This window comes from Chionomys nivalis, chromosome 7, assembly GCF_950005125.1.
Source record: "Chionomys nivalis chromosome 7, mChiNiv1.1, whole genome shotgun sequence".
Taxonomy (NCBI): domain Eukaryota; kingdom Metazoa; phylum Chordata; class Mammalia; order Rodentia; family Cricetidae; genus Chionomys; species Chionomys nivalis.
The window spans coordinates 78,402,853-78,544,518 of record NC_080092.1 but is presented as its reverse complement, the minus strand read 5'-3'; the positions used below and the strand labels follow the sequence as shown (position 1 = coordinate 78,544,518).

The 141,666-nt window shown below is 47.8% G+C and overlaps 4 protein-coding genes and 1 non-coding gene across 5 annotated transcripts; 3 read left to right on the top strand and 2 right to left on the bottom strand.

Moving 5' to 3' along the window:
- The first annotated feature begins 71,895 nt into the window (after nt 1-71,895).
- Ikzf3 (IKAROS family zinc finger 3) lies at nt 71,896-86,181 on the top strand. The gene is made up of 3 exons (XM_057774178.1): nt 71,896-72,111; nt 72,202-72,318; nt 83,472-86,181. Exons 2-3 carry the CDS (start codon nt 72,234-72,236, stop codon nt 84,173-84,175), a joined length of 789 nt encoding a protein of 262 aa, XP_057630161.1. The 5' UTR covers nt 71,896-72,111; nt 72,202-72,233; the 3' UTR covers nt 84,176-86,181.
- Nucleotides 75,417-75,607, top strand: LOC130878916 (U2 spliceosomal RNA). Its single transcript, XR_009057527.1, has one exon. It is a non-coding gene; the product is annotated as a U2 spliceosomal RNA (small nuclear RNA).
- An 11,657-nt stretch (nt 86,182-97,838) lies between the features above and the next one.
- On the bottom strand, nt 97,839-105,758 carry Grb7 (growth factor receptor bound protein 7). The gene is made up of 15 exons (XM_057775211.1): nt 105,578-105,758; nt 101,696-101,852; nt 101,445-101,595; nt 101,113-101,269; nt 100,880-101,001; nt 100,704-100,781; nt 100,423-100,572; nt 99,741-99,851; nt 99,473-99,571; nt 99,191-99,271; nt 98,979-99,095; nt 98,769-98,829; nt 98,569-98,656; nt 98,374-98,467; nt 97,839-98,198 (listed from the first exon to the last, which is right to left on the bottom strand). The coding sequence occupies exons 2-15, from the start codon at nt 101,845-101,847 to the stop codon at nt 98,052-98,054; spliced, it is 1,608 nt and encodes a 535-aa protein (XP_057631194.1). The 5' UTR covers nt 101,848-101,852; nt 105,578-105,758; the 3' UTR covers nt 97,839-98,051.
- A 7,711-nt stretch (nt 105,759-113,469) lies between these two features.
- On the top strand, nt 113,470-114,718 carry Mien1 (migration and invasion enhancer 1). Its single transcript, XM_057776064.1, has 4 exons — nt 113,470-113,594; nt 113,706-113,803; nt 114,140-114,216; nt 114,300-114,718. Exons 1-4 carry the CDS (start codon nt 113,506-113,508, stop codon nt 114,381-114,383), a joined length of 348 nt encoding a protein of 115 aa, XP_057632047.1. The 5' UTR covers nt 113,470-113,505; the 3' UTR covers nt 114,384-114,718.
- Nucleotides 114,719-115,185: 467 nt separating this feature from the next.
- Erbb2 (erb-b2 receptor tyrosine kinase 2) lies at nt 115,186-139,500 on the bottom strand. Its single transcript, XM_057774577.1, has 27 exons — nt 139,241-139,500; nt 132,455-132,606; nt 131,523-131,736; nt 130,370-130,504; nt 130,019-130,087; nt 129,751-129,866; nt 129,484-129,625; nt 127,826-127,945; nt 127,447-127,573; nt 125,717-125,790; nt 125,535-125,625; nt 125,158-125,357; nt 124,548-124,680; nt 124,375-124,465; nt 123,689-123,849; nt 120,799-120,846; nt 119,207-119,345; nt 119,005-119,127; nt 118,729-118,827; nt 118,328-118,513; nt 118,034-118,189; nt 117,854-117,929; nt 117,474-117,620; nt 116,987-117,084; nt 116,610-116,798; nt 116,126-116,378; nt 115,186-116,034 (listed from the first exon to the last, which is right to left on the bottom strand). The coding sequence occupies exons 1-27, from the start codon at nt 139,311-139,313 to the stop codon at nt 115,679-115,681; spliced, it is 3,768 nt and encodes a 1,255-aa protein (XP_057630560.1). The 5' UTR covers nt 139,314-139,500; the 3' UTR covers nt 115,186-115,678.
- Between the last annotated feature and the right edge of the window lie 2,166 nt (nt 139,501-141,666).

Genomic DNA, 141,666 nt, shown 5'->3' with positions numbered 1-141,666 from the left:
AGACTAATCTGGCAATTTTGCTTGTTTGCTGAGACGGTGCAGGGTTAGCCTGGCACTCACTAGCTCGTGCAATCCTCCTGCTTTGCCTCCTGAGTGATGAGATTGCGGGACGTGCAGCACCTCATTTGCTCATGGTTTTGGTATTTAAAATAAAACACTTTGTGCTGTTTTGATATTTGGTGTTACAGAGATTTGACCCGCATCACCCCCTCTCTTACTAGTGTAAGAAGTAAAAAGCCCCATGAAATACCTTTGTTTCTGCCTAATTTGGTGGTCAAAGTAACACACTACAGTTATTGTGAAACACAAGGCTCCCCTGTCGTTCCTTCAGTAGATAAAGTCATTTTTTTCATTCATTTATCTTTGCATTCACCGACGCATATTTTTGGGAAATTTTCTCTGTGTGAAGACCTCAGATGAAATAGGCCTTTAAAATAGAAATCTTGAACTGTGACTACCTCTTCACAAAAAAAAGAAATCTGCCGTGTAGATTCCTATGAAGAGGTAGGCTAACAAATCAAAAGTTATAGCATTTATTTCCTCAGTGACGGCTGCTTCCCACCCAAGGCTGGTGTCACTAATGTTGCATGGCTATTAGTGACTAACGCTACAATAGCATCTCTTCCGTCTGGTGTGGTTACGAGAATAGGGCACTCACGAGGGGGACTTTTAGAAGTCATGATGGGTTTCTCACTTAATCTAAAGTCTTCACTTTAACCATATGGAAAGATCTTTTAAGCGTGTGTTTTTTAGATTTATTTATTTTATGTGTACATATGTTTTGTCTCCCTGTATGTATATGCACCACATGCATGCCTGGTGTTCATGTGCTCATGGAGGGTATTGGGTGCCCTGGAATTGGAGTTACAGGTGGTTGTGCACCACCAAAGGGGTGCTTGGAACAGAACCAGGGTCCTCTGAGAGAGCAGCTTGTGCCCTTAGCTGCTGAGACATCTCTCCAGTCCCAAGTGTGTATGTTCTTTATGCAGCTTCCTGTTTTATAAACAAGATGCGAACAGAGAACTATCCCAGTGCCTCCGGCTTTCCATAGACTAGGCATTTGGTCTATATTTCGCTCTTATGGGGGATTTTAAAATGCCTCTGCACTAAATTGTCCCTCATTAATGCAATCTTCTTGCTTCTGGCTTCCGTGGATTTTTGTGGGTAGCCATTCTTAGAGTCCTCTTCCATGTTTCGGATGGTGAGAGCTAACAGAGACTTAGCTTCTAGGTGGTGTTTCCTTGCTCTGTATTAGGCGTGTATAGAGGCTAAAATAGCAAAGTTTTAAGCAATCACAGCCATCGAAATCTCTTGGGCTTCTGGTAGAGCGTAATTTAAAAAATTCTTTCTATAATCTAATATTGCATCTCACACTTCCGCGTCTCTCCTAACGCCTCACCCTCCCCTCCCCAGGGGACTCAGATCTAAGCACCACCACCATGAAAACTCTGCTGATAAGCCCCCTCCGATGACTCCCTACCGCCATCTGGTTCTCACCCCTACCCATTACCTCACTTCCACTTGTGCCAAAGCCCTCTCATTTCTGTAGATACTTCTACTCCAGTGGATATAAATTATGGATTGTATTGCTTTATCCTTCCTGTGGGCTTTAAGGTGTTTTTGTTGTTGTTGTTGAAGGAGGGTGTCACTGTGTAACATAAACTTGTCTCAAATACATGATCCTTCTGCTTCAGTCTCTTGAGTTCTGGGATTGCAGATGGCTACCATACTTGTGAGAGGCTATTTTTACTTATTTCTTTATTTTTGTGCATGTGTGTCTGTTGTATGCATGTGTGTGAATCTGCATGTGTACATATGTTGAGGACAGAGGTTGGTGGCCAATGTCTTCCTCTGTGACTTTCCACCTTTTTTGGTTTTGTTTTTGTTTTGTCTTTAGAGACAAGGTTTCTCTGTGAGGCTCTGGCTGTTTTGGAACTCACTCTGTAGACCAGGCTGACCTTGAACTCATAGAGATCCACCTACCTCTGCTTCCTGAGTGCTGGGAATAAAGGCGTGCGCCACCACTGCCCAGATCTCCACCTTATTTTTGAAACAGGGTTTCTCACTGTACCTGAAGCTCACTAATTCAGCTCAAGGAACTGGCTGGAAAGTCTTGGGAGTCCTCGTCTCTGCTTCCACCCTGCTGGGATTACTGGCATGCACTGCCCAGCCTGGCTTTTTATATGTGTGCTGGGGCTCCAAACTCAGGTCCGCTTGCTGTCTTCCCATCCTTTATTTTTTACTTTTGTATGCCCACTGCTTGGTTTGTAGAAGGCCACCAGAGTTTGTTGCATTCAGTGAAGAAAACAGTACTGAAAATACTTTTTATGATGTCTATTTAAACTTTTATTACATTTATTTGTGTGTGGGGAGAGGGCACATCCTTGCCCATCACACATGTGGAGGTCAGAGGACAGCTTGTGGGAGTTGGTGTTCTTCTACCATGTGATAGTGAGCTCTGTAGCAATTACGGCTGTCTGATATTAAGCCCCTGGTCCCCAGAGCTACATAACTTCCTTTGTTACACACAACTTCCTAACTCCATCTTGGTACTGTGGGTGTTATGCTCTAGCAATCAGACTTTGAGCTGTGCATGGACCGATAGTTTGCAAGAAGCGTTTTGTCTAAACCAGTTATGTGCAGTAGAGTTAAGGGAACCAGGAGGGAGAAACTGTTCATAGTCAGAGTAAAATGGCATTTCTCAAGCTTGCCTCACTCAAAACCCCCTTTCACCTGAGAAACTTTTCTGTGTACATATATAATTCTATAAAATAAGTGTGCAAGGCCAGGCATGGTGGCATACACCTTTAGTCCCAGTACTTGGAAGGCAGAGACAGGCAGATATCTGAGTTCGAAGCCAGCCTGGTCTACAAAGTGAGTTCCAGGACAGCCAGAGCTACACAGGGAAACCCTGTCTCAAAAACAAACAAACAAAACAAAAAAGTGTACATATCAGACACAGGATAATCATAAACTAGAAATCAATTTATTTTGAAAGAATTGTTTAGTATTTATATAATTTTATCATTTATGAAGACAATGTTAATATTTTCATATTAGTGAAATGGATATGATTATTTTTATAAAAGAATTAAATCTTAGTTGAGTATGAATATAGCAAGACAATAACATTTTTCAGGCTTGATTGATATTTTTATTTTATAGTCATCAATACTGAGAACTCTACTTCATAAACACGTAGAATAAAATTGCCAATGTGTGTTCATGGCCATTTCAGAAATTATAGTTTAATTACAAGTCAAAATTCACTTAATGGTTTAATTCTGCAACTCATACAGCAATTTTACAAATGATTTTTATTGTGTGTGTGTGTGTGTGCGCGCGCGCGCGTGCCTATGCCTATGTGAGTGCAATATGTATGGTGGCCAGCAGAGGGCATGAGAGCCACTGGAGCTGGAGCTGCAGGAGGTTATAAATCCTCTGATGTGGTTCTGGGAATCAATGAACTATGATCTCTGTGAGAACAGCAAGTGCTCTTAATTGCTGAGCCATCTAACCCTCAAATAGCAATTAAAGAAACATAATTGTAATCCAATCCAATCCAAAGACATACTAATTTATCTTACATGCTGAGGGATGATGGTAGGCACATATCAAAAGTCTTATTTTCCATAATTAAGCCATTATATCCCTATAAAATGAGAAAATTATCTAAGTTTTAAAAAAAGTCAGGTGTTGTTGGCATACACCCTTAATCCCAGCACTCAGAGGGCATGTGGAGCTCTGTGAGTTCAAGGACAACCTGGTCTACAGAGCTAGTTCCAGGACAATCAGACCTATACAAAGAAACCCCATCTCAAAAAACCCAACTGACTTAATTTGTGGTTATTACACATTTAAAGCTGTTTTGCTGTTGCCGAGGTTTTAGGAACACCCATACTGAGTTATGTGACCCACAGTTTAAAAGGCCATAGTGTGGCATAGCTCTTGTTTTGTGAATCTTAGCATCAGGATAGAGGTGTTTTGGACTGTCCTAACAAACAAACATCTGCATGCTACCATTTGTTTTATGTGTATGGATGTTTTGCCTGCATGTATGTCTGCACCACATGTGTGAAGAGGCCAGAAGAGAGCATTGGGTACCCTGGAACTGAAGTTATAGGTGGGTGTGAGCCACCAAGTTAGTGATAGGTATTGAACAGAGGGGCTCCGGAAGAACAGCTGGAGCTCTTGACCTCTTAGTTATCTCTACAGTCCTTTTCTTTCTGTCTTTCTGTCTTTCTGTCTTTCTGTCTTCCTTCCTTCCTTCCTTCCTTCCTTCCTTCCTTCCTTTCTTTCTTTCTTTCTTTCTTTCTTTCTTTCTTTCTTTCTTTCTTTCTTTCTTTCTTTCTTCCTCCCTTCCTCCCTTCCTCCCTTCCTCCCTTCCTCCCTTCCTCCCTTCCTCCCTTCCTTTGAGATAGGGTCTCACATATATTACACTGACCTTGAACTGTCTGTGTGTCTAAAGATGGTCTTGAACATCTGATCCTACTACCTCTACCTCCCCAGGATTACAAGTCTGCATTTCCATGCCAGGTTTTTTGGGTTCTGGAATGGAATCCAGGGCTTCCTGCATACCAGGCAAGCACTCTGCCAACTAGCTCCATCTTCAGGCTGTTTGCTGTCATTAAAATAAAATTTCTCTGAATAACTGAGAATGTATCTGTGAGTAGATGAGAAGATTAGGATAACATTTTAGCATTTTCATACATTCTGGAAATGAAGTTAGGAAACTGAGAATGAAATACAAAGATCAACCCTTGATGCTGGGGAGGTGGCTCACTGGTTAAGAATGCTTTTTGTTTTTGAGGCGACTGGAGTTAGATTCCCAGCACCCATGTTGAGTGACTCACAACCACCTGTAGCTCCAGGGGGTCCCACATCCACTTTAGCCTCCACTGGCACCTCAAGTGCATTTACACACAGAAATAAAAAGAAAATAAATCTTTCTTTAAAAAAAAATCCACCCTTGTATTTTAAAATGTAACTAGTTGCTTTGACTCTGTAAATTATGATGCATATAAAACATAAAAGACATGATAATTTGCAAGTGTTATGATTTATAGATGTAAAGATTTAAGTGGAATAAATCTTACTTCTCAAATTTGAATTAGTAGGGCGAGGAGACCAGAATACAATCAAGTACACAGCTTCTGATCATGCCAAACCAACAGTACAGCATGCACAGCTCACCGAGAGGAATTTGTATTTCTCAAAGGACTTCATACATAGCTGTTGCAACACCAGTGACCTAGTATGGTCCTGGCGACTGCTAAATTAAACAGCTGAAAATTTAACATGGGGTGGGCATGTAAGGACTATTGCAGGACAAACAATAGCTGATATCAAGTGATAGAAAGAATTCTATGGGTTTCTCTCTCTCTCTCTCTCTCTCTCTCTCTCTCTCTCTCTCTCTGTGTGTGTGTGTGTGTGTGTGTGTATAGTTCTGCTTTGAGACAAGGTCTCAGAACATCCAGGCTGGCTTCAAACTTGCTATGTGGCTTAGCTGCCCTTAAACCCCTGATCCTCTGCTTCTGCCCCTAAACCCTTGGGATTACAAGGTGTGCTGCCATACCTGGCCTTCGATTTTATTTTTACTTCTTAGACTTCTTTTTATTATTTTAAATTGTGTGTGTGTGTGTGTGTGTGTGCATGCGCGCGATAATATGAGTGTGGGTGCCCTCAGAGGCCAGACGCCTCAGATCCCCTGAAGGTTGAGTTATAGATGTGGGTGGTGGGAACCAAAGTCAGGACCCCTGGAAGAGCAGCTAATGCTCTTAACTGCAAGCCATCTCTCCAGCCTGTAGATTTCATTTTTTGACAAGGGTCTCATTGTGTAGTCCAGGTTGGCTTGAACTTGGTCCTTCTGCCCCGGCTCCCAAGTGCTGGGATTGCAGGCGTATGCTTGAGGACCTATGGATTGTGTGCCGCTTTTCTAGCCCCTCTCAGTGCCACAGTGCAACAAGAATTATCATTAGATAAAAAAATGAGACATAACTTGTATTTAGCAACGGAATGAATTTTTGTTTGTTTGTTCAGTTTGGTTTTTCGAGACGGGGTTTTCTCTGTGACTCTCTTGCAACTCACTCTTGTAGACCAGGCCGGCTTTGAACTCACAGAGATCCACCAACCTCTGCCTCCTGAGTGCTGGGATTAAAGGTGCGTGCCACCACCGCCTGATAATGAAACACTTTTTAGTACAGAAGCTGATGAGGCCCAAATATGAGTGTGTGTTCCAGACAAGAGGGAAGGAACAGGCGCGCACTGTTAGGCCTACTTTCTCTCTGCCAACGGTCAATACCCGGGGTGGTCCCTCCATTTGGAAAAGAACTCATTCAGAATGTCACACCCTTCCCATCCCTACCTTGTAGCTAGATTTCCACTGTTAACCTATTTGAGGCTTGCTGCCACATGATCTACCCACCACGACAGAAGGCTATTTACTCTCCTACCCAGAACACTTCACAGTGTAGCTTCAGTGTGTTTTCCCAGCCATGTTTTCTGCCATTCTGGACCACCCGCCAGTGTTCCCAGAACACACATTTTCTTCCCCAACTGCCTATTTTTCTTTTTTCTTTTCTTTTTTTTTTTAATATTTATTTATTATGTGTACAATATTCTGTCTGTGTGTATGCCTGAAGTCCAGAAGAGGGCACCAGACCTCATTACAGATGGTTGTGAGCCACCATGTGGTTGCTGGGAATTGAACTCAGGACCTTTGGAAGAGCAGGTAGTGCTCTTAACCGCTGAGCCATCTCTCCAGCCCCCCTACCTATTTTTCTAACGCATTTCTTTCAACTCAGCAAGTCCAAAATTGAAGTCATCCCCGGACTCTCTCATACCCATACCAGCTTTCCCTGGCTTTCCAACACTGGTAACAGCACCCCAGTCATGCCAGTGGGGCTCCTTGTCCATCCATTCCAGTTCCTGCTGGATGCTCTCTGTGAAGAAGCCGCTGCTCGTTCCAGAATTCTCTTCCTTAGTTCAAAGTCTAATTGCTTGTAGATGCTCACTCCTTCTTATGTTTAAATGTAAAGTGTTTCTGCCTGCACAGTGTGAGTCCACTCTGGTTGTTCCAGGATTGTAACCACCATGCTCGTTGGGAGAGGATGCTTTATTTATTCAGCCCATCCCAGATCCTTTTATCACTGCCAGTGCAGCGGCATCCTTCTGGACGCAAGCGCTCCCTTTCCACAGCAACTCTACAGACACGTCAGCCGCCGCATCACTCTGGTTTCTAGAATCAATGCTGGTGCCTTTACATTTTGAAATACAGATTATGCATTTTGCTATTAGTTTATTTTACATTATAGTTGGGACTTATTTTTAAAAGAAAACTATCTGTCAGACGGCAATATTTAACCACAACAATAAAAAAGAAATTTCTTCCGAAGGAGGACACTAGATCTCGGTAGGAATGATTGATCCCCCCCCCCCAAAAAAAAATCTTTCAGATGAACAGAAATTTATTACATCGTGAGAGACCATCCAGCCACAGTGTAAATAAGATAATGTGTATGAAATTAACTTACTTAATAATAGACACAGAAGCCAAGCTGTGGTCACACATGCCTTCAATCCCAGCACGTGGGAGGCAGAAGTAGGCGGATCTCTGAGTTTGAGACCAGTTTGGCCTACAGAATGAGTTCCAGGATAGCTAGGGCTATACAGAGAAACCCTGTCTCAAAAAGACAAACAAAAATCTCCAAAAGACACAGACTCAGAGTCAAGCTAAGCAGTTTGTGTTAGTTCACGCATCCCTTACAAGGATTTCAGGACCTTTTCTGATAATCTTGGTTGTAGGCTGCCTTTAGTTACCATTCTGTTCTGACTAAGGCAGCTTATAAAATAAAACATTTTATAGTTTCAGAGGGTTAGAGTCCACGATGGCTGAGCAAAGGGACAGCTGTGACATCTTGGTCCACAACCACAAGACAAAAAGAAAAGGTGCTGAAAATGGTGGGAGTCTTCTGAAATCTCCAAGCCCACTTCAGCGACACGCCTTTTCAACAAGGCCACACCCCCTCATCCTTCCCAAACAGTTCTGCCAACTGAGGCCAAGTTTTCAAGCATATGAACCTATAGAGGCCTTTCTTGTTCAAACCACCACATAGACCAAGAGCATCCTCATCAGTTGTATCATTGGGAATTGTTCCAAGTGCAGAAACTTGGGCTAGATACTGAATCGGTACCTTCACCCAGAACCCTGGGAAATCCTTGTGCATTAAAGTGTGACAGCATTGCTCTCAAACCTAGGAAGCAGAGATGGAAGAAGGTAAACCTATGACTGCTTCCCTAGTACCTGTGGCAGCAATGGGTTTGGCACACGCATAGACTTAGGATATCATTTGCTTAAATGCCAATTTTATCTTATTTTTGGTTTTTTTGAGACAGGATTTCTCTGTGTTGACCTGGCTGTCCTGGAACTCACTGTAGACCAGGGATCTGCCTGTGTTTGCCTCCCAAGTGCAAGGATTAAAGATGTAAGCCACCATTGCTAACTGTTCGGCTAGATTTTAAAAATTCTGTATTGAATGCCTCTTATGGGCCATATATTCTGAGGACTGGCTATACAGTGAAGGGGAAGACAGAACTTTGGTTACAGACAGACAAGGCAAAAAATTTTAAGAAGAGGGACGAACAGCTACACAGTGGTGGTGCACATCTTTAACCCAGGCATTCAAGAGGCAGAGACAGGAGGATCTCTGTGAGTTTGAGGCTAGCCTGGTCTACAGAGCAAGTTCCAGGATAGCCAGTGCTACACAGTGAAATCTGTCTCTGAACCATATGGAAAACAATGGCAGAGGGCAGGGCAGGTGAGGAAGAAGCCTGGCTGAGCCAGGAGTTTAGCCATCTTCAGCACATCAGTAGCATTTGAAGCCAGGAGAATGAACAGAATCGCCTGAGGTCTGAGAGAGTGGGGTTCAAGATAGAGCCCCAAGAAAGAGCTCATGTGGTCAGCCGTGGATGTGAGACAGCAGACTGAAGAAAGGAAACAAGCGGGGCTTTGCTGATGGAACCGTGGGAAATGTGGCTGTCGGCTATAATGGATGTGTGAGGCCGAGAGCGTATGTAAGGGGAGCCTTATTCAATTCATAGTTTTGTCTGTTTGGCGTTCAAGATCAGGCAGTACCATTGACTTAGCCACTGCTGAAGGAGGTAGGTGGGTTACATTGTGGTGGGCTGTGTGTAGGAACAAGAGGGCATTTCTCAAACCTAGGAAGCAGAGATGGAAGAAGGTAAGTCTTGCTTCTCTTATAACCCTCTCTTAATTCGTTGTAGACAAGGCTGTGCGGGAAAACCAAGCTCACTTAAGAACTGCCAAGGGAACTGGGTGGTGGTGGCAGCACTCGGGAGGCAGAAGTAGACGGATCTGTGTGAGTTCAAGGCCAACCTGGTCAACAGAGTGTGTTCCAGACAGCCAGGGTTGTTAAACAGAAATTCTGTCTCAAAAAACCAACCAACCAAACAAACAAACAACCAAACAACCAACCAACCACCTACCCACCCACCCACCCACACCCACACACAAAACAAAAGACTGCCAAGTGGCGTGGCTTTAGAACACTTGCTGCTCTTGCAGAAGACCCAAGTTCAGTTGCCAGCATGACAGCTAACAACCATCTTTAAACTCCAGTTCCAGGGGCTCCAACACCCTCTTCTGACCTCTGATGGCACTGCACACGCATGACGTGCAAACATACATGCAGGCATGCAGGCAAAACACCCATACACCTTAAAAAAAGAAAAGAAAAGAGCTACATGAGACCTCCCTTCATTCCTTTTCGGGGCACAGTGCTCTCAGTGACTCAAGGAACTTTCACCAAACTGCAACTTTAAATACCAGTGCCCTGAGGACCAGCCTTTTACACACAGACCCTGGAGAGGCTCTCAGGCTCTATCCAGACCATTACAATAGGTGAACCAATTTCTCATTATGAGGAATTTAAAGCCATTTAGAGCATTTGGTAAATAATTGGCATGTATATTATAAAGATTCTATAATAGAACCCTAAGCAACTTTGAATTTGGGTAGTTTTTGTTGTTTTGGTTTGGTTAGGTTAGCCCTGACTGTCCTAGAACTTCTGTATTTTTTTTTAATATTTGTTTTTATTTTATGTATGTAAGTATTTTGCCCACATCTGGAAGTGCACTGCATTAGATTTCAGTGCCTGGAGTAAGGGAGAAAAGGCAGGAAAGAGGCCAGAGTCTGACCTCTACAGATGAGATTGTTCCTTAGCACACAGCAAGGGGCAGCCGCTCTCCTACAGGAATGGAAGGGTCTGTGAAGGGAGAAAGCTGCTTGGGACCATTCATAGAGGGAGCAGAGGGTGTGGGAATGAGGAAGTTGATGCAGTTGTAGGGGGCTACCTGTGGATCTGTAATCCCTTCTTTCTGAAACTGTTCAAGCAACACAGACCGTCTCAGAAGACAGGTTGTCTCAGCAAATGTTTCTCTTTGTGACCGACAGATGATGGTTGCGCAAGGCTGGCTGCAACCGCATAGGAATTTTACAACTGGATCACTCTATCTCCTGCATGTGTGCCTGGTGCCCACAGAGGCCAGGAGAGGGTGCTGACTCCACCGACACCAGAGTTATGAATGGGGTTATAGGCAGCCACCTGGGTGCTGGGAACAGAATCTGGGTCCTCTGCAAGTGCAAGGAACAGAGTTTAATATCTGAGCCATCTCTCCAGCCCTGAAATTCTACATTCTCTTCAAAGTGGGAAGTTTCGCCTGTACTTACATTCCTGGGGTTCAAGATTTTAGAGAGTTGGGTCTGTTTTGTTTCGATAGATTTAACATTTAAAAAATTCCTTCTTAGCCGGGCGATGGTGGCGCACGCCTTTAATCCCAGCACTCGGGAGGCAGAGGTAGGCGGATCTCTGTGAGTTCGAGACCAGCCTGGTCTACTGAGCTAGTTCCAGGACAGGCTCCAAAGCCACAGAGAAACCCTATCTCAAAAAACCAACCCCCCCCCCAAAAAAAAAATTCCGTCTTATTTTATGTGTGTGTGCACAAGTGTGGAGGTTTGAGGAAAACTTGAGGGAGTTGATTCTTTCCTTCCACCAAGGGAGTCTGTCTTAGTTAGGGCTTCATTGCTGTGAAGATACACCATGACCACAGACAGCGTAGAAAAGAAAGAGAACATTTAACTGGGGTGACTTGCCTACAGTTCCAGAGGTTCAGTCCATTATCATCATGGCAGAGACCCTGATGGCATGCAGGCAGATGTGCTGGAGCCGACGGTCCTTACATCTTGTTCCAGAGGCAACAGGAAGTTGGCTGACTGTCACACTGAGGGAAGTTTGAACAAAAGAGACCTCAAAGCCCACCCCCAGAGTGACACACTTCCTCTGACAAGACCACACCTTATAACAGTGCCACTCCCTTTGGGGGCCATTTTCTTTCAAACCACCACAGAGTCCCAGGGATCAAACTCAGGGCATCAGGCTTGGCAGGAAAACACCTTTAGTCGTCTTGCAGGCCGCTCAGTGATCTTTTTAAATGAACACATAGTAAACTACACACACACAACCTTCTACGTCAAAGTAAGGGCTTTGTCTCACCAAAAACTGTTTCTTTGTGCCCATTGATAGTTAATCTCTCCCTCTATGCTCAGTTGGACATTATTCAGGTCTCTGCCATATAGACTATGGTTGCTTGCTTTTTTTTTTTTGGTTTTTCAAGACGGGGTTTCTCTGTGGCTTTGGAGCCTGTCCTGGAACTAGCTCTTGTAGACCAGGCTGGTCTCAAACTCACAGAGATTCACCTGCCTCTGCCTCCCGAGTGCTGGGATTAAAGGTGTGCGCCACCACCGCCCTGCTGGTTGCTTGCTTTTGAATCTCATTTGAAAAGACGCATACAGGACAAGGTAACTTTGTTCCTCTCCTTTTTCTCGATACATCTGAGATCCATATGTGTTATATTTACAGTACTTCAACATCTTTTGCTTTTGAATAATATAAAATATAAACATGCAATGTTTTAGTTAGAATTTTACATATTTCCTTGAAGAGACACCATGACCAAGGAATTTTTGTTTTTGTTTTTGAGACAGGGTTTCTCTGTGTAACAGCTCTAGCTGTCCTGGAACTAGCTCTTGTAGACCGGGCTGGCCTCAAACTCACAGAAATCCGACTGTCTCTGCGAGCCAAGTGCTGGGATTAAAGGTGTGTGCCACCACCACCCAGTTTCAGGACAACTCTTATAAAGGAAAACTTTTACTGGGGCTGGCTTACAGCTCAGAGGTTTATCCGTTATCAGCGTGGTGGAAAGCTTGGCAACAGACAGGCAAACATGGTGCTGGAGAGGAGTTGAGAGTTCTCCATCTTGATCCACAGGCAACAGGAAGAGACTGTGACCCTGGGCCTGGCTTGAGCATCTTGAAATCCTCCTCTTTCCCCCCATGACACACTTTCTCCAGCAAGGCCATAACCTACTCCAGAAGGGCCACACTTACTCCATGATCACATCTCCAATAATTCCACTCCCTGTGAGCCTATGTGGGCTGTTTTCATTCAAACCACTATAGACAACAATTTATTAATTCATCTTCTATTGATAGATATTTGATTGTTTCTAGTGTTTGATAATGGACATTCCTTTATTCATTCATATGTGTATATGTATACATGTATCTTCTTTTAGATATATAAACTCATGCCTCTTAAATATATACCTAGACCTCGCATTTCTGGGTAATAAGGAGGTGTTTCGCTTTGGCACTTACCTCTAAATGTTTCCAAAGATGCTGGAACCCGTCACCCTCACACTATCAATACCTCAGAGTGCCACTTGTCCCACATCTTGCTGACACTTGGTATAGTTAGTCAGCCTTTTAAAGTTTAGACTTTCTGGTGTGTGCGTTAGTAATTCCTTGTGGTTTTCATTTGCATTTGCCTTATGAGTAAGGGTTTGGGGTATTTTTTCTTGTATTATTTACTGATCACTCAGATGTCATTTTTCACAAAATGGATTGGTTTCTGGATTTTAAATTACATTTATTTGTTTATTTATGTATTATTCATGTATTTATTATGTATGGGGAGGGGGAATGCACGCCACAGCATTTGTGTGGAGGTCAGAGGGTCACTTCAGGAGTCGGCTCTCTCCTTCCACAGTGTGTTTCCTGGGATCCGATTCCAGTCCTTAGACTTGGTGGCGAGTGACTTTACCCTCTGGAATTGTAATTCAACAAGATTGTGAGGGTTTTATATATATATATATATATCTTAGGCTGACTTCAAATTGCTTATGTAGCTGAGAACAGCCTTGAACTTTTGATCCTTCTTCCTCCACCCCCAAATGCTTGGATTACAGCCTGTGCCACTACACCCAATGCTGGAGACTGAACCCATGGTCTTGTGAGGGACTGGCAAGCTCTCCACCACCAGAGCTATATCTCTAGCCCTAGTCTGTAAGCCTTTTTTAATATTTGAAAATGTGTAACTTGTTAGAGGTAGACAGCAAATGTTTTCTTCTCTTCTGGAACTAACTTAGCCACTTGTCTGCTAAGCAGAATTCCTATTTCATTTAGTTTTTAGATTTATATGTTTAATGAGAGTATATAGCAAAATTAAGTTGTTTTAAAAGCCACAATGCTTTTTATTATAATTTATAACATAATTCATATCTCAGACTTTTTTTTTTATTAATCTTACTATGTAGCCCTGGATGACCTGGAGCTCTCTATGTAGGTTAGGCTGTTTTCAGACTTAGAGAGACCCGCCTGTCTTTGCCTCCCGAGTGCTGGGATTACAGGCATCCACCACCACATCCAGCCTACATTTCATGTGTTTGTACAGAAAGAGTCTGAGCATGCGAGAACCTTAGAAAGAATTCTGGTGGAGTCCAGTAGCATAAGCTATGTTCATCATTTCCTGTACAAATATTCAATGTAAAGTTGTAGTGTTAAAAGGAGTTTTGTTTCAATGTAGCTTTTTGTTAAGTTTCATTTGAGACTAGCTCTTACTATATCTCCCAGACTGACCTTAAACTGGCAATGTAGTTCTTGGGACTCTGCCTCCCAAATGCTTGGATTACAGGCACGTGCCACCGTGCCCACCCACTACACATATTACACGTTAAATTATGCTGTTACAACAAAACCAGGCGTTTTATAGTTATAAAACAAAAGTCTCAGTTTGAATACAATGGGCTCAGTCATTTAAGCATGAACATTTTCCTTTAAGAAGCATTGGCGTGAAACGCCAGTTCTTCCATTTTTTTCATATACACTCCTTGGTGTCATGTGACACCTAAGAAAATCAGTAAGAGAGATAGTAAAATAGAAATATGTACATGCGTATATATGTATTACAACTTTAGGGTAACTAACTTCATGAAGAAAGCTAGGCTAGACATTAGGCTTGTTGTTTTAGTAATAATTGTCAGCACTTCTTCTGTGGTCCTTAGTGTATAGCTTCTTCATTAGACACTTAATCTAGGGGAAAATTGAATACTTTATGTAAAAGGGCAGGGCAGGAAGAACAGCTACAGTGGCTGTCTTTGATCTGTTTTTCTTAAACAAGAAGACTTGATATATTTTATCCTTTTACCATAGTCCTGGGACTCAAGAAAGAAGAATTTGACGGTCAGGATTGCTCTAGCTTTAAGGCATTCCTTTTCCCTCTGTCTTGGTCTGCAGGTATTTGAAATTAACAGGACATGAAAATCTCTGCTCACTGTGGCCTGCAAAGATTGTAATCCCCAGAGGGAACATTTAAAAGCATGAATTTAGGTGCCCAAAACAACAGCAGAATTCACCTTATAGACTAGGCAGCCTCAAACACAGAGATGCACCTGCCCTTGGGATGCAGGGATTGGAGGAGGGCACCATCATGCCTGGTTACTGTGTTTGAATCTTGTCTATAAAATGGGACCAGTTATAAATGCCTTTGCACCCATGCCTCAGCAATGCTATACAATAAAAAAAGAAACCTCACTGCCCGACTGGGCTCAATGTTTCAATGTTTGATGCCACTTTTTTTTTTTTTTAGAACCAGGTGCTAACAAAAATAGTTTCATATTGCCAGGTGGTGGTGGTGCATGCCTTTAATCCCAGCACTTGGGAGGCAGAGGCAGGCAAATTTCTGAGCTTGAGGCCAACCTGAACTACGTAATGAGTTCCAGGACAGACAGATTTTCACAGGGAAACCCTGCCTTGAAAAACTGAAAGAAAAAAAAAAAACAAAGAAAAAAAGAAAAAAGGTTTCATAAGAAAACAATGTGGTCAGGGAAGTGAGGGGTGCCATCTGAGTAATGACTTACCCTGCATATCCCCCCAAACTGAACCAGGACCTTAAGTGTGCATTTCAGGAAATCTGTTATATGTGCTTAAAGAAGAACAGTAGAAACCAACACTATAGAAACCTCAGCGTTATCGGAAAGAGACTGGACCGGAAGAGAATGTTCAGGGGCGGGCAAGCATCAGGTGATGGTGGGGGCACTGGAGACAGACTCCAGTTCTGACCTCACTTTTCATCATACATTTCAGGAATGCCGGTGGCAATAAGGTGAGCTGGTAGAGGGCTTCACAGAAATGGTAGCTGCCACTCTTCCGCCACGATTACGGTCCTGAGTATTAATTTAATCTCCAAGGATTTATCTAAAAAAGTGGGCATCTTAGATGAGAGAAAATAGTATTTTGAAAAGAGGCTTTGGCCGTCAAGGGTGTCAGTTTGTGGTTGCAAGAATAAAAGAAACCTGGCATTGAGTTGATCTTCGGGTACCTTTGGGGTTGAGCGCAGCTAGCGGCTCCACCGGCGTTTTGCCTGCATGTATGTCTGTGTGAGGATGCCGATCCTTTGGAACTGGAATTACAGACAGATGTGAACTGCCATGTGGGTGCTGGGAATTGAACTCAAGTCCTCTGGAAGAGCAGTCAGTGCTCCTAACCACTGAGCCATCTCTCCAGCCCCCACAAGTGTTCTTAATCGAGTGATAATTATTTAATACTATCAGACATAAAGGTGAGTTTATAGCTATCTGGGTTAACTATGCTCACAAATTTTGTTGTAAATGTGGGCTTTTGGTTTTGGTTGTAGTAACTTAGGGTAAAGCGTTGACTGCTCAGATACAAGTTTGATATCTCAGCCATGCTATAAAAACAAAGGTGACAGATTACAAATAAAGTTTAAACCTAGACATGGCATCTTAGAAATTCTTCAAACATGAAAAATTTTGTGTTGTCGTCTTTGGCAGTAAAAAGGCGATCAAAAAGGATGGAAAAATTGAAACCATCCTCTTTTAGACTGGGGAACACAGCTCGGTGGAGGGGTACCAGCCAGCATGTGTGAGACATTAGGTTCAATCCCCAGTATTGCAAAAATGAGAAAAATAATATGAAATTATCGCCTTTCGGAATGCAATGATGGGCTGCCTTCAGTACTTGTAGAAGAAAACCTTGCATTGCTCAGGTAGCCATGAATCACTAGCAAGAGTTAACTGCTGTGAAGAGTGGCACAGGAAGCGTCCTTTGAGGCTGCTCCCTGGTGTACTTGTCAACTGCCTCAGTAACGGACCAGTATGGACCTTCGCAAGATTTGCTATTTAAGGGGCAAAATGTTAAGAGAAAATAACAATCAGGACTGAAGATGGCTCAGTGGCTAAGAGTTTATACGGCTCTGCCAGAGGACCAGAGTTTGGTTCCCAGCACCCACGTAGACTGGTTCAGGCCTCCTATAGCCCCAACTCCAGGGGATCCGATGCCTTGTTCTGGACACTTTGGGTCCTATGCTTGCTTACACCTGTGATCGTGTTTGCGTGCTTGCACGCGTGCACACACACATACATACACACACACACACCACCCAAACCTTACTTTCTCTCCACAACACAATCTACTTTCCTGAATATAGAGACCCTTTGTGGTTCGATTTCCAGAACATTCTGTCCAAACATATTTTACAGCAATATTGACTCCCTGCACATTTAAGACACTACAGTAGATGCCATCCAATGGACACTTTCGTGGGGATTCATTTTCACTAAAATGTAGAGAAATTACAAAGTGATTAGTTAAAAAACTATAAAGCTTTTGCCGTATTTACAAAGACCTAAAAAGTTTCTGACCTTCAGCTGGAAATTCCTTTGTCACGTACTCTATTTTAAGGTACTGTGTGGTCCTTTTGAAACCTTTACACGTATGGAGGGGGTGTACTTCACTGTATTGTGTCTTTATGTTTCAAGCATTGTTTCTGTATTTATTTATTTATTCGCTTTGTGTGCGCGTGTGCGCCTAAGTCAGAAGACAACTTGCAGGGGTTAACGTGCTCTCCTACTCTATAGCTCCAGGGATCGAACTTAAGGCTTCAGCCTTAAGCAAGTACCTTTACCTTCTGAGCCATCTTAATATGTGGGAAAACATCTGTGTGGCCTGGTTTAGGCTGTTTAAATGTCTCTTTGAAGTTCCTAAGGCTAAGGTAGTTGAAAATCTCGCTTTTCTCTTGGGCACTGTGCTCAGTTACCTGGGGTGCTGTTTACAGTGCACTTAGGGCATCCGAAAAAGCATTGAAACCAATTTAAATGTCATTGTCAGGGAGTTTACAAGGCCCTGGACCCAGGACTCTCTGCCTTTAGACCACCAAACCCAAAAACGACTTTCTTGTATGTAACTAAAAGATGTTGCCGCAAGACGGTTGCTCGCTGAGCCTTTGAACTGGTTTTTCCTTCTTTGTTCCCTTTAAGAGTCCTCCCAGAGTGCAGTTGAAAGTTTCACAGCTAGCTTTTTTTTTTTAACAATTAAAGAAAAAACACCATCGAACTCACAGAAAAGTTGCAGTATAGTGCAAAAAAAAAAAAGACTTTTTTTTTTTTTTTCCGGAAAATTTGAGCATAAGTTGCTGACTTGATCCCTATCACTTTGAAGACTTTAAAGTTTATGCCCTATCTCCGGCATAACCACAATACAGCCATCGAAACCAGGAAATGTGAACATTGACAAATTACTACCAATTTATCCTGTGCCCCATCAGTGTTCTGATTGTGTCTGTAACACTCTTTCCCACAAGGCCATTTACTCCAGAGCACACGGTGTTCCATGTCACGTCTCTTCGCTCCAGAAGAGTTCCTCGGGATTTGGTCACAAGCCAGTTATTGTAAATTCTCCCTAGAGTTAGGCTGATCTCTTACGGCACCAACCCTGTTCTGGAATTTGGCAGAGGTATCGAGAAGGTCCGGCTGTGTTCCGTTCATCACTAGGGTGCACACACAGACGGTGATCGCGCATGACTGCAGCTACATTCCGGTTAACAGGGCTTTGCCACTGTGTTTCCAGCCTCTCGCCCTTATCATGCATAAGTATGGAAAAGAAGGACTTAGGGGGCTTGGAGAAATGGCTCCGCTGTTAGGAGCATTTGCTGCTCCTCCAGAGGTCCTGAACTCAGTTCTCAGAACACGTCTCTAGAAGCCACCTGTCACTCCAGCTCTGAGGGATCCGACACCCTCTTCTGCCCCCTCTGGCACCCCCATATGCAGGAGCTCACTAACACAGACACATACGCACGAATAAAACTAAATCATAATTACTTTGAAACTATTTGAGAAGCCCATTTCTCATCAGGTTTACTTTTTTAACTTTTTAAAAGATGTGTTTATGTTATTTTAGGTGTGTGTTTTGCCCGCATGTATATATATGCACAGCATGCGTGTCTGGTCCTCGAGGAGGTCAGAAGACGCTGGACCTAACTGAACTGGAGTTACAGACGGGTTGTGAGTCACCATGAGGGTGCTTGGAACTGAAACCTGGTTGTCTGCAAGGGCAAAGAGCGTTCTCAACCACGGAACCATCTCTTCAACCCCCTTGTCAGACTTTCAACAGGTTATACTCCAATCCTATTTATTTCGATGCTTACTATCCAGATTACACTGGCGGACACTCTTTAATGATGGCTTCCGTGTCTGAAAATATTCTCTTCATTGCCTTCTGGCACTGAAAAGCGTTCCTGACTCACCCCGTTCTTTCCATAGTAGCCACCATTTCTCAGATGAGCCTGGTTCCTTCAAGAGGAGAATGATATTTAGAAGTTTCTGTCCGGATGCTGGGAACTGTTTGTTCTTGTGTTGCTAGATGATGTTGGTCAAGAGGGCTCTAGTTTTGATGGTTACTCATGTACACACAGTTATATGTGTGTTTTGCATCTCTCTGGATACAGTAGGAGCCAAGGGTTCGTGCCTATGCCTTTAGTTCCAACATAACTGGTTTACATATTCAGTATTAATGCATTCTTTTTGAGGATAAACCCTAGGGTCTAGTATAGGTGAGGCAAGCAATCTACCACTGAATTTATCCCAGTCATGAATGATTTCTGTTAAATAATATTGAGACCTATTTAATGGTTTTAAAGGTACAAGGGAAAAAGTTTGTTTTATTTTAGCATTTTGGTCACCAAATCAAAGGCTATCTTGCTGTGTTTAACTAATAAATGTTCATTCTCTATGACGGTTGCTCACGAAAGCTTTGAACTAGCTCTATGTGTTTTCTTCCTGCTGAGAATCTTCAATGTGCAGGTGAAAGTTTCACAGCTGTCTGAGAATGACCTTGAACTCTTGACCCCCCCCACCTCCCAAGTGCTTGGATTTTGATACTTCATGCCAAATTGCCAATTTTTAAAAAATCTTTCAAATTCATGTGTGTCTTTTTTTAGAATTTATTTATTTTATGTGCATTGGTGTTTTGCCTGTGTATATGTCTGTAAAGGTGTCGGGGCACCTGGAACTGGAGTTACAGACAGTTGTGAGTTGCCATGTGGTTGCTGGGAATTGAACCCCGATTCCTCTGGAAGGGCAGTCAGTGCTCTTAACCACTGAGCCATCTCTCCAGTCCCTCATGTGTTTCTTATGCCTTAAATTTTGTTGCTAGCATCTAACGGCTGATATATTAAATTTTCTCAATTAGGATAGGAGGGAAATAGAGTGATTGTATTTTACAAACCAAAAGCTGGAACATAGCCTGATTACTGTCTATATATGAAATATGAAATCAGTATTGCCCTGAATAGTTTTGTATAAATTATTACCATGAAGGTAAAATCAGATTTCAAATTTTCCAGCTATAGAGAAGTTACCAAGCCACTATTCCCAGAGAAAACAAATTACAGATCCTGGACAAAATATAATTTTAAAAACCTACCACCTCTCCAGGCGGTGGTGGTGCACAACTTTAATCCCAGCACTTGGGAGGCAGAGGCAGGTGAATCTCTGTGAGTTTGAAGCCAGCCTGGTCTACACAGTGAGTTCCAGGACAGCCAGGGCTACACAGAGAAACCCTGTCTCAAAACACCAAAACCAAACAAAGCCAAACCTCTCGCCTGAAAGGTATCAGGGACGGCCTGTTTTATGGTTTTATTTTTTTTAACCTTAAAAGCAGACTCAATTTTAAACCTCAGAATTACTAAAGTTTGAATACAAAATCTAAACTGTCTTACTTAGTTAAAACAACAACAGCAAAACAAAAACAGAAGCAGCCAGAATATTGGTGGGACCCCTGGTGTGGAGACGGCAGCAAGGGGAGCGTGAATTCTCTGCTTGATTCTTTTTTTTTTTTTTTTTTTTTTTTTTTTGCTTTTTCGAGACAGGGTTTCTCTGTGGTTTTGGAGCCTGTCTTGGAACTAGCTCTTGTAGACCAGGCTGGTCTCGAACTCACAGAGATCTGCCTGCCTCTGCCTCCCAAGTGCTGGGATTAAAGGCGTGCGCCACCACCGCCCGGCCTCTGGTTGATTCTTGAAGTAAATGTGTGTGTGTGTGTTTGTGCATGTGCGTGCACATGTGTGTTTACATTCTATCTGTTCTGAAGTTTAATTGGGAAATTTATGTTTCTTCAGGGTGACCAACTCACTCAGGTATCCTTGGAAAATGTCCATGGCACTTTTGGTCACTCTGATTGACGTTTATCACAAGTCAGGCAGAATGTGAACTTTAACCCAAAGAAGTTAACTACGTGTTGTCTGTGTGTCTGCTTTTTTTTTTTTTTTTTTTTTTTTTTTTGTTTGTTTTGTTTTGTTTTGTTTTTTGAGATAGAGTTTCTCTGTACTTTTGGAGCCTGTTCTGGAACTTGCTCAGTAGACCAGGCTGGCCTTGAATTCACAGAGATCTGCCTACCACTGCCTCCTGAGTGCTGGGATTAAAGGTGTGCGTCACCACCACCTGGCAACTATGTGTTTTATAAAGTGAAAAAGAGCCACAATTCTACCCCCCGATTCCTGTATAATGTCTGGAATATAATCCAAAAGGCTTGGGGGTCATACAAAGAAGCAAGAAAATATGATGCTTCCTTCAGAGTAAGTAAAGCCAGTGAAGATTGGTCCCAGACGACACAGATATTGTAACTAGGGCAAGAATCTGGTACAGCTGTCTTTATGCTCAAAGATGTGAGGAGAAACACACACACACACACACACACACACACAGTGAATTACTAAGTGGGAAATGTCAGCAAAAAAAAAAAAAAACTACAACAAAAATGAAGATTCTAGAATTCAAAATTTCAGTATCTAAAACTCAAGGAAGTCTTTGGTGGGTTCAACAGCAAATCAAGATGACAGGAGTGTGGGTAGATGGGATAAGGTGGTGTATGTTTGAGATCCCAGTCCTAGGAAGGTGGAGGCAGGAGGATGGGAAATTCAAGGCTAGCCTTAACTACGTGGCAAGTTTCGGGCCAGCCTGGACCACACAGGCACGGACTGCTATCCCTGTGAGCCTTAGAGGTAAAAACACCCGGATGAGAAAGAACAGTCTCAGGGGAGGCGTGGGAAATGGGAAGACGTCTGACCCTGTGTAACTGAAATCACTGAAGGAAAACAGAATGAGCAGAAAAGGCCTGTGGAGAACATGCCCGCTGAAAAGGTTTCCAGTTTGTGAAGTATGCAGATAAAATCTAGTCCTGTCGTGATCGACTGCTGAAAGCCAAAGAAAGAGGAAATGCCTTCTCACTGAGAGCCGTGGGACCTCGAATCCAGTGCAGTGCGCACGGGCAGAAGACATAAAAACTGTCAACCTAAGGTTCTTTTGTTTTGTTTTGTTTTGTTTTTTGATCTAGACTGCCCTGGAACTCATTATATAGCCCAAGATTCAAACTCATGGCAGTCCTCATGATTTGTCCTCCAAAGCACTGAGATAACAGGTGTGAACCGCTGTGCCTGACCCACTCCAGGAATATCTGTTTGAGACAGGGTCTCACAATGTTGGCTTGGTTGGCCTGGAACTCATTATATAGGCCATTCTGGCCTTGAATTCAGAGATTTTTATATTGCTGCCCGCCAAGTGCTGGAATTAAAGGTAGCTTGCCTGAAATCAGAATTCTGTGTCTAATAAGATTTTTTTTAAATGTTTTAATTGTTTTTATTTTATGTGTATGGATGTTTTACTTACATGTATGTCAATGCACCATGTGTGTGCGTTGCCTGCAGAGGCCAGGAGAGGGGGTTGAATGTCCTAGAACTGGAATTACAGATGGTTGTGAGCTGCCATGTGCGTGCTGGGAATTGAACCCAGGTCCTCTGGAAGAGCAGCCAGTGCTCTTAACCACTGAGTCATCTCTCCAACCTCCTAATAAAATACCTTATAAGTCTGAAAGCAAAAGAAAGACATACCCAAATAAATGAGCGTTCAGAGAATTTGTCTCCATGTAGTTGCACTATTGTGTTGGCTGAAGTTCTTTAGGTTGTAGGCAGTTGACATTAGACAAGAACCAGACACCCATGGGGAAAAAAAAGGGAAAAGCACCAGAAATGCTATAACTATCTGGGTAAAGCCAGAGTAAAATTTCCTCTTAATGTCGTTTAACAAACGTGACCATCCAAAGTAAAATGAAGAACATTGCCGTAGAACTTTGTGATATATTTAGAGGTGACCCGTGACAGCTAGAGCGTAAAGGTTGCAGAGTGGAAAAAGGGTTTAAATGACCGCAAGCTGCTGCGAGCTGGCATAATCGTCGCGGAGCAGGCCGTGGAAAACTGAAGGCACAGAGTATAGCCTCAAGGACAGGCAGAACAGACGATTAATAATAGTACTGGGGGTTAAGAGGTGGAAGCAACTGGATAGCCAGATAGAAGTAAATCCACGGAAGATGCAATGACAGCCGGTTACTTTGATCTCGTTGACATTTATCAGACAGTTCACCCAGCCACTGCGGACCGGACGTCTTCCGACCACATACGGCTCATTCTCCCCCAGAAACCAAGCACATCTTAATGACTTTAAAAGCACTGAAATTGGAGATGGTTAATTCCAGCACTTGGGAGGCAGAGGCAGGCAGATTTTTGTGAGTTCAAGGCCAGCCTGGTCTACCTGGCCAGCTCCAGGCCAGTCAGTGTTCCATACTTAAATAAAAAACCAAAACCCATCCTTAAATAAATAATAAATAAGAGATACAGCTCTTACCCAGAAATCAATAAAGAACTCACTAATTCTGCTAAATATGTACAAATTAAATGAGTATAACTAAAATAACCGGTAGACTGAAGAGGTCCCAAGAAGATTGCAGCTAAACTTCAGTGAGAATAAAACACCAATTCCTGAGATGTAGCGAGTGTGGTCCTCAGGGAAGAAGGCACAGAGCAAGTGCTCACAGCTAGAAAGTGGGCATTAGAACAGTTTGCTACAGCTGCACCTCAACAGGCTACAGAAAGGAAGACATTAAACCCAGAGTAAGCAGAAGGGAAAAGGGTTCACAGGAGAAAACTGGCAGAGAAAATCAGCCAAGTCAAAAGCTGGCGATTGGGCATTAGTCTCCCCAACAAGGGAAAGAGACTGCAGATTATCAAAATGGAAAGGCAGACCAAAGGAATCCTATCCCAATAAGTCTGACGATTAGAAAGATTAGGCAAAATCTTTGAAAAGTGAAACTCGCCAAAGCAAACGGGATAAAAATCTGAATTGGCCCAGTTCTGTCTAAAAGATGAAGCTGGGATATAAAGTTCATAGCTCTAGTGTTACTTTAGACATTACTATAAACAATAAAGAGGAAATGCAGGGTCATATGACTTTAAAAAATAAGAGACAATGCAAAAAAATGACTCTAAAACCCAGTGAAGAAATTAAAGAAAAAAAGCTGTATTCCTAGCCCACCCACAAACATAAACTCACGGATCCTTAATGAACTCTTTAGGGGTTGGGAGCTTGAGCCACACCGCAGCAATTATGTCGTAACCAGGCAGGGCTTTGTTGCAGGAGTGCAAGGAATGCAATCTCAGGAATTTATCTCCCCGTGACATCAATGTAATTTATCCACATTGCTGGAGCAGAGGCAGGAAACTCATAGAATGTCAGCAGGTGCCTCAAGAATATGACAAATATCTACTTGCAATCCCAGAACTCAGGAGTGAGCTAGACACAGGAGAATAACAAGTTCAAGGCTATCCTGGGCTATTTAGTGAGAGCCAGGCCAGCGTTGGCCCCAGAGTGGGACTCAATCTCAAAACAAAGAAAAAAGAATGTCTCTCAACAAGCCAGGAATAGAAGGGAGCTTCTTGGGCTCACAGGAAAACCAATGGTTAAGATAATTTATGGAGAAATACGAATCCCTCCATCAACGACAGGAACAGGACATGGACACCCTTGTCTCCACTTCTGTAAATGTGTGCTAGCAATTCTAGCCCATGCATACAGCAGAGAAGACACTGAAGAAAGGTTAGAAAGGGGCTGGAGGGATGGCTCAGTGGTTAAGAGCACTGGCTGCTCTTCCAGAGGACCTAGGTTCAGCTCCCAGCACCCACATGGTGGCTCACAACTGTCTGTAACTCCAGTTCCAGGGGATCCAACACCCTCACACAGACACACATGCAGATGAGACAGCAGTGCACATAGAAATATATCTTAAAAATAAATAATTTAAAAGAATAAAAAGGTTGGAAAGTCAGATAAAATGCTTTCATTTTGCTGATGGCGATTAGTTATGAAAATCCTTGTGAATATGCTGGACCACTAAAGCTATTATGAAAATCCTTGTGAATATGCTGAACCAAAGCTAAGTTACTGCAATACGATCTCAGGAAACAGGGTCATTACAAAATCTGGAAGCATAGTTTAAGATTCTTTTATGTTTTCCAGTTTACGTGTGTGTGTGTGTGTGTGTGTGTGTGTCACAGCCTACGTATGGAGGTCAGAAGAAAAAATTCAGAAGTAGATTTTCTCCATCCACCATGTGGACTTCATGAATCAGCCTCAGGATTGACAGCATTGAGCCGCCTTGTCAACCCCTCACTACATCACTAAAAATAAATATGTAAGAAATACAGACAGAGAGAGCACAAATGACTTGACAAGATATTTTACACAGGAAAAATATGTTTCAAATAAATAAATGAAAAGAGGAATGATTATGGACTTTTTAGGGAAATATAATTTCAAATCAAAATAAAATGCTAATACACCTCTCTCAAGACGGCTCTCTTTTAAAGTTCTGATGTTGGGGTTGGAAAGATGGCTCAGCAGTTAGAGCGGCTGCTGCTCTCGTGGAGGAAGAAGCCAGTTTCAATTCTCAGTAGTCACATCCATTCCAGGGGATCTGATGCCCTTTTCTGATGGATCCTGGCACCAAGCGTGTTCGTAGAGCACGTATGCACGTAAAATAAATAAATCTAACAAAAAAAATCCTGATGATATGCGCGATGTGGTGCTACAAGTTTACAATCCAATACCGGGGAGACTGAGGCAGGAGACTCGAGTCTGAAACCAGCTTGGACTACATGGTGAGACCCTCTCTCAAAGAGCCAAGCCAACCAGAATTCCAACAATGTCAAATGTGGGCGAGGATGCAGGGTAACAGGAAGAACGTGTGTTTTGCTGGTGGCACAACCACTTTTGAACAAGTTCTGGCAGTTTCTATTAAATCCTAACATATACCCACTCTGTGACCTGGTAATTCAACACCGGGATATTTACTCAAGAGCAATGAAAGCAGATGGCCACTGAGAGGCTTTTTACAAGGATCGTCATACCGCGGTCTACTCTTGAGAAAAACAAACACATCACAGCCGAGGGACAGTCTCTAAAATACCTGCCCGTCTCTCAAAACCATCAAGGTCACCTGAACAGGGGAAGTCTAAGACACTAACCAACAGAGAAGAGCCTAAGGGGACATGGTGACTAAATTAATCCAGGCACTGGATGGAAACAAGGGAAATCTGAATACTTAATACAATGAATAGCTATCTGTACGTGAGCTATAACAGATGTCCCACACTAGCGATGTTTATTAATAGAGGATGCTCAGTATGGAGTGTGTGGGGGCCTTCTGTACTCACCTTCATAATTTTCCTATAAATTGAAAACTATCCTAAAATTTAAGTTTATTATTTAAAATGTTTAAAAATCTATTTCATATGATCTGTGTATGCGTGTTTTGTCTGCATGTATGCATTTACACCACACATGTGCCTGTTGCCCTCAGAGTTCCGAAGAGGGAAGCAGAGTCCCTGGACCTGGAGTTGCAGACAGTTGGCAGCTGCCATGTGGGTGCTGGGATCTGAACCCAGTGGATGCTCTCAACTGCTGAGCGATCTCTCCAGCCTCAAGTTTACTCTTTACAAAAAATAGCACAATAGATTTGTTTAAAATAATCAAAAGTAGAGACATCTGGGTATGGTAGTATACACCTTTAATCCCAGGAGTCAGAAGCAGATGGCTGTCTATGAACTCAAGGTTAGCCTGTTCTATGTAGTGAGTTCCAAGCCAGCCAGGGCTACATAGTAAGGCTCAAACAAACAACAGCAAAACTAGAAACAGTTTAAATGTTTCTCAAGAGAAGAGTAGATGAATGGTGGGCTCATATATACTACCTAACTTAAAAATAAACTATTGAGAAGCACAATTGAATGCATGGATTCTAAAACATTATGTTAAAAGAAGCCTAGGAAAAAAGAATTTGTATCATATGTCTATAAGATTTTATTTTCACAAAGTTCTAGAATAAGCTAAAACCAGCTACAATGAAACATGTCTGGAATGTCTGAGTGAGGACTGACTGGGAAGAGGCTCCCGGGAAAACCCTCCTGGGGTGGTGGGTACACTTCTGGGGTGGTGGAAACCTTTCTGGGGTGTTGGGAACCCTTCAAAGATGGTGGAAACCCTTCTGGGATGATGGAAACATGTTTTCTTTTTCTCACTCTCTTGTTACTCTCCTTCCCTCCCCTTTCCTCTTCTCCTCTATCCCCTCTTCCTTCCCATCACTTCCCCATGGAGTCTCATGGTGTAGTCCAGGCTGGTCTCAAACCCACAGATCTCAGGTTCCTGGGATTTATAGACATGAACACCTACACCTGGGTATTGATAGGAATTTGCATGACACAGATATATGTGCTTTTGAAAAGTCATTAAATGGTGCACTTAAAATATAGGCAATTCCCTGTATATAAATTTACCTTAAAATCTTATAAAAAATATAGAATTTTAGTATTGTTTATGATATAGGGATGAAATATACTGATATCTCTAACTTTTTTGGAAATTTATCTGAATTAATGAATGAACAGAGCAAGGATAGGGAGAGTAGTGTGTGATGAAATAGAAAGAGCATCTAGTTGTAAAGAGTCTTTCTCTGTCCCTCTATCTCCCAAATAATGTTATGGAGACTTCTTATTAATTATGAAAGTTTGGCCTTAGCTCAGGCTTGCTTATAACTGCTCTTATAAGTTAAATTAACCCATTTCTATTAATCTGTGTGCTGAGACATGGTTCGTGGCTTTTACTTTTCTTCCTGTATGTCATGCTTCCTCTCTATCTCCTCTGGCATCTCTCCCCCACACCTTGATTCATCTCTTCCTCTCTCTCTACCCGGAAGTCCTGCCTAACTTCTTCCTGCTTAGCTATTGGCCATTCATGTCCTTATAAACCAATCAGAAACTGCCTTGGCAAAGACACACCTTCAGTGTACAAAAAGATTCTCCCACAACATCTAGGATCACAAAGCTGTAGGATGCAGTTGAAGATTAATGAGAGCTCATTGCAGTCTTTGTCTTCCCTCCCTTCCTTCTCCTTTCCCTCCCTGCTTTTCTTTTATAAACATTTAATTTTTAATCGTGTATTTGTGTGTGTCTATGTGTGAGTATATACGCATGAGCTCTGATACCCTCAGAGGCCAGAAGAGGGTGTTGAATCCCCTGGAGTTGTGAGCCCCCGATGTGGGTCCTGGGAACTGAACTCAGGTCCTCTACAAGAGCAGGGTGTGCCCTTAACCACTGAGCCATCTTTCTGGCTCCATTATTAGTTCTGTAGCCCTTTCCAAATTAGAGCTCACTATGTAGGCCATACTCGGCTCAAACTCACAGCAATCCACTGCATCAGGTGCCAAGGTTACAGCTGTGCCCACTCCACCCTGGCTCATTTTCTATTTGAAAATGTTCTGAATAAAATCTTTGGAGGAACTTGGCCAAGAGGGCATCAGGTTTATTCTAGATTCTGAGGCAAGAGCATATTGAGTTTAGGGCCAGTCTGAGCAACCTAACAAGAGACTTGCTCCCTCCCTCCCTCTCTTTCTCCTTCCTGTCTCCTTCAGAGAGGTCACATACTTTGCATAGATTCTAATGTTGATCTTTGGGGGTTTGGTTGACCTTTTTCAACTGGCTGGTTTTGATAAAAACAAATAGTAAAGAGTATAGCTTGGATCAGAAGAACATTGCTTTTTGCTCTGAGGGTATCAGAGCTTTTTGTAATCAGCAAAATTACAAAAAGAATAAAGGCTATCTAAAATTCTTTCTGAAACAACCCACTTTTAAATTGTATTTAACTTTTTGAGTAGAGTCTCACTGTGTGCCTGTGACTCGTCTGAAATTCGCTCTGTAGACCAGGGTGACCTCAAACTCATCAGGATCCACTTGCCCCTTGCCTCCCGAGTGCCATCATGCCCCGTGTGACCCTCCTGTCCTAAGTCTTTTTAGTGGAAGTGGGTTCCTCGTTCTTAACGTAATGATGCTGCATGGATAATTCCTCCCGTTTTCCTTCCAGCACCGTTAGGGGGAGCAGGGAGGAGATGGAACTCTGCCCGGAGAGGAATTCTGCTGCTAAACTTGAAGTAGCCCTGTTCTCGTCAAATTCAGAACACTCAGATCCTGTCGAAATGTGCCCCATGTAGCTAACACCTGTAACCCTTTCCTTTCAGATATACAAGCAAATGCGGAGCTGAAAGGTGCCGAGGAGCAGCCTCTGCCCACAGGTAATGCCAGGTCTTTGCTGTAGACACACGCTTTTAACCAAAAGCATCAAAGAAAGAGGGGCGCCCTTATTCTGGTTACAGCAAAAATGCTGTGGGAGATAAAAACAGTACCTTTTGCTGAGAAAATGCCCCTCCACTAACGTCGTAAAAATGTGATGGGGGGAGATAGCCAGTGAGAGAGCTCACAAGGGCCTGAGTTTGGGCCCCCAACACTGTAAGAAAACCAGGTGCGGCAGCATGGACCTGTAACCTCAGTGCTGAGGGACAGAGATAGGTCAATCCTAGAGAGCCCTAGGTTCAATGAGAGACCCTGTTTCAAAAACTAAAGTGGAGACAAGAAAGGAAGACACCTGAATTGGCCTCTGCTCTCCATACACTTAGGCACACATGCACACACACGCACACACACGTGCACACATACACACGCACGCACCCCACCCCACGCACTTTGGCACTAGAGTCAAACTACATTCTGACTAATGTTGATCATTGGACTTTTGTTTACTTGATTGATTTTTTTTTTAAACTAAGTGATTTTGGTAAAGACAATAGTTTGAATTTGAATGGTTTAAACTTTACTTTAGATCGGTGGTCAGCAACCATTTCTGGGAAAGGACCAGAAAGTCATCATATAATCTCTTTCCTATATCCTTTGTTGTTGCTGTTTTTAATAACCTTTGAAAATGTTGAAAGCATCCTTCCCCCTGGACCTGAACAGAGCAGGTATGACCAGGCCATAGTTTACTGACTCTAGTTTAGTCGGGAGGATCTTGATTGAATCCAGGCCAGCACAGTCTTTTGTTGTTTTGTTTTGTTTTGTTTTCGAGACAGGATTTCTTTGTGAAACAATCCTGGCTGCACTGGAATTCACTTTTTAGATCAGGCTGGCCTCAAACTCACAGAGATCCACCTGCCTCTGCCTCCCAAGTACTGGGATTAAAGGCGTGCGCCACCACTGCCCAGCTCAGCATAGATTTTTAAAGCTATCCTGGGCTATATAGGAAGATCCAGTTTTATAGCACTAAGAAATGAAATGAAGGAAGGAAGGAACTTGGGTTCCATTATGTTTGCATGGAATCACAGGATATAAACAGAAAGAGAAAGCAGATTTGGCATACAGAAATTTCTAGGTTTCCTTTCAGGATTGTGTTTCTCTCAAATTGGGTTCAAATTGGTGTTCAGGCTCAGTATCTCTTAATACTACACATCAATACTTATTGGCTCCAGACAGCAATAGTATCCTATTGAACACTGTGAGATACACTAATGAAGAAAGAATTGCTGTCTAGATGGAACATGAGTTCGATATAGCACAATATTCACAAGAATTGTAGATGGCAGAAGGATACATGAATCTCATTCACAGTTCTACCCCTTGAGAGTTTCCATATCTACTCCGCTGGGCTGAGCGAGGTGAGTCCCGCTTACCAGTACTGGATGCTGAGCCTGAGCATTAGTCCCGGGGAATGCTGGCTATCACTGAGGGTGACCTTGACGTCGAACTCAGGGCATAGTTTATACAAATCTTTTCGAGTAGATGTCATCCTTATAACTTCCTTTGTCTTTCAGAAAGCCCCGAAACCTTGAGTGACTACAGTTTAAGCAAACCTCATGAAGTAGAAAACATGGACAGTACCGAAGCGCCAACCCATGAAGACGAAGACGCAGGAGGTAAACCGTGCTGTGCCACTAAAACTTCGTGGTGACGTGTTAGCTACGGTTGAGTGTGCAGAAGAAATCACCTCGCCAGGGGAAATGTGTGTCTGTGGGTTTGGTGAAAATCAACTCAGAGTCGTTCATTCAATGTATATTTGCATTTAATAGTTGGTTGCGAGATGAAATCAATATTGGGGTGGAGGAGATGACTCAGCACCTAGGCAATCCTACTCTTCCAGAGAGTACTAGTCGGTTCCCCCAGCCCACGTGGGGGGCTCACTACCCCAGTAATTCCAGGTGACCTTCTTGTCTCCATGGATACTTGCAGACACATGATGTATACACATACAGTCACACACATGTATTACTCCAATATTTTGAAATTTTAAGATACTCGTTCATTGTTCACAATATATTAAGACTATTTATTTGCCATGTTTGGTGGAACATGTCTATGATCGCAGCTCTTATGTAGCTGAGGCAGGAGGATCATGAATTTAGGGCCATTCTGGGCTACATAACCAAAGCAAAATAATGAGACCCTGTCTCAAACAACCCCAAATGATACATGTTCATTTTATCGTTTTCCGTTCTAAAAATAGCCATATGTGGTAGAGCACACCTGTAATCCCAGCACTCAGGAGGCAGAGGCAGGCGGATCTCTGTGAGTTCGAGGCCAGCCTGGTCTACAATGTGAGTTCCAGGACATCCAAAGATACACAGAGAAACCCTGTCTCAAAACAAAACAAGAAGCTCCCGCGTTCATAGTTTGGAGTGTTCCCAACAGCCAGTTCTCAAAAGATAACTGAGTAGCCAACAATTCAATTCTTTTTAAATTTTTTATTTATTATTATTATTGGAGGTAGAGGTCAAAAGACAACTTGGAAAAGTAGGTTCTCTCACCGTCCAACCAGGATGTCAGGATTAGGTTCAGGTCACCTTTATTTTTTGAGGCAGCTTGCTGGTCCCTCCCTCCCTCCCTCCCTCCCTCCCTCCCTCCCTCCCTCCCTCCCTCCCTCCCTCCCTCCCTCCCTCTTTCTCTTTCTTTCTTTCTTTCTTTCTTTCTTTCTTTCTTTCTTTCTTTCTTTCTTTCTTTCTTTCTTTCTTTCTTTCTTTCTTTCTTTCTTTCCTCTTTGAGACAGGGTTTCTCTGTGTAGCCCTTCTTGTCCTGGAACTCGCTCTGTAGACCAGGCTGGCCTCAGACTCACAGAGATTTGCCTGCCTCTGCCTCCCGAGTGCTGAGATTAAAGACCGATTTATTTAATAGTCATTAAAAACTTTAAGGACTAAGAAAATTTTAGTAATCATTAAAAACTGTCTACCTTGATGAGATGAATCATTTGACCCTGCCTTCTGTTTTTCTTCATTTCCTTGTTAATTACGGTAGCATTTTTGTTAGCACCAGTGAGACCTATGAGGGAAAGCAGAAGCAGCAAATTCAGTTGTGTTCCTTGGACAGCTGCTAAGTTTCCCAGCAGTGAAGATGTGCAAGTGTCCCCACTAAAGTGTTCCCTGTAGCAGATGTGTTTCCTTAGCCTCTGTATGTCCCTTTGATACGCAGTCATTACAGGGCCGATTATAATGCCTGTATTTTCATATTTCCTGCATTCTTGATGCTCTGGTATTAGGGCTTCTACAAACCCGAGGAAGACTGTCCTTCTTAGGGATAGGCAACTCTCAGAGATTATAATGATCTTGACTGGAAAGGATATCAGCTGTTTGATCTAGAACATTCCCTCTGGCATTTAATAGGGGAGTTACGTAGACCACTTCAAGTTAACTAGGCCTTTTGGAGGTTCTCATCCAGTGTTTCATGCTGGCAGTTCCCTCAAGAATAAACCGTGATTGTTCCACAGTGAGCTGTGGGCTGTGGGTCCTGCATCAGTCCGCACGTGTCTGACCACTGTGCAGCTTCCGGAAAGTGAGATTCAGTACTAGCGGGTTTTGTTCAGGGCAGCGTATACTTATCCCATGAAAGGTCCTGGGTTCGATCCCCAGTCCTAGAAAGAAAAAGGAAAAAGGAGAATCAAAATGCTACCCATAAATTAGCTTGAAATCCGTTCTAGTATCCATAGCTCAGACCAGATGCAATCTGAGCTTGGTCTGGATTCATGACCTGGCCCAGTATATTCTTCTGCCTACAATTTAACTATGAGAACAGCAGCTGAAGGGTTTAACATCTTCTTGTCTTCCTTGTTCACATTTCCTTGAGCTTCCTGTGGATCTGCTTCTTGAGAGTTGGGCCCAATGGCAAATTTACCTTTAGAAGCTCACCAGGACACAGTGCTGCGGCCCCACACCACAATAACAAAAATGGCCGATTAGGAACCAAAGTTCCCATATCCGCTGCTTCCCTTTTGTTCTTTTCTCTTTCCAAGCCACACGTTTCTATGAGCTGCTGAGGTGTCAGACCAAACAAACTGACAACCAAAGACAGCAGTTTAGTTGTTGGATATCATCTATTCAGTTCTGGGGTTAATCCCCAGAGCTCGGACAAACACCAAGGTTAAGTTGAAGCTTCTGTCTTGTAAGGCTACCCCCACTTCAGACATCAGCCCCGATACAGAGACCTGTACAGCCTGGACAAACGCAGACATCACCCTACTTACTGTTAACGGTTTATTATAAATTATTTGACTCAGAAGCAGTCAAATGGAAGAGAGCACAGGACAGGCATAGGAGGAAGCAGGTGGGTCTTTCTCCAGGCGTGGGTCCAGCCCAGTGCCTCCCAGTGATCCCCAGCTTGGAAGCTCTCCTTCCCAGCCCTCAAGATCTCAAGCTCACTGCCCAAGATTTTATTAGGATCTCCGGCTCTTCATAGACTTTCCCAGAGATCAGTAGAAGAGGCTGAACATTCTCTCTGGTTTCTCTGTAGTCTGAGGTACCTTGGGGTCCCAACCTAAGTCACCTCATTAGCATAAGCCCATGAATATTGAAAGGATTTTGTTGTACACCACAACATACAGTTATCACTAAGAAAACACAAGAGTCTGGGGAGTTGTGTGCCTAGAAGAAAGAACAGGAACAAGGACCAGATACAGCTTTGCACAGCACTATAGTCTGTAAGGTTCGTGGGAGTAGAAAGCAAGAAGAAAAAAAAATTCAAAACGAAAGGAAAAAGATAAAAAAGCAAGAAAATAAATCTGTATCCCACTATTCAAACGTGGAATATGCACGTTTGGGCTCTGTGTGTGTGCACTGGGTTTTAGCGCTGTACGCGTTTCCTAGTGAGGATTATGATGACGAATCTCATCCACTGCTGTGTTATAAACGTCGCTCGGCTCTCACCTAAAATATCTTTTCAGAGGTTTCCCTGACAACATTCTAACACGGTACTGCGTTTTGTTCTGTGATGATAGCCACCATAGATAACTCTCGAGTCTGATTTGTTTATTGTCTTCCCCCTTCCACTTTTTACTGGCTGGCACTGGGGATATCTTTTCCCCTACTGTACACCTCGCCCATAGCAGATGTGCAGCCAACGTTTGTTGTATGACTAAATGAAAGTCCTGGGTTAATTCTGCCTGCATACGTCTACATATCTCTCTGAAGAAGAGCACGTTCTTCTCAGATTTTTTTTTTCTTTTGCCTGATTGTTCAAGACCAAGAAATGGAGTTCCTGCCCTAATGGTTCTGAGATTCAAATCACAGCGTTAGCTCGGATTCCTGATCTGCCGAGCTATACATTAATGTGTGCCAGTTTTAACCACAGAGTCAGAAAACGCTGCTGTGCAGGATGTGGTCGTAAATGCGGAGGAAAGGTGCACGGTGTCTCTGATTCGGCAGCTTCTCGACGGTGACATCCATCGGGTCACGTTCAGGATGAGATAAAGCGGTGGCAACTGTGCCCACATTTCTAGGTTGGGCCTCTGAGTCCTGGCAGTCACCGTACTAAGTTTGTGTCTGGGATAGCAGCAACCTCAACAGCAGCTAGCTGGGGAAACTGACAATCATGTTAGAATTTCCTCTGGGTTCAGAAGAACCTCTGAGTTCACACTCCAACATAACCACGAAAACAGATAATATCCATGTAACAATAAGAATTTTTTTTTTTTTTTGGATTTTTTTCGAGACAGGGTTTCTCCGTAGCTTTTTTTTGGTTCCTGTCCTGGAACTAGACCAGGCTGGCCTCGAACTCACAGAGATCTGCCTGCCTCTGCCTCCCGGGTGCTGGGATTAAAGGCGTGCACCACCACCGCCTGGCTTAACAATAAGAATTTAAAACATGACAACACATGCCTGGAAGCCCAGTACTCGTACGGCAGAGGCAAATGGATCTTTGTGACTTTGAAGTTAACGTGGGATAATAGAGTGTTCCCGGCCAGCCTGGGCTACATACAGTCTTCCTGGCCAGCCTGGGCACATAGAGAGTTCCAAGCCAGCCTGGGATAATAGAGAGTTCCAGGACAACCTGGGCTACATAGAAAGTTCTGGGACAGCCTGGGATATAGAGAGACTTTGTCTCAAATCATAAAAAACAAAATAACCCACCCAAATGTAAACACTCAACTTTCCCAGCTGGTGGCATCTGGAAATGCCATGCAGTTCTTGGTAGAGACTCTAAGATGTGCTCAGTTAGTCTAAATTACTGGAATAGGGAAGAAACTGGGTAGCCCTTCTTAAAACTTTCTTAGAAAGAAGCTAATAGGGTAGCATCAGTGTTGAAAGATTATTCCATTTGTTCAAGATTAACTTTCAAACTGACTAACAGACCATTAATGCCAAGACTGTGAGTAATTTGTCTTTGAGAAAAGGTGGTTACCAGGGCACACTGCTTTAAAAAAGAAGATAATCAGTATGTTCAAATTATAGGTCCCAAATTATGAGAATCATTAAATTTAAAGGGACCATTACTTGGGAATGGTGGCACAGACTTGTAACCCCAGAATTTAAGAGCTGCGGGCAGGAGGATCAAGGGCTAGCCTGGGCTGCATGATCCTTTATTGCAAATTCATTTTCTTCACCATCAACAATAGCAACAAAAACGGCGCATGACAAGCCAATGCTGAAGCTAGACTAGGATTACATTTATAAATTTTTTTTTAATATTTATTTATTTATTATGTATACAGTATTCTGTCTGTCTGTGTCTGCAGGCCAGAAGAGGGCACCAAACCTCATTACAGATGGTTGTGAGCCACCATGTGGTTGCTGGGAATTGAACTCATGACCTTTGGAAGAGCAGGCAATGCTCTTAACCACTGAACCATCTCTCCAGCCCACATTTATAAATTTTAAGTAGATATAATGTCATAACTGCTACAGAAAACATGCTTTAGAGAACCTGGTTATTTCAATGTAATGGAAGCATTCTTTTTTGTTTATTTTGTTTAGTTTTATTTTTATTTGTTTTTCGAGGCAGGGTTTCTCTGTGTAACAAGCCTAGCTGTCCTGGACCTGCTCTGTAAAACAGGCTGGCCTGGAACTCACAGAGATCCGCCTGCCTCTGCCTCCTGAGTGCTGAGATTAAAGGTGTACGCCACCACTGCCTGACATGGGGACATTCTTTTAAATGTTCTTTGAAAGGTGGTAGAAGAGACGACCTATCTGGAGTGTGTTAAAGTCAGACTGATTTTAATTGCGTTTAATTGCCGCCATGTCCAGCAACTCACGTCCCTCTGAGATGGTGTACTCCAACTGGACTGAAATGCACAAAGAATGAGAAGGTTCAGAGTCGTTTTTGCACTGTGGTCATTGGTATCTAAGAATAATTGTGTTTTTCTGTTCCTGATTTCTTTTCTTTTCTTTCTTTTTTTTTTTTGGATTTTCGAGACAGGGTTTCTCCATAGCTTTTGGTTCCTGTCCTGGATCTAGCTCTTGTAGACCAGGCTGGCCTCGAACTCACAGAGATCCGCCTGCCTCTGCCTCCCGAGTGCTGGGATTAAAGGCTTGCACCACCACCGCCCGGCTCTGTTCCTGATTTCTAATTGCGATGGCCATCAGACTATTCTTGACCAGAAAAATAGTCCTGTCCAGCATCCCACGAATATATCTTAGCCAGATAAGATATATTCTCAAAACAAAAGGCCTTGGTATCCTCCTTTTAGGTCTGAAATGCCAGCAAGATCTGGTGATGAAACAGGGTCATGGTGGATGCTCTTAGTTAAGACGAGGTTATACTGGGTTAGTGTGGCCCTTACTCCAATGGTTGGCGAGGTCAAGGTTATAGGGAAGGAGTGTGGCCCTAACTTTAATAATTGGTGAGGTTATAGGAAATGAGTGTGACCCTAACTCCAATGCTTGGAATCTCTGTAAGAGGAGGGGAAGTAACAGAGAAGAAAGTCACGTGATGGGAGGTAGAGACTGGAGATGTATTGCTACAAGCAAGGAACGCCAAGGATTACTGGAGCCTTCTGACAGCTTTGGGCCCATGAAGGAGTACCTTTCTGCTGTAATTTGGTATGAAAGCCTTGGGGAGAGGACTCGAAGCATAGCTGTGCGAGCGAGGAAAAGCTGATGTGGCAGATGCTGCCACCACTGCCAGGGTTTGCACGAGCAGCTAAATGACTAGTATTCACACAAAGGATCTTAGTGGCCAGCTTTCCATCGCTGCAACAAAAAAACCTGAGAAAAACAACTTAAAATTAGCCTGGCAGTGGTGGCACACCCCTTAAACCCAGCACTCAGGAGGCAGAGGCAGGCGGATCTCTGTGAGTTCCAGGCCAGCCTGGTCTACAGAGTGAGTTCCAAGACAGTCACTACAAATCTTTTTGGTGTACATTGTGGCTCCCAGTTAAGTGTTTTTATGGGATTCTCTGTTTCTTGTGCCTTCTCTCAGGCTCTTTTCCTCTGTTTGTTTGCTTTGTCCTACTCCAATGTCTTCATTTCTGTTCATCTTATATTGTCTTATTATCCCTTAAAGCCTGTTTGTGTCCTAATGAAAGACAGAAAAGGGGTGGATCTGGATGAGAAGGGGAGTGGGGAGGAACTGGGAGGAGCAGAGGGAGGGGAAACCGTAATCAGAACGTATTATGTGTGATATTATGGGTGATTTTTTTTTTTTTTTTTTGATTTTTGAGACAGGGTTTCTCTGTAGCTTTTGGTGCCTGTCCTGGAACTAGCTCTTGTAGACCAGGCTGGCCTCAAACTCACAGAGATCTTCCTGCCTCTGCCTCTGCCTCCACCGCCCGGCTATGTGTGATTTTTTTTTTTTAAAAAATCTATTTTTAATGAAAGGGGGAAGAAGATAAAAGAAAATGAGAAATAAAAAGAGGAAATATAGCACATGCCTATAATCCCACCACTTAGGAGGCAGAAGTGGGAGGATCAAGACTTCAAGACCTGTCTTGACAATGAAATAAGTTACGAAAGACCTTGTCTAAAAAAAAAAAAAAACAAAACCGGAACAATAAGTGGAAGTGGGAAGGTCAGTTTGGGCTTGCAAGTTCTATGGTCTCTGTCCGTGGCTGTTGCTTTGCCCCGTCAACTTTGGGCCCATAGGAAAACAATCATGGTGGAGCCTGCAGGAGGACAAAGCTGCTCACTTTATGGTGGTCAAGAAGCAGAAAGAGAGGGGGTAAGGGGCTGGTACCCTGACAAATCCTCCAAGGACTCCCCAGTGACCTACTTCCTCCAGCTAGGCCCTCTAAGGCTTCCACTGCCTTCCAGGAACGCTGACCGGTTAGGTTAGCCACCTGGTTTTAGCACAGGCCTTTGAGGGGGATATTTTGGATCCTAATCGTAACAGTGACTAATAGGAACTGTAAAAATGAGGAGACCAGTAAGACAAGAAATGCAGGAATTTCCGAAGATGGAAAATGATTCTGTTGGTAAATGAACCTGGGATCACAACCTTCTAACATGCTCCTGGCAGGTTCCTTCTGCTTCCTAAGAGGGAAATGGTGGAGACTCCAGTTTCAGATGAAGAAGAACTGGGGGCTCTGGCTTGGCCTTCCCACACTTAGTACCACATTCCGTCTGCAGGCTTTCCATCCCCTCAAGGTCTCATCTCTACCCCTGATACCCCTGGGCCTGCTCACGTCAAATGTGATCCTGTGCTAACCTCAGTTTTCAGAGACTTGTTGTTTGTGGGAGTCAGTTCTTCCTTTCAGTGCATGAAGCCCGGGGATTGAACTCAGGCCATCAGGCTTGGCAGCAAGCACCCTTGCCTGCTGAGCCATCTCTCTGGCCCTCAGTGTATTTATTTAGGTCTTACCTGGTTCCCGAGAGAAAATTTGCATTTGACACTTTGTTGGAAGGCCTTAAATGGTCTCTTTGGTGGCACCTTGAGCAGAATAGTTTAAAATAAAGATGGAAACTTAGAAAGTTTTCTGGAAAAAAAAAATCCTTTTTTCCTTAGAGAGCATAGTTCCATGCCTCATTAGCTTTCCATAGTGTAGTTTCTGGTTTGCAGTGGAGAAGGATTGGAAAGGGGTGTCCCATTGTGGTTCAGGCCAGCCTGTACCTCACTATGTAACACAAGTCAGCCTTGTACTTGTGACAATCCTCTTGTCTCGGGCTCCCGAGTGCTCAGATTGCAGGGCTATGGCACACACATCTGATATCCATGCCTGATCCTTTTTGATGTCTACAGTCATCTTGAGGTCATAAGAAACATTGACACAAGCTGATTTGATGCCGCCAACGGGAGAAAAAACAAGGCACCTTTGTGGCTCAATGGATGCTAATTTTGCTGCGTGGAGATGTGTGGGAGGGGCTACTGGAGCAGCTGGAGAGACCTAGTCAGCCTCTGCCTAGCTCCGTGGTCTAGCTCAGCGCACGCAAAGACCTGCTTCAAAAGGAAGTGCCACGTTTTATCAAAATATTACATCTCTGGTGCCCAGAGCAAGGCCCGCCGCTCATGGGATGCAGGAGTTATCTCTCAACATCAGCAGCGCGCCACTGCAGGAGTCCTTTTTCTGTGCGTGTTGTGATGGGCAGAGCGTCACAGTTCCCACTGTCGACCTGTGGCTGCGTCAGTGATAAGACCAAGATGTCTCTCCCTGAGTCTTCTTAACAGAAAAAAAAAAGGGTCACTGGGTTTTCTTTCTTTTTTTAGCCACAAAGCACATTGAGGTTAAAGGAATGTGTAGGCATTTAATGTCTGTAGGAGAACAGACAGTTGAAACGGTTACAAGAATAGGAGTCAGCCCACTCTTCCCAGTGGCTCATTGGAGAGGTGGCTGCCCCTTTTCACAGTGGTCTCTGAGGTGCGGTGGTGCTGGCGTCTCTTCCCGGTCAGGAGAACGGGCACATGGAACACCCACCCACCACGGGAGCCTGTATCTCCCAGCAGTGGCTCCTGCCAAGTGAATTCTGGGCTCAGATGAAGCTTGGCATTAGCTGGGGCAGCGGGGCGTGATGGCTCCTGGTGCAGCTGGATACCGCATGAAGACACACCGCCGAGGGACAGAGGGAATCCCAGTGGTGTGCCAGAGCCAGCGTGTAAGTCAGTGGTGAAATTGTCAGGAATTTCGTGAGCTGGCAGGCTTCACCGGTAGCACGAAACTGGCCGTGGTGGAGTATTGATAGCACTAAAATGAACAAGATTTCCCCTGCCCGTGTTAACTATTAAGCATTCACCAGCTCACTGCAAGACTAGGGACTGAACGAACCCCTACCTGGCTCACAATGCCATTTGTGTGTGGGGGCGGGGGAAGGGGACAGTTAGCTATTTCTAATTGCTGTAAGGGAGAATGATGCAAGAGACGGACTCTCTATCTAGTAAACAGGATGCAGAACTTATAAAATATAGAGAACTTATAAAAATGACTTCACACTATGGTGACGTTAATGAATGTAGTTGGTGTGGATATGGACTGTCACAAAACGACAAAGTGAGAGCAGAGACGCTCAGCCTGGACACAGTTGCCATGACATCAAACTTAAAAGTCTCTAAAGATAGCAACTGCTCCCTAGCCACTCCCGTGGGATAAGGTCCAATGACCACCATGTTGCGGCTTCATTTTGATTGTCCTGTGTCATAGCAAGGGCCAACTGCAGCTTATCGTCCCCTAAATGATCGTCGTTGTCACCGTCTTCCTCCTCCTCCTCCTCCTCCTCCTCCTCCTCCTCCTCCTCCTCCTCCTCCTCCTCTTCTTTTAAAGCAAGGTACCAGGCTGGCCTCAAACTCATTATGCTATCCATACTGGCCTCATGCAGTGAACCTCCTGCCTCAGCCTCCCAAGTGCTGGAATTATAGGCACATGCCATGAACTTATTTGTATTCTTTAACAGCAGAGTTCTGGAAAGGTAGTACATGTCCATGTTTGTTACTTTCGTGTTTTGTTTTGTTTGAGGCAGGGCTTCTCTATGTAACAGTCCTGGAACTTGCCTGGTAGATGAGGCTGGCCTTGAACTCACTGAGATCCTCCTTTCTCTGCATCCCAAGTGCTGGGATTACGAGTATTGTGTCACCACTGCTCGGCTTTTTCCTAATTCTTTTTTTTTTCCCCAGAGACAAGGTTTCTCTGTAGCTTTGAAGTCTGTCCTGAGAACCAGCTCAGGACCAGATTGGACTCGAACTCACAGAGGTCCGCCTGCCTCTGCCTCCCGAGTGATGGGATTAAAGGCGTGCGCCACCTCCACCGTCCACATATTTGTTACTTTTGTTTCTGCCTTTCAGTACATCACCCATCTGTCCGTCCATCCGTCCGTCCATCCGTCTGTCTATCCATCCATCAGTTCATTCACCCCTACATTGTCCACAAGAGTTCACTAGACATTTGTTGTTGGATCAAGTGAAGTGCACGTAAGGATGTCTTGGCCGTTTGTTTTATTTATTTATTTTGGCCTGTGACCCTTAGCCCTTAGCAGCTGAGTCGTTTCTCCATCCAACAATGTGATCTTTGTTGGCAGTGGTCTTCAAACCTCACCCGGGTAAGGATGATTTTGCAAGAATTAATTTCTAGGCCGTCAACTTCAGCATTTATCACAAAGAAACAGTTGTGGTTTTGTTTAAGAGTAAACTGTGCCGGGCGGTGGTGGCGCACGCCTTTAATCCCAGCACTCGGGAGGCAGAGGCAGGTGGATCTCTGTGAGTTCGAGGCCAGCCTGGTCTACAGAGAGTTCCAGGACAGCCGGAGCTACAAAGAGAAACGCTGTCTAGAAAAAAAAAGTAAGCTATGATGAAAAAGTATAAATGTCAGTTTAGTGCCCTCTTCATGTATAAGACAGAAGCATAATGTTTCCAGGTTCTTTCGGACACCTGTGAAAGGGGTTGAGTGCCAAACTCCTGTCTGTACGAAGCACAGTACAGGTTCCTTGCATTTAAGCCTGAGCCAATTTAAAAGTCTAGGGCAGAAGTTAACAGCCTTATATCTCAGGGTTTGAGAAAAATCTCTTAGTAGCATATTATGTTTCGTGTCGATAGGCACGCGTACATTTTAAGAGGTCCAAAGCTCAGAAAAGATGAACAAGATCTAACTAAAGTATGTAAAGTCTTAGGGCTCATTTCTTAAAATGTTGTCTATCACATGTGTACCTAAGTGTGTATATGTGCAGATGCCCACGGATGACAGAAGGGGGTGTCAGATCCCCTGGAACTAGGGCTACAGGTGATTGTGAGCCCTGATGTGGGTGCTGGGAACTGAACCCCAGTCTTCTGGAAGAGCAGCAGGGTTAATTACTGAGCCATCTCTCCAGAGCGCTTCAGAGGTTTTTGTTTGTTTGTTTTCATGTTGTAGCTCCGACATAAAAAACCAAAAATCCCATTTTCTGCTTAGGTAGAGAATAACAGACGGACCCCCCTCTTTCTCCCCCCACCCCCCAGTGCTTAGGGTTGAACCCAGGTCCTCTGGTCCTCTGATATGTATTCTGTCCCCGAGGGACTTCCCCAGCTTGGCCCTTTTACTTCTATAGTCCCTGAACCTAGCCCAGGCCAGCTTTTTTTTTTTTTTTTTAATTTTATATCTTACTGATGATCAAGACTGTTCATTTTTCTAATTGTACTGAAGGAATGTTTTAGGTGCTTTTTATGAAAACCATGGCTGGAAATTTGGAAAACAATTTTTTAAAACGTAGTCACGTTCCCACAGGCTGCCAGAGTATTCAAGTTCAGAGTTGGCTAAAATACATTTAAAAGGGTCTAACTTCCAGGGCTTTGGGTTTTCGAGTGTCTCACACACGGCAAAATGGATAAAGATGTCAGAGGCAGGCCTGAAGGAGGACCCTGGTAATCCAGCCCTTGGTGTATAACCTTCAAACACCAATAAACAAGATTAACTGGGTTTAACATGTGACCTTTCTCGTTTCGACTGGTAAGCACAGATGTTCTTCTCATTTAGCTGCCTAGTTAAAACCTGCCCTCGCTGGCTGCAGTTGGAGCTAGATTTGAGGTTGCGGGGATGACAGTCTTGAAAACTATATTCTTCGGCAAGTGACGCTGTCTAAACAGTAACATATGGAGACCCACGGCTTAATAATTAAAAATAATGTGTGACCTTCCCCATAATAAATTTGTTAATTATGCCAACCGAAGAAGTAAAAGCGGGATCAGGATAGATATTTCGCTATTTTCGTCGGTCTGGTGGCATTAAAGACAGTGACAAGATTTGTTAGAGCCAGTGCTTCCACACCTGCGCCTGCTGAAGCAGAAATCCCAGCCAAGCCTTTGTTACCCTTTGGTATTCCTCAAGGAAGTGTGGAGCAGCCCTGGAGGAAACAGAAAAGGCTTTCATTTGCTTCTCCTAAATCAGTCTAGGCTTGTGGCCATACTTCCTACCCACCAATCTGCAGAGATCACCTCTTTATCGATTGACTGAATCCCAGTCTCTGGCGTTCTTTTCTTTTCTGTTTTGTTTTGTTTTCTTGTTCTTTCAAGACAGGGTTTCTCTGTGTACTCCTAGTTGTCCTGGAACTCTCTCTTTAGACCATGTTGGCCTCGAACTCACAGAGATCTGCCTGCTTCTGCCTCCCAAGTGTTGGGTCTAAAGGTGTGCGCCACCAATGCCTGGCCCGTCTGGCATTCTTATGTGACTTGTTCCTTAGCTGGTCAGCTTGCTCTTCAGGTCCTCCAGGCTGTACTAATCCGCTCTCTGAGGCCTTCCAGAAAAGATCACTCTGTTTCCTTCTTTTGTCTTCTGAGATCACTAAGCCTACATCCCTGAATGCATGAAGACTTGCTTGCGTGAGTTTATCCTTCTGCTGCCTCGGGAACCAGAACTATACCCATTAATTAACAACCACAGTCTAGCAAGGCACACTAAGTTATTAAGGGACCAGAGAGCGAGCATGTTTGAGAAGCTGCGTACCTGTGGACTGTGGCATACTTTAGACAGAGGTTAGGTATCCATCTGGAACTGATAATACCACGACTAAACATAGAGGTGTACTGTCATCTTTTAGAATATGTTGTGTTAGTCTGTTTTCCTATTGCCAATGAAGGGGTGTGCTTTGTGGTTTTTAACGAGGTATATATCTTATTGGAAAGGACCGGAAATCAGTTATAGAGAAACAAAAGGAGTTAAGGGCAGTGTTTGGAGGACTGGTCATGTGCGTCTTGGTTTAGTTATGATTTATCTTCCCTTTTGTGTTCAGTGGTTGTTCTTTTGGTGAACTTCAAGTTATGTAACCAGCGTCGTGTTTTGGTCCATCGCTGCCACCCTCCCAGCGTCCCTTGTCCCTCTTTGCAGTCAGTCTTTCTCACCCACAGCCCCCAGAAGCCCCCAATCTGAGCTTCATTTCTATGGAGTCTCTATCTCTGGACCTTTCATACACATGGACTAATATAGATATAATGTAAAGAATCATCTTTCTCTTCTGCCTCCTTTTTCTTAAAATGATGCTTTGAAAGTTCATCTGTGTTGACTGTGTTGCTGGTTTGCTTCTTCCTTTTTGGGAGGGGGGGTTTCGAGGGTTTTTCTGTGTAACAGTCTTGACTGTCCTGGAACTCACTCTGTAGACCAGGCTGGCCTCGAACTCCCTGAGATCCACCTGCCTCTGCCTTCTGAGAGCTGGGTTTAAAGTTGTGCACCACCACTGCCCAGTGGTTTGCTTCTTTTTAATTTAATATTTTCTTTTAATCAAGCTGGCCTTGAACTTGTGATCTACCTGCCTCAGACTCCTGAGTGCTGGGATTAAAGCCATGTGACATCATGCCTGGCTCCATGCTTGCTTCCTTTTATATCTGAGTAGGAATTAATTGTTAATACAAAGTGTTTTGTTCAGTTCACAAACTGATGAACATAATGTTGCTGTGAACATTTTACTATAAGTCTTCTGTGAGCATATGTTTTCACTCAAGTAGGTTTGTAGGAGTGGAATCCAGGACTGTTTGATATGCTCATGTTTAATTTTATAAGGACTTTCCTATATTGGTTACCAACTGATGTGTATGAAATTACCCCAAATCTAGGCAATTTGAAGACAATACAAATGATTGTCTCAGAAATGTAGACGTAGCATCTCTGTGTCCTCTCCCTCATTGTCTCTCCAAGATTCTGGAGAAATTCACCTGGACTGTTGTTTCCTCTGAAGACTTGACAAGGGAAGAGACAACCGGAACTCACTAGTGGCCGTGGTCAGGAGTCAGTCTTCACCATTGTTAGACCAAAGGCCTCATTTTTCTCCTGGAGGTTGGCCAGGCACTGGCTCCAAATCCTTGCCATCTGAGCTGTCCAACAGCTTACATTATGTGCCCAAGAAGCACACAGCAGCATCAGAAAAGAGGGGCGTAAGCAAGTGCCAGTCACCATCTTTCAACCTAATCACAGAAGTGGCCCCTCAAACCACTTTTGCCAACTTCTCTCATTGGGAACAAACTGACGAGGTCCAGTCCACATTTAAGGGGAGAGTAGACTACCAGGTAGACACTAAGAAGTAGAGACCACTCAGAGCTATTGGAGAGGTGCTTGACCCAAAGCCGAATGGTTTTCCGAGTGGCGGTACCGTTTTATATCCCCACCGTCCATGCGTGTGAGGACTGAGTTTTCTCTGGGTCCTTGTGTCTTTTCACTCACTCTTCCCAGCAGGTGTGAAGAGACGTCTTGTAGTTTTTTCTTGCATTTCTCTAATGACTGGTGATGACTATCGTCATTGCCCCGTTGTCCATTTTACAACCTCTTTAGTGAAATGTCACTGCAAATATCCCATGTGCTTTTTAAAAATCCATTTTGGTAGTGCCAAGAACTGAACCTAGGGTCTTGTACAGGCTAGGTAGTACTCGGCCACTCAAATTACATCCCTACCCATTTGTGTGCATTTAACTGGACCGTTTATCTTATTACTAAAGTATGAGACACTTCGGTTTATGAATCAGGATTTTAGTATCATATCTAAGGAATCTTTGCCTAAATCAAGGTCATGACTATACCACATTACGCTTAGGCTCTGCAGTATCTTGATCAATTTCATGACTGTACACCCTGTGAGATGTAGATGTTATCTTAGCCCAAACGAGAACATTCATAGAAACCAAATTCTCATTAAAGTCCTAAACTGCTTAATTTGAGGCCTTTGGCCACATTTTCAGATGGAAAAAGAGAGTTTGATGCTGTACTGTCCTTTTCCTGTAGCTCCCAGTACCTGCTCTATGGATATGGTCAGTCGACACCATTTCTATTTGTGACCATTAGGGATTTCCACGAGAAACAAAAGAGACGTGGACTCGGGTTGTTGGCTAGATTCTACCCAGGTTTCATCCTGTCAGATGGCATTCCCGACACAGTTTCTGGTTGAGCTAGTGTGTGACTTTGTTTGCAGCCTTCCGGTGGGTGACTGGGCAGCTGTTAAGCAGTTGCGCTCCGGGCCCTAGAGATGAGCACATTCTGGTGACAAGACTGTATTCCCCGGTGTGTGTTAATGATGTGCGCTCACCTAGAAGCCAGCACTCTCCCGGGTTACTGATGCTCTCATCCCATTATCTGAATGTCAGAAAGGGAGGGAGGAATGGAAGGGAGGACTGAAAGCTCAAACAATGTTACAGATGGTCAACTTTATATTCTTTTTATATATTTTATTTTAGCTAATTTAATGTTAAGAAGAAATTAACAGCCAGCCACCCAACCACCTCCCATCCTGAGAGGTCTTCCTATGCTCTGGGTCTGGCCGCTGTACCACTCCCACCCAAAAGGTCTTCCTATGCTCTGGGTCTGGCCGCTGTGCCACCCCCCGCCCTGAGAGGTCTCCCTATGCTTTGGGTCTGGCCGCCGTGCCTTTGCTTAGAAGCACATTTATCGTTCCCATTCTCTGCTAATGTGCCAGCTTTAGGCAAAACGACAATCTGTGCAATTTTTAAAAACATCATCAACCCTAATTTTGTACTTCAGGCAAAGAACAGAGCAATCGTTCATCCTTCTTCCCTTCTCACCTCCTTTGCATCTTTCCACTGCTCAGTAAGCAGTTGCAGATACCCACCAAGCCCAGCATTCAGTGTTGAGGGTGCAAGAAGAGCATCCCAGCTACTGGGCGCTGAATGTGGAGGTGCACCCCTGTAGCCCCAGTGCTCAGCAGGCTGAGCAGAAGGACCATGAGTTCCAGGATAAACCCTGCCAAGGGCTGGAGGAGGGTAGCGTGGTTCAGCTGGTAGAATGTTTGCCCCACATGCACAAAACTCTAGGTTTGGTCTTCCAGCAATGCACTGACTACAGTATCACACTTCTGTAATCCCAGCACTGAGGAAGTGGAAGCAGGAGGATTAGAAGTTCAAGGTTATCCTGGTTAGTAAATCCAAAATTGGTCTGGGATAAAACCTTTCCAAAAAGAAAAAAGGAAGGAAGGAAGGGAGGGAGGGAGGGAGGGAGGGAGGGAGGGAGGGAGGGAGGGAGGGAGAGAGAGAGAGAGAGAGAGAGAGAGAGAGAGAGAGAGAGAGAGAGAAAGGGGTGGGGAGGAAAAGAAAATCTATATATACAGGCATCAAACAATGCTGTGTACAGGGAAAAGATGAAGATTGTAGGATGGGCAGGACTGGAAGAAGGGGGACACTGTGCCCTCTAGTCTGTTGAGTTTAAATCAAGCATGGAAAACCAGGAAGGGATTACCAGTGTCTCTGGGCGCAGCAGGGAGAACACTAGCAGTAGGCCTGGCACTCAGCAGCAGCTGAGTCAGAAGAGAATATAAAATAAAAAAGGGAAATGTTTGAAAATCAGACCTCTTCCCTCATTGGCCTGATTGCTGTCGGTGAATTGGTTCAGGCTATCTGAGGAATTCATTCATCAATTTCTAGAATAACTGAATTCTGTAGGTTCTGGGAAAGACTTGAAACTATCTCTAGTCTGTAAAGGAATAAATGTGTAATCTGCCCCACCATACACTATACAAACCAGGAGCGAGGTATGCTGAGGCCACGGAAGATATTTTGGTGCCTGTGACCCCTAAGTTTGATATTGTGGTAACCAGAGGGCTTTTAGCAAATTTAATTACATTTGCACAACAACTTTGAATTTTTCTAAGAACTGTATTTTAACTTGCTTTAAACTTTTGAGATGAATGCTCTCTGTGTGTGTGTAGATGTTCATGTATGTCTGCATGTATATGTGAGGGTTCAACACATATCTGTGTCTCTATCAGACGTCATCCCCTCCTGCTTAGTTTTTGAGATGGGGTAACTGACTGGGACTTGATGCAAAGTGATTGACAAGACTGGCTGGCTTGTGAACTCCGGGGATCCTCCTCCCTCTGCTGCCCTGGTACTAGAACCGTAAGTGCTCCCGTCGCACCTGGCTTTTTACACGGATGCCTTAGATCCCAGCTTAGGCCTCAGGCCTGTGCAGTAAGCACTTTATCAACAGAGCCACCTCTATAACCACTAAGCAAATGCTTCAGGATAACAGTAATAATAGCAATAGCAATAATAGAGGTAATAATAATAATAAAGTCAAGCATGGCAAGGCGCTCCTATTCTGGCACTGGGAAGATGGAGGTAGGAGGACCAGGAGTTCACAGTTAGTCTGGGCTGCACAATACCCTGTCTCAGAAACAAAGCCGGCATCACGGCACACACTTTAATCCCACCTCTTTAATCCAGGAGGCAGAGGCAGGTGGACCTCTGTGAGTTCGAGGCTAAACTGATCTACATAGTGAGTTCCAGGACAGCCAGAGCTACAGTGTGAGCTCCTGTCTCTTAAAGGGGTGGGAAGCATTCCCTGGAACTGGACCTACAGATGGCTGAGAGCCACCATGTGGGTGCTGGGGACTGAACCTGGGTCTTCTACCAGATCAACAAGAGCTCTAAAGCACTGAGCCATCTCTCCAGCCTGCATTTTCATTCATGTTTATGCATAGCAGTTACTGCTTGGAATTACAAATAACAAATAATGTATATATTAAAGCAAGAGATGAAAGTAGTCTCTCTAGATTTATTTACGTTATGTGTAAGTGTGTTTTGCGTGTCTGTATTTATATGCGCCACAGTAGTGCCTGACACCCTCAGAAGGCAGAAGAGGGCATTGGATCCCTTGGAACTGGAATTCCAGAAAGTTGTGAGCCACCTTGTGGGTGCTGGGAATCAAATCCAGAGCCCTCTGTAAAAGCAACAAGTGCTGACAGCTGAGCCAGATGAAGATGACCTTTACGTTGGGCAGAAATAAAACGATACCTTAGACTTACAATGCTCTGTGGTTCAGAGGGAACCTTCATGAGCGGTGTTCTTCAGTACTTAAATGTCAATGCTCCCGGTCCCGTGACATTTAAAAAGCTGGCATTGCTGAAAGTTCACCCCCTGCTGGGTGCAGTGTATTTCTGCTGTTGGAAGTAACCCATCTCCTCCCTTTTAACAGGGAAGCCATTGAGCAAAATCATTGTTGATATCATGTGAACGAACTGTGTTGAGGGTCAGATAATAAAGCAAAGATTGATGCCATTGGTAAAACCGAAGGGGTCTTTTTTAACTGTTAAATTGGGGGTAAGCTAATTCTCTTGCACTGAAATGGTGTTATTTACCCATTACACATGTAGATTCTTTACAGAGAAATTTAAAAGGCCAACAAGAACCTAAACCAATCAAATAGCACCCAAGCCTGCTTGCTCTTATTTCCGTGCTATTGAGATAATAAAATCTTATCTCTTTGTAGACTGATTCATTTCTTCTGGTTCTTCTTGATCTTAAAATAACCATTTTAAAAATTAATAGCTGTCCACCATTTTGTTTTTAAAGACAAGAGAAGATTGTAACAGACCCCACAATTCGTTAACCAGAAGTTTCGTTTGCAATGAGACTTTAGAGTTTTAGTAGTTAAATACCCAAGCTCCTCCTGGTTCTTTAGTTCTCAAACTATCAGAGGTTTTCCTCTCAAATGCCTTTATACATAAGCTAGCAAGTGGAATGACCCATCATTTCATTCAGTGTTTTCATTCCTTACACAAAGAGGCCATTGTAGGGAAGATGTGTAGGGCCCTGCTCCAGGTGTCTAGTCTAGGCGAGACACCTACAGAACCTGTATCTCCCATTTTGCTCTCTCCTGCTTCGAGCTTCTAAATCCTATTAACAGCTGTCAAAACCCGGTAAACTATTTAGGTGCGTTCACAATTTGTTTAATTGGATAGTTAGAAAATGGCATGCTAGAAAATCCTACCCCCCTTTTCTTTTAGCCTGGCTGAACATCTGTAGCATTAGGGCCTCATTATCTCTGAATTGGCATAGCAAATCAGTGGCATCATTAAAATGCCACATTAAGATGATTAAGTGTCTTTGTTACCCAGTTGACTTCTGCATGTGCTGAGGATTTCACGATTATGACCCTCCATCCTTGTAAAACACTTGTATAACATCGCCCTTTCCTGTCCTCCCCATCCAACAGCCTCTGTCCTTCTGTCCCTCCTGGCCGCATCCCGGGCAAACTTGAGGCTAATCGCTTCACCTCTGTCCTTCTTGGAGTTCACTTCTGAGATCTCATGGTCCAGAATTGAAATTCAGAACCTCCCTTTAACTCTCGGGTGCTCCTTCTAGCAACGCGCCCCTCAAGGAGCCCAAGCCGCCTGTTCCGTGTGCCTTCGACAGTGTCTGCTCTCCAGTCGAGCATTTTATGTGCCTGTAAAAACCAACGGAGGCACAGTTGGCTGAGACCACTATTGCCCCTGAAGGATTTCGATGCTGGATCCTCTCCAGGACCCATTGTTTTTGCAGCGTCTCAGGTGAAACCAAAAATGTCTACTCTGGACTACAAGCCTTTCATGTGATAACCATCACCCCAGGAAGTGAAGTCAAGTGCAGCAGCCCCAGCGAGCCAAACCTTTGTTCTTTTCAGCCGACAAAACTCTCTCCAGGGGGTGCGCCCGTTAGTGTGTGCCATCTTCCCAAGCCGCCTCCAGAACACAGGAAGAGATGGGAACAATGGTCCCCCAGAGCAGCTCCTTAAGAAAGTTTAGTTTAATCTAATTTCCTATGGGTTAGATTCAATTTAGACATCTTTCCCTCCCTCTGGGAATGTATAGCAATTACTTTTATCAGCAATTTGTGGTTTGCAGTGGTTCCTTTCTCCACGAGTTCAATTATACAAAATTTACTTAGGAAGCCTTTAATATTGTTTTTATTATGGAATAGATCATACATACAAAAAGGCAGATTATAATTAGATTTACAGTTTAAAGAGTAATAATCAAATGAGCATCTAGAGACCCACCTCCAGACGTAAGACATAAAATCTCGCCGGTGCCTAAGGAGCTTCTGGGCGCTCTTTGAAGAGTCAGTTTAAACTGTGTGTCTAAGAGACCTGATCTAATTATAATAAGGTTAGAATTTGCAAAACCAAGTGGGAGACTGTTCACGTTGCAAACAGTTTGTTCGCTTCACAAGACTTCAGGCTTTGGCTGGAAATGTAACTCAGTAGATAAAGCACCCCCTGCCTGGCTTGTACCAAGCCCTGGGTTCAAACCCCGCAACCCCCACGTTGAGTCTCCAGCACCCTGAGTACACCAGGTGTAGTAGCACATGCCTTTAACCCTAGCTCAAACGACTGAGGTCCTTCTCTCAAGTTAGTCGATCAAGGCGATGCTTCCAAGATATCCAGGTTTTACTTTATCCTTAGTGGGAAATGGGAGGCGAAGGGACATACATGTTACAGTGCTCGTGTGGAGGTCAGAGGACAATTTTCAGGAGACAGTTCTCTGACTTTGTTTTGATTTTGAGACAGGGTGTCACTATGTAATCCCAGCCTTGACCTCCACAAACCCCACCTCCATCTCCATCTTTAGAGCACTGACCTGTAGCACCATGCCTGGCTAGTTTGGTTATTATTATTTTGGGGTTGGTGTTTTTAAGGGGAATTTGGGAACTGGAGAGATGGTTCAGTAGTTTTAGGAGAATGGGTTACTCTTCCAGAAGACCTAGGTTTGACTCCCAGAACTCACATGATGACTCACAACTGTTTGTAACTCCAGTTCCAGGAGATCTGATACCCTCCTCTGGCCTCTATGGGCGTCAGGCACCCAAGTAATGCACAGACAACACATGCAGACAAAACACCCATATACATGAAGCAAAATAAATCATCTTTTATTTTGTTGGTCTTGTTGTTTTTGAGACAGGAGTTCTCTATATCCTGTCTGTCCTAGAACTCGCTCTGTAGACCAGGCTAGCCTCAAACTCACAGAGGTCCTTCTGCCTCTGCTGGGATTAAAGGCGTGCACCACCGCCTGGCTGCAAAATAAAATAATATTTAAAAGGAGCCTGGCAGTGGTGGCACACATATTTAATCCCAGCACTTGGGAGGCAGAAGCAGGAGGACCTCTGTGAGTTCAAGGCCAGCCTGGTCTTCAAAGAAAGTTTCAGGGCAGCCAGAGCTGTTACACAGAGAAACCCTGTCTTGAAAAAACAAACAAACAAACAAACAAGTAAATGGAGTGTATTTTTAATCGATTTGGTTGTCATTGTTGCTGTTTTTGATATGAAGTCTCCTTACATTGCCCACAATATTCTCAGGCACCTGAGCTCTGTGGTCCTTCCTCCTCAGCCTCCTGAGTAGCTGGCACAACAGGCGTGTACCATCGAGCCCAGCACCTCAGCTCTTTTTTTTAATGTGTGCATGTGTGCAGAGACGTTCACATGAGTCCCCATGCCCACAGAACCCAGCGGGAGCATCACATACCCTGTGGTTGCAGTTACAGGTGGTTGTGAGTTGCCCAGTGTGGGTACTGGAAACGAAACTAAGGTCTCCAGCAAGGGCTATATGTGCTTTGATCCATGCCGCCACTCTCTAGGGCAACCTGCCTTTGCTCTATGACCAAGTGATGTCATAGAGAACACTGGGTTACACATACATACAGAGTCTCTGTGGCTTCTGTCCTCAGCTGGCTCAGTGGCTGTAGAGAATAAGAGAGAATTTATAAGTAGCCTAGAGGAAAAAAGAACAGGCTATTTTCCAGCTGTAGGAATTAGAGAAGACAGAGTGGGGGAAATGCTGTATTAATTTGACGTGGGCTTGTGGCAATGTTGGGGAAAGACCGTCTAGTCAATGGAAACAATATGAACAAACCAAGGACACTTAGATGTGTAGTTGGATAAAGACATCTGAGTTGTAAAAACCAGCGTCCTCAGGATAAGCTTGAACCAGATACAAACGTCCCTTTTAGTATTATTTCTACATTTAGACTTTATTTTGTTGTCAGTGGAGAATATTCAAGGGTTTTGGCAGGGCCATGACATGGCCAGAACTATATATAGTCTTAGGACAACCAATAATACACACGATGAGCTGGAGACGTGAACAGGATGGAGGCTGCAGATCGCAGGAGAGGGATGGGGTCTTGGAAGAAAGAGGCGTGGGAAATGGTGGGTGGAGATTAGGTAAGCACTAAACTGATGAGTCCTTGAAAGTGAGGCCCAAACAAGAAAAACAAAAGACGGTCGTGAGGCTGGTAGCTTGAGTAACTGGGAAGAAATGCTTGACTTTAAAAGACTTGGAAAGAGGATTGAAGAGGAACCAAGAGTCGCGGGTGGAGCTGTGCCCATCTGGGAACTGATCACAGACGGCGTCGGTTGGAGCCTTTAGGAATGGATGAAATTGCCGTAGAGAGGTCAGCCACAGTAATTAGGAGAGAAACATGGGGACGGAACAATCAGAAAAGAGGTCCAGTTTCATTAAGAATCAAGAGCACAGAACGGGGAGCGGTGGCCAGCGTCCAAGAGTTGTGGGGAGCAGCAGATGAGAACTCACCATGTTTCTGAGTGTGTAGATTACTGCAGGGGACAAAGCCAGTGAGGTATGGAGGCAGAAGCCGGATTCCAGGGAAGCAGTAAGTGATGATCTGACTGCAAAGTGTCGGGGAGAGAGAGTGTTTAAGATCCTTGTGATGCTTGGGTCTATGCGATCTCACACAGACCACAAAGAACCAGGAGAAGGAGTTTGCCCTAGAGAGTCTGAAGCCAGAAAGACCAACTCAGTGTGGTGTTTATAAACCAATGTCAGGGTCGAAGACCTGAAGAAGAGATCTCACCTCTTAGGAATAAATCAGTTTAGAGTCAAAGATTGCTAGTTTGATAGTAGGCATGTGTATTACTATTTCCTAGAGCTGTTAGGAAAATCCCTTCCTTTCTCGGGCTCCTACAAATCTTCCTCCCAAAATATGGAATGAATCTCTTCGTTAGGGGAGTCCAGTGTCTTCCCTGCTTTGGATTCAGTGGCCCACGTTTGGAGGCGGGGGCTGAGTTTAATAGTCTCTCAGGAATCCTCTTCGTGCCTTTGTCCCTGTATAGATGAGTTTACTCCTCTGTTTGCCTTTCCATGATAAACCATAAAGCTGCTGAACCCAGCAACCGTGCAGAAAGGTTACCCAGGCTGTTTAGCTAACGCTGGTGAACAGACCACCAATACCAGGAACTTTTTTGGTGGAGCAGTGGAATATTCTTCTCCAGTGCCCCTACCCATGTGACTCCTAGGCTTTCCAGACCTCCCCCGTCTTAAACACTGCGTTCCTTGCTCTGCAGCTGAGGACTAAAAAGTCAAGCTCTCATAGTGAGCTGGGCTGGGTGGGTTACTGAGTTCCAGATCTGGCCTCCACAGCCAAAATCATAATGAAAGAAGCAGCTGTCCTCAGACCCCTGTTTAGAGGAAGGGCCACGCTCAGGTCCCGCTGCTTTCTAAAGTCACTGAGTGTGTAGTAGCCCGAGTGCAGTCACGTCCATATTTTCTCTTTCTTTCCTTTTCATTTTTGCTTATTTTTTTCAAGGCAGGTTTCCTCTGTTGTAGCCTTAGCTGTCCTGGAACTCGCTCTGTAGACCAGGCTGGCCTCAAACTCAGAGATCCGCCCGCCTCTGCCTCCCGAGTGCTGGGATTAAAAGCGTGCTCCACTACTGCCCGGCCCGTTCACGTTTTCTAACCCAAATGAAAAGGATTCCTTTCTGCTGCTCCTTTCAATCTACTGGTTTTGGTTCTCGGTAGAAGAAGTTTTCCGTTGAGGTTCTTTTCAACGCCTACATGCAAACTGAAGTGCACTCAGGCTTTGGGCGGACGTCACCCACAGCTGGAGCGACAGAGGCAGAGAGGAGGGCACCACCGCCCGGTCACTCTTCTCTTAAAAGTGAAAAACAGCAAAACCAAAAACAACACCCAAGGAAACAGATTCTATATGAAAACAGGAAAGATCCATCCAGGGAGAGAGAGAGAGAGAAAGAGAGAGAGAGAGAGAGAGAGAGAGAGAGAGAGAGAGAGAGAGAGATTAACTTCTTCCCCCCCATAGGACAAGATTCGTAGGGTGACAAACGTAGCCTGTGTTGCGCTTGCTCTGCAGCCATTCATGGCTGCAGTCAGGAGGTTGTGAACCGTGACCTGTGGTGGGCCATGGGACAGTGGCAGCCGTGGGACAGTGGCAGCCGTGGCCCTGGCAGTGGGGGTTTAGACTTTGTCTCGCTCTATTAAGCAAGCACAGTTAATATAGATGAAAGGTAACCTTGATAGAAGTGAAAATTGAAACTAGGTGGCCCGTGCAGCTGCTCTTGAACTTCCTCCTGTAGCAGCGGGATCAACACTTCTGATGTGTTTTGGAAGGGATGTAGCTTTTAAAAATATCATCTTTTTTTTTCAGAGTGTTTTGGGTTTTTACATCGACCCCGGTGAAGGAAGGGCGTGGAATAGACTTGTTAAACAGCCACTTAGACTTTTTTGATATGAGTGTATGAGGGCAAGCCAACTAACTGATAGTTTAAGTTTAGTTTTTTGTTGCTGTTTAAATTTTTATTTTGGGCTGGAGAGATGGCTCAGTGATTAAGAGCACTGACTGCTCTTCCAGAGGATCTGGGTTCAATTCCCAGCACCCACATGGCAGCTCACAACTGTCTGTAATTCTAGTTCCAGGGGACCCAACACCCATGACAAAACACCAGTGCACATAAAATATAAATAAATCAATTATTTTATGTGTATAAATGTTTTGACTGAAAGTCTGTTTGTGACCTCCTGTCTTCCTGTGGAAGTTAAAACAGGCCATCAGATCCTCTGGAGCTGGGGTTATGGGAAGTTGTGAGCCACCATGTGGTGCCGAGTACCAACCTGGGTCCTCCGTGAGAGCAGCCAGTGCTCTTAGCTGCTGAATCATCTCTCCGGCGCTAGCGTAGTGTCTTCATCACACCTGTGCCAGGAACTGGCTGTGCAAAATCGGGAAAGTGGCTGAACGTGTTTCTGCTTCCCATCTGAGGAAGAAGAAGCTTGGAGAAATTGATCTCTAAATTCTCTTTCATTTTCAATTCCATTGACTTGTGTTTCTTTGTGGAGTAGTAAAGCTTCCAATGTCTAAAAACTCAGTGTTTGAAAGAATAAGCACTTACATAGCATACTTTATATATGGAAATCTCTTACAAATGCTGGTCCCATGAGGCAAATTTTTCAGGGCTTTTTTTCTTGAGGTGGGGGCCAGGCTGACCTGGAACTCACTGTGTAGGCTACACTGGCCTCAGACTCAGAGAGATCTGCCTGCCTCGGCATTCCAAGCGCTGGCACCAAAGTGGTATGCTGCCGCATCCCACATGCCTTCTATGTGTGTTATTCTTAAAAGACTTGTAGAGAGCTTAGGCAGTGCCTCAGTTTACCATACATGTGTGTTTGCCTCACTCAGGAAGGCCTGAGCTTAATCTCCAACCCCCAAATGAAATGGCAGGTATGACAGGCACCTGTAACCCGGCACTGAGGGGGTGAAGACAAGAGGATCCTGGTGCTCACTAGCTGGCTAGTCAGCCTAACCTGATCACAGAACCTCAGGTCCAGCCGAGAGAGAGAGGTGTCAAAAACCAAGGTGAACAGCTCTTGAGAAGTGACATCTGAGTTGACTTTGGCCTACACACCTGCGTACGCACACACAAATGTAGCATATCTTGAGAGGTCGCTGGGAAGGAATGCTGGCCTAGATTCCGAGTTCCAACCCTCTGACTGTACCCACCTGCAAAAAAAAAAAAAAACAAAAAAAAAAACAAACAAACAAAAAAAAAACGCCCAACAGTGCAGCAGCCATTTAAAAAATGGTACTTAGACCAGGCAGTAGTGGCACACGTCTTTAATCCCAGCACTTGGGAGGCAGAAACAGGTGAAGCTCTGTGAGTTCAAGCCCAGCCTGGTCTACAGAACAAGTTCCAGGACAGCCAGGGCTACACAGAGAAACCTTGTCTTAAAACACGCCCCCCCCCCAAAAAAAAATACTTAGCGATCCACCATACTTGGACCAGTCCCTTCTCAAGCCCAGTCCTATAATTAACTGATCTAGGATCTTGAGCTTAGTCCTACTTAGATTAGGTCTAGCTATCTCTTCCTCTAACTGGGTTGGACCCAGCTGACCCCATCAATAGAAGGTGGAAACAATCCTGGGTAGGTCGAAGGAAAGCATCCTTTTGTCCTTCCCAGCTCTGTTCACTAACACTAGCGCTTCCTCTGCTTGCAGCGCTGGCTCTGCCACTTCCAAGACCAAATAAGAGTTTTTCCCTCAGTTCCCCAGGAAGGAAAGGCAAAACATGGCTTCTGCTCTCCCGCTCTCAATCTTAGTGGGCTACCCGGAGGCCTTCGTAGCATCAAAATGATATTTTCGTCTCAAAACCAAAGAGCTTGTCCCATTGTCTTTTTAGCTGCAGCCACCAAGAAAGATCTGAGACTGTTCCTTCTCTCCAAGGACCAGGGACAGACTGTTCAAAACATTTGTTTCACGGTCTCTTTGGATAATCACAGTTAAAACTTGTTAGCTCCAATCTTCTGGATGGCCTAGGACACTGCCGTGTGTGTGTGTGTGTGTGTGTGTGTGTGTAACTGTGGTTCTGAATTCTAATAATGAGTGATCACTCTCTGGGACTCTCTTGCTTTGTATGTACACAGTGTTCCGAGCTTCCTCTGTATTTATTCGTCAACTGCGGGCCTCTTTTCTGAGCAGCTTCACAGCTTCGAATACAGTCATTGTTCATTTCTCGCACGCATGTCCCCTGCAGAAGACGCCATGAAAGTGAAAGATGAATACAGCGAAAGAGACGAGAGCGTGTTGAAGCCGGAGCCCCTGGGGAACGCAGAAGAGAGCGAAATTCCTTACAGCTACGCGAGAGAATATAACGAATATGAAAACATTAAGTTGGAGAGACACGCTCCGTACGACGGCGGCAGGCCGACCGGTGGGAAGATGAGCTGCGATGTGTGCGGGCTATCCTGCATCAGCTTCAATGTCTTGATGGTGCATAAGCGAAGCCATACTGGTAAATAGTCTCCTCTCTCAGTTCTCAGATCTGTCCGTGTGCGGCCGCGGGAGGGACGAAGTGGCGGAGTTTGGGTCTTTCTTTGCTTCCTCCAGTACTTTCTGCTATAGTTCTGATGTTTCTCTCGCTCTTTGCACTGCCGTTTTACCCAGGGACCCTAGTTTCTGCTTCACCATGCATTTGGCAAACACTGAAAATACTTGAATAAAAAGAGACTAACAAAGGCCCGATGCGGTGGCCCACGCCTTGACCCCAAAACTGGGGAGGCAGAGGCAGGTGGATCTCTGAGTTCGAGGCCAGCCAAGTCTACATATGAGTTCCAGGGCAGCCAGTGCTGCAAAGTGAGACCTGGGGGGAGAGAGAGAGGAGGTGGGTGGGGCGAGAGAGAGAAAGAGAGAGACAGAGAGAGACTGACCAATGAAAATAGCCACCGAGGTTAGCTGAATAGCTTTCCTTCAGTTAGCAAGCAGGAGTTGGAAAAATCTTCCAAGTGTTTTGACACGGCACATCCGTGACAGCGGGTGCCCTTACTGTGTTGGGTTCAGATCTGATGGATAAAAGGATATGGGTTTTATTGTCGGTTTTAAATACATCTTCATGCGGTAAACAAGGAGTCCAGAGGAAGGCCCAGGGACGAGTCACACTGAGTCTGTGGCCCTCTTCTGGTCCAGGGGCTCCAGGGCGAAAGACTAGACCTTGATACCTTATATCGTGCATCTAAGCGCGCCTCAATGGCTCAGTTCCTTCACTCAGGAGACCGAAACAGGAGGACCATCATGAGTTCCACGCCATTCCTGAGTACAGAGGAATAGCCCTGTCAAAAAAGAAAAGACTAAAACCACCAAACAAAACAACAACCTTAGTTCCAGCACTCAGGAAGCAGAGGCAGCAGGATCTCTGTGCGTTTGGGGCCAACCTGGTCTACAGAGCAAGTTCCAGGCTAGGGCTACATAGTGAGGTCCTGTCTCAAAAATACAAGAAGGCTTGACTCTCTGAGTCCTTCTTCAAAGGCGACTGCGTTCAGATGCCAAGACGTAGAAAAACCTCTAGGCAGCTCCCAAGGCTGCTGTGTCCCCTGGCACTGACTCAGAGCAAGATCACCAGACTAGCTGTACTGAGTGGGAGTGTTCGTTCTGCAAGGAAGAGGATCCCACAAGTCTCTACACCTCAGAATGTAGTTCCCAAGTGACCTCTTAGCGAGGGCAGAACCACCAAAGAGATGAGCTTTCGCCATGGTCGTCTAATCTGGGCACATGCTTTCCACTGGCCTTGTGATGAGAGTTCTCCTTTTCCGTCCTCCCTGAAGGTGAACGCCCGTTCCAGTGTAATCAGTGCGGGGCATCTTTTACTCAGAAAGGTAACCTCCTCCGCCACATTAAGCTGCACACAGGGGAAAAACCTTTTAAGTGTCACCTCTGCAACTACGCATGCCAAAGGAGAGATGCGCTCACGGGACACCTTAGGACACACTCTGGTAAGTGAGGGACACAAGCGTTCCCTCTACTGGCTGTGGAAACAAGAGAGAGTTTCAGTCTGTTGCTGGCCCTCTGAAGGCTCGCCCTCTGAAGGGTTCTATCCGCAGAAACCTCTAGGGCTAACTACCCTTCCATTAAGGCATTAATTGCTCTCCGTCTGCCTCGGTGGAAACCGTCCCCGGCATCCTTGTGTCTGGAGAACAGCAGACGAATCACAATGCCTTCGTAATTTTTGTGAAAAAAAAAATCGTGGCCATCAATATTTTTATGGTAAATTTTATTTCTTAATATGCACACACCCATTTTCCAGTTTTCCATTCACAAAACTACACAAGAAAATTATGTTTAGTTGGTAAATTATTAAAACTTGTAAAGCAGGGGTCTGAAGAGGTGGCTCGGAGGTTGAGAGCAAGTACTGTTCTTCCAGGAGATAAGGGTTTCATTGTTGGCACCCACACCCATTGCCTCACAGCCAACATCAACTCCATTTCTAGGAGAGCGGATGCCTCTGGTCCCCACATGTACAATATCACATGATTTAAAATAATAAAAATGTAAATCAGACATAAATTTTTGAGGTTCCTTTTGGTTGTTTTGGGATAAATTTCTTATTCATTTTTGTTTGATTGGTTTTGTTGTTATTGTTTTGTTTCCATTTTTGTTTTTGAGATGGGTCCCTGCTTTGCAGTCCTGGTTGAACTGGAATTCACTGTGTGTACCAGGGTAGCCTCACAGTTGTAGCCGCCTTCCCGCCTTTACCTCCTGTATGCTATAATTACAGGCGTGTGCCACTTTACCCAGCTTCTCGCTAAGTTTCCTAACCCCAACTTTCCCCTTCCTCACCCCACTTATTTTTAAGCCCTAAGAGCAACAACAAGAATTCTTAAAAAGCCACCTGCTGCCTCGGTCTTCTCAATCCTTATTTTGAACAAGCAAGGTGACATTTTTTTTTTTTAACATTTAGAATTTCCCTCTTAGAAAAATAAGGTGAACCTTATTTTCAAAATTGGAACCTCATGTTCTTGATGTTATCTGGCAATTTTTTTAATTTAAGAAGAGAGAGAGAGAGAGAGAGAGAGAGAGAGAGAGAGAGAGAGAGAGGTTTTTATGTCGGTCCACATTACTGCTTTGACTAAAGCCCAGTCTCAGAACTACTCAGGATTCAGAGTAAGGTTAAACAAGCCGACCTCAGCAACACCCACGAGAGATCACATGTGGCAGAGAGGGGTTCTCTCTCTCTCTCTCTCTCTCTCTCTCTCTCTCTCTCTCTCTCTCATTTGTCAATGTAACAAAATAGTGGCGGGTTTGATGGAAAGAAAGAAAAAGAAGATTCTCTCCTGCCCTTTTCAAGCAAAGTGCTGATAAGTCTTTTAAGTCAGATGCCAGAGCACCCAAGTTAAACAGAAATAAAAAATGTTTAGCCTTGGAAAACCTGTGATTTATTTTGGTCTGGGGTTTCATAAGGATCTTCTAAGGGCTCTTTTACTCCCAAAGCATGAAGAATTGAAAAATAAAACATTTCATGATGGAGCCGGAGGGCTCACACTTTTTAGGCTGAGTTTTATCAAAAGATACAGGCAACTTATGAGGAAAACTACTTTTGATTTGTTTTAGAAAATTAGTTGAAGTCATTTTTGCAATTCATTCTTTTTGATCGTTTGTTTTTTCCAGACAGGGTCTCACTATGTAGCAGTGGCTGTCCTGGAACTCACTCTGTAGACCAGGCTGGCCTTGAACTCACAGAGATCCCCCTGTCTCTGCTCCCAGAGTGCTGGGATTAAATGCATGTGCAGCTAGGCCTGGCTACTGCAACTCATTCTTAATTCTGTTATTAAGATGTTCTTTATTAATCAGCCCTGTCTTTGGCCACGCTTGTTTAAAGCCATTTTACAAGAATGGCCCACACGCTCCAAACATGTCTAGCCCGACCCTAATGCCCACGGACCACCTTATTCCTTACTTATAGTTAGACGGACATCACAGAGTAGGAAGGATGCCCTCCCGTTCCCATTAATTTTATGTGAATGAGCATTTTCCCTTGCATACATTGGTCCAAGGAAGTCAGAGGAGGGCATCAGGGCCCCTGGAATTAGATTCAGTACGGATGGTGGCAAGCTGCCCTGTGGGTGCTGGGAACCAAGCCCAGATCCTCTGCAAGAGCAGAGTGCTCTAACCATCAGGCGACCTCTCCAGCCCCAGTAGTGAAGTGATCTCAACTGCTGAACCATTGTTCCAGGTCCCAAATAATTTGCTTGGTTTTGATTTTTAGATAGGATTTCGCTATGTACATCAGTCTGGCCTCAAACTCACAAAGAGCATCCTGTCTATGCTGGGATTAAAGGTGTGTGTCACCTCACCTGGACCCATTTCTCTCTTACCCCACACTACCTTCCTTGTAATAAAGGATTCTTCCCTGTCCGTCCGTCCGTCCGTCCGTCCTCCCTTTTTTTTAACTCTAGATCCCCTAGGACTGGAGTTACAGACTGTATGAACCATCCCATTTGGGTGCTGGGAACCAAAGCTCAGTCCTCTGGAAGAGCAACCAGTACCCTTCAGTGCTGAGCCATCTTTCCAGTCCTGGGACCTGACTTGGTTAATGGAAAAGAAACAAGGTTTAGCCCTCTGCGATAGGACGCCATCCTTTTAATACAGTGGTGGAAGAGCCCCTCCTAGACCATAGTCCTGTTTCAGCTTAGCGGATTTGACAGCGACACAGACTTAGAGGTGTGGGTCTGGCTGGGCCAGCAGCCTCATCCCTAGAGACCAGTGCCTTCTCAGAGCCGGGGTCTCGGTGTGTGGGGTCCCTGAGTGCTCTGTGTCTTCCTTCCAGTGGAGAAACCCTACAAGTGTGAATTCTGCGGAAGGAGCTACAAGCAGAGAAGCTCCCTGGAGGAGCACAAGGAGCGATGCCGCACGTTTCTTCAGAACTCCGACCTGGGGGACGCCAGTAAGTTCCACAGGGCCCATTCCCCCCACTTGTCAGTGAGCCTTTGCCCTCCTAGGTGGTGGAGCAGGTTATAGATAGAGCAAATGAGCAAGGAGAGATGGGGAGTGTTGTGGAGAGAAACAGAGCAGGAAGTGCAGGGTAAGGGTGACATCGGGAAGGTGTCCACCAGGCAATGTTCTGGTGGACTTGAAGGCGTGGTAGCGAGCCCCACAGATCACTGGTGATCGGTACGTGCAAAGGTCCTGATGCTGCAACTTGAAGAGATGGAAATACAGCCCCATGTGCCTGGAACAGAATAAGCAAAGGGACGTGAAACTGGAAGGGAAAGGTCTTATCAGGCCTCGGAGGCCATTGTAAAGACCTTTGAGCAAAACTGAAAATCTTTGAGCCCAGACAGGTGATATCATCGGACTTCTCATTTGTAAGCCGCCACCCTATTTTGTTCCTGAGAATAGACTGCCTTTTGGACAAGCTAGATAGATCTGGGGGAATCCAGCTGGGAGTCTGTGGCAAGAATTCGAATCAAAGGGAACTGTGTCTTGGCAGTGGTGGGAGTTAGGGTGTTCTGATTCAAAGGCAGAGCCAGCAGGCTTTCCTGGCTATGGTGGAATGGTGATCTCAAAGGTGATGCAGGCTGGGGAGTGTTAGGGAAGAATCAGGAACACGCTCAAGGATTTTCTCCGCACGGGGCCCCGTGGTGATGTCCTGGTCTGCCCATGGGATTTGCTATGAAGTTTGTGCTTGACTTCGAGGGGTTTCCTATTTTCTCCAGGGATTTGAACTGTATAGCTTCTGGCCCCAGATTTTAACTCCGTGTGTGTCCTCCTCCATGTCCAGTGTGGCCTTATTTCTTTCTCATCCTTTCGCTGAGTCAGCCTAAAGCGTTTCTCGAATGGCGCCTCTGGCAGTCAACCTTCCTTCAACCCGTTTGACCCTCAACCGGTTCTTCAGCTTGGGGTGGGGACTTGGTTCCTAGAGCCAAGTCCTTATGGAGAAAGGGAGGGATCCTCGTGGGCATTGGTCTTTGACTGCAGTAGCTGCGTTGGGACATTCTGAGCAGCCTAAAGCAGATGATTACACAGGGCGTCAGAGCAGTGTGAGCATTACGAAAGGCAGAGTGGAAATCCTGAGTGTTCACCCCACGGAGTGGAAAGAAACTTGGGCTTTAACTCAAGGCTGCTTCCTGGTTTAGGGGCTGGCCAGCCGAAGCCCGTGGGTCTTTGCTTGCTTCTACCTTTTATCCTGACGGCATCTTGAGTTTTATCAAGGGTTCTTATTCCTCCTTGTTTCTAAAGAATGCCACTTGCTTACCTTAAGAAAAACAACGATGGCTTGGTGTTTGCCATCTTAAGTGGCATGCTGAGTTGTGAGTTAGTGTTTGCCCATAAAAGAAACATCTATTCCTACCTTCTCCCTTTGGAGGTGGGAAAACAAAGACTTGTCAAAATTCAGTGACTAACTTAAAAATGACTAGCGCTTTAGTTTGCTTGTTTGGTTGGGTTTGTGTGTGCAAGCAGGCACGCATGTGTACATGTGCACACACATGTGCACACATGCATTTGTCTGGCAGTATTTTTTATTATTTTTTTAAACCACATATATTTTTTAAAAAATTCATTTTACATTCCAACCACAGTTCTCTCTCCCATTCCTCCTCCTGCTCCCTGTATTTTTAAAATCAGTTCATACTCTATAACAGCCAGGTGTGGGGGCATATCCTTTCATCTCAGCAGTAGGAGGTGGAGGCAGGGGGATGACTAAATTTGAAGCCAGCCTGGTCTAAGAGTGAGTTCCAGGACAGCCAGAGCTACGTGTAGAGACTCTTTCTCAAAAAACGACAAAGAATAAAGTAAGAAATAAATAAAGCTGGCAACCATCATCATTGTCTAATTCCAGAACGTTTGCCACTCCCAAGAGAGACGCCCCGCCTACCACCTCCATTTTCCCGCCTCCCATGACTGGTCACAGCTCCCCTACTTCGGGTCTCTGCTGATTTCCCTGTGCCAGATAATGTTACATAAGTACAGTCACACATGGGGAGCCTTTTGAGTCTCTTCTTCTAACTGACGTAAGGCTTTTGGTTTCAGCCATGTTGAAACATGTTCTCGTGCAGTTCACATATGAACTGACCACAGTGTGCTTTCCCAGACATCGGTTCATCGGTGGGGGATTTACTTTCCATCTTGGGAAATAATAAACTGTATTTCTAACAGTCATATATTATCTGGACAGCAAAAGAAATATACAACATATACTGAAGAGACACACACGTGTGTATGTGTGATGTGTGTGTGTGTGGTATGTGTATGGTGGGTGTGGTGTGGGGGTGTGGGGTGTGTATATGTGATCTGAGTGTGTGTGTGTGTGCTGTGTGTGCATGTGTGGTGTGTGTGTGGTGTATGTGTGTGGGTGTGTGGGGTGTGGGTGTGCGGTATATGTGTGTGTGTGTGTATGTGGTATGTGTGTGTGGTGTTTGTGTGTGTATGTGTGTGTATGTGGTGTGTGTGTGTGGTGTATGTGTGTGGGGTGTGTGTGCATGTGTAGTGATTGTGTGTGTGTGTGTGGTGTGTGTGTATGGTGTATGTGTGTGGGGTGTATGTGGGGTGTGTGTACACGTGTAGTGTGTGGTGTACGTGTGTGGTGTGTGTGTATGGTGTATGTGTGTGTGGGTGTGTGTTTATGTGGTGTGTGTGTGTGGTGTGTGTGGTGTGTGTGTGAGGTATGTGTGTGTGGTGTCTTGATTCTCCTGGAAATGGGAATAAGGGAACCAGTGATTCTACCCCATATGCAATAATAAAATGATGATTTTTGAAGTAACTTTTACTTCACACCTCCATGCCATTTTAGGAATTTGAAGTTTAAAAAGTTATCAGAAGTTTTAGGCTGTTCAGAGTGCTGGGGCAGGAGGCACTGAGCTGCCGACAAAGCTAATTTGCATCCATAGGGCTGTTTGATGGATGCGTGCAACAGAATTTAAGTCTCAGCAAAAAGTCAAGGGTTAACCAAGTCAGCAAATTTGATTGCTTTTTTCTTTCTTTTCTTTTTTTCCGAGATAGAGCCTCTCTATGTAGCTCTGACTGACCTGAGCCTTCTGCTATGTGTGCCGCCGTGCCTGGCTTTGATTTCTTTCTTTCTTTCTTTCTTTCTTTCTTTCTTTCTTTCTTTCTTTCTTTCTTTCTTTCTTTCTTTCTTTCTTTCTGACAAGTATGCCATAGTAGTGGTTTTAGGTTGCAAAATGGGTAAAGTCACAGCTCAATCAAGTATAAATACCACATGCCTGTACTATATTTCTGGGTCTCTTGGGTTTTAAATAGTGCCTACACATTTTTTTCCAAGATCCAAATGTAAAGACCTTTTGTTCTAGCTCGAGCCTCTCCTTCACGGGCACCATTCCTTCTGTGGTTTCCATGTCTGTTTCCTTTCTGTAACTAGCAGTCCAGTATGGATGGATACAGTGTTCTATTCCAAGCCTGACCCATGCAGTAATGTCCCCTAAACTTGAACTTCTGATTTCTGCCTCCACCTCTCTCCGTAGTGGAATTGCAAGCATATGCCTCCAATGCCTGGTTTGATATGAAGCTGGGAATAGAGCCTGGGGCTTGGTGCCAGACTAGGTACCCAAGCGGCCATTTCCAACGATTTCCAGCCCCAAGGCGGCACATCCTGAATCTTTATTCCTCGTATCACTTCTAAAACGCTATTTCGGGGCTCCCGTGTGTGGGCACTCACGCAGCAAGCGCATGTTTAAACCAAAACCCAGCTGGATATGGCAGCAGGAGGCTGAGGCAGGAGGGTAGGGTAGCAAGACCCTGGCTCTAAAGAAAGAAACGTAAGTTAAGCTATGATGTAGTGTGAGAGCCAGCTGGGGGACAGAGCTGTCTGTCCTAGAAAGCAGGCCTCTCTGGGAGGGGCCTGATGAAAGGTCATTGAGAAAAGACCAGCCTCTGAAAGAACCCCAGTGCGCCGAGACAGGACTTCTGTCTTGCTGGTCCTTGCTTTTACGCAGACACAGCTGATTCGGTTCTATATCATGACCTGTTTGCAAAGATGAGGAAAAGCTAAGCCCCTACCCCTGAAGAACGCACAGCGCATTGAGGCACTAGACTGATAATGGAGACATATGAGTTACTGCAGGTTGAGTCCAAGTCTCTACAGCAGATGCCATGAGGGACGTTGTTGCAATATTCCCGCTGCCCAGTGGTGCACAGATGGCCAGAAGGAATGGCAGATGACCATGGCATTCATCTCCTTGATCTTTTTGATGTTACTGTGGCCTCATTTCATACAACTTATACTTGTAGCCAAACCTTTCGTGAATAATCATGAGTTCTAGCAATAAGATGTTTTGTTGGCATCGCCGAAGCTCAAAGCCAGGGCCTTGCACATTCTAGACCAGCACTCTGCCACTGATAATAGCATTTATAAAATAAGTGACTAAAACCAGATGTGATGACATACACCTTGAATCCCAGCACTCGGGAGGCAGAGGCAGGGGATCTCTTGTGAATTCAAAGTCAGCCTGGTCTACAGGGTAGACTCTACATAGACAGTTCCAGGGCTGCATAGAGAGATCCTGTCCAAAAGAAAAAGCCCTAAGCGAATGGTTGATGATTGTTTATTTGTGAGTCTGGGAGTTAATCTTTTTTTCACCTTTCTCATTGCTTCAGTGAAGCCAGTACAAGCCCAAGGGTTTCAGGATGAAATCATATTTTACCATGTAGCTCCACTTTTTCTTTTAAGAGTTAAAAAAAAACAAACACCAAGTCTGTATTCCTAACAGTCTCATTTGACTTGCTCCACAGGGCAACAGTTACATGTAGCTTTTTTGTTTGAACCTGCCTTGTCTTTGATAGCAATCTGTTGTTAGACAATCTCGTTGCACAATGACTCCACTTTGTTCCTGTCTCCATTAGCTGCTGACCACACCATAGAAGAGACCGGATGCAATGGCTGCTTTTAGCTCCATTTAACTCTTCGAGCCCTGATGAAGGATTTTGCAAAAACAAAAGCAGACCATAAACACATAGTCAAAGCTACAATTACTTTAAGGTTTAACAATGTATCACGGAAGCAGTTAACAGTTAAGGCTTGTGCAGGGATTAAAGGCAATTTATTTTTGTAATTGGGGTTATCATGGCATTTTATTATTTTTCCAACGTCTCTAAGATCCGTTGCTAATAAAAATTGACCCTTACCTACTCCATAGTAGACAAATGATGTGGAGGGAAATTGGGCACAGGGGCAGGACTGCAATTCTTGACCCACTCAGGTACCAAATGTATCAATGTCCACCTTCCCAGACCCCCGCCCCCACCCCAGCAACACTAAACTGCCAAACACCACCTAGGAACGGATTTCCTGTTGCATCATTTAGACCCATTATCTTCTTCCCTTGCCACCTTGCCAAACTCGTTTTCTTCCACTTACATTTGTGGGACTCCTTGTAGCACGATAACAAGTCTAGACTGCCTGAATGGACAGTTGACTCCTAAAGGCGAGGGAGGACCAGAAGTCAGAAGGCCTTCCTCCCCTTTCGTCCTAAACAATTCCTGAGCTCAGCTAACTCTGACAACTGACTTGGTGTTTAAAAGATGCCCCTTCAGTGGTTTTGTCTATCCACTGTCTGGCGGTTCAGAGGTAAAAAGACACGAAGTCTAGGGAAGAAAGTGGACCCTATTTTGTTGCCTGTTAGCCTTTGTCCACTCCGCGGTTGGGAACCGGTTAAGTCTGTGAAGGGGAACTCAGGCCCTGGGGTGTGCTCCCGTGGTTGCGAGTGTCAGTGTCCTGCATGACAGCTCTGGGGAGGGTGCAGTGGGCCAGCGGTCTCTTGATTTCTCACAGGAGGCCTTTCCCTCTGAGCAGAGCTGTGGAAGCGGGAAAGCCTTCGCTTGTGCCCCAGATTGTCTTTTCACCCATGAACACTCCAGAACGTTACTCTCTTAAATGTCAGCCATTTGGCCACTGATTGATACGGTGAGAGTTATCTGGAAATGACTGCCAAGACCAGCTTGGTGGGTAACCAGGAATGAGAAGTGTGATTTTATCTCAGAAGGCTGCCATTTAGTGACATGCCCTAATTACAGTTATTTAGGTCAATATGTCCATGCCTCAGCACCCTCCCAAACACAGAGGATGTCGCTGCATGTGCCCACGAAACTGCTGCTGCTGCCGGTGACTTTGGTGAAACATGAGCAATGACTCCTAAGACATAGGCGTCATGCTTAGGGTGGGTCCCAGGTCATGATTTGGCCATGAGGGGAAGGACTAAAAGGGACCAAACACAGTGGTGAAGTGTGCTCAAAAGTAAAAATTCCCCAAGTATTTGTTTTCCTCATTTCAACCTAAATCATTTCCATAACAGATACAGGCCTGGTGCCTCTGATCCTCTCGTACGCTCCTAGAGTACACATGGCTACCTTTACCCTACTTCTAAGATAAAGGAACAACAACAACAACAAAACAGTAATCCCTTGTGTTGGAAACTGACTTCCAATTCCAGGCGGTCTTTCCTCTCTCTGCTCAAGGGACTGTGGCTAGTGCCACATCTGGCGGTGGTTTGTGTGCAAGGAAATAATACGTATGATCATTTCCTGTTTGGTCATTGTAACCTGTCTCTGGACTGAGCAGAATTTGACCCCCTTCACTCCATAGCAGCGTCCTGTCACCAAGTGCCTAAGTCCAAGGACTTTACCAAGTCTGAAAGCTGCCTAAGCCCCTGGTCCTGAGCGTAATCTTCTCATTTACGTAAATCGGTGTTGACAGCTGGAGCAGATGTAGGGATGCGTTTCTTCAGAGTTATTGTTGACAAGAGCCCACGTCAAGTGATGTGGCGTCGCCATTATACTTGTTTCTTCACTTTTGGAGACAGGTTTCCTTTATGACTGATTTTTAAAAACCACACAAAGCTCTGCATTGTATAACACCCGAAACAGAGTTCTTCTGGTGACGGGAAGAAAGTGGAAAATAATTAAGACTTGAAATGATCATTTTCTAATCTGGCATTGGCGCTCTCCGGTCCAGCCTCTCTTGCCCTGAAGATCTTTCTGGGTCATTCATTCCCTGCAAAGGTGGCCAGTGTCCTTTTTTTCTGGACATGTGTCTCACAGACCATGGAGTGTGTGACAGTTCTGTATATTGGAATCTCTTCACATGGCGAATACTTCAGACTCCTGTCAGGACAAGTGTAGACAGTTCCCAAACCTGTGCAGGCACTGGGCTAGGGAATATCTCATTCTGCAGATATCAATTTTACCTTTTTAACTCTAGTCCCTTAAAAAATTACATTTTCAGCCGGGCGGTGGTGGCGCACGCCTTTAATCCCAGCACTTGGGAGGCAGAGGCAGGCGGATCTCTGTGAGTTCGAGACCAGCCTGGTCTACAAGAGCTAGTTCCAGGACAAGCTCCAAAACCACAGAGAAACCCTGTCTCGAAAAAACAAAAAAAAAAATTACATTTTCTTCTTCCTTAGACACATAAGAAATGTATGACCTTCTAGTTTAGACTTTCTGAAGTGCTCAGACGAAACAGAGATATAATGTCTCGATATGTTTGCTTGGGCAGGGGTGAATGCACCGTGGCCCTGGGGTCAAGGGCAGCCATCAGTATGTATACAGGGTTTTTACTGTTTACTTATTTACTGTGTATGTGTGGTCTGTGGATGTGTCCACGTTTGTGTGTGTCTAGGTGTGCCTGGAAGCCAGAAGTCGATTTTGAATGCCTTTCTCAATCACTGTTCACCTTAGTTCATGAAACAGAGTCTCTCATTGAGCCTGGGTCTTGCCCATGACAAGCTAGAATGCCTGGCTAGCGAGCCTCTGGGGTCCTACTGTCCCTGCTTCCCCGGTGCTGGGATTACAGGCTTGGGCTCTTTAGGTGGGTCCTGGGGATCCAAATTCAGGTTCTCGTGCTTATATAGCAAGCATGTCACAGGCTGAGACATCTCTCTGGTCCAGTTTTTACATTTTAGCAGAGATGTGGAGCAGAGAACACTAATATAGAAAGGGGCTGTGCATCCCACAGATTTAAAAATAGTTACTGCCGATGTGAACGTAGTAGTGCAGGTGTGTAATCCCAGGACTTGAGGTTTGAGGCCAGCCTTGGAGCTGTGAAACAGAAGGACCCTGCCTCAAAAATAATAATGATCGCAAATGATCATACACAGTGTTTACTCTTTGCTCTTTTTACAGAAATTATTTACTGGTCCTTGATTCCAGCATTATGAAGTTTTAGGCCTTCTGTTTATAGCAGCTAGTGCGTTCTCACTCTTTAGACGTGGTGTCTCGTTGGTTACCACTGGCTGTTCCAAAGTAAACTACATTTGTTCTGCTTTACTATTTAAGCGTATTGGCGTTATTTTTATATTCATCTAGTGCACAGAAATTCTGGCTGCTCCCCCTCCCCAGTTTCACGTGGTAGCCTAGGATGGCCTGCAGTTCACTGTGTAGCCCAGGCTAGTCTCAAACTCATGGTCACCCTCTTGCCTCAGCCTCCCAAGGACTGGGACTATAGGCATGAGCCTCGTTGTCCTGTTGTGGCTGCCTTTAAAAATCATCCGGGGAACTTGGAAAGCACGCTTGTCCTGGCCCCACAGCACAGTGAAAGGGAAGCTGCCTGTGGATATCTAAGTGTGTACCAGGCAATCAGGCTGGACTAATTTGCAGCCAGGTCTGAGAACTCCAGCCCATGCCACTCAGATGTCTGTCTGTGGGTTCATAGCCAATCCACATTCTCGGGCAGTTCCTATTGTCGTTTTTTCATTAGGAATACAATAGAAATGCAGTATACAGATTGCCCTTTAATTTTCAGACAACAGTGTGGCTCAGGGACACGGTAATGGAAACAATTTTGAGATGTGTGGAGAACCTATGAAGCAACACACGGAACCCAGAGAAACGGAATTTGAAAGATAAGAACTGAGAGAAACGTAGTGAAGAAAAAAAATGACTCAGTATTTCAATACCCAAATCACTGGGTAGATTTCTTGCTATCTGGGCGAGTGTATCTATTTTCAAAAGTCTATTACCATAGACAGAGTGGTGAATCTGGGGCACCGTGCCTTTTTTTTTTTCAAAGTTGTTAAGAAGAATTATATCAGCGTGCGGGTGTCACATGCAGTTACTCAGAATCAGAAAGGAGCTGCCGAGGGTAAAAGGGCCTCCATCTATCTATCTTTTTGCAACCAACCACGTCCAAGCTGTTTCTTCAATACTTCCTCTTGCTAGTGAAGGTACTAGCTGGGGATGGGTCGGGCTTTCCCATCTCAGCATAAGACTGCAAGATTTGAATGTGCCCCAGAATCGGTCTCACTGACCACAGCAGGTACCCAGGGCAGGAAACCGAGCAGGACCCACAGGTAATGACAGCCGCATGCATCAGCCCCCCAACCCCTTCCCCATTCTCCCCATGTACCAATGTATTCCTCTCCCTCTTCTTTCCAAACCAGCAAGTGTGGAGGCAAGACACATCAAAGCGGAGATGGGAAGTGAAAGAGCGCTCGTTCTGGACAGATTAGCAAGCAATGTGGCAAAACGGAAAAGCTCAATGCCTCAGAAATTCATTGGTAAGGATGCACGGTCCTTTCTTGCTGCTGCTAGCAGATAACTTGGCTGAGATAACATGGGGATGTTTACCGCACTTGCCTTTCCTAGTGTGTTCTTATTCGCTGTGGTCGGTTCGTTTTGATGGCTCTAGTATATAGAATTAAAAGTATTATCTGAGGAGTCTTAGCTACAAAGCAGGGGAACATTTGGTATTGTTTCTTAAATGGAGTCGGTGTTAAAGATGCTGTTCCTTCCTCTTCCCTCTGAATGGCATCTGTTGCATAGATTTATGCAACTTGCACCAGTAAAATGTTCAAGATAGCATCTTGGTAAAATTTTGTAATGATATGTTACAAGTTGGTTCTGTTAGCATGCTCTAACTTTTTTTTTAAATATTCTAAAATGTTCTAAAACTTATCACCATATTTTCTTGAATTTGATTGAGAGCTCGCTTTAACAGAAAGTGGTTGGAGAAAAATGTGGACTTAAATAACTCAATTTGACTTGATCGCTTGTCTTACTGAAGTTAGTTTTTATGTCGTTGGTTTTCACATTGTCAGAAGCCACTGCAGACCGAGATGACTAAGAGACAGTTACGTCCATTTAAGTGTTGGGGACTTGCAAATGGTGGGGCTATTTCATGATTGCCCAGATGTTTGCACACTCGTGACCACAGTATTAAAATAGATCTGGAGTTGCAAGCAGCTTAGGTGAATGTGTCAGTTTTATTATTAAATTGGATGCTGGCGGTGTTGAGCAAAAATAGTTATCACGTGAATAAAACTCTTCCTCGGCACTAATAACATTTGTCAATATCTCTTTGTAAAACTGCTTGCTGCTTCTGAAGTCTGACTTTTGTCTTTTTGTATTTATTCTTCTTAGCAGCTTTTCTACATCCCAATTGCCTGTCTGCTTTTAACTCTGAGATTATTCCGGTATAGATAGCACTTTATAAGTAGACATTCAATTGAATTCTATGTTGAAAGAATCCATAGATTTTGAAATTACTGAAGTTAGTATTTCTGCTTATCTATTTTGTTGTTACTAGTTGGATATCTTTTGCATGCTTTTTGTCACTTCAAGAATAAATTGTAGCACTTGTCTTTAATTGCAACATTCACAAGACAGAGGCGGGTAGATCTCTGTGAGTTTGAGACCACTCTGGTCCACATAGTGAGTACCAGGCTAGCCGGGGCCATAGAGAGAGACTCTGTCTCCAAAAGAAAAGCATGTGGTAATCAATGAATAAAATGTAATCCAAGGGTATGGTGGGTTATTCTTACATTCCTAGCACTTGAGAGGTAAAGGCCAGAGGATCAGGAGTTTAAGGCTATAAACACCACATAGAAAGTTTGGGGCCAGCCTGGGCTATATGAGAGACCCTATTTTAAAAAAAGAAAGGAAGGAAGGAAGGAAGGAAGGAAGGAAGGAAGAAAGAAAGAAAGAAAGAAAGAAAGAAAGAAAGAAAGAAAGAAAGAAGAAGAAACTGTCAGTGAACCCATCCCTAAATCATGTCAGACTGAAGTTGGTGTGTGTTTCAGTTTAGGGAGCTTCCCCTCTCTACTCATTTTACCTCCCCTTGAGGAGACACGTTAAGGGGGCATGTGGCGACTTCCACAGACAGTCTATGCCCAGCGGATCAGTCAGGATGCCAAGGCATTACCTGTGTACCTTTGGACCTTGCTTGTGCGAGTAGGCATTGATGAATTCAGAAGAAAGCCGGGGTTATCCGGCTCTACAAGGGAATCTTAGCTGGAGGACTGTTTAGACTCTAGAAATGGCCGAAGCTGATGTGGGAGGAGCATGGGATGAGACGGGCAAGGAAGTCCAAGTAATGAGTCTCAGTTTCAACCCAGAGAACTAAAATCTGAGAGAGAGTACCTAGTCCTCACAGTTGGCTGAGCCAATGGCTGAGGCCAAGCCCTACTTACTGTGGTAGGTTTTTGTTTGTCTATTTTCATGTTCCCTATGTCCAGATCCTCTTGGCTCTGCTGTTGCCTTGGAGAGCCATCCAGTGGTTTCTGACGATAGGATTTCAGACTCTACAAACACAGACTTCGGAAAGTCTACTTTCTCTCTTTTCTGAACCACCGGATCTTCTGGGAACTAGGATTGGGAACTTGGCTTAGTTAACTCTTTTTGTTTGTTGGTAAAGCTTGTTCTTTGACAATTTCGTATTTGTGTACATACCTGGTTACTCTCCTGTGGGCTCTCTCTTATCCCCACCCTCACCTCTGCCAGCTACCCCTCCCCCTTCTACAGACCTCTTTCCCGTAATCAGGAGCTTGGTTTCCTTTAGTGTTCCGTAGAGGTCATCTGGGGCTGTCTGTGTGTCCAGTGGGCTCACCAGGGTTTATCAGCTGGGCAGAGCTGCTCTTGAAAAAGCAGCTTCAGAGCCCAGAATAACTGGGGGCTTCTTTCCCCCACCCCTGCCTTTTTCGGTATATTGTGGTATAGCACAATGAAGAGACACTTAACTGTGTTTCGCAGCCATTTCGAAAATCCCAGAATGCTTTCTGGACCTCTGTTAACTCATCTGTGAATGAGAAAACGAACTAGATGATGGAATGACCAGAAGGCCCCTCCCATCCACGGGAGATGAACTAGAAATGTCAGTCAGAACCAGTCTGTCTTTAAGACAGCCTGACCGTGTAATACTGGCAGCCTCTTCTCCAGGCTCTGAAGATAGAGTACTTGTGCCATACACCAGTGTCGAGTTTTGAGGTGGTGTTTGTTTGCTTATTTGTTTGTTTGGAGGATGGCTCCTAGGGACCTCAGTGATTCGGGGTAAATGTTCTAATACTGAGCAACATTCCCAGTCCTCAAGGGTTTGTGTTGGTTAGGTTTTTATTTTTATTTTTTTCTTGAGGAAAAAACATTACTACAGCTCAGACTCTAAATAAAATATCACATCTCCTCACATGCATAATATTCACTTGGGACAAGCTTCTGATCATTCATCACACAAATAGTAACCTGGAGGTGGCAGGGGGTGGGTATCACGTGTGTCTGTAACCTTAGCGCTTAGGAGGTGTAGGGAAAAGGATTTAGAGGTCAAGACCATCCTTTCAATGCCAAGGACGCCTGCATGAGGTCTGCCTCGGAAAGGAAAGGAACGATACTTCTCGGCCCTTTTGGCTAAGAGCAAGTGTAGTGTCTGCTCTTATCAGTTTAATATCGGATACGTCCTCTATCCGAGGACAATTTATTAAATGGATTTTTGGAGCTGGGACTTGGGATGGAAGCTTACTCCGCCCACTCCACCCACTGACCTTGTATTGCAGTAACTCCAGGATCAGTGCAGGGAAGAAATAAAGAGAGTTTTCTTGTCAGACACATGGCACTTGTTGACTCCCATCCTAAGCCTTTGCTCATGAGATGTTTTTTTAGGACCCTCCAGAGTCAGACAGAGCTCTGTGAGTTCCAGGTCAAAGAGTTCTGGGTCAGGAAGAGCTAGATAGTGGGACCCTGTCTCAGAGGGGAGGAGGGGCTGCTCAAACATGAGGACCCTTTCTGCAGTCACCTCCCCCCACAGAACCCACATAAAAGCTTTTGTAATGCCATCAGGAGACAGGCAGGTCTAGTCAGCCGGCTTCTCTGACCAAACTGGAAGCTCAGGTTCAGTGTGAGACTGGCTCAAAAAATAAGAGGGGAAATGATCAAGAAAGACAGCCAAGGTGGACCTCTGGCCTCCACTTGCACATAGGTGGACACAGGCATGCACGCGCGCACACACACACCAGGGTGTGTACGAACACACTAAAAAAAGAAAGGAAAAAACATTTAAAGGGGAAACTCCTTGGATCATTTAGCTAAACCAACTGTTGTGCTAGAAAACGGTGGAATCACGGGAGGAAAGCAGGACGTCCCCTGTGGCAGGCATCATATGGAATGCAGCGTCAGGAGCCCAGGCTACTGTCCCCTCCCTCTCTTTTCTCTCCCCCCCTTTTCTCTCCAAGGCACCATTTTCTAAAAAGCTCCTGCCGCCGGGGAAATGGCACCGAGTGGGCTGTGACGAATGAGTCACCCCCTTTAATCCTTGCTGAGAGTGAGCATACCACTCACACACCAGCCCTTGCTGCCCTGGCCTCTTGAACCATGAGGGCAAAGGTCAAACAGAGCCCTCAGGTTAGCTGACCCTTTTTCTCGCAGGGGCAGTGTGTCTCATCCACATCAAGACGATTTCTTTCCAAATGACAAGGCGAACTTGCCTCTAGCGTCCTAACCTGAATCCCATCCTGTTACGCATAATGTTTGGCCATGCTTTGGGTCAGGCTAGCCTCGAATAGTTGGCCCGGAGTAGAGGGTGGATTTCTCTCCCACAAAGAGGAAAGACATTACTTGCTTCTGACTTTTCCTTTTTCCCGGTTTTCATTTTTTTCCCCTTTGGAAGCAGGACTCACCACATCTTTTGAAAAAAAAATTATGTGTTACGTTACTAACGAAAGTTCCCGTGTTGAAAAGATCATAAAAAAAAAAGATTTTTGTCACTGGTGGTAAACATGTGAGTGAGGTTTTGACACTTCTGCAGGCACCATCAGCTTTCTCTGTGAAGAGCTGGGATGAAAAACTCACCTACTTTGGGTAGCGGAGGAGCAGGAAGCAGTTTAACCCCTTTTAAAGGGTAGCAAGCCTCCTTTCTCCCCTCCTCCATGACCCCGGTTCTGTATGTATTATGGTGTCTACACATTTAAAGGATGTTGGGAACCTCCAGAGAAGCCCTTTGACTCAGGAAGGAGTCAAAGCCGAGGGAGACACAGCTAGACAGAGCAGGGCCAGACCCAGCTCTGCGTGGTGCTGCAGTCTGGGGTGGCCCTCCTTCCCCAGGAAGTCACTAGAGCAGCTCATGGCACCTGTGCTGAGGGAGCTTTGGGTAGCCAGAAGTTTGGTCCCTGAGAGCTGGTGGTAGGGAAACCCCACAAGCTGTTGTTCTGTGTCCAGAGTATGTCCCCTTGAGAAAAGAGCTGTCTTGGCCTGTGGCTCCTTGTGAACAGATGACATCAAGCAGCATGTCATATGTGAAGAACACATATGACATCACACTCTGACATCACAGACGACAGAGACCCCTGCAGCAACACAAGGCAGTCTCCAGCTCAGCCCCCTGCCTGTCCCACCCCGAGTGTTTGCTCTCTCCCCATTCTGGCTGCTGCCTGACTGCTGGCTCCCAGAGTGAATGTTAGGAAAATTCCAGTTTCTCTTAGGTTAAGATTAGCATCCCCACAAACGTGGGGCACCCCACTTTTCTTGCTTGTCTCCCTGCCCTCCCTCCGTCCCTTCTTTCCTTCTTTCCTTCCTTTTTTTCCTTCCTTCCATGCCTGCAGGAAAGTGAGTGAGAATACTTATGAGATATAACAGGAGGCAACAGGAGACAGACTAAAGGGACCTGAGAAACCTCAAGACTCAAATAAAATCCGTGTGTCCGTTACCCAACACTGACTGTATTGTTGTGTTTGCAGTGTTTTTCTGGAATTCAAATCCTGTTTGCCTTCCTCTTTAGATGATAAAACCCCTTTAAGTTGCTCCTCAGTAGAGTGAAACCTAAGTCTTTCCTCTCCTACTTCAGCAATGCAGCCCACCCAGCCACCATGAGCTGTGCCTTCTCCACACTTCTCTGGACGCTTTCCCACTCCTGTGCAGCGCTTTCCGTGTTCTGGGTCTGGATGTCCTCCCTCCTCCCGCATCCCTGTCGCTGGTCCTCCTTGTGCCCATTCCTGCTCTGCACAGTGCAGAATTCTACCTCTTGCTGTGCCTGCCTCCACCACCACCTCTGACTCCCAGGACACCCGGAAGGATAGATTCGTATGTGCCCATGCTATGTAGCACATCTTTGGAGTGTCTCACAGTTTCCTCTCCCCGCTCTCTTTTCTACAATATACTTGGTTCCTCCATGAAGCCAGTGTGGAGGATGTTGCCTCGTAATCAAGTAATATCAATGCTGCATCTCGTCTGTGGGACTGCAGTGATGTCTGTATGTCTCAGAGCATAAATAGCAACACAGGAGTGCTTGTGTGTGCCAGGCGCTCTGTGAAGCACTGTGCAGACATCCCAACTCTGCATCACCAATGCTTCTCAATTGGTGTGCTTATGATTGGGAGAAAAAAAAAGAACAAAATGCCACAGTTGTTGCCACTAAATGCCCTCTGCCGTGCTGTGGGAACTATCCCAGCAGAGTATCTGTAGTCACTGCCTGTGGAGGGCTGAGCCACCAAGGGCAGGAAACCCTCTAGCGTGTGCGGAGACATGACTCTTAGACTGTGCCCTGGTTCTCCATTCACCACGGACAACCTTGGAAAAGTGAAGCCTGTTGTCTGGGCTCTCAGTTTCTCGTCTGTCAGAGATGACAGTCCACCTTAAGAGCTATTAACCTTGAAGGAGTGATGAAGTGGGACAGTGAGCTAAGTCTCTAGCATGACGTCCGGTAGTGTAGGACTGCAATAAACGTATTTATCCTTAGTATCTTATATGTAAGGTGTTGTGTGGAGTGTAAGGACCAGAAGAGAAGGGATTCGACCGTGGATCTTGTCCCTAGACCCTGAGGACAGAGCTCTAAGTTTACATGCCCAGTTTGTGATTCTAGGCTTCCAAATTGACAGTCAAAACCAATAACCATGTTCCCTCCCACCATGGCATCCATACAGGTGGGCAGCTGTTCATCTGAGAATTACCAAAATATAGGTTGAACACCTTTAAGAAGGTTTGTAAGGGAGGGGTGGCCCAACCTGGCAGGCTGGGCTTCTGCATTTAAGACATATTGTTGCCTTTTGTGTTTTCATCAGAAGAAAACCTCTGTTCCTCCTGAATCTGTTAAACATGAATCACCGAGAGGCGTGGTTCGAGGTGACTAGATCCGGCCCTGAGGCTCTGAGAGGCCTTGGAAGCAGTTATGTGCTTGTGGTTAGACTAACCTTTTTATGAGTGTGTTACTCAAGAAACGTGAGCTATTGGCTTTTCGATTACCGTAGCCTACCTCTTCTGAGTTTCATACACATTGAGTCATCGGTCCGCACGCAGGTGACAGATTGTCATCTGCAGTGATCAGGTTACGGTAACTGGGAGATGAGGGGATCTGATCAGGGCGAGCCCTGTGCGCGTGAAGATCTGAGTCGCTCGCTCGCCTCTCCACCTTGAACAGTGGCCTGCGCTAACCACACAGCTCAGTCACCTCTTTCCATCCCCCCAGGGGCTTGTTTCCCCCCTCCTGCTTTGCCTCTTTTCACACAGCTGTTTGCTGAGAGGTGCTGTGGGTTGTGTGGATTGTGAATTCACCAGCTTGGGTAAGGAAAGCACAAAGCACACCCCTGGGAGAAAGGATGGAACAAAAGGGGGTGTGTCTACCCAGCCCTGGAATCCTTCCCAGAGCCTCTCTTGGACATCTCCTGGTATTTAGGAAGTTTGACAGGGCCAGCCACACTGAGAAACCATCGATGACCTTGAAAAGACTAAGAAACCAGATTTCATCAACCCTGCATCATTTCCAGGGGAATGAGTGTGTGTGAACTCGGCGTTGCCTGTTCTTCATGTAACTGCTGCAGCCAGCCGTCATCAAGAGAGCTGCAAGTAAAATCGCCGCCGTTGGTTACTTTGGCAAACACATCCATTTCTGTCATTTCCTAGTGAGCTGCCAAGTTAGGGCATTTTTTCTTTTCTTTGTTTTCTTTTTTCTCTCAGACATTAGCTTAGAAAGTATCATGTCTTTAAGGTGGTGGGGACGCATGTGTGCAAACGCATCTGCTGGACGGATCTCCTGGCTGGCCTTCCCGCTTCCAGCCATGTTCCTGGCATGTCTCACACGTTGCTGTTACATGCACCACAGCCCCCTTTCCACAAAGGCATTTGGTGTTTGCTGTGTGGTTGGTTATTCAGAAAGTCTATCATTTGGCCCTACTGTGTGTTTTCAAGGGCTCTCTGATTCATTATGATACTCGGATTGGACCTGGGGCCTCATGCATGCTAGACAAGCCCTGTACCATTGAACATATATCCAGACCTGTTTTGACTTTTGGAGACAAAGATTCACAAAGTTGCCTGGGCTGACCTTGAACTCCCTCTGTAGCCCAGGCAGATCTTCAACCTGGTTCTCTTCCCTCAGCCTCACGAGTAATCGAGATCTTAGACCTAGCTCTTTCTTTTTGTTTTTTTCACCAGATCTTTCTTTCCCACAATATGGGACAGCACACAGGACATTCATAGACTTTGATCCCCATGAAAAGAATACTAGGTCCAGTAAGATGGCTCAGTGGACGAGGGTACTTTGGTGTCAAGTTTGGCAACCAGAGTCCTTAACCGAGGTCCCACGTGGTAGAATGAGAGAAGAGATACCCACAAGTTGTCCTTTGACCTCAACAAGCGTGCTGTGGCACCCATATGTATCCCCTTATATACAAAACAAAGTTAGGAAGGAAGGAAGAAAGAAAGGAAGGAAGGAGGAAGGAAGGAGGAAGGAGGAGGGAGGGAGGGAGGGAGGAAGGAGGAAGGAGGAAGGAGGAGGGAGAGAGGAAGGAAGGAGGAGGGAGGAGGGAGAGAGGAAGGAAGGAGGAAGGAGGAGGGAGGGAGGGAGGAAGGAGAAAGGAGGATGGAGGGAGGAAGGAAGAACATGCTGGCATGTGCCAGGTGTTGTGTAGGTACCTGGCACTGTCCTTATACTGACCCTGTGAGGGGTTACTGGGTTCATTTCACTCAAGGTCATGCAACCAGTAACCGAGGGAACCAGACTTAAACCGGTCCAAACTAGTTCAGATGACTACAGCACATCTCTATCAGCGAAGCTACCCCAGTGTAGGGACAGACACTGTAGTGTGAGCCCGCTGAAGTCTGAGAAACCCTTTATACAGCTCTCTCTTCCTGTTCCTGTGCTTTCAGCCTTCATCTTCTCTTCTCCCTCAGACAGAACAGTCCAGATCCTGCCAGTTCATCAAGACCCTCTTCAAGAGTTAGATTTCTCCAGGACTGGAGAGGTGGCTTAGTGGTTAAGAGAATACTGGTTGTCCTTCCAGAGGACCTGGGTTCAGTTCCTAGCACCCACATGGCAGCTCACAACTATTTTTAATTCCAGTTCCAGGGGACCTACCACCCATGGCAAAATACCAACGTGCATAAAGTAAAAATAAATAAATTTAAAAAAAAAGAAAGAGTTAGATTTTTTCCAAGAATTTGTTTCCTCTCCACAGTCCTTCCAAAAGTTTTGCATTCCCTTAATGTTGAAATATACAGTTGATACCAAACGGCCTCACTTTGCCTGTATGAGATCTTATAACAGCCTTTTTAATTTTTTTCCATCCTGACTGCAGTTTCCCCGGCTTGCTCTCCTCCCAGTCCGTCCCTCACCCCAACCCCTATCCGCTCCTCCTCCATTTCTCTTCAGAAAAGGGCAGGCCTCCCATGGATGTCATCCAGCCGTGGCATATCAAGGTGCAGTGAGACTTGGCACCTCCTCTCCTACTAAGACTACATGAGACAGCATGGTAGAAAGGGTCCCGAAAGCAGGCAACGGTGCCTCTCCCCCGCCACACACACAAAACCCAACAAATCAGAACAACAAAAAAACCCAAAACACCAGAATATGAGGTCCTCGCCTGGTTCAAACCTCAAATGGGACGCTTAGAATACAATCACAAGCTCCATTGGTGAGCAGCCCTTCTGTGGCATTCATACCATAGTCTAGCTCCAGTTTTAGGCCTAAGCGTCTTGTTTCTGCCCTGCTAGAGTGGAGAACACTCAAGGATAGACACTGAGTCCCCCATCCCTGTTTTCTTACCGTGCCATTTTCTCTCTTTCTTTTCTGAACCCTTTTCTGTGAGGCAGTGACAAGTTTGGAACCCTGGCCAGGCTAGGGAATGTTACAAAAGAGAAGGACCCAGCACTTCAAACCCCTCCAGGATCCAAAGTCAGCACAGCTACTTAGAAACCACATTGGCATTGTCCCATCTCCCATACTGTAGCTTTGGAACCTGTCCTGGAACTAGCTCTCGTAGACCAGACTGGCCTCGAGCTCACAGAGATCTGCCTGTCTCTGCCTCCCGAGTACTGGGATTAAAGGTGTGCGCCACCAGCTAAACCTCCTTCTCTTTCCTAAGGCGAAACACTCAGTGTGTTGCTGGTGGCTAACTCTATTTTCAGAGTTTCTCAGCAGTTTGACATGGGAAATGGAGAGGGTGATCACAAAGAAATATCTTCAGTTAAGTGTGCAGTGGGTCCTAAGGATCCAGATGCATCTAGACTACATCTGTCATCTGTCTATCAAAGATTGGTACCAAGTGACAGGCATGGTGACCTAAACCTCATCTCAGCACTTAGGAGGCAGAGGCGGGAAGATAATTAGCTAAAGGGCAAACTGGGTGACACAGAGAGACCCTGTCTTAAAACAACGACAAAACAAGCCTCTAAGCCCCGCGGTAGTGGCACACGCCTTTAATCCCCAGCACTCGGGAGGCAGAGGCAGGTGGATCTCTATGAATTCAAGGCCAGACGGGACAACACAAAGAAACCCTGCCTCGAAAAACCAAAAAAAGAAAAAAGGGGCAGGGGGAGAAAAAGAAAGAAAGTAACGGTAGACGTTGTTTAAAAAAAATCTCATAGGGCTGGATGTGACTCATTGGTAGAGTATGCGCCTCGAATGTACAAAGCCCAAGCCGTATTCTCAGCATTTGTGAAATGGAGGCTAGAGAATCAAAGGTTCAAGGTCATCCTCAGCTATATATTGAGTCCAAGGCTAGCCTGAGATATATAAAACCCTGCCTTTAAAAAAAAAGGAAATAAAATAAGTTAGGAGAAAGGCAAGCTGCAAGCCGCAAGCCGCTGCAGCGCGTCACTGAGACCCCTGCTCTTCGCGGTACCTAATATTTAACAGTACAGGCCGAGTAACAGTTTGGAAGGTGGCAGCACTCTGGAAGCACACACAGTGAAAGTGCAGAGGCCCCGGGTGCTGCTCAGTGGTAGCCCACCCACCCTCTCGGCCCCTTTCTTTCATCCACTGACTTAATTTTGACAGTTCAAATATGTGACTGATGGATAGACCCCCTAAGACTATCTCCCTGTGGAATGGAGCCCCCCAGCGCCCCCGTGGCTGGCTACCAGTGAGCAGCAGCCACAGCCTACCCCTTCTCTCTTGTGGAGGACCCCACTCTCTGCTTCCTGCTCTTTCTGCGGTAACCTCTCCCCTCCCTTGTTCCAGGGGAGAAGCGGCACTGCTTTGACGTTAACTACAACCCCAGCTACGCCTATGAGAAGGAGACTGAGCTAATGCAGACCCGAATGATGGACCAGGCCATCAACAGCGCCATCAGCTACCTGGGGGCTGAAGCCCTGCGCCCCTTAGTCCAGACTCCGCCTGCTCCCACCTCTGAGATGGTCCCAGTTATCAGCAGCATGTACCCTTTAGCTCTCACCCGGGCTGAAATGCCTAATGGGGCCCCCCAGGAGCTGGAAAAGAAAAGGATGCTCCTACCAGAGAAAAACTTGCCTTCTGAACGAGGTCTGTCCCCCATCAATAGTGCCCACGACTCTACAGACACTGACAGCAACCACGAGGATCGCCAGAATCACGGCTACCAGCAAAGCCACATGGTCCTTCCCCAGGCCCGCAACGGGATGCCACTTCTAAAGGAGGTCCCTCGCTCCTTTGAACTCCTGAAGCCCCCTCCCATCTGCCTGAGAGACTCCATCAAAGTGATCAGCAAAGGAGGAGAGGTGATGGATGTGTTCCGGTGTGACCACTGCCATGTCCTCTTCCTAGATTACGTAATGTTCACCATCCACATGGGCTGTCATGGCTTCCGTGACCCTTTCGAGTGTAACATGTGTGGCTACCGAAGCCACGATCGCTACGAATTCTCCTCCCACATTGCCAGAGGAGAACACAGAGCCATGTTGAAGTGAGCATCAGTCTCCGAGCTCACAATCTAAGGCCCAACGTTGTTGTTGTTGTTTTTTTAAAACTAATGATAGCCTTACCCAGGAAGCTGAACTCAAACCCACAGTCCTGCCTGGTTATGTTAGCATTCAGTCATATTCACACGAACAATCAGGGAAACACTGTCTTCGTCCAGAAACAGTTTGCAGAGCCATCACATTACTCTGTGAAACCTTCCTTTCCCATCAGTTGAATTTGATGGGATGTAAAAGCCAAAGAAGTATCTGGTTCATTATCTTTTGTAGCCATAGACAGCCATCCGCTGGAGCTCCTTGCCAATTGGAACAATCTTTAGTGGGCTGCAGGAGACATTCGCTGGGATATAGCAGCCATATGCGGAAAAGCCTTTTGATCCCATGCCCAGATCCACACAGTGGAAGAGCTGACCAGCTGCCCTTGCCCTTGGGCACTAGCACAAGGCAGAAGGGTTAGGACCTAACCTCCCCACCCTCCCAGTCTAACAGTAAGATAGGGACCACCATAGAGTAAGGACCTGCTGCCAGGAATGGAAGAGCCTACCCTCGGAGCTTCGATTCGCTTCCTGTCACACAAACAAACAAAACAGAAGCCATCTGAGGACCCTTCTGCTTCACCTGCCAGCTCTCTGGAAGAAAATTTTACCCAGAAGAACCAACCAACGCTTTTAAATACTGAGTATCACGGACACCCAGGGATTCGCCACTGAGGGGCAGTGGTATTTGTTTTTGTTTTTGATTGAGATTGGCCGAGCAGGCTGGAGACATAGCTTAGTGGTACAGTGTTTGCCAAGTTCAACCCCCAGCACCAGGGGACAAAGGAAAGAGAGAAAAGGGGGGGACAGGAAAGATTGGCGGAGCAGTGTGTAAGGGCACGTGGGTTGTCACTGTCGTGGAGCACTGGGTGCAAACCCAAAGAACACCTGAAAGTGATTTTGCACACGCACATACACAGGGGACCCGGAACATGCCCTTTGCCTGCCCCACAGGAGTGAGAGCAGGAACACCGATGTTCTGATCAGGATGCTGCGAGGTCATGTTAGACATGGGTGGCTTTTATTTCACTTTTAAACCTTGGGGCCTCGAGCTCACCACTAGCTGAGGGTAGCCAGGACTCTGATCCTCCTGCCTCAGCCTGCTGAGTGCTGGGGTGAGAGATGATCACCATCAGGGTGTTTGCTGTCTTAAACCGGAGCTGCTACATTCCCCTGAGAATCTCGGAAGTCTGTCTCGTTCTGTAGATGGACCATGTCGCTACACACACAGGCACCGAGACATCAAGGAAGCCCGGAATAGAGGTCACAATGCGTGTGTGCCGAGCTCCTATCTGCTACTAATGAGTGTGTGCTTTTGTACAAATCATTTAACTCTAAAAGCTAAGCTTCCTCAACCATAAAATAAGAGTTGGATTTAGGCCTTCTTGATTGTCCCACCCGGCTTCAATACACGATTATTCCATAACCACAGGTTATTTTTAAACCTCCTGATGTGTGGGCACTAGACAGAAGGGTCCACACATGAAAATGTGTTTCATATCTCTTTGGTGTGAAAATATAAGTGTGTTAAGTTTTTCCTTCAGCCACTGAGTCATGGACGTGAGGAGACCCTGAGGAGGAACAAAGAACAGGAAGGTGATTTGGTCTTGCCAAAGTGTGCACACAAACTAGCATCTGCAGCTGCTTGCCGGGGCCCTTTTCCTCCTTTCCTTTTTAAGAACTGGTCTTCGGGAAAATAAGTTCTGCTTACAGGGACAGTTCCACGGAGCCTATTTACAAATGAAGAGCTAGCTTTATGAACATTTCTGCCAGAGCCAAGAATCCCGAGTTCCTGGTAGATTAGCATTTTCCTTCTAAAGAGTTTATGGATTCGGCTCTCGCTCAACTCCTTTATGCAATGCCAGTAATTAAAGCGGTCCACCTCAGATACACAAATGGCTTAGCCTGCTTTGTAGCATGGTGTCTGTCTCAGGGAACGGGGGGTGGGGGGGCATGAAATTCCATGGCAACAGTTCCGTGTTGCCTGAGGCTTCAGTTAAAGGGCTGGGTGTCTTCAGCACACCTCTGTATCTTAGCAGAGTTGGATCTGAGCTGTGCCACACTGTTTGTGCCCATTGTGAAAGAGGACCTGCCTAGTCTATGCTTGAGATGGTTCACATCCTGTTGACTTTGAGGGAGGAGGCCGATGGGAGGGAGGCAGGGAGGGAGTTGGAAAGCAGGGACTAGGAGGAAAAGATGCAGAGATGGGCATTTCCACCAGAGTGCTGTTGAAGTCTGCTGTAGACACGCGCGTGCGCGCACACACACACACACACACGTATGCATTTTGTCATCTCAAGATGTTGAACTATCACTCTACCAGCCCAGAAGCCTCCACAGATCAGGACGGACTTGCTGGATGGCTTCCATCTCCTGAGGCCACCTTCACAGAGCCTTGACCTTCACAAAACCGTTCTGAGCCTGAGCAGGAGCCCTCAACTCCTGCTGAAGTTTGAAGAGTGTAGCATTTGAGCCTGGTGGGGTGCCGTGGTTAGTGGGTGGTTAGCACCGCCGGTGCTACCTAAGGGCCCCCCTTGGTAGAGGTGGGGCTGAAGTGAGAAGGGGTAGGGATTTGCATCCTCCATGGGTCTGTGAAGTCCTGGGGTAGCTTCAGCTTTCTCACACAGTCCCCCCCATCATGAGCTCTGTGGGTCTTTCCTTCCTTTCCCACCAGCCCTCTTAGACGCAGGCTCCAACCACACGCCCAAGGGGGCTGCAAACTGGGGACCAACCAAACCCACAAGAAGTTCCATTGCAGCCAAAGTGACAGAGTTCGGGTGAGGGTGGGAAGAGGGGTAGAGCTAGCTCTCCAAATGCTCTCGCCATGTTGAAGTGCTGCCCAGAACTCAGCAGAGGTATCCTCCCATCACCCCTTGGCATTACCACCAGAAGAGGGAAAACGCCACGGATCTTCATACGGCTTACATCACTCCCCAGAGAGACAGTCGCCACCCCCCCCCCCCCCCCCCCGGGCACTGACAAGCCAGCTAGCCTTGTCTCTCCTGCTCATTCTCAGCTCTTCCTGTCTTTGCTTCTGTATTCATCCATGACAAAATCCCTCCCCTTTTATGGACTAACCACTTTGGTTGGCCCAGCCATATTCACAGCACCCTCCTCCCCTCCAAGAAAATGGCCCCAGGTGTCTTTTGCAAAGGGATATTTTAAAACACAAAATCTTACTTAATTGAAATATTATGTAACTAACAAATGTCACATTGGCATAGAAGTTTTCCAAGAAGATGTGTATCACTGTTCTCCTCGGCTTCTTTGTCCCCCTTACTTAATAAAAGTGAAGACTTAGTAAGGGGACAAACCTTACTGCCAGGCTAGGGTGTAGCTCAGTGAAAGAATACTTCTTGCCTAGTGCTAGCATGAGAGCCCTGGTTTCTAAGCCCAGCTGGAAGAGAAAGAGATAGATAGACAGACAGACAGACAGACAGACGGAAAATTATACTTTTGAAACATACCCCAGGGCAGGCAGGAAGACCACAGGGATAAAGGTGGTCCATGATCCTCACTGTGAAGTGCCCTCCACTGAAAAACATGCTGACCTCTAGTGAGGCCTGGGAAACTGAGACAATTCAGACTTGTAAAAAAAAATGCTTGGACATCTTTGAGGTTTGAGCATGCAGGAGCCTTGAATTAAGACTTCTGCACTCAGGAAGGAAAAAGAGTGGAGAGAGGTTTTATTTTTTTCTGTTTTTGTTTTTTGTTTTTTCTTTGATCTAAAAATCATCACCTCAGCAGAAAATGAACCATATATACTGTCATGGTTTAAAGGATAAAGATGCTATTTTATACAGAAGGCTGTCCAGGAAACCTCAACAGTGTTCTGGGCAAAAAGATGGGGAAATCCACATTCTTCGTATGAAACCAAAGGCTGAGCCCTGGCTACCCTCAGACTGTTTCCTAAGAAGGACCAGTCATCGGAATAATAAATGTGTACAGAGATGGGACCACTGGTTCTAAAGACAGTGGACTTGGAAGGGCCTGGAAGACGGGTGTGGGCTTTGACCTAGGGTGAGCTTAAGACCGCATCTGTCTTACCCAAGCTGTAACCTCCATCCCCCACTAAGCCATCGATAAGCTCAACAGGTCTTTGCCCTTTGAAGAAGCTAGAAGTGTTGTTCCCTCTAAACATTCTAACTGTGGACTGTCTTATCCACTAATACCATATGACCTGTTACCTGAAATTGGAATGTTAATGTTTTGATTAAATATGTAAAGTCATAAAGATGTCTACCTTCCAAGGTGCAGTGAGGTTTGCTGTAGTCTTGTCGTGTCAAGCAAGAGAGGAAAGCTGCTTTGGGGGAGGGGTGTTAAACTGTCCAGTTAGAAATTTTCTGCTGTGAATCCTGTGTCTGGTAAGAAGGGCACGAACGGATAGGCCAAGATCACACAAGGGCCAGTGTCGCTGCAGAGGAGAGGCCACTAAGGTCTAAGAGTTTCTCTGTCATTATGCTGCATAAGGTTAGAAAATACGCTGGCCCCTGGGAACACACAGAACACTCCATGGTCTCTCACCAGGACAGCTTTGTTCCCTCCCTGTCTGTAAGATCACAGCCATTGGCCCTCAGAGTCTTAGAATTTCCCATGCAGTCCTCACCCTCCATCACTCCAGTGAGCACATTCCCAGGAACCCAGAGAGGAGCCCCACTGGACTCCCCAACTTGGTTTCTTTGCCTCCCCCAAAAGGCACACACATGCTAATGTGGTAGGGAAACGATGCAGCCTTTTAAAATGATTGATGTGGCTGCCAGTGACTCATCTGTGAGGACTTTTCCAAGCCAGCAGGCCAGGCTCTTCCTGGTGGCTCTGCCTCTGTGGATTCACGGAAACCAAATTACTGTGGGTTGCAAAGAATTAGCAGGTCATTTTAAAAGCAGACATGCCTTCACCCAGACTGTGGTTTCGTGTGCTCAGGTTCTCAGTCTGTGAGCACCGGGGACGATCATTTTGGCTACTGGAAAAAACCATAGCTTATTTTTAATTTCTGGTTGTCAAAGCCACCACACGTGTGGTCTGTGGATGACCCTTGTCTGCAGAGTGAGGAAGGAGGAACAAAAGGTGCTTTGGGGCTCAGGGAACCCTCACCCAGAAGTTACCACAAGGCCTGTGCTATTGGCCGTGCCCCCTTGCCTGTGTTTCTCAGAAACATCCCCTGCCAGTGGCGTCTCGTTTCCCTCCCCTGGAGTTTCACCTGAATCTCACCATTGGGAGTATTTATTGCACAGTAACTCGGCACTCCATAAACTCTGTCCAAAGGTCATTTGGAGTGAACCGCGCTAACCTCCCAGAACGTAAGGAATGCCTCTCCTGTATGAAACAGCTTGCCAAGTTTTCTCTACTGTGTTTGATTTTTACCCTGATAAATAAATAAATAAAATCCTGGTGTGTTTAAAATTAGTGCCGTAGCGATTCTTATCACTTGTCAAGATTGCTGTCAGAGAGCGGAGGGATTTCATTCCGCCTTGGGGAATATTTCCATAACTTTGTCTCGGCTTTTTCTTAAAGCCAAAGTATCAAAATCTGTGGAATTAAGTCAGGCGGTGGTGGCGCACGCCTTTAATCCCAGCACTCGGGAGGCAGAGGCAGATGGATCTCTGTGAGTTCGAGGCCAGCCTAGTCTACAGAGCGAGTTCCAGGACAGGCACCAAAGCTATGGAGAAACCCTGTCCTGTTTCGAAAAACCAACCCCCCCACAAAAAAAATCTGTGGAATTGCCACAGGAGTCAGGTACATTCTCTCCCCGTCACACTGCTGAGCCTACCTATGGTGCCCTGCTGGTTCTCCAGGCCACAGCAGAGTTCTGAGTGCACACATCCTATCCCTGGGGATTCCAGCAGACAGGAATCTGGACACAGCAGGATCCGAAGAGCCTCCTTCCTCCACATCACTTGGTCATGCCATCCTTCCCTCCCACAGCGGGTCTGGAGAGATAGGCGGGTAAGTAAGCCTTGGCTTTGTCCAACTGTAGGTCTTCGGCCAAGTTACACACAGCCTGTAGATACTTGGGGACTCAAGCCTAAGGTGAAGCGGGGCATGGGGACTCCTAAAAGAGCGACATGTCCTTGTCTTGCTTGCCTGGTATTGACCTCCAGACAGTTGGAGGAGTCTGACTTCTGTCACCCTCACGTAAACTCACTCAAACCTGGACCCATGGATCACACATGGCCAAGGACAACCATGAATGCAGCCCAATACACAAATCATGAACTTGAACAGTGAGATTTTGTTTAATTCGCTGTGCAGTTCTTGGCTGTGAATTATGTCATAATGGACACACATGCCTCCCTTGCATATCTTGATGAGGCTTCCGCAGTTTGGATCTAACAAGCTCAGTCCTTGTGCAGGTTGGTGGCTGGGTACCCCACCCCCAGCAACTCAATTGCCCTCCCTTTTGCTTTGAGGATTTGGCAGGCCAGTCTGCCCTTGTATTTTAGCATAAATCACTCAAAAGCAGCCTTCCCTCAGTTAACCATTAGGCATGTATGTGGCCTTCCCCAAACCCACTCCCTCTCAAGTAAGAGTTGGGGGAAAAAGGGGAGACAGGGAGGCCTTGAACCCTTTGCAAGGAGGTGGGTGGGGGGCATTTCCCTCCAGCCACGGGACACTTTACATTCCTAGCTCCAGTGATCAGCATTGCTTAAGAGGAGTGGTGGCCCTGCCAGAGAGGCCACCTCACACCTGCAGCCTCCCCACACCCCAGCACTCCACACCCAGGCCACCTGCAAGGCTGGAAGACCCAAACCTCCACCTGCAGGCAACTGCCACCTGAGGGTAGCAAGGCAAAGGACCAAGTCCCCTTCCCTCTGAATCCATCCTTGAGATCCTGGGGCCTTAGACACCAGAGTTCCAGACTACCAGGAAGGGCCTGAGGGAGATAGTGAAGTGGGATGTCCTGCCCAGGCCATAAATTCTGCCCCTGGAGCATTCCCAGGCAGACGGTTGTTTGCATAAAAGCCAAAGCCACTGCACCTGGGCTGGGGAGGCCCTCTAGGGAGGTAGTCCTTGCCTTGGGGGAAAGGAGGAAGGAAGGTGTCATGGAAAGTCCCTGAAGGACACGGGTGTTGAGTTTGCTGCGGTTTTGTTTTTAACTCTGTCTTGACCTGTGAAGTGTGCAGCTGCCTCCCTGTCCCCCAAATAACAGAGCCCCCCCCCCACATATATAATAATCACATACACAAGGAAAAAGATCGGCAGTGGAAAGAATGGAGGTTAGAGAGTGATGTAACCCGCTGCCCCCACCACCCCCTACCCAGGAGTGAGGGGGCAGGAAGCCCCAGAATTTTTCCCCCCATCAATTCCCCCTCCCTTCTGCCCCCCCCCCCCGGCCCAGAAGAACAGCCTAGTCAAATAAACCACAGCCCTGGGGGAGGCTGGTGGATGGGAACCAGGGGGGCAGGTACTACCTCCCCACCCCAAGTTGGTCCCACCACCAACTCAAGTCCCCTCGCACCCCCACTGGAATTACATTCTCAGCCTTTCTGGCAGAGTTCCTGTGTGTGTTGGGGGAAAAGCTGAGCAAAACTCAGGACAACTTGGTGCCTGTACTCATGGTCTGGTCTCCGTCTCAGCCTTGCGACTGTCCGGGCGATCTCCAGCAAGTCCTTTCTGGATCTTAGTTTTCCCTGGAGTCTGAGCTCAACTTCAACCCCATTGCTCTAGTAGACGCCAGGCCTGTCCTTTAACAGTAGCAAACCCAGGGCTGGGGAATCCCATTCCCTTCCCTCCTCTTCACCTTAGGACTCCTAGGGGTGCGGGGGAAGGTGCTGGAGGTTAAGGGGTATGGCCTGGGATTCTCCTAAAATGTCACTTTCTCAACTGTGAAATTCTGGGCCAAAGAAGTAACGGACAGAGAGGTACCAGGCTCCTGCCTCTTCCCCTGTAGAACCGTGCAAACTCTGGATGTGGGTGCTGGAGTGCTCTAAACCCCTTCTCAGGGTGGTCACAGATTCCCGAGTCCGGGAATCTGGGAGACAACGCAGTAACACGGGGAGGAGAAAGGGGGGGAGGCGCGAGGTGGGAGCCCAGGGGGTGAGGGAAGGGCCAGCTACATTTCTGAGAAACAGCCCGGCGTCCCAGCAGCCAGCAGCTTAACCCTGGGCCTGCGGCTTCACAGCTCTCCCCTCCTGCCGCCCACGCCGCCCAGCGCCTCTTGGGGGTCTTGCAGCCCCGACGGGGTGGCGGTCGCTGCGGACACGCAACAGATCTAAGGACAGTGGAGTGGAGCCTAAGGGCGGAGGAGAGCGCAGGAAGGCGTGGGTCGCGTGACACCCCAGGGGTCCCAAGCGCCAGACCCCGCCCGCCGACAGGTACCGCCCTTGCCGCCCCCACCCAGGTCTTCCACTCCCAACCCCAGCGGAACGGGATCCAGAAGTGAAACCACCGGGGTCACAGCCCAGCGCCGCTACTGCGCCGCGCCCCGCCCTTCCGGGCACTGCAGAGAGGTAGGAGCACCTCGCGCCCCCGAGCGCAGCTAGGAAACGGGGGAGGGGCAGGGGAAGTGCGCGCGAGTCAATCGGGGAGCCTCGGAGGCGCCACCCACAGTTCCCAGAATGCCCACTGGGTGGCACTGCAGTAGCGCCGCTGGAACCGCTCGGGAACTCGCAGAGACCCGCAGAGCATAAACACCAGGTAGCTACGCGCACGAGCCGGCCTTAGGGCTGCACAGGGTTGGAGTCGAGACTTTGATGTCACTCCAGACTCTAAGGAGGGTCGGGGACCGACCGGACGTGTTTGGGTCCTCGCCACGCAACGTTCAAAGAGCGTCAGGCTGTCAACATTATCACCATCGTGCAGGCTGTGTTGGCAGCAGGAGGGTAGCCAGGAGCACCGGATCACCTTGAACACACCTGTGTGGGTTGGGACACCGCAGCGCTTGCTCTCCAACCTCAACCTGGTCTCACCAGTCGGGTCCCTCATCTTACTCACTAAACCCACTCCAGGTCCCTTTACCTCACCTAGCCCCAGAAAAATCCCCATCAAGCGCATCCCTTATGTGGGCTTGGGTGGCTCCACAGTTTAGGAGCAGGGAAGCCAAAGCTGTGGAACCTGTATGCACTCTGATGGTAGTAGGAGAGCCAGGTAGGTCAGGGTTGGTGAGGGCTGAACGTGCTGGAATCCTGTGGAAAAAGGGGGCAGGTACCGAGAAGGAATGAGGGGGTTCTACTATGTGCTGGAGGGTGTGACTCATGCCTTAGAGACGGGCAGATTAAAGAGTGCAGAAGCCCTCCGTTATCACGTGTGCGTGTGTGCATGCACCGCATCCCACTCCCACTCAGCTTTCCCTGCAGTCACAAGGCCTATTTCCACCACTGATGCCCTAGTGAAATACACATATGCTGATCCCAAAGGGAGGCTCAAGAGGAAAGCAGGAAGACAGCAAGTTTAGTCTGGACTGTAAGACTGATAGTCTCTCTCATATATTTATGTGTACGCTCACAAATGTATGCATACACACACATATCTCATATATATATAAGCATATACACATAATCATTTATATGAGAGGATGGTTTAATTATATTCATTTATTATAATTTTTATAAGTATATTTATTAGTGTGCATGTGTGTGGGCTGTGTGCTCATGCCATTGTGTGTGTGTATGGTGTATGTGGTGTGTGTGTGGGGGGGGTCAGAGAACAATTTGCCACAGTTGGCTCTTCCACCATGCGGGTCCTGGTGACTGGTCGGGATGTCAGGCTTGACCACAAATGCCTTTACCCGCTGGGCCACTTTGAAAGCCCTCAAAACAATTTTTTTACATGTATTTACTTAGAGGGAAGGTCACATGTCATGGTGTGCCTGTAGCAATGGAGGTCAGAGGACAGCTTACAGGAGTCAGCTCTCTCCTCCCCCACCTTGGCCCATCCAGCTCCTCCTCCAGGGCTGGAAAGGATGGCGTCCATCACCTGCAGCCTGAGCTGGTTGTTTCCAACTTTCTCTGTGACCCCAGGTGGGTCACATGCTCTGAGACTCAGTTTTCTCTGTGTAAAATGGAAGGCATATCGGTCTCTGAGATTCTGATTGGCTGGTTGACATAGAAGGGGTATAATCCCCTTTCTAGTACCTCAGCTGCTGAGGAGACGCTGGGTTATCTTGGGGGCGGCCTAACTCCTCGGACTTTCTTAAAGGGTGACTCATCTTGGCCCCTTTCCTGGGATCTTGGCATGAATACCTCAGGAGTGGCACTGGGCATCCATGGGCAGTACACTCCCAGTTCCAAACTTGAGGAGCAGCCAAAAGACAGGCTAGTTCTAGGGACCATGGCAGGTGGCCAGCTGTGGAGGGCACTGATGCTTTTGCCTCAAGACCTGCAGAACAGCAGTGAGATCGGCAGTCCTTGTATCGAGGCCACAGCGAGCTCTGTGGGGGAGGTCCCAGCATGCACCAGCCTGGAGTGTGCAAGGGGTCTCTTTGTCTCTCTTTGTCAGACCTGGCTCCAAGCTCCCTAGCCTGGCATCAGGCAAGCGTGGGTTGTCTTTGTCCCAGTTGGCCACCAATGCTGATTAACTTGGCCCAAGTGCTCCTTGAAGTGGCTGGACCTTTGAGGTCACCTCAGGCCAAACCTGACTGCCGAGACAGGCCCTACAGAGTGCCTTTAGAAAGGCCTGTTCTGAAGATTAGAATTTCTACCCGAAAACCAGCTGGGGGGGTGGAGGAGACAGAATGTGCCCAGACCTGGCACCCAGGGCCAGTTAGACATCCCAGCTGCCCTAGAGCCTGCCCTCCCGGTTCCCGGGAGAGCTAGGAGTTGAACAAGGACCGTAGTGTAGCTGGCAAAGAAGCTGTTTCCTTACCTAGCGCTCAGCCGGTCTCAGTGCTTTAGAAAGGTTCTCTATTTTTAAAAAGTTGTGGGATTTTTCAAACATATGCAGAAGTAGTGAGGGCATCAACAAATCCGGATCTTATGAAAAACGAAGCCAGACTGGACATGGTGACCCATGCTTCTACTCTCAGCCCTAGAGTGTGGGGATTGTGGTAGTTTAAATGGAATTTGGCCCCCATAGTCTCATAGGGAGTGGCACTATTAGGAGGTGTGGCCTTGTTGGAGTGGGTTTGGCCTTGATGGAGGAAGTGTGTTGCTGTGGGGGTGGGCTTTCAGGTTTCTTCTACTCAGGATACCACCCAGCGTCTCAGTCTACTGCCTGTTGCCTGCAAGATGTAGGACACGGGCTGGAGTGATGGCTCAGAGCTTAAGAGCATTGCCTGCTCTTCCAAAGGTCCTGAGTTCAATTCCCAGCAACCACATGGTGGCTTACAACTATCTGTAATGAGGTCTGGTGCCCTCTTCTGGCCTTCAGGCATACACACAGACAGAATATTGTATACATAATAAATAAATAAATATTAAAAAAAAAAAAGATGTAGGACACTTGCACGCCTTTAATCCCAGCACTTGGGAGGCAGAGGCAGGCGGATCTCGGTGAGTTCGAGACCAGCCTGGTCTACAGAGCGAGTTCCAGGACTGGTTTCATAGCTACTGAGAAACCCTGTCTCAAAAAAGTAAAACAAACAATGTAGAACTCTCAGCTACTCCTCCACCATGTCTGCCAACACACTGCTATGCCCCCCACCATGGTGATAATGGACAAACCTCTGAAACTGTAAGCCATCACCTCAATTAAATCTTTTCTTTATAAGAGCTGCTATGGTCATGGTGTCTCTTTAAAGCAATGGAAACCCTAACTAAAACAAGGATGGGGGATGGGGGTCTGCCAGAGGCAGGTGGATCTCTGTGAGTTCCAGGCTAGCCAGCTTGGTCTACATAGCAGATTTTAGCCTAGCCAAGAATATTCAATGAGAGTTCTGGGAAAACCAAAACATCACGTCATCTCACCTGAAATACTTCAATTGAGGACTGGAGAGATGACTCAGAGGTTAAGAGCACTGGCTGCTCTTCCAGAGGTTCCAGGTTCAATTCCCAGCAACCACATGGTGGCTCACAACCATCTGTAATGAGATCTGGTGCCCTCTTCTGGCCTGAACGTATATATGCAGACAGAACATTGCATCCATAATATCTTTTTTTAAAAAAAAAAAAAATTTAAAAAAGAATTTACTTCGAATGAGTCTCCCTCCCACTGAGTTGTTGGTGTGTTTGTCTTACTATGTAGCTCAGGCTTGCCTGGAACTTGCCAGAACAGTGCTGGGACTTTGACATCTCACCCAGCTAGAATAAGTCTTCTCAAGGGGTGGGGTAGGTAGGGTGGGGTGAAGACCTACCATGCCATTACCATACCTTAAGTTTTTTCTAAAAACTAGGTATATTCCTTAATATCCTGAGAGTTAAAATGACCCCCAATTGCCCATGGACGGACTTTTACAGCGAGTTTGCATTTGAACCACATCTAAACTTCTTACAATCTGGACAGTCCCATCTTTGCTCTTCTTGTCCTCTCTGTTGTTGTTGCTGAAGTAGAAACTGAGTCAACCCTTCTGTACTTTCCCAGTCCGTGTATCAATTCATGTGTTCCTCTAGCCCTCATATTTCGGGTAAATTAGTTATTAAACCCATAGAATCAGTCAAGTTTGATTTTCGGCAAAATAATGTCTTCTTGGAGTTCACATCCTAGAAGATGAGTCTCTGCAACCGGAGCAGGAGGTCCGGGTGTTGTCGTTGGATACATTTATCACAAAGCTCCTATTGGCTGGGTTAGATGAAGGCATGAAACTCTTGGGAGAAACGCAGCCTGGCTGAGCAGTGGTCAGGTCTGCACTTTGCAAAGGTCACTCTAGGCTGGACAGGGTGGACAGACAGGGGAGGGAGGCAGGATGACTGTGTATGCACTCCCTGTCTGGCTTTCTGGGTGAGAGGCACTGTAAGGACAGAAAGCAGATCTGGGCCAGGAAAAGAGGGAGAAGCTGGTGAAAGACAGGCCTGTGAGAAGTGAGACCATTTTCTCCGCCGTGACGTCTGTCAGGGCTCACTGTCCACCAACTGGTCCAAGACTTGCTGTAGACTCATCTTGTTTTTGTTTATGGGGAGAGGGAAGGTGGGGAGATGGGGTCTCATGTAGCCCAGGCTGGTCCTGAAATGTTCTTCCTGCTGCTACTACCCAGGTGCTGAGATTCCAGGCATGTACCCCTGTACCTGGCTCGTCTCCAGTTCCCAGGCTCTGAGAGATCTGAGTTCCTTCAGAAAAGTCCAGTCCCTTGGGGCTGAAGAGATGGCTCATTAGTTAAAGGCACGTACTGCTCTTGCAGAAGACCTGAGTTTAGCTCCCAGCATCCACATCAGACAGCTTTTGGCTGCCTGTAGATACAGTTCCAAGGAATCCAGCGCCCCCTTCTGGCTTCCTTGAGTACTTGCACTCACACATGCACATACTCAAATGCACACACAGACATAACATACAATTTTAAAATATTTTTTTAAAAAGAATGAAAAAAAGCAGTCTCTAGTTGCCCACTGTCCACTCATCCATTTAACCAACACTGAGTGCCTGCCAGGTACTTGCTAGGATATGCAAGCTCCCAGGCAACTAAGACCATTTTTGTGTTCAGGGCGTATTGTGGTTCACCAGCACCTAAACTCTGCTGGTCTTCTTGTTGTCAGCTCTTGCCAGACAGAACTCATGGGTGTATCAAAAAATAATCTTTATTGTCTCTAGTATAAAACAGAGCAGATCAACTGGCCTCTTAGTCTGTACAGAGTGTGGGGCATGAGGCCACCTGGGCTGCCCCCCCTACATCTCTCATAATGCCCCTGACTGGAATAGTGCCTCAGGAGCTCCTGGGGAGAGGACCACAGATGCCTCCCTTAGGGACAGAAGTCAGGGATGGACAGGGTTGGGGGATGTTTTGTCATCTGAGGGAGGTAAAGGTCTCAGAGGGCCACACGAGCGCAGCAGTGGCGCAGCACGCAGGGCAGGATGCCTCGGTTCAGCTGGTGGAACTCCACCAGCTGCAGCAGATCTGTGAACCGGGTCTGGCCGTCGTCCATGCTGAAGTAGAGGCAGCCCTCATCTTCGCTCTGTGGTGTGGCCAGAGGGCAGATCAGAGAGCGGTCCCGGGTGGAGGAGCAGCCCATGGGGCCAGCAATTGGCCCCCGTTTCTTGTACAGGGAAAAAGGAGGCACATAGTAGGGCTTCAAATCACGGACCCCCTGGCTACAAGAACCCAAAGTAGGAGTGGGGGGCGTCACTCACTGGTAAAATGAGATAATGCTTGACTTTCTGCAGGTGGCACAAGGACAGGACAAAGCCCTGGGGGTTGCGCTGGCTCTCCCGGACCAGGAACACACTTCGGGAAGAGAAAACCAGATTACCAGAGAGTCCTAGTTGTCCCTGCCCTAGGTCTTGCTGGTCCCCACGTCTATTACTCCACCCAGTCCAGCCTCTTACCCATCCACCAGGCCCTGCTGTCCAATTAGCCGCTGGCTCTCCTCCCGGGAAATGCGTCCATGGAACCAAGGCTGGGTGCGGTGGATGGCTGGGGTCAGGAGAAGAGATGCTGGTCATTCTGGGAAGGCATGCCCGACCCCAGCCAAGATGGCTCAGAACAGCACCGCAGCCCACCCTAGGAACCCTAGACCACCACCCACCTGTGCTGAGACTTGACCCAGAGCATGGGGTGGGCAGGCTGAGGCGGTGGTTTGTCTTCTTCTGCAGTGGGGGGCATGGGATCCCATTGGCATTGGGTGTCATTGGCATCCACCACCTCCCCAACCCCTCTTCCTCCCTCCCACTCCACGAAAGCCCCTTGAACATTGGTGCAGCAGACACACACATGCACGCATACAAGATGTCCTTACCCTCCAAGCCTGGGCCTCCTCCATGGCGGCATTCAAAGCTTCTCGGGGGTTCTCAATGACACGCCCAGAATGGCCAGAGAAGTCCATGGCAACTAGGGTATTATCCGAAACGCTTCTCTGGGAAGAAAACAGAAGGAGGAGGAGGGAAGGGGTCAGAAGAGCTGCCCTGAGCCTGTATCCCCACCTTCCCTAATACCCCTGAGTATACTCACCAAAGGCGGAGACCCCAAAAAGGATAGGCGCAGGTGATGAGATTGAGTTTGCTGATAATTCTTATATAACTGCACCCCATACTGGAGGCAAGAGAAGAAAAAGACGTTCTGAGGTCAAGAGAGCAGAGATGGCTCTGACATCCCTCAGGCCAGATTTCTCCAGAGCACAGGGCTGAACCCTTCCTGACAGGTATTCTCAGAAGGCCCCCGCCCCCTGCATGGTGACCTCTTACTGGGAAGACTTCCTGAAGGCAGAGCTATGCCACCTCCCTCAGGTCTTACCTTGAAGAGACGGAAGGCAGTCAGCCAGCAGGTCCTGCTCTGCTCATCCTCACTGCAGAAGATGTGGAGCCCCTTGTGGCCATTTCGAAGCTTGTTGGGCTGGGGGGAGGAAGTGGGCGGTCCCCTGTCTGATCCTGTGCCCAGCTACCATGGAGGCAGCGAAGGACCCAAGGACTATCCAAATGAGCAGGCAGAATAGGCCGGGTTCCTCAAGATAGGGTTCCAAAGCCATCCCCAAGACCAGACCAGGCCAGGCTAAAGCCCTCACCTTGACACAGAAGCCGAAGTCCGTAGGCATCCCATAGAGCTTGCGGCCCTGGGTCACCACATACGCAGTAGACTCGTTCACATCGGCCACGTACTGCAGGTGCCTCGGGTCCTGGGCATCGTGAGAAAGTGGGACATGGTACATGTAGGTCCTACCTCCGCGTTAGCGTCCCACCAGGTAAGGAGATTTTAGGACCAGGGAGAGGCAGGGAAATACCCATCATGCACAGCGGATGAAGGCAGAGGGCCGAGGAGATAGCTCAGCTGGTAAAGAGCTGGCTGTACAAGCAGGAGGGCCTGAGTTTAATCCCAGCTCCCACCTAAAGGGCTGGATGTAATCCCAGTGTGGGGACAGGAAGGTTCTTGGGGCTCTCCTGCCAGTCAGCCTAACCTAATCTGCAAGTCCTAGGTCCTAGTAAGGACCCTGTCTTCAAAAACAAGGTAGACAGCTCCCGAGGAAGTCCACCTGAGACTGACCACTGACATTCACACACACACAGCAGAGGCAAATAAGTTCCCTGTCTTTTCTACCTCCATTCCTACCTAGTGTAGGTGAGCCAAACGGGTTGGGGTAGATAGATGCCAGGCATGGCCTGAAGACTGCCAGCCCAAGGGTGGAAGGGCCTCGGAGGATCAGTGAGAAGCAGGACATGACAAACTAGTGCTGACCCTCCAGAGCTCACCTTGGACGTGCCCTTGGTGGAGTAATAGAGGCCGGAACGACGCAGAAAGCAGAAAAATCGTTTCCAAAGCTTTCGGCCTGACCCCCGGCCTGAGCCCCGAAGCTGCAGGAAGCCCTGGATCTCGGGGAAGCTGCCGGCGTTTAGGAAGTTCTGGGGACAGATGTGAACAGGCGGTGAAAGGCTCGCCTCCTCTCAGGCCTCCGGAGGAGGAGTAGCACCAGCACTGACTGCCACCGGTTTGGGGGGGGGGGGCGATCGTGGATCTATAGTAAAGACCTCACCTGGATGAGGTCTTCATGGGATATGCCTGTTTGTGCATCCAGACAGCTGGAGACCATCTTTTCTGGGAACAGGGTATGCTGGGAAAGAAAGGAGTCAGGGATCAAAGGTCAAGAATTCAGGCTGGGGATGCAGAGGGTATGTGTATGTGTGCACACCCAGGTTCCCTCTCACTCACTGGGGGGCTCTTGAACAGTTCATACTTGGCGAAGTTTTTGCGGAAGACAAAGCGACTATCTCCACCAACAGGCCAGGCCCCCTGCACTTCCACCACGAATTCATGGTCCTCCACACCCCGCTCTGAGACCAAGGGTGACAAGGCAGGGGTTGGTAGAGATTAACCAAGCCTCATAGATGAGCCACCCGTCTTGCCCAAGACACTGCCCCACGGCTCCTTGTGCCCCAACTCACCCAGTGCTAAGTAGGGGTGGCACTCCACCAGGCCCCAGCTCTCATCACTCAGGGCATGCGCTCGCTGGACCAGCATTTCACACACATGGCGAGCTGTGGCTTCTGCTGCCACCTCCACAGACCGGCAGGCCCCATCTTCGCTGTACACCTTCACCACCTACACCCCAGGAACTGCAGGTGACTTGGGGTAATGCCAGGGAGGGGGTCTACTCTCTGACTTGTACTATTTTCAGGAACCAAGATACCCCACCTACACCAAATGGGCACCACCACATCTGGCCAGGGCTGGGGCAGCTCTGTCCCTGCTTCTCCCTTTTCCCCAAACAACTCACGTGGAGGCGACCGGAATCTCGAGGAAGCAACCCTCTTGCCCCGGAGGAACCGCCAAGAATAGGTTTCTGTGAAGGCGGGCTGCAGAGCTCGGGGAAGGGGTTGGGGATGGAGGGTAAAGAGGTCGCCTGGAGCTCCTCTTCTCGAAGTTTCCTATGGCAGAGTTGAGGGATGGAAGCCCCTATGCATTAGCCAGTGCTGGGTCCCCTGTCCCCAGCCCTTCCTACCAATGCAGCTCACTGTCCTACCCTACCTGCCGCTTGGGATGGGCAGAGGCTGGGACCGCTTCACATCCCCTGGCGGAGGGTTATCCGGGGGCGGAGGAGTCTCAGGAGGCGTCCCAGGAGCTGGGCACACATCTTCTGGGGAGCTGCTGAGATGAGGTGGGCTCAGGTCCAGTTCCATGGCACCTGTGAAGGCAAGGAAGACCTGCTGACGCCATGTGCTGTCACCGATCCCTTCAAACCGCAGCCTCCTCAGGGCGCTCAGAGCCCAACAGGACATGCCCACTTTAAAAAGGGAGACTGGGGTCCTGGGAAGGAAGCATGCATCATGTGCCCAGAAGTAGTCAGTCTGGTGCTTGGGATTCCGATGCCAGTCTGGGTCCCTCCTCCAGCAAAAGCAGCTCAGGAGAAAGATCAGGTAGGCTTCATGCCACATGCCCCTAGCTGCAGCCACAGGGTCAGGGCAAAGGTTGCTCATTGCACTGGGCTCTGCCCCAGATTTTCTAGCACTTTGTTGCCAGAAGCAGTTGCCAAGCCTGTTGTGGTAACACCTGGCGGAGTGATGAGTGACACAGAGAGGCGGTGAGGAAGGACAGGAATCAGGAGGGCAGGACCTGTGTGCTTAGGTTGTGGGGGTGACAGAAGGCCTCGCCTGGAGGGGCTTTTACCCCAGCAACTCCAAACTCTGTGGGCCTTCCCAGACCCTCTCACCCTGCCCAACTTTTCCCCGAAGCCTCGATGCTAAAGCTACCTCCTCTGTATGAGAAGACCTCTTGGTCTTGCCACACTCAGCCTGGTGCTGGGAACTCTGCCCCATTATTGTGCACCTGTCTTATCCCAGCTCTGGTCTGAAAGCCCCTGGCACACACACCAGAGTCTCACCTATGCCTTAGCGCCCACGGGTGCAGGGAAGCTAGGACAAGTAGCGACAGGCGAGACCAGGCAAAGACAAGGGGGAAGGGTCCCAGCCCTTCTCTGCAGGAACCAGCAGACCCCATGATGCTGAACCAGGCAGGACCCAAACAAAATACCAATCCTAGCACCCTGCCTGTTCTCCAGACCATGCACCAGGACGGTGAGACTGCCCAGAACAGTCACCGGGATAGGACAAACATTTGACCCTTCCACAAGGGCATGAAGGAATCTGGGGGACAGGTGAGTCAGGGCGGGGCAGGACAGCTATGCCCCAGGCTCTCCATTCAACTTTGACTCATCCATAGGACTTCCTGGCTGAGGAGGAACACAAACAACCTGCCTCTGCCCTCAGTCCCTGACTCCCCAACCTACAGGTAACCTGGGAGCAAGGGGTACGAACTGGAGAAAGATGAAGATGTGGGGAGGAGCAGCCCGAGGCTCCTCTGACATCACCCTCCCCACCCTTGGCCAGTGTCCAGCCCAGGTGGGACTAATTGTCTTCTGCCCACCTTAGTACCAAAACATCACCCTGCCTATAACCCAGAGAGGTGGGGAGGAAATGCCCGGCCTGGATCCAGGAGCCTATCAGGATTAGAGCCCACCTCCCGGTGGTGTGCAAGTAGCATCCAGGTCTGCCGAGCTTGTGGTCTGGAACCTACAACTCTCTTTGCTGTTAACCACCCTGAGGATGTAGGCAATGCATCTGGCCTTGGGGACTCCTATGTATTGCTCTGTGGAAGAAGGTCTCTGGGATGTACTGACTGAGGGGCCAGAGAGGAGTTAAAATACACAAGAGGGCCAGAAGGTGGTGGCGCATGCCTTAATCCCAGCACTCCACTTGGGAGGCAGAGGCAGGCCGATCTTTATGAGTTCGAGGCCAGCCTGGTCTACAAGAGCTAGTTCCAGGACAGGCTCCAAAGCTACAGAGAAACCCTATCTCAAAAAACAAAACAAAACCAAAACCAAACAAACAAAAAAAAAAACCACCCAAGAGGACAGGCAGACAGACCAACAGAGCAAAATACTCCCAGAAAAGCCAAGCAGAACAAGCAAGGCACACCTGACACTTAGCATCCTCAAGACCCCAAGCAAGGGGCATCAACACCGGGCACCCACTCCCACCCATTTGACCTTCATTTCAGGGAAAGATAGGGGGGTGTCTCTGCCGGGGTGCCCCTCCCTCAAGGTGAGAAGACAACACTCAGCTGGACAGGTGTTTGAAAGGAGAGGTAGTAGATTCAAGTCAGATTACGGTCTAATGTCAGAAGCCCAGGTGCAGACTGCACTAGGGTGAGCTTCCAGATCCCTCCACCCCACCCTTCAGCTGGGGAAGGCTAGAAGCAGTCAGGTACCCAAAAGATAAGATGGGGCAGCAGAGCCTCCTGTGGGCCCAGCAGCCCCTGCCCAAGAGACCTGAAACATTCAAACTAGGGCCTAACCAACTAGTCCTCCCAACCAGGCCACTCCAACCCCGGCTCTCCAGCCCCAGCAGCTCCTGCCCCACCCTCCCTCCTACCCTCCCAGCTGCCTTGTTTACTTCCTGAATCTTGCCCCACCTAGCAAACCCCAAGGCAAGTGGCAAGGCCTAAACGTTTGGAGCCAACAGCAAACAAGGCCACCACCATCCACTCTTCCCAGGTTTAGGGGAGGGCTTGGTGAGCTAGTAGCCCGGGCAGGCTGAGGTCTGTCCGGTTCCGGTCCAGTACAACCAAGCCAACCTCCCCTCAGGACTTAGAGAAGGAAGATGGGGCTTAACCTTTAGGGGTGCTGGGACCAGATGAGGAGGTAGGAAACCCTTAGTTGACCCGAAGTTGATGCTCCGCCCACTCCGCTCAAGAAAAAAAAAACATCCAATGGAATACAGGGGGGGAGGGACAACTCTTTTAATGTTTAATTTGGGAAGAATGCTCGGGTTTCCTGTAGAGTTGGTTAATCATTATTTTTGCCTTTGAGGAGGTATACAACACACACACACACACACACACACACACACACACGAGGGAGAGCAGAGTCCAAGCTAGCAACCAGGAGGCGTTGCATTCTTGGGGGGCAAAAGCAAAAAAAGGCTAAAAGTACTACCATCTGGCCCTCAGGTGCACTCTGTCCCCTCCTGCCTAGGTCTCTCCCCAGCGTCAGCCTCAAGGCAGGCCCACACGCCAAGCCACACACTCTCCTCTGCCCCTGCCCTGCAGCCCCTTCGCACAGCACCGGCGCCTCCCGTCTTTGTCCACTAGCATCCGCAGCCAGGGCTTCCACATCCGAGGTGGTACAACGACGACGTGGAGAGGCGGAGTTCCACCCATTGCGGGAGTCCCTCTCCTTTACTCCCTCCAAATGGGAACCCCAGATTGTAGGAAACTGAGCTCAGCAAGGTGGTGAAGGGCCACCTCCGGATTCCCCCACCCCTACCCCCAACTAGTTGATCCTGAGTAGAAAGAACTAGTTTTAGCCGGAAAGTCCAGATTTCCGGAGGTGACTGAGACCCTACGAATTCCCTGGGTGAGAAGGAGGGAGTGTGAGGGGCACAAAATGAAAACACGGGAGGTCTGGGGTGGGATGGGGGAGCAAGATGAGGAAAGTGAAGGATTCGAGATGCTGAGCAACAAACAAACAAAACAGCACAGTGAAGACGCTAGCGAGCATCAGGAGAATGAATCTTTCCTTAGGGACCCAGCCCTAACCTGCAGCCCACCACAAAGATGAAGTTCCTGCTCCGTTTCTTACCCAGACCTTGAAAGTCCGCACACCTGCCTGAGGCCACCGGTTTAGTGAAAAGACTCCAGGCCTTAACTACCACCCCCACCCCCACCCCCCGCCGCGCGCGCACGCCTGTGGCCTGACCTCACCAAGCGAGGACATGGGGGTGGGGGGATTGGCAGCCTCCGTGCCATCTACCTGGGCAGCGGGCCAGATCAGCCCGAGGCGGGCACAACCTGAGGCCCTGGTGAGGCTGGGGGTAGGAGTAAATTGTCTGAGACCGATCTCGGTCGCCTTACCTGGAGGAACTCCAGTAGAAGGAGCCGGACACCGGGCGCAAAAGTGAGGCTCTGTCTAGGGATCCCAAGCGCTTGGATTTGATTTCAAATCCGCTCTCTTCTCTACTGGTGGTTGGAGGGTATCACGCCTTTGGATGGTGAGGCGGGAGAATATGGAGAGAACCTTGCGTATCCAGATTCCAGGCTCAGGGAAACTAAAATTATCTTGGGCAGGTGAGGGCGGGGCCTAAGAGGCGCCCTGGAGAAGGAAGCGCTGGAGGAGGGGTGGAGACTCCTCACAAATGCACCGCCTGGGATTGTTCTTGCCCTTCCTACTGGGCAGCAGGTGCCGGGAGAGAGAGCAGGTGCCGGGAGAGAGAGCAGGTGCCTAGGGAGAGACAGGGAAGAGTCAAAAAGAACAGGCTGGAAAGAGAAAAATCTAGTCTGGTGGCTGTTTGTTAGATAAGAAATGGTCCCGCCCACTTCTACTTGTCCCTCGATGAGGGTCAGTTCATTGGTCAAGCTAAGGGGCCGTCTCTGCTCACCCCCATCCCCCCACCCCCAGCCAGGACAAAGGGCACTCTGCTTAAGAGGGAAGCCTGAAGAGATGCTCTGCCCTTTGACCTCCAGCTACAGTCTAGCCACCCAGGCTGTTGCCCTGGCCCCTCTGAGAGACCCAAAGTACACCCTCCCTTCCGAGCCAAGGCTAGGGTCTCACTTGCCCAGTTTCAAATCTAAGAGTGGCTAAGTAGCCTAGTGGGAGGGGCCACGGTGATCTGGCGACTGTTGTGAGCCAGTGCAAGAGATTCCTGTTAGAACAGTAACTTCAGCTTTCTGGGTCAGCTCCTTAGCAAACATCGGGGATCAGAAAGAGGGGCTGAGAGACCGGGATCAAAGAAACCGGGCCACCTCCCAGCTTCCTGTGGGTGACAGTTAAGAAAAACAAACAAGACACGAGTTGATAAGGGGTCTGCCCAGAGGAAGCGCAGCCTCAATTTTTCGCTTGAAAAGCCTGCTGTGGAGGTGCACGCCTTTAATCCCAGCACTCTATAGGCAGAAGCTGGTGGATCTCTGAGCGTTCTATACCAACCTGATCTACATAGCAAGTCCCAGGACAGGGAGGACTATACAGAGAAACATTGTCTCAAAAAAAGAAAAAGAAAAAAAACAAAAACAAAAAAAAACAAAAAAAAAAACGCACAGGAGACATCATATCCAACCATGGAAGCACCTAGCACCGGGCTTGGGGAACAACAAAAACAGACCCGCCCTTAGCCTGCTGCAACCCAGTCAGGGAGACTGACCTTTTAGAGCCACACAAATACGAAATGACAAGGGACAAGTATGCCAGGTGAGTGACTCACAGCTGGCAGGGAAGGCCTTCTTCCTGTGGAAGTGAGGGAAAGCCGAGGAGCTGCTGCTGGGGGATGGGAACAAGAAGGGTTAACCATCCCTGGTGAAGGAACACCGAAGACGCTGCTAGGCGGGAACACGGAACGCAGAGCTAAGGGGGTGGGGGTGGACAGGAAAAGCGTCCACGCCGGTGAGCCTGGGCAGGTTGTGCAGGTTGAGAGGGTGGAGAAAAGCCTCGCGGTTCTTAAAAGGCGGGAACCCGGCCTCCACGTCTCACAAGCTGCTATGGAAAACACGGCTCCTTGGGCCCCTCCTCGGCCAGCCTCCGGAGTCGACATCTCTGAGGCAGAGCCCCAGGAATGTGTGGTATTGACCAGCCCTCGGGTGGCTGTTTTGCAAACCAGTTTTGAGAGCCATCCATCCTGTTTGTCCAGACTGGCAGGAGTGATGGGCAGAAGCCAGACCCTACAGGTTGTATCTGGTCCCAAGGAGAGACACAGATCGCTGTACTTGGACAGATCATTGTAGATCCCTCAGGATGTTGAAGGCTGGAGGGAAGCCAGACGGAGTGATGTAGAATTCCATTTCTTTCTTTAATAAAGACTTTTGTTATTATTTATGTGCGCATGCCTGTGTGTGTGTTACACTGTGTGGGTTCCTGCAGATCTTTCACAGTTGGAGTTATAGGTAGTTTGATTCTCTGAAAGATCATCAAATGCTCTTAGCCCCTGAGCCACCTCTCTCCAGCCCCAGGATTCCATTCAGAGGAAGTAGGGCTGTAAGGGGACAGGGCAGATCTGAGACCTCAGGGAGGTGACTGGAGGTGCTACCAGTTGGGGTGGACAGAGGCTAGTAGTAGGAGCTTGGGAGCCATTCTGTCTGGGACCTTACAAGGTAGACGCATAAGGCTATGTGTTTGTCGGATCCACTGAAAGTTCCTTACACAACTATTGTGTTTTGTTTGTGTGGAGGAAATGGGGGCTGTGTGTCACACAGAGTGTGTGTGTGTGTGTGTGTGTGTGTGTGTGTGTGTAGAGGTTAGTGAGAATTGGTCCTCTTCTTCCAGCAGATGGGTTCCGGGGATCAAAATTCATATCATCAGGCTTAGCATTAGGTGCCTCTAACTGCCTAGCAATCTTGCCCATAGAAGATAAACTTATATATAAGTTAATTTAGGATAAAAATTTATGTATAAGTTAATTTGAATTTAGGATAAAAGTCCCCACAAGGTGAACTGATTTACTGCTGTCCCTTGTCTTATGATGTTATTACATCTGGACAAAATCTAGTTTTTGTTGTTGCATTGCTTTGTTTTTTTAAGATTTATTTATTTTTATTTATGTGTATGCGTTTGCCTGCATGGATTTAAGCATAACACATTGTTGACTGGTGCCCAAGGAGGCCAGAGGAGGGCATCAGATCCCCTGGAACTGGAGTTAGGTGGTTATGAAGCATGATGTAGGTGCTGGGAACCAAACCCAGGTCCTTGGCTAGAGCCGCACTGCTCACCACTTCTCCAGTCCATTTTTGGCTTTCCAAAATGGCACCTTGGGGTCTTGCTATATATGTAATCTTTGCCAGCCTCAAACTCCCTCCTTAACTGAAGCTAGTCCTAAACTTGTCACCACCCTCCTGCCCCTGCTGGGGTTAGAGACTTACGCCCTCATGAGATACCTTGATTTGAAGAAACCTGGGAGACAGCTCCACAGGTAACAATGCTTGCTGCAAGTCTGATGACCCAAGTTCAGTTCTCAGGGACCACATGGTAAAGCGGGGACCCCCAAAAGTGGTCCTCTGACCTCCACGTGGGCACGGTGGTATTGATGCATCCAGGTCCACACATACATATACACTCGTAATGAATGCTTTTATCATTTTAAAAATACCTGGATTGGAAAATGTACTTTATATCTAAACTACCAAATATCAAAGTCCAGTTTCTATTGAATCTAGATCAAGTAATCAAATATACAGCACTGTAAAGTTAAAAATTCGAGGAACCATCTGTACTGATCGAGGAAAAGCATTAAGAGTCCAAATATAAAACTTTATGTTTCTACACCAGTGTAGCAGTGGCTTTTTTTGTTTGTTTGTTTGTTTTTAACAGGGTTTCTCTGTGTAACAACCCTAGCTGCCCTGGAACTTGATTTCTAGACCAGGCTGACCTCGAACTCACAGAGATCTACCTACCTCTGCCTCCTGAGTGCTGGAATTGAAGGTGTGTGCCATCATATCTGGAAACAGTAGCTTTTTTCTCCACATGCTTATTTATTTATTTAAGAGTTATGTATTATGTGTATAATGTCCTTTCTGCATGTATGCCTGCAGGCCAGAAGAGGGTACCAGATCTCATTATAGATGGTTGTGAGCCACCATGTGTTTGCTGGGAATTGAACTCAGGACCTCTGGAAGAGCAGGCAGTGCTCTTAACCTCTGAGCCATCTCTCCAGCCAGACAGTAGCTTTATTGATAAAGCTATTTAATAAACAGATAGGATCTTTTGAGTCAGAGTTTTGCTATATTGCCCAGAATGTTCTTGAATTCAGCCAGTCCTCTTGTGTCTCCCAAGTAGCTAAGGCTGCAGGTATGTGTCACAGTACCTGATAGAGAAGGGTATTTTAACTGAATGGCACTGTGACAGTTTAATACTTACATACCAAAAGTTTTTTTGAAAATTTTTTTAAAGATTTATTTATTATGTATACAGTGTTCTGTCTGCATGTATGCCTGCACTCCAGAAGAGGGCACCAGATCTCATTACAGATGGTTGTGAACCATTATGCGGTTGCTGAGAATTGAACTCAGGACCTCTAGAGGAACAGCCAGAGTGCTCTTAACCTCTAAGCCATTTCTCCAGCTCACCATATCAAAAGTTTTAATTTAGCTCTTTACTTCCCATGATGCACAAAAATAATTCTAAATTGAGATCCCAAAGGGCTGTAGAGATGGCTCAGTGGTTAAGAGCATTTGCTGCTCTTCAGAGAACCTGAGTTCAGTTCCCATCACTTCCGCCCAATGGAGCTCACACCTGCCTGAAATTGCAGCTTCAGGGGATCTGATACCCTCTTGTGGCCTCCACAGGTACCTGTATACACATGCACATTACCAGACACATCACACATTTAAATAAAAACAATCATTAAAAATGAATCATAGCCAGGCATGGTGGCATATGCCTTTAATTCCAGCACTCAGAAGGCAGAAAGACGCTAGTGGATCTTTATGAGTTCAAGGTTAGCCTGGTCTGCATAATAAATTCCAGGGCAGTCAGGTTATATAGAAAGACCCTGTTTCAAAACAAAAACAAGAAAAAAATAGATCATAAACCTAAACAACAGAATTGAACCTATAAAATAGTAAAGGCAAATAAAACATCAAAAACAAAAATTAAATAACAATGAAGGAAGGAAAGTCTGTAGTATTGAGTTATGCAAAGGATTTTTTATATTTATTTATTTACTCATTTTGGTTTTTCAAGTCAGAATTTCTCTGTGTAGCTCTGGTTATCCTAGAACTCACTCTGTAGATCAGGCTGGCCTTGAACTCAGAGATCCACCTGACTCTGCCTCCCAAGTGCTAGGATCAAAGTCATGTGTCACCACTAGGCTTGCAGAGGATTTTTTTTCTTTTTTAGTTTTTTGGGGCAGGGTTTCTCTGCATAACAGTCTTGGCTGTCCTGGAACTCACTTTTTAGAGCAGATTGGCCTTGAACTCACAGAGATCTGCCTGCATCTGCCTCCTGAGTGCTGGGATTAAGGGCATGTGCCACCACCACCCAGTACAATGAATTTTTTTTAAAGAAAAAAAGGTTTTTTTAATAACTGTGAATCCCCATGAGATGATGTGGGTTTTCTTTTGTTTGTTTTTTTAATGATTTATTTAACTTTATTTTATGTAAATCGGTGTGAAGGTGTCAGATCCCCTGGAACTGGATATTCAGACAGTGGTAAACTGCCATGTGGTTGCTAGGAACTGAACCCGGGTTCTCTGGAAGAACAAACAGTCAGAGTTCTTACCCGCTGAGCCATCTCTCCAACCCCAAGAAAATAATTTTAATTGACTGTATTAATTTAGAATGTGTATGTTACAAAAACCAAAAAAAAATACTTGTAAATTATCCATTTCATTTATTTCATTATAGATATTTTATGTAGAATATATAAAAAGAAGCCAGGTGGTGGTGGCGCACGCCTTTAATCCCAGCACTTGGGAGGCAGAGGCAGGCGGATCTCTGTGAGTTCGAGGCCACCCTGGTCTACAAGAGCTAGTTCCAGGACAGGCTCAAAAAGCTGCAGAGAAACCCTGTCTCGAAAAACCAAATATTATATATATATAATATATTATATATATAAATATATATGTGTGTTTTGTTTTTGTCTTTTCGAGGCAGGGTTTCTCTGTGTAACAGACATGGCTGTCCTGGAACTCACTTTGTAGGCCAGGCTGGCCTCAAACTCACAGAGATCCACCTGCCTCTGCCTCCTGAATGCTGGAATTAAAGGCCTGTGTCACCATCCCCCAGCTAGTAAATACCAATAATAAGGAGATAAGTAACCCAATTGAAACTAGGCTATAAAACTGAGCATGGTGGTGCATGCCTTTAATCCTAATGCTAAAAAGGCAGAGAGAGTTTTATCTCTGTGAGTTCCAGGCCAGCCTGGTCTACATAGGGAGTTCCAGGCCAGTTAGACCTACACAGTGAGACACATTTCAAAAACAAAACAAAATTGTCCAGGTGGAGGCACAGGCCTTTAGTGCAGCACCCAGGAGGCAGAGGTCAGTGAATCTCTTGTGCTTGAGGACAGCTTGGTCTATAGAGTGAGTTCTGGGACAGGCCAGGGCCACACGGCGAAACCCTGTCTTGAAAAACCAAAATTTAAAAAAAGGAAAGAAAAAGAAAAACCAAATGAATGTTTCTATTTCAAGTAATATGTATGAATAGTTGCTGAGCACCTGAAAAGACGGCCAGTAGCCTTGCCTACCAGAATAGGTATCATCAAAGAGACAGGAAACCAATCTGTGTGATGGCTATAAGGAAACAAATCCCTGTGTACTGTATTGCTATTGGTAGCATAAAATGAGACAGCTGCTTGGGAAAAACAAACAGGTAGGCAACTCCATAAAGGGTTAAATATAGATTTCCCAGGTAGCCCAATAATTCTACTCCTAGGAATCTACCAAAGAGAAACGGTGGCACACATCCACAAAAAGACATGATATTTATAGCAGCCTTATTCAAAACAGACAAAAATCAAAGAAACCCAAATTAATGTCAATAGGTAGTAACTGTGCTCTGTCTACACAATGGAATGAAATACTACTCATCAGTAAAAAGGAACTCTGGTCACCACTGGAGTGAAGGTTGTTCAGAAAGAAACCAGAGCAAAAGCCGCGTGATGTATGAATCCATTTATGTGAAATATCCGGAAAAGAACACGGAAAGCAGATCGGTTGCTCAGGACCAGAGCTGGAAGCGGGATGGACGGCAAGCAAATATGAAGGGCCTTCTTAGACTGATGGGAACGTTCTGTGTTCTAACTGGATGAGACGGCGACAGAACTCATCAAACAAAAATTGAGCAAACAATGAACAGTTTAAAGAGACACCAGAATGGGTGCCTTGTTATGATACCATGATGCTTCAGGGAAGGAAGAGGCAAGTCCTCAGGCTTCCTCCTCGTCCAGAATTACACGCTGGGTGTGATGGCACCAGCCCTCTATCAAGAGGCTAGGATGCGATGGGTGTGCAAAAAGTGGGTGCCCGTGAGGAAGCATAGCCTGAGGAGCATGTACTTCCCCTGCTTTAGTTGCAGGAACAAGTTAAAGGTTTGGAAAGGGCACCACTTGGCATTTTAGAGTCCAGAGAACTAGAGTGTTGGGCTGACGTGTGGCTGAACCTGTAAAGATATTTGACAGAGCCTGACAATTTGGGTTCAATTCCTGGAAGGCACAGGATGGAAGGAGACCCACTCCTGAGAACTGTGCTCTGACCTTCACAAGTATGCTGTGTGGCACGGCCCCCACCTCCAATACACACTCATACGCAAATTAATAAATAAAGTAATAAAAGTTTTAAGAGACGCTGTCACATGCACAAATCCACACTCACATATATACATAGTTAAAATATTGTTAAAAGTTACAAAAAGAAAAAAGGAACTCAAGCATGTAACTAAGGGCTGGTTTCAAATGTCATCATCATGCTAGCGAGAAAGAGCAACAATCACAAAGCATCAGCTACTTCGGCCCCATCCTTAGATGCTTGCCCCATTTTCTCTGTCTTTTGTAAATGGAAAAGAGCTTTGCAATCAGAGGCAGTTCGTTATTTAAGCAAATCCATGACGTCCAGTGAGCAACGGACGCCGAAGAAATGCAGGGCTCTCAAAACCCAGACCAGGGAGGGTTTGGATAGGTTTGCCCAGCTGAGTCCGGGATAGTCGCTCTCCTTATGCAGTACAGGATCAAGACGTAGCAGTCGCTAGTGACTGCAGGGGGCGCCCAGACGCAAGGAGAGGTCCGTCACGCCCGTGACCACGCCCCTCACGTGATTTGTCTGACGTCACACCCGGAAGCAGCCCTGCAGCGGAGCGGGCAGCAATGAGTGGGGAGCCAGGACAGGTGTCCGTAGTGCCCCCTCCCGGGGAGGTGGAAGCAGGCAGTGGAGTCCACATCGTGGTGGAGTACTGGTGAGCCACTGGGGCTGAAAAGGAGCCCTGTGTTCGTCGGCAAGATGGGGGTGGGTCCACGGGAGGCCCCACCCCCGGAGCCCCCGCTCATCCCACGTCTCTTCTCCCCAGTGAACCCTGCGGCTTTGAGGCTACCTACCTGGAGCTGGCGAGCGCCGTGAAGGAGGAGTATCCGGGCATCGAGATTGAGTCGCGACACGGGGGAACAGGTGAGGTCCGCAGAGCACCTGCTGAGTCAGTCTGTTTTATAAACCCCAGCTCTCCTGCCTTCTAGAGCTGACTGTGTATAAACCCCCTAGCAGGGTCTGGCACATTGAAAATGTCTAGTGTGGGTTTGGAGTGAAAGCCCTTAATGGCGTGATGGAGGGACACGCAGGTGAGTCTTCCCTAGGTTCTTGGGCCGAATGGCTTAAGGATCTAAAACCTGGGTCACTCATGGTGTCAGCGGAGACCATGAACCGTCTTGCTTGTAGTCTCTGGAGTGCCAAGGCCCTCCCTGGATGTCTGCCTGTTTTTAGCTCACTCTTGCGTTTATTTCATACCAGGGGCCTTTGAGATTGAGATCAATGGACAGCTGGTGTTCTCCAAGCTGGAGAATGGGGGTTTTCCTTATGAGAAAGATGTGAGTATCAGCAGCATTGGAAGCATGGCTGAGGCACACCCTCCTCTCCTATGCTTACACTTGCCCCCGTCTCTGTCCTCTAGCTCATCGAGGCCATCCGAAGAGCCAGCAATGGAGAACCTTTAGAAAAAATCACCAATAGCCGGCCTCCCTGTGTCATCCTGTGACAACATGTGATTCTCGGAAGCTTGGTTCTGAGGTTCAAACCTGTTTCCTTGGGGCTCCACTAGGAACTTCCTCTGCCTTTTGCCCCTCACTTAGCTCCACTTAGCCCCTTTGGGCACAAGGAGGGACTAGACATTTCTATGATCTTGGAGGCAGAAAAGAGATGTTCTCTGTGGATATTTCCACAACCATCTCATACACCTCTCCCGGGATCGGTGCCCTCTGCAGCTCGGTCCTCTCCCCAGCTTGGCAGTTCCCGTCACATGCCACAGATGCTGTAACTTATTTCCCCCGAGTCCTGGGTAGTGTCAGTTATTGGCAATAAAGAGCTATTAGCGCTACAAACACTTGTGCAACTGGTGTGTGTTTATGTCCAGCTTGCGGGAGCACGGAGGTCAGTCCAGACCTGTTAACACCTACTGGGTTGGCCCTCTCTGGACAGAGGCAGCTTTCTTAGGCAAGGAAGATGAGTCACACAGACAGCCTCTTTCCCCACTCTATTTTCCCCCTAGGGGGAGAGGACCTCATTCTGGTGATGGCCTTGGAATAAGTATGTCCAATGGAGAACGACCCTGTTGCCAAAGGGTCCTCAGAGAGGAATCCTAACTCCCCAATCCCCTAACCCCAAACCAAACCACCTCAAACTACCCACTCGCTGGGGGGAGAGCTGTGTGTCAGGTGAGCAGGACGGCCTGGCCCAGAGCCACTCCCAGATGTAGGCTGGCGTCCTATTTTACAAATCTCACTGCAAATGGAAAAAGAGGCACACCACTCCCTAACTTCCATATAACAGCCACTCTCCCACGGTGTCCTTATTTCAGCTTTAAAAAACAAAAGTAAAAACAGAACAAAATACACTCTGTACAAGGATGGTCTGGATGCTAGCGCAATCCCTTGCTTGTGGGATGCACGCACGACTCAGTCCCAGTGGGTTGTGCTGTTCCCAAGATATTCGCTTGGGGCCTCTTCCCTTCTAGGCTGAGTTTCCCTCAGTCCTCAAAACCAAGAGAGCCAGAAGCCATGACTGTAATATCCACTGGACTCTACGGACTGTCAGGGCAGAGTCTGGAATCCACTGAGGCTGTCCAGTGCACCGTCTCTTCCAGCCACATGGCCCCTCTCGACCACTTGGGATGACTCAAGCAGCGGGAAAGGCTCCATAGGGTGGGTTCCTGACACAGCAGGCTGCCCTGGATGTTATGTGGCCAGAGGACCTCTCCCTGCTTTGCGGTGAGGGAGAGCACAAGCCAGGTTTCCCTCCCTTTGAAGGCAGAACAGGGTCTCTGCAGACATAACCTCACACGGGCACATCCAGGCCCAAGTACTCAGGGTTCTCTGCCGTAGGGGTTCCTTCAAAGGTACTTGGTGGAGACCCCTTCTCTGATGGGTTCTGGTCCCAGTAATAGAGGTTGTCAAAGGCTGGGCAGAAGGCAGGAGAAGGGTGAGGTTGAGAGGCAGTGCTTCCTCTGGGCGCTAAGTACTCAGGGTTTTCCACAGCACCCCCAAAGGAAAAAACGTCTTTGACAACGCCATTCTTCCCAGGAGAGAGAGTCTTGGGTCTTTCTAGAGTAGCAGCAGCAGGCCGGACAGGAGGCAGAGGACCCTCCGGGGTCAAGGGGGGCTGAGGCCGAACCTCTGGCTGGTTCACATATTCTGTAGGAGAGAAGAGGAGCTGTTAGGGAAAAGAACTAAGATGTCCCTGCCCCAGCGCTGTTCCTCAGTGGGTGTGGCCTGAATTGCATACCAGGCTGGGGGCTGCAGGCCAGGGGAGCAACATAGCCATCATTCTCGGCAGGCAGGGGTAATGTGGGATCCTCACTGTACCGCTGTAGAGGGCTGAGGTCGTGTGGAGAGATGCTCGGTAGCCCTTTGGTTGCCCCCATTCCCAGGTCACCATCAAACACATCAGAGCCAGCCCCTTCCGAGGGAGCCAGTGGAGACCTGGGGGGCTCTTCTTCTGAGGGCTCCAGGCCCAGTGTCAGCTCACCACCTCCACTCTGGGGTAAGAGAGGGTCATGAGAGAAGTTACTCAAAGGTCTGGGAGGGGGACCGTGGCGGGGAATGATAGGTTCCCAGGAGAAAAACACAGGTCACCTTGGAGTCATGAAGGGAATGGAGCCCCAAGAGTTGGAAAGCAGTACTGATCATGGAATATTAAGGGAAGGTAAATGTCGGGGAGCACCAAGGGAAGGGACCCTGGTAGCCTCTGTTCTAAGATGGGCACTGACCCTGGTAGACGAGCTGCGGTGCCTACGGTGGGCTGTGCTCCCAGTGCCTGGAGCAGGGTCTGGGCAGAAGAATCCCTGCTGGGGGACCAGATACTCTTCGGCATCTACCAGGTCCCCCATGTCATCATCCTCGAGCAGTGAACGGTAGAAGGTACTGTCCAAGGGGCTGGATGGACCCAAGTCCTCGTTCTAGGGAAGGAGACACCAAGTGATAGCCCTTCCCCGGTCCAGCGTTAAGTTCCCCAGAAAGGTTCACCAAGCTTGGACTAGAGGTGGGGGCTGGGCTTGGGGAACTGGTATCCAAGTCCCTTCCCTCTCTGGTCTCTGCAGGAAAGAGGATGCTGTTAGGGCAGGGATGATGTGGGAAGACCCAGTACCTGGATGACCACAAAGCGTTGGGGGTCCCTCGCCATGCGGGAGAATTCTGACACCAATTCCCGGAATCTTGGGCGACATTCAGAATCTATCATCCAACCTAGCGCAGGAGAGAGCTCAGCATCCTTATCCCAGGACCAGGCTGAGGACCAGCTACCTGGCCCCTTCCTGCTCCCTCAGAGTCTGGCTTAGACGACCCTGGCTAAACCCAAAGTCCTCACATGGCAGAGAAGCACAAGTGGACTCTGGATCTTGAGCTGGAGTCCTGAAGCGTTTCTCCTAGGTGCCCCTTTTAAACTGGCATCTTTCCCCTCAACAGCTGTCCTCTCGAGCAGCTAGGACTTCCATTGTAAGTGGGACAAAGCACCTTTGGAGGCTTCCTTCAGGGACACCTCTCCATTCACATCTCATTCTTCTTCCCCCAGAACCCACACACAGGTCAGAGCACCCCTCCTCTACACCTGAGGCTCAGCCCCGCCCACCACGCACATTTGACCATAATCATGTAGACATCGATAGTGCAGATTGGAGGCTGAGGCAAGCGCTCTCCCTTCTCTAGCAAGTCAGGGATCTCCCGGGCTGGGATCCCATCGTAAGGTTTGGCCCCAAACGTCATCAGCTCCCACACCGTCACACCTAGGACAAGACAGGCATCAGGAGAGGGGAACAGGAAGCTTAGGTGTACAATGAGAGAGGCTAGCCAAAAGGGAGGATCAACCAGTTTCCTCATACACCAGTGGGCATAGGCCAACACAGGGTGGGCATCAGCAGCCCTCCCCCTCTCCTCCATACCCACCCTCATTCTCGTACCCGTATCCCACCCTGCCAAGGCTACTCGTCCAACCCTCCCTATCACCACCGCCACACACCATAGCTCCACACATCGCTCTGATGGGTGAACCGCCGTCTAAGAATGGATTCCAAGGCCATCCACTTGATGGGTACCTGAGAATGCAGAGCAAAAAGTCCAGAATGGGTGTGGTAGGGACGTGACCCTTCTCAAAGTTCTCGCGACAGCCAGATACCACCCCACCCCTCCCTTCTCTAACCTTGCCCCCATCTGCATGGTACTCTGTCTCATCAATGTCCAGCAGCCGTGCCAACCCAAAGTCTGTAATCTTGACATGGTTGGGACTCTTGACCAGTACGTTCCGGGCAGCCAGGTCCCTGTGCACAAGCCGTACATCCTCCAGGTAGCTCATCCCCTGAAAAGTGGGCACCAGTGTAGAACTGGAGTCTGGATCTCACCTTACTGACACCCCCCACACCATCCTGGCCCCAGATGAAGACAGGGATTTGCACCCAAAGCACCTGCAGGGTCAGAAAGCCCCTTAAGCGCATACCTTGGCAATCTGAACACACCAGTTGAGCAGGTCCTGGGAGCCCAGGCGACCTCGGTGTTCTCGGACATGGTCCAGAAGGCAGCCATAGGGCATAAGTTGTGTCACCAGCTGCACTGTGGATGTCAGGCAGATGCCCAGGAGGCGTGACACATACGGAGAACCCACACCAGCCATCACATACGCTTCCTGCAGGGAAGGGTCCACTGAGATACAGGAAACCACCTACTCCCACCCACCATACTCCCTCTTAGACCCTCCCATCCCTGTATGGTCTGCAGACCGGGAAGATCAAGAGGCAAGGTTTAGGGGCTCCATCTCAAACCCTAATGAAGAGAAAGCAGCCCAGATCTGCAGCTAGGGGGCTTCTCACAAGTCCCAAGGGAGAAGGTGAAGGGGCTTACGTCTAGGATTTCTTTGTTAGCTTTCGGGGATGTGTTTTCTCTCAACACCTTGATGGCCACGGGGATTTTCACGTTCTCCCCATCTGGGATCCAGATGCCCTGAACAGAAAGGAAAGGACTTGAGTCAGGTTGTGGTTCAGATGCAGCGGGTCCCCAAGAAGTCATTGAGGAGTAGCCTCTCTCCCCTCCAGCTCGGCCCATTTCTCTCTCTTGTTTACGCTCCTCCAGGTACAGCCCCTCCATATCCACCGGTGCCAGAACCCGGCCCCTCCTGACCTTGTAGACAGTGCCGAAAGCTCCGGATCCAAGCACCTTCACCTTCCTTAGCTCAGTCTCTTTGAGGATCCGCATCTGAGCCTGGTTGGGCATGGCTCCGCTGGGCGTCAGCGGCTCCACTAGCTGGATTGAGAGGGTGGCAGGGTGAGCGCCAAGCAAGCGCAGGTGGGGGAGGGGCTAGGAGGCCCTCCCCCCACCTCACCTCAGTTTCCTGCAGCAGCCTTCGCATTGTATACTTCCGGATCTTCTGTCGCCTCCTCTTGATTAGGATCCCAACAACCACCCCTATGACCAGGAACAACAGGATGCCGACCACAGTTGCGATAATTGATGTCGCCGGGCTGAAAGCAGAGACCAAAATCGGAGATTAGGGCTAGTCTAGGGAGGAAATTTGAAGAGACCCCATGAAGGGATGGGAATGTTCTTTGGCTCAAAAACATCATGGATCCCAGCACTCGGGAGGCAGAGGCAGGCGGATCTCTGTGAGTTTGAGACCAGCCTGGTCTACAAGAGCTAGTTCCAGGACAGGCTCCAAAAAACCACAGAGAAACCCTGTCTCGAAAAACCAAAAAAAAAAACATCATGGGAAGTTGGACGCGGTAGCACACGCTCTTAATCCCAGAACTCAAGAGGCAGAGGCAGGCGGATCTCTGTGAGTTCAAGGTCAGCCTGGTCTACAGAGTGAGTTCCCTGACAGCCAAGGCTATACAGAGAAACCCTGTCTTGAAAAACAAACAAAAAAACAAAAAACAAAAACAAAAACACACTTCATGGGAGATAATTCAACAGAGACCTTGCTAATCTGTACTATGCCCACCCCAGGGATTCTGCCACACTTGGAAATGGGGTCCAGGAATGTGTACCCCAAGGCTCTAAGGTACTGGTCAAAGCTTTCTCCAAGGAGCCATGGTTCCTCATGACTTGCGGCTGTTGCACCTAGGACACACATTACCAGGACCCCTATTTCTTCTTGATATAATCTTTTTATGATTCAGCTCATTCTGGGGCACACAGGGCCCCTTGATATTCATCAGACCGTTTATGTGTTGACTCACTTATTCTTTTGACTGTATAGCTCAGGCTTACATGCATGTGCCTCCATCTTCCAAACGCTGGGGTCATAGCGTGCCCAGCCATCCTTGATCCCTTTTACCCCATCTTGCTCTGCACAAGGCCTGCCATATATATATATATATATATATATATATATATATATATATATATATATGTATGTATGTATCAGACATTTCATGAATGTTTGCTTCGTGGGCAAACAGCTCTTTAGAGCATACCCCAAAGCTCGCCTCTGGCAATCCGTGGCACAGTGGTCAAAAACTCTACCCTTCAGATATGGCCCCCTCTGCACTCTGCAGCTCACTGCACACACCCTAGAGATCTCTTTGCTACTCTAGACTTGCCTGATCCTCCACCTAAGAGCAAAGGAAGCACAGCGCCCCCTCCTGGAAACCTCCGGCCACCCAGCTCGAACACTGAGGCTCTGCATGCTGCCACAGTTTATCTCCAGTTCTAGGTCCTTGAACTTGGCCAGTGTCCCTAAAGAAGCATCATCACCAGGGAGGCTCTCGGGACACCAACCACATTCCTAGCATCCCTTACCCCACAGCATCCTGAGCAGGTCCTCATCCACTTGTTGAAACACAAGTCAACAGAGAAAGACTGGGCTAAGGAGGGAGGCACGTGTGGCATGTTGGGAAATCCCTCTCTGTATTGCAGACCACCCCGGGTCAATGAAGGAGTCAGGGGCAATGGGGTACCTCTGGGGTTCAGGCCCACCTGGCTCTCTGCTCTGCTGGGCAGCCTCGTTCATCCAGGTCCACACAGCTATAGAAGAGAAAGGCCATCATCAACCCTGGAAATAACCTCCTGGCGCAGGTGTGGCGGATTATTATCCCCATTATGTCAGGCAGGTCATCAATTTGCTCTGTGCCAGCCCACAGGAAGATTCCTTCTTTAGTCTGGGAGTCCACCTCCCTTGTACTCCTGTAACTTCCTGGACTGGGCAGGAAGGGAAGGAAGGGGGGCACAGCAAGGCTGAAAAATCAGCTATTCCCTCCATGAAAGAGGTCCAGGGCATATGGCACATGAGAGGAGAGTTAAACACCATGGGGCTGGGCTGCAGCTTAGTGGGAGAGGGTCTCAAGGCCCTTTCTACCAACCAAGCAATAAAATAGCAACAGTTCTGCCTTAACAGTTAGCACTAACATGCCAACACCAGGTCACAAGAAGGCATGCACACAGATGCCCCTTTGTATGTGGAGCTGAATGGCAATGAACTGTTTTAAAGAAAAAAAAAAAAGCAAGAGCAATATCCCTCAAATGGGGCTGCTGCCGAGGGACATGCTACCAACTGAGAAGTCTGTAGAGGGGAGACCGAGGTGTGCTTACAAAAAAGGACACGGGAAGCGGGTGAGCAGAGCACAAACTACGTAGAGAGGAGTTGTATTACGTTAAGAAACGAGGGCAGGGGACTGCAGAGATGGCTCAGCACTTAAGAGAACTGGTTGTTCTTCCAGAGGACCCAGGTTCAGTTCCCATATGGTGCTCACATGGCCAAACACAACTGTCTGTAACTGCAGTTCCGGGGGATCCAATGCCCTCCACAGACAAAATACCAATGCGTACAAAATAAGAATAAACACTTTTTTAAAAAAAAAAAAAAAAATGAGGGCAGGCCAGGCGGTGGTGGCACACCTTTAATCAAGGAGTTTGAGAGGCAGAGGCAGGCAGATCTCTGAGTTGGAGGCCAGCCTGCTCTACAAAATTCTAGGACAGCCAGGGCTACACAAACCCTGTCTCAAAACAAATAAATACAACTGAAAGAAAGAGAGAGAAAAAGAGAGAAAGAATGAGAGAGAGAGAGAGAGAGAGAGAGAGAGAGAGAGAGAGAGAGAGGAGGGCACAAGACATGACAGGAAGTACAAGCACTGACTGCTCTTCCAGAGGACCTGGGTTTGATTCCCAGCACCTGTACAATGGCTCCCACCACTGTAACTCTACTTCCAAGGGATCTCACTGCTTCTTCTGGCATCCACAGGCACCAGGCACACACACGGTGCACATAGCTACATGCAGACAACAATCTATACTAGCCACTTTTATTTCAGCTTGCCATAGGCTATAGTCACTCGAGACGAGGGAACGTTCCTTGAGAACGTGCTCCCACAAGACCGGCCTGTGTGCAAACCTGTGCTGCATTTTATTAATTGATGACTGATGTGGGCGGGTACAGCTCACTGTGGGCAGTGTCACTCCTGGGCTGGTGGTCCAGCATGCTGTAAGTCTGAGCAAGTCACCTTCGCGTCCTCTGTGTCGATTCCTGCCTCCAGATTCCTGTCTAGAGCTCCTGCCCTGACTTCCATGGATGACAGTGGACTGTGATGTGGAAGTGGAAGCTAAATAAACCTTTTTCTCGAGCTGGGCGTGGTGCACGCCTTTAATCCCAGCACTCGGGAGGCAGAGGCAGGCGGATCTCTGGGAGTTTGAGGCCAGCCTGGTCTACAGGAGCTAGTTCTAGGACAGGAACCAAAAAGCTACGGAGAAACCCTGTCTCGAAAAATCTAAATAAATAAATACCTTTTTCTCCCCGAGTTACTTTTGATCATGGTGTTTATCACAGCAATAGACACCCTAACTAAAACACACCCATACACATGAAATAAGACAATGCAGTTTAAAGAAAAAGGAAGAAAGAGAGAAAAAAAGGAAGGAAGGAAGGAAGGAACAAAGAGAAAGGAAGGAAGGAAGAAAAGAAAGAAAGAAAGAAAGAAAGAAAGAAAGAAAGAAAGAAAGAAAGAAAGAAAGAGAAAGGAAGGAAGAAAGAAGTGGTCACATGTCGGTAGTTGGTAAGATGGCTCAGCAGGTAAGGGCATTTACAGCCAAGCCTGAAGACTATGTTCGACTTCCACCTGCCTGCCTTGCACATGAATGCCTGCCCAGCATGCATACACATACACAAATAAATGTAATTACAGTAACACATCAAAAATTTTAAATTACCAGGCAAGATAGAAAAGAATGCTGCTGGCAATTCAACTGTGAATAATTTGGACAGTTTCCCCTGGTGATTTAACCGAAATCACAGGCTTTTGAGCAAGTGCCTCTGCCCACTGAACCATCGTGCCAACCCCTAACGAGTATTTTTAGTTTTCTTTATCTGTAAGTGTCTAAGTATATGTGTGTACCTGCAGGGGCCAGAAAAAACCCGTGGAGTTCTGGAGGCTAGAGTTAATAGAAACCACGAGTCTCCGAGGGACCAAACGCCAATCCTCTGAAAGCGCAGACAGTGCCCTTAACCACACAACCACCTCTCCAGCCCCTTACGTGTTATTTAGTTATTAGAAAAGAAATACAAAAATGACATCTCAGCCGGGTGGTGGCAGCGCACACTTTTAATCCCAGCACTTGGGAAGCAGAGGACAGTGGATCTCTGAGTTCAAGGCCACTCTGGTCTACAGAGAGAGTTCCAGGACAGCCAGAGCTGTTATACAGAGAAACCCTGTCTCAAAAAATACAAAAAAAAAAAAAAAAAAAAAAAAAAAAATCTAAAAAAATGTACATCTCAATATGAATGAAGGTGGGCTTATCCTCCTTTCAGAACAAGAGCTCCAGGGGGCTCCTATCATGAAAGCCCTCCTTTCTACAGAAAACAACTCCCTCCACTCACGAGTGGGTGCAGTTGATGGGGCACAGCTGGCATATGCCCTCCTCATCGGGGTACTTCCAGATGGGCATGTAGGAGAGGTCTGGTTTCACGCCACTGGGGCAGCGAGCCACACAGAAGGGTGAGTCCTTGTAGTGGGCGCAGGCCTTACACTCATCAGCCTCCTGGATAGAGAGGAAGAGTTGCGTGGGGGGAGGGGGAGGACCACCATCCCTACACAGAAGGATCAAGCCCCGCGTCCCTGACTAACTAGCAACACTGCCTCCCCGTCACTGAGGTAAACATCCCTGTTCATTACGAGGAAATGGAGGCACCCAGAGAGGGACGTGCCTTCTCCAAGGTGTGACAAGTGACGGCTATTATGGACAAAGTTTTCTCCGTGCTTGGGCGCGGTGCCAAACCCTATTCAATTTCATTCTCACCACACCCCAACCGGGCAGGAACTATTACAACATCCTCCCTATAGAAGTGAAAACCGAGGTTGGAAACAGGGCCTGGATTTGGTCCTCAGCAAAGCCACATCCAAGGGAACTGAAGCCTCACCAGCATGAAGGAGCAGCCTGGGGTCCACAGCCCAATGTGGGCAGCCTCTCTCCTCCCCCACCTCCTGCTGTCCAGCTCTAAGCTGAGCCTTCTCTGGGAATATTTTACCCTGTAGCAACCTGCCAGTCCCTCCCCCAGCACCTTACCGATCCAGTGCAGGTCTCCGTGTTGTTTTGAGGCTGACACTCGGGGTGACATGGCAGACAATGCTTGCCACTCACATACTCCCTAGGGAGCCTGCAAGAGAGATGGGTGTAGAAAGGGGTCTGGGAGGAGCCCTGTGTACCCCACAAGTCACCCACTCCTCTGCTGCTCATACCCCTTCCGAACTCGGCACTCCTCCACACACTCCTGGCCCCGAAGGAACTGGCTGCAGTTGACACACTGGGTGGGTCCTGGTCCCCAGCAGTGCCCATTGGCACACAGTGGGTGGCAGGCTAAGCCCTCGAGACCTGCAGTGAGGAGAAAAGCAGCAGAGGTGTTCAGAGAGGCTCGGGTCTAAGCCAACAGGCTGTATTGTAAGCATGGCTCTGGGCTGAAGGGATAGAGATCCATGCTAGGACACAGGGAAAGGAAGAATCCTGTGGTTCAAGAAACAGGGAAGGGATGGGCGTTTGGGCAGCATGGAAGGACACAGCTGGAAGCCATTACACAAGACCAAGCCATCACAGGCAAGAGAAGAACAAGGCTTTAGCAGGCATAATGTCTCACGCCTTTAATCCCAGCACTCAGAAGGTAGAGGCAGGTGGATCTCTGTGAGCCTGAGGCCAGCCTGGCCAACAGAGTGAGTTCCAGGACAGCCAGGGCTACATAGTGAAATCTTATCTCAAAACAACAACAAAAAAGGACTCTAAAAACAGGAGGCTTGCACAGGCCAGAGGCTACTGATACTCCTGCACTGGCCCACAGTGCTGGGCTTCCTGTCTTACCACATTCTTCCTCTGGCCGGTTCCCAGTGGGGAGCAGGGCCTGGTGGGGGTTCCGGAAGAGCTGGTCCCAAGGTACAGTGTGTACGAAGCAGAGCCGGGTGTTGCGGTGAATGAGCGCCAGTCCACTGCCCAGCTCCCGCAGTGAGCGCAGCCCCAGCCAGCGGATTCCCAGGCCTTGCAGCGCCAATGAGTAGGCACCACTGTGGAAAGGAGGCTTCCAGTTGCAAGAAGGTACCTACTCTAGGCTCATTTTCTGCCGCCAAAAGGGCCACGGTCACCCTGCCTCAGAACGCTCTGCAGACTCGTGTCAAAGCTCCGGTGGTGTCACTGGGGAGCAGGGTACTCATGCCTCCTCGGCCCCCTCCGCTCACACTTACTCATGGAGAATTCGTCCCCGGATGACTCGAAGGTTCTGGAAGACACTGAGGTCATGGAGGCTGTCTGGCCATGCTGAAATGTATAGGTAACCTGTAGGCAGAGTAGGGGGCTGGGTACGCAGAAAGGTCCAAAACTCCTGCCCCGCCCTCCCCACCCAGCAGGACACAGAAAGACAGCCCACCTGTGATCTCCTCCAGGGTTTCAAACACTTGGAGTTGCTCAGGCTTCAGGGGGGCAATGCCGGAGGCAGGGTTCCTGGAAGGATCAGGAGGATGGAGGTCAGGAGTCCCAGTTGGCCTTGAGACACCACTCTCCACCCTCACCGACACCTTCACTTAAAGCCTAATCAAGTGTGGCTGTTCCCATCCTGAGACTCAAAGCCTAGGGTCCAAATCTGGCAGCGCAACATCTGTGTCCTTTGAGCTCGAAGTCTCCCTTGCAGAAGTATGGCCAACAAAGACGCCGGCTTCAGCTGCTAGAGGCATCAACAAGCTGAGTGGTTTGTATGAGAGACATCTGAAAATGGCCCAAGCAGCCATGAGTGAGCAGGGTACATAAAACCCTGATCTCTGCAGGCTCTGAAACACAGAGTGCGCTCAGGCTTCGTTGAGCCCTGTTCTAAGAGCGTCCCAAACATTAACTCTTTCAGACTTTATAACCACCTCGTGGGTAGAGCTATGACGTATGACGGTCCTCATCCTGCACACGAGGGCTGGGACGTAGAAAGGAGAAGCTAATGAGTAGGCCTCTGCTGTACAAATGTGAGGACCTGAGTTCAATACCCAGAACTCACATAAAAATGCCCTTGTGTGAACGCCGAGCTTGCAACCCAACCCCAGCATGGAAGTGGTAAAGACAATTCCTGGGTGCCCTGGCCAGTCAGCCTAGCCTGTTCTGGTGAGCTCCAGGCCAGTGAGGGGCCCTATTTTGAAAAACAAGGTGGATGGCTCCTAAGGAGTCACACCTGCGGCTGCCCTTCAGCCACACAGTCGCACAGAGGAAAAGACAGACACACACTGATATACAGACAGAGACACACACACGGGGGGGGGGTAAGTTTCAAACCCATGTCTGGACTCTGCTGCCAGTCTCTGCTGCCTCCTGTTCTATAACTATTATAAGAATAAGGCAGTCTGGGCGCTGAAGATATGGCTCAGCCTTTAAAAGCACTAGCCGCTCTTCCAGAAGACCTGGGTTCAGTTCCCAGCACCCACATGGCAGCTCATAACTGTCTGTAACTCCAGTTCCAGGGCTTCTGACCTCTCATACATACACACATGCAAGCAAAACAGCAATGCACATAAAATAAAGGTAACTTAAAAATAAAAAAATAAAAAAAATAGGCAGGCTCAACAAAACTGTCGTGAACAACTCCCCAAAGAAAGGGTACATGGCAGCTTCAATAAGCCAGCCTCGCCAGCCGACACTGTCTCTCTGTGTCCACCAATCTCCAGAAGCCCGACAGGAACACACTGAGCTTTAACACTATCCCCTCTGGGATGGGAGCACTGGACTTCATCCGGATGGTTTGATCACCACGTATGACCATGTCTATGGATAACAAGTTGTTTATAAAAGTAACCTTCAGGGGCTGAAGAGATGGCTCAGAGGTTAAGAGCACTGGCTGCTCTTCCTGAGGTCCTGAGTTCAATTCCCAGCACCCACATAGTGGCTCAGAGTCATATGTAATGAGATCTGGTGCCTTCCTCTGGCATGCAGGTGCACATGCAAGCAGAACACTGTATACATAATAAATCTTAAATTAAAAAAAAAAAGAAGTAACCTTCAAAGCCACGTCCCCGGCTCCCTGTGGTACCCCAATAGGGATTCCTCAAGATGTTGCTGCTACACCTGGGTCTTCAGGACCCCGCGTCTTCCCTGACGCCACCTCAGGCCACTGTGTACCCTTACCCATCAAAGCTCTCTGGCAAAAATGCCAGGCTCCCAAAGATCTTCTTGCAGCCCACGAACTCCTGGATATTGGCACTGGTGATAGCTCTTGCCCCTCGCAGGTGCTCCATGCCCAGACCATAACACACTGAAGGAAAGGGTGGTGCGAAAGGGGCCATCTCAGCACCACATGGCATATCAGAGACCTGTCCGCTATCCCGTCCTGAAGTGACAAGTCTCTTCCCTACGCTGGCAAGAGACACTCAGGAGATGGATTTGGCGAGGGGCAGGGTAGGCAGGACAGCAGGGGAAAAGCAGTGGGCATCCCCCCCGGGGAGGGTGTCTAAGCAATAGTGGGGTGGGCCAGGCTGGGATAGCAGTCAGGGGCTGTAGCTGGTACCTCGGGCACAGGGCTTGCTGCATTTTTCACACCGCTGTGTTCCATCCTCAGCCGTCACCTCTTGGTTATTCAGGGGACAGACCAGAGTGCAGGATCCCACTTCCGTAGAAAGGTAGTTGTCTGCACAGATTGGGAACGCAAATCCACGTCGTCCAGACTCCCAGCCCACCATGAGCAAGGCCTCCGCACCCAGGTCTAAGAGGAATACTACCATCCAATCCCTGAAGGCCCTCTCTGCACCTGACTCGGGACCAGCATTTCCTCCTATTCCAAAAGCACTGTTATCTGCATTTTGCAAAAAGGGAAATCAAAGCCTGGAGTTATGCAAATCATCCCCATCTTTAGGCCACTAAGTAACAACAGAGCCAGGAAAAAAAATTTTTTTTAAGCTGTGGTTACATGTAACCCAAACTGGCTTCAAACTCACTATGTAGCTGAGGATGACCCCTGACCCCACCATCTCTACCTCCCAAGTGTTAAGATGACAGGTTTGGGCTACCATGTCCACCCAGGAACCAGGACTTGAACCCAACAACCTGGCTCCCCACCTTGTCCTCTCACCCCGTCCACAGGGAAATGCAGCCAGCAACGAAAGGTCCACTCTGCCTCCCACGAGAGGAAGCAAAGAGGGTACCCAGGACCAGACACAGTCCCTAAGTATCCATCAATGCAGGGTAACTATCACCAAAGCCCTACTCTATACAGACTGTAGAACAAGACATACATTTAAAAGAGTATCTAGTACAGACTGGGCATTGTTCTAAAAGAGCCACAAATATTAACTCATTCGGACATTACATAATTATTAGGATGGGACTATTACTGCCCCTATTATACAGGCGAGGAAACTGAGGCACAGTAAGGGAAAAGTGGTTAAGACTATTAAATGATGGTGGACAGACTGCAAATCCTGCACTCTAGCTCCCAAAGCTGGGCTCTTTTGCTGCCACCTGCTATGTAGCTGTTGAACAGGAGGAGGCAAAAACCCAGAAGTGGCAGCACACACTTGTAATCCCAGCACTCAGCAGGGGCAAGGCAGGAGGATCGGAAGTTTAGTGTCATTGGCTATGTGGTGAACTCAAGGCAAGGCCAGCCTGAGATACACAGGATCCTGATTTTAAAAGAGGCAGGGTTAGGAGCCAGTCGTGGTGGCATGCACCTTTAATCCCAGCACTTGGGAGGCAGAGGCGGGATGCACACTATGAGTTCAAGGCCAGCCTGGTCTACACAGCAAGTTCTAGGACAGCCAGGACTACAAAGATAGACCCTGACTAGAACAAAACAAAACAAAAAGAGAAAAAGCAAGGAAGGGCTAGAGAGATGGCTCAGCAGCTCAGAGCACTGGCTGCCCTTACAGAGGACCCAGGTTCAGTTCTTAGCACCCACGTGGTAGCTCACAGCCACCAGGTCCAGAGGATTTGACTCCTTCCTCAGACTTCCACATGCACATGGTGCACAGATAAACATGCAGGCAAAACACTCACGCACATAAAACAAAAATAAATATAATAATTTTTAAGGAAAACAATGAGGCGGCTGGACTGGAGAGTCAAGACCAGCCCTCCAACGGGCACGGACACTCACAACATGCTCCCATTTATACCAGCCATCTTCCCTAGCCAAGGCATTAAAATGATGTTCTTTTACCCAGCACTCACAGGGACAGGTGGTCACACAGCTGGCACCAAAGGTGTAGCGACCTTCAGGGTTGGGCATGGACTCGAAGGTGTCTGTGTTGTAGGTGACCAGGGCTGGGCAGTGCAGTTCACAGATGCCACTATGGTTGAAGTGGAGGCAAGCCTGGCAGAGACAGGCCGCTGGTGGTCACTGGGATGTTGCAGCCTGGTGCGCCAATGGCAGTAGGGCAGTGCCAGGAAAGATGCCCACCCCTTGCGTCCTGGAGGATTGGCCCAAGGGGCACATACCAGGCAGTCAGAATGCTTGGGGCCCGTGCAGCCTGCAGCACACTGCTCATGGCAGCAGTCAGTGGGCAGCCGGCCCTTGCATCGGGCACAGCCACTGGTGCAGATGGTACCAGTCACTGTTGATGAGAAGACAGGATGGGTGCTGGGTGGGGCCTGGGCAGCAGACCCTCAGCAGCATAGCATTGCCTTCTAGGAGACAGCTCATCCCGAATAAGCTGTCCACCTGCCCCAGCCCCACCTCCACATGCCAAGTCTCCCTCAGACTCACAGATCTGACAGTCCTCAGGGCTCTCACCCCAGCAGTGATTGTCATTACAGGCTGGGGCGCAGGGCGGGCCTAAGGAAGGAACGGAAGGGACACAGTAAGGGAGGGAGGCAGTGAGGGGGAGGAGGCAGTGAGGGGATAGACTGGTAGGAGGAATATGTCAGTGGAGCCCCGGGGCAGATGCATAGTAAGGGGGGGACCCAAAAGGGAAAGAGGTCTCAGCAGGTGGAGATTCTGCCTAAAGCAGGGAGACAGCAATAAGGACAGGAAAGGGGCACGGGCAGGGTGGTGGCTGAGAGGGGGCTGTAGGTTAGAGGTCTGGGTCAGGCGGGCTACCACAGCAGCAGGGCTTACAGGTCCGGGAGCGGTTGGTGTCTATATCTACAGGAGCCAAATGGTTATTCTTGCGGAAGACATCCTTCCACAAAACAGTGTCCTGGTAGCAGAGCTGAGGGTTCCCTCGGATCAAAACTCCTCCCTTCAGGATCTCTGTGGGGAAGGTGAAGTGGTCAGCTCCCTCCCGGCCTCCCTGGGGCCTCCTGCCTTCCCCAGTGAGCAGCCACACACAGGAACAACCCAGGATGATGAAGAGGGGATCGGGTCGGCAGAGTGGGTATGTTCACGTGGATGGGGGTCCCCGGCTGCCTTTTGCCTCACCCTGTGCACACTGTGTGGGGGTAAACAGAGAGGCTCCGAGGCAGAGGGATAGCTCAGTGGCAGAGCAAGCACTCAGCATGCACCAGAACAACAACAAAAGTCCCTAAAGTCTGAAACCCCACTTTACCACCGACTGGCTGTGTAACCTTGAACAAGTCATTGCTCCTCGGCATGCCTCGAATTCTCATCTGTAGAGTGAGAAGAACACTGGAGAAGGCGGGTGGTGGCATGCCTGTGATCCCAGCACTAGGGAGCTGAGGCAGGAGGACTGCTTGGGGCTATGTAGTGAGATCATGTCTCAAAACAACAAGACCCGAAGAACAAAATAAACATAACAGAAACAAACACATTTGGTGGGTTAGTAGCAGGGCTTGCACCATTGCAGCAGAACTGAACCGGGAGTCAGCATGCAAAACACCTGGTGCCCTGGGTGGGACAGGGTCAGTCAGGGCTGCCACGTGCAGTCCCACGGATGGACTGTCCACTGCACACTTTGACAGGGCCAAGACGAAAGGGTAAAAACAACAACAACAACAACAAACAAACAAACAAAAAACCAACAGCTTGATCTCTAGTAATTAAATCACGGATCTCCTGCAAGCTGCAACTTCCTGAAAAGGAGGGAATCAAACCTGGGGCCTTGCACATGCTAACCAAGCACTCTGCCACTGAGCCACCACACGGCCTTCTCTTTCTAATCGTCATAGGGGTGCAAAGAGAGGGGGGCTCGGCTGGCCTGCACACAGCTGGAGGTATCATACACGCCCCCACCGAGCCCCTCCTGAGCCAGAACGGCCCTAGTCAGCAAACAAGGCCCAAGAGGAGAAGCGTGCAATGGCGGCAAAGGTACCTGTGAGACTTCGAAGCTGCAGCTCCCGCAGCCCTTCTGGGGTTCTGCTTGGGGCGGTGGTGACATTGTCCAGAGGGTCTCGGTTGTCTAGCACAGCCAGAGCATACTTGTCCTCAAAGAGCTGGGTCCCTCTCACGATGCGCAGTCTCTGCAGTGGGACGTGCGTCACCTGGTTATGAGCGATGAGCATGTATCCTTGAACTTCCTGGATGTCCTGGCGGGAAAGGCAGGGGATGGGGAAGGTAAGCGTGTCTGGGCTTGAGAAGTGCCAGCACCTCACAAGGCCTGAGGGTAACCCAAGGTCAGGGCTATGTCCTGCAAGGCCCCCTGGCCACGGAGTCTTGCCCCCTCAGGCCCTAGGATGATGGAGTCCTAGGCTGCTCCCCACCTGGTCTCACCAGATCCCAGGCCTGAGGGACCAGGGCTGAGGAGAGTACAGGAACACTCCAGCAGCTGGAGCCAGCGTCCCACCCTCTGCAGATCTCTAGTTTCATCTTTGACAGGTAGGGCCCATGTAAGATGGCGTCTGTGATTTAACAGGCCATGTCTGTCCCTTGCAGTTGTCTCCAGGGCCTGTGGATACGATCTAAACTCTCCCTCCTGCTATAACCTTCCCCCAGACATTTCTCTCACATTCTTCACAATGGTGGGCCCAGGATATCTGCTAGTCTAATACACAGATAGAGAAACTGAGGCCTGAGGCCTGGAGAGGTTAAAGGTCTAGACCACATTCACAGAACTGGACCTGGAACTATTCCTACATGAACAGTGATGGGGAGAGCTGAAGCAGCCACTGCAGAGGGAGTCAACTGGGTTTACACAGGTATCAAAAGCATTTCTATTTGAGGAACCACAAGAGAGGACACAGAGGGAAAGGGTACGCCCCTCCTCACAGACCTCGAATCAGGGGGCTCAGCAGGACCCGGTCTCACCTGCAGGAATGAGAGGCTGGCATTGGCAGGCAAGTAGGTAAGCTCCAGGTTACCCTGGACCACCTGGCAGCCCTGGTAGAGGTGGCGGAGCATGTCCAGGTGGGTCTCCGGACTGGCAGGGAGCCGCAGCTTCATGTCCGTGCCGGTGCACACTGGCGGAGGGAGGATGTGGGTCAGGACACAGCTCATGATCTTCTTCAATCTAGCCGCCTCCTCCACACTCACTCCCTGGAATCATGTCATCTCAGACAGGGAGAAAGCATGGCTGACGGCCTTTCCGGATGCCCATGCCCCTGCATCCACATGGTCTACAGCAGAAGAATGCTCTCATGTTTGGGAAGAAGTTGGCAAACGGGGGAAAGGCCCCCTTTTTAGCTGGGCCACCTTGTGCATTCAGTGGGGCCCCAATGTGTCAGCCCTTTAGGGCTTACCACCAATACAGGGTTTCAGCAGGCAAAGAAAGCCTCCCTTTGTCCCAGAACTGAGGGTGAAAAAATCCCCGAAGAGAGGCGATGATGAATCAGACCCCTCTGGATACCCCCATTGGCCTCCCAGGCAAATAAACTCAGGGCACCCTCCTTCTGCCATTCCAACACACCCACATGTCAACTCCCTGATCAGGACAACCGCCCCCACAGGACTACCCAAAACATGGGCCAGAAAGATTGGCTGGAGTCACCGCTGGGACATAAGGGGAGTCAGGGGCCTGGCCATCATTGCAGGGCTCCCTGGAACACACCCACATGGAGAAGAAACGCCTAGAACACCAGCTAGGGGCCTCGGCTGCAGATCCTGACCAGGGAGAGGCAGAGTCTGCAGGTTTCTACACCAGCTCCCTCACCCTCCTGGGGCAAGACTCCAGAAGCAGCTGGCAGAAGCTATGCCACGAAACTCCTGCCACTACGTCAGCTCTGTGTACCTGCCCGCTGCCAACTAGCAACTTGGGGTCCCAAGATGCGCTGCCATCCCCTTGCCTACCTGACCCTCAGGCTGGTTTCCTAGAGACCAGATATTCCCACTAAAGTCCCCAAATAGGAGAAGCTGCCCCCCCCCCCAGCTAGGGGGCTCCAGGTAGCAGCTGGCACTGAGCCTACCAGCAGGGAAGAGATTAAAGTGCCCAGTTGAACTTGTTTTTCTGCTCGGGTGAGAAGATGAATCACCGGGAGCATCTTGCCCAGGAGGTTGGGGGGAAGGCGGGTGGAGGTGTTGCCTTCACATACACAGGCCCACGGGTGCCAGAGCTGCTGAGAATCCCTATGGGTTACCGCTCTGCCTTCCAGCGACTGTGTGCAGATTCAAGAGACAGTACAATGACCAGCTTCGGGATCAGACTTCAGGAGACCTGTTGTACCAGCTACATGGAAACTAAAGCCAAATCCTAGTTATCCTCCTGCCTCCGGATCTGGGGAGGGCTTGGGGGCAAGTTCCTGGGCTCCCAGGCTGCCTTCAATGGCCTCAAACTGAAGGCCTTCTAGTAACATCGACAGAGGCCTCTTCTCGCCCCTCTAGGCAGACAGGGAAGGGAGCAAGGAGGGCGGAGGGGAAGGAACAGAAATAGAAATCAAAGGCTCATCTCCTGGATAGAGGGGAGACAACCAGGCCTGCCCACCCCATACCGCACCCACTAGCACCCTATCCTCTCTCTTCTTGCTCACCCCCCCCCCACCAACACTGAGTCTCCCAAAAGAAACAGGAGCAAGGGGTGGCAGCAGGGCCCAAAATAACGCCCTGCTGCCAGGACCTCCCCCAGCATTGCAGCTTCAGCTGCTTCCATGCACAGCTGTCTCTAGGCCCAGATCCCAGGTCCAGCCTCGCTGGGGACAGGATGATGGCAGAGCTGGAGCAGGGGCCCAGCCCCTGAGGCAGTTCACCCCCTGCGGCCCTCTGCGGCCTCATCTCCTAGGGGAAGGGACACCAGCTGTGGCAGCCAAGCAAAAGGAGAGCAACAATAGCAGTCGCCATGGTAACCAAACTGAGTGCCTACTGTATACATCACATACCGAGGCGACTGCCTCTGTTTTACAAAGAAGGAAACTGATCCTCCCAGGATCCTAAAACAGGCTCAGCAGTAAATCACTTGCAGAGCCTGTACACGGCCCGAGTCCCAATGCCAGCAATGCAACGCCTGAAAAACCAACCAACCAACCAACCAAATCAAAACAACAGCAAGCCGGGCGGTGGTGGCGCACGCCTTTAATTCCAGCACTTGGGAGGCAGAGGCAGGTGGATCTCTGTGAGTTCGAGACCAGCCTGGTCTACAAGAGCTAGTTCCAGGACAGGCTCCAAAACCACAGAGAAACCCTGTCTCGAAAAACAAAAACAAAAAAAAAACAGCAAAACGGGCAACCGAGCAAGGCAGGTGAGATCTGAATCCAAGTCTACCTCAGATCCCCTGTTCCCTCCATGAAACCTCAGCGCGCACACACAAATAACAATGCCACACCCCCCACAAGCATAAAAACACACTAATTCTCCAGTGTGACCAATAAACACACAGGCTCAGGCAGGGCAGGGTGGCTGGGCCAGGCAGAAGGTCAGAAAGACTGGCAGCCACACCCCACTAGCCAGTTTGTTTATCTGATTTGTGGTTGGTTTGAGTAAGAGTCTTAAAGTGTTCGCAGACAGGTGGGAAAATTGGTACCCTGAGACCTCCTCCAGGGGAGCTAAGAGCTGCCAGCTGACCCCACACCCAAGCACCACGCTGATAGCCAGCCAGGAAAGCCTCTGGATCTTTTCCAAGTCTCTGCCTCCCTCCCACTCCCCACTCCGTACCAGACTCACCCCATCAGCTCTGACCACAGTCCCCATAACCATTCTGGCCCATGAATTTCAGGGTGGGGTAAAAGGCTCTAATTCTACACAGGGATGCTCTCTGCCTCCAAGACAGGAGCCCCATCTTCTCACTCTTGGAGACAAAAGTAGTATAAAGCAAGACCATCCCAGAGCAAAGCCAGGGCTCACAGTGAGAGCTGGACAAGTATCTACTGAATGAATGAATGAATGAGCGTGTGTGTGTGTGAATGAATGAGTGAGCATGTGAATAACATCTAGTCAAGAGCCTCCAAACTGAAAAGGAGAAGTAACCATCCCTCTGCTCAGAGCTGGCCACGGTCCTTCAGGTCCCTCCTGCTGAAGACTGGTAATCAAGGTTTAGCCTCAGTTTAGGGCTCCTCAGGTGGGCTCCTGTCTCCCAGCTGGTCCTCAACTCCAGCTGTGTTCTGTCTTCTTTCTTCATTTGCAGTGTGGAGGACAGAGCCCAGGACCTCCTGCATGGGGGCGCCCCCAGCTGCTATCTCGCTCACAATATGAAAGCCAACACTTCCCTTGGTCTTCATAAACACTGCCAGGAAACTACCTACATCCCCAAATCTCCCCAACCAGGCCAGAGGCCAGAGCTCTCTCAAATGACGCCAGGACTCGCTTGCCACACACACCTGCTCTATGATGCGGGTGGCAGAGCAGAGCCTGGACTCAGGTTCTTTTGTCCAGAACCTAGCTCAGCTCCTCTTGGGCCACAGGGAGCATACGCTTAGCCCTCCGGGGGCAGCAGCTAAATCAGACTCGGATCTCTAATGCCAACAGTGACTGGGACATAGTTGGCTCCTCCGTGAATATTTACTGACCTCAACAAGTGGCAACAACTCTTCCTCCCTTCAGAGGGCCCTGAGAGTTAAAGGGGAGGAAGGGAGAAGCACTCTGTAAACACAAGCAAGCTCTGTAAACAGTCCGCAGCAACCCAAACACAGGTTTTAAGGATTCCCCCACCACCATTGCGGACAGTACAGGCCCCCTTCACATCCTCTGCCTGATTGGTGACCTAGCAAATAACACAACTGTCACTCCAAGAGACCAGGAGAGCTGTCCACCGGTTGGGGACAGGGAAGGGGTTCTCCTCCCCTGATCGTTCATTCGCCCACCTTCCCAGGGCCTTCCTCTGCCTTCCAGCCCAACCTCCAACAGCTCCTCATGTTTCCCCTTGACCTGCCTACATTCCCATGGGCCTGTGGATCCCAGTGGTCTCGATACCTTCCTGCCCTCCGTCCCTGGCACTGCTGAGGGCCCAAGAGAAAGGCTAGCATGGGCTGGCCAGGAAGGGAGCTAACTCTGCAGCCAGGAAGGCATCTCAGGGCACCTTTTCCAGCCTGGGTTAGGGGCTGGGAAAGTCACACTGAGTAACAGACTAGCCCTTCTTCCCTGTGTGACTGCCTGGCCCATTTCACCCATTCCTGGTGGATGACAGAACTCTGACCACCTCTTAAAAGCCCTGATAAGCCTCTTCGTTTCTCTGAGGTTCGTTTTTTCATCTGTCCACCCACTTCCCAGGACAGTGCAGAGAGGGGACAAAGCTATCTACGGAAAAGGACCTGCCATGCAGGAACGAACACACAGAGGTTTTTACAAGGTGAGAGGCAGGCATAGAGCAGTAGCTGAGTAATTACAAATCGGGAAAAAAGAGAAAGCCCTTCCATTTCACTTTGAAATGCAATACATTTTTTCTTTTTCTTGTTGGGGTTTATTTTCTTTGATATGTATGAGCGCTTTGCCTACCCTCATGTGTACACTACACACATGCCTGGTACCTGTGGGGGTCAAAATTGGGCATCAGGTCTACAAAACTGGAGTGAGGAGGCTGTGAGCCACCATGGGTGCTGGGAACGGAGCCCATGTCCTCCGCAAGAAGAATCTATTCAATCTCCTAGAGCAAAAGGAGGGAAGGGTTTGGAGAGAACCACACCAGAACTGAAATGCGAATGAGCTCTGCAAGGTTAAAGACGGTGCTCACTGGACGCCACGAAGCCTACAGCCCTAAGGATCCCAACAACATCTTGACCCTCGGGCTCTCCCCAGAACTCCTTCCCCTACATACCTGCTCTCCACCAGTTCTGAGGTATAATCTGGAGCTAGAGGCAGCTGGATGGCGTTCTGCCCTTTTAACCATTCCTGGCAAGACAAACTGTCTTGTCCCTTTTCACCCAGCGGCCCCCCACCCCATCCGGAGAACTGACCCCTCAGGTTCCCGCTCTACAGTGCAAGGCCTCTCACTCCTGGCCAGCTCCACTCCCAGACTCAGGAAAAGGGCCTGGTCTCACTTTTCTCAACAGAAAGTCCAAGGTAAGGATGCCCTCCTGAGAAACTGAAAGGAACCCTCATCCTTGGTCCTCAGCCAGGCAAGGGGCATCTCCCACTGTTTACAGCAGATATAGCCTACTACCTTGAGGGAGGAGTTCCTGGAGAGGGCAGAGTTCATCTCATGTCCCCAAGTCAGCAGAGAGGTTGCTGTTTGGCAACACAAAGCCCGACACACAAACATACGACCATCATAAACACCTCGGACATACAGAGGTACCCCACAGAAAGCACAGCAGTGGGGACTCTGGGGGACACACAGATGACATCCCAGCAATCTCCAGGCTCCCAGGCCTCTGGAGAACATCCATTGCTCCCAGAACCTGCTTTCTGTGTCTTCCTACAGCCTACTGAATCAGGAAGCTTGGCGCTCCCACTGTTCCAGGTAAATTCGTATTATGGTTTCAAGTATGTGACAAGTCACACTGCCTGGGGTCCACCCCTTATTCGGTGATACTTCAGCTCTCCAGCCCGAGTTCTCACCCCGGCACAATGAGAAGCCTGCTAGTATTTCTACTGTGGAGTTGTTCTTAGGACTGAAGAAGGAATGCACGCAAACCACCCACTCACCGGGCCTGGCAGAGCAGACACACAGGGAGTGTATATCATCTTTTACACTTATGGTAGAAATGGACATACGGGTTAGTATATACCCTGCCGGGTCACCCTCCCAGCCCCCAGCACGAAGAAAGAGGCAAGAGAACAACCCAGTCTCTAGCTACCTTACTTCTTTTCGATGCCTTCCCCTCAAATGCCCAGGAACCCTTCCCATTTTACTAAATGAAAACCGGGGAACACACAACCACCCTTCAAGATCCGAGCTTTCCCAGAGTCCTAAAGCACACAGTTCTTGAAGAGGCTCAAGGAAATTTGTTCAAAACAGAACTGTGGGGCGTGCAGCCCAGTGGTAGAGCTCTTACACGCGGAGACTGGGGTATGACAGTGCGGTAGGGGGTGTTCCATCCCCAGCACAGAAAAAACGAAAAAAGAAAAAAAAAAAAAACAAAACTTGTTCAAAACAAATGCCTACCCCCCGCCCCCGTCCCCCTCAAACCCAGACACCATCGAGAAACAACTCAACTGGGGACCCGCCACTGGGTCCTCCCTGCTCAACTGGACAGGCTACTTTCCCCACCGCCCCCCTCCTCCACCGCGACCCCGCAGGAAGCTGGAGTAACTTACTAAACCCAAAGAGCCGGAGGGGGTGGGGAGGGGGAGGGGCAGGGCAGAGGGGACCCCCCGAAGGCATCTTGCCCAGTCCAGTCCGGAGGCGGAGGCTGCCAACTGGAAGAGCTTTGAGAAAGCGTGAGGGGGCTCGGAATGGGGGAAACGCGCACGCACGCACAGCGCTCCGCATACCCTCGGGAGGAAAACTTTCAGACCAGTTTCAGATAACTTTCCCCAAGGAGTTCCCGGAGCCTTTCTGAGCCCGGAAAGCTCCGGTGTGGTCAGCGGAGGCTGGTCCTGATCTCCAGTGTGGTCCTCCGAGTGACTGCCCCATCTCCAGCTGCTCTGATCCCCCTCCGGGCCGCGGCGCCGGCAGCCGGGATCGCCCCATCGCCCCGGACCGCCCGGCTGTAGGAGATCACGGGGCCCCGGGGTCCCGGCCGCTCGTGGGCACAGCCGCAGAGGCCCGCGCCCTCCCCATGCCAGACCCACCTTGGGTGCCCGCGGCTCCGGGGGGCAGGAGGGCAAGGAGGAGCCCCCAGCGACACCAGGCCGCCAGCTCCATGGTGTTCACTGCGGCTCCGGCCCCATGGCTCAGGCTGGACCAGGCAGCGAGCGCGGGGCGCGGCGAGGGCAGGCACAGGCGAGGCGCCGGAAGGGGCTGCCGGGGAAGGGGCGCTCCTGGGCTCTGGGTTCCCAGCGGCGGGCAATCTCAGTTCCACAACTTCACGCCGCACTTCCTCGAGCAGCCCTCCTCCTCCTCCTCCACCTCCTCCGCCGCCCGTGATTGGGAGCCGCGCGCTCCCGGCTCGCCCCCCCACCCCTCCAACTGCATTCCAGCAAGGCTGGGAGTGGCTGCTCTCAGCTTCACTTTCTCCCTCCCGGCGCAGGCCTGGGTGCGTCGCGCCCTGCGCCCCGACGCCTGGCTAGCTCGCTGCAATTCTCACCCATTTCTTAAAAGCCGAACATCCCTTTACTCCTCTTTGCTGTCTCGGGTTTTATCTTGAACGTTCCTGGGACGTTTGCATCTGACCCCATCACATTCTTAATACCAAATAGTGGGTCTGCCGCCACATCCTCAGGTAAAATCGACAGTCTGGGAAGAAGTTGTGTTATGTCTAACTGGCGATTCCCAGGACGCTCTGGGATGTCAAGTCCATCCTTTTAGGTATCTCCAGCCTGATCTTAGAGGAACCCACTGAACTAGGAGGAGACAACCACATCGAAGGACCTCTGTTCATCCTTGGAAGAACAACTTCCCCTATGTCCTTCTTTTTATTTTTTAAGATTTATTTTTATTTCAAGTTATGCGTGTTCACGTGTGTTTGTGGGGGGGGGAGTCCTATGAGTGCAGTTGTCCACAGAGGTCAGAAGGGGGCGTGGGAATCCCCTGAAGCTGGAGTTACAGGCCGTGGTATGCAGCCCACCTTGGTGCTGGGAACTAAACCTGGGTCCTCTGCAAGAGCTGCACACGCTCTTAACTGCTCAGCCATCTCTCCAGACCCCATCCCCGTTTCCTTAGAAGTTCACCCAGGACGTAGTTCCTTTCAGCGTGTTCCTTTCACTTCACAGTTTACCCCTGGAATACATAGCCACCACCCCTGAAGCCTTGTGACAGTTGGGCAGGGGAAAGAGAGGCACGCCTTTTGTTGGAAATTCCAAGAACACCCTGCAGGAGGCATGTTTACCTGTTGTTTATCTGAAATTCAAATTGAACTCACATACTTAACTTTTTATTTGCTAAATCTGGGGATGTTAGTTGGAATGAATGGTCCAGTCAAGAACACACCTGTGTTGGTCAAGAGGCAGTCGGAAGCATTTGTTGGGTATGAGAAACCAAAGACACTGGCCTCTAGTAACACTGTCTGACGCAGGCACTTCCACACTAGGGGCCAGGGGACTCTGGGGTTGAGATAACAGGAGTTAAGCTATTCACTCCGGTCACAGACTAGCTGTGTGGCCTTGGGCAAGTGACCACCGTCTCTAGGTCTTGATCTAGCATACTGAGCTAAGGGCTAAAGGAGAAAACATCCTAGAAACCCTCAGCAGTGCAGTGTGTAACACATAATAATAACTGCTCAAGACACAGCCCCAGATCATCGGTTCTGGGGCTGACGCAATGCTTGTTGGGATCGATCTGAAGTACTAAGTTATTAGGTCAAAACGAGGCACATGTATGAGAAGGAAGGACCTGACACTAACCCTCCTTACCGAAGTAGACCCGCGTGCCAGAGACAAAGGTGTGGTTTGGTTTGGTTTTGCTTGAGAAGGATCTCATTCTGTAGACTAGCCTGGAACTCAGTGTGTAGAGGAGGCTGGCCTTGAACCTGTAGCGACTCTCCTGCATCAGCCTCCTGAGTGCCCGTTGACAGGTGCACACTATCACATGCCTGGTTTTTCTTTAGGTAGAACAGGAAGGTGAGACCTGTGGTTTGGTGATATCGCATGCGCCGAGCATGAACGAGGGGTGATGTGGGCATGAGGAGAAAAGGAGAAAGGAAACTGAAGAGAGAGAGAAGCCTGCGCATCACATGTAGCAAGAATCCCGTGGTTTTGTCTATAAATGAGGGGATGGCGTCAGATAATTTACTCTTAGAATCATTATCAGGAATGTCCAAGAAATACTGACTTGGAATGTGACCCAGCAGCCCCTAAAATAGCTGTCCCTATATTCAACTAGGTAGGGTGGCTCCCAACTTGGCAAATTGAGGCAGGAGGATTGGGGGGTTTGAGGCCCAAAGTTTTAATCACAAAATGAAATACACAGGCACTCTTCCCTATTTGAGGATTATGGAAACCAAGGATCAAAACAGATTTTAGGGCAATGGGAATAGTCACGCCACAGCAAAATCTAGTCGTTACCCTGACCCTATCCTCCAGCCCAGGACTTAATCTGTATGTTCCTCAGCTCTTCTGGG

Excerpts from the sequence above, each read along its gene's own strand:
- Ikzf3 (XM_057774178.1), top strand. The coding sequence starts at position 72,234 with ATGGGAAGTGAAAGAGCGCTCGTTCTGGACAGATTAGCAAGCAATGTG. Across the intron at positions 72,319-83,471 it reads AATGCCTCAGAAATTCATTG|GGGAGAAGCGGCACTGCTTT; the intron begins GTAAGGATGCAC and ends CCCTTGTTCCAG.
- Grb7 (XM_057775211.1), bottom strand. The coding sequence starts at position 101,847 with ATGGAACTGGACCTGAGCCCACCTCATCTCAGCAGCTCCCCAGAAGAT. Across the intron at positions 99,852-100,422 it reads CCACCAAGGGCACGTCCAAG|GACCCGAGGCACCTGCAGTA; the intron begins GTGAGCTCTGGA and ends CACGATGCCCAG. Across the intron at positions 99,272-99,472 it reads CTGCCTTCCGTCTCTTCAAG|TATGGGGTGCAGTTATATAA; the intron begins GTAAGACCTGAG and ends TCTTGCCTCCAG.
- Mien1 (XM_057776064.1), top strand. The coding sequence starts at position 113,506 with ATGAGTGGGGAGCCAGGACAGGTGTCCGTAGTGCCCCCTCCCGGGGAG. Across the intron at positions 113,595-113,705 it reads CACATCGTGGTGGAGTACTG|TGAACCCTGCGGCTTTGAGG; the intron begins GTGAGCCACTGG and ends TCTTCTCCCCAG. Across the intron at positions 113,804-114,139 it reads GTCGCGACACGGGGGAACAG|GGGCCTTTGAGATTGAGATC; the intron begins GTGAGGTCCGCA and ends ATTTCATACCAG.
- Erbb2 (XM_057774577.1), bottom strand. The coding sequence starts at position 139,313 with ATGGAGCTGGCGGCCTGGTGTCGCTGGGGGCTCCTCCTTGCCCTCCTG. Across the intron at positions 125,791-127,446 it reads TTGCCAGAGAGCTTTGATGG|GAACCCTGCCTCCGGCATTG; the intron begins GTAAGGGTACAC and ends TGATCCTTCCAG. Across the intron at positions 118,190-118,327 it reads GGTGTGTTCAGATTGCCAAG|GGGATGAGCTACCTGGAGGA; the intron begins GTATGCGCTTAA and ends CCCACTTTTCAG.